The sequence below is a fragment of the Sebastes umbrosus genome, chromosome 22 (genome assembly GCF_015220745.1).
Source record: "Sebastes umbrosus isolate fSebUmb1 chromosome 22, fSebUmb1.pri, whole genome shotgun sequence".
NCBI lineage: Eukaryota > Metazoa > Chordata > Actinopteri > Perciformes > Sebastidae > Sebastes > Sebastes umbrosus.
In genome coordinates, this window is record NC_051290.1 from 14,986,069 (window position 1) to 15,090,599 (window position 104,531).

General features: G+C 41.3%; 1 protein-coding gene across 3 annotated transcripts; it reads left to right on the plus strand.

The window, feature by feature from the left end:
• The first annotated feature begins 43,487 nt into the window (after window positions 1-43,487).
• LOC119482013 (NACHT and WD repeat domain-containing protein 2) lies at window positions 43,488-101,804 on the plus strand. 3 transcript variants are annotated; one of them, XM_037759371.1, is made up of 8 exons: window positions 43,488-43,911; window positions 44,695-44,863; window positions 59,444-59,532; window positions 72,080-72,196; window positions 85,170-85,373; window positions 86,757-86,907; window positions 89,634-90,223; window positions 95,112-101,804. In XM_037759371.1, the coding sequence occupies exons 2-8, from the start codon at window positions 44,716-44,718 to the stop codon at window positions 99,009-99,011; spliced, it is 5,199 nt and encodes a 1,732-aa protein (XP_037615299.1). In that variant the 5' UTR covers window positions 43,488-43,911; window positions 44,695-44,715; the 3' UTR covers window positions 99,012-101,804. The 3 variants fall into 3 exon arrangements, with proteins under 3 accessions (XP_037615299.1, XP_037615298.1, XP_037615300.1); XM_037759370.1 differs by having other exon boundaries at window positions 43,488-44,863; XM_037759372.1 differs by lacking the exons at window positions 43,488-43,911; window positions 44,695-44,863; window positions 59,444-59,532; window positions 72,080-72,196 and adding exons at window positions 74,975-75,103; window positions 78,160-78,163.
• Window positions 101,805-104,531: the final 2,727 nt, after the last annotated feature.

Sequence of the window (104,531 nt, forward strand, 5' to 3'; positions counted from 1 at the left end):
GGGTTAGGATGGGCCTGCTACACCTACTAGTGGATTCAGAAGGTCGGTATCATCCACTCACATGGTTGATCACCGATAGGAATACAAGAATATGACGCCGACTAGCGGTGGTAGTAATTATGACGAAAGCAAAGGAAGAAGTCAGGCGACAAAGTATAAAGAGCGACAAAGTCTGCATAGGGAGGAGGACGGGTGGTTGGATGGATGGGTCGAATCGTAGTGATAACCGCGGATAACGGCCATTTATTAGGCTGATGACATTTGAAATGGGTGATGTCACTTCAGTAAAGCTAAAGTCACGTTTAAAACAACAATTTGATAATTGCTTGTGCCATCTGCATGTATTCCCACAAGACATGTTTTTACAGTAAAGTATGCTACAATTGTCAAGCACAGAATAAAGCATATACTGTAATAGTCATATTAGCCCTGGTCACAACAGAAAGTCTTAAAGGTGTAGTGTGTAAGATCTGGCGGCATATAGCGGTGAAGTTGCAGATTGCAACCAACTTAAACTTCTCCCATGTGCCAAGCATGTAAGACAACTACAGTGGCCGACGCAAAAACGTGAAAACGCAAACGTCCCTATCTAGGTTGGTTTGTCCATTCTGGAAACATGGCCGCCAGCTCCACGAAGAAGACCCGCTCCCTATGCAGATATAAAGGCTCACTCTAAAGACACAACGATTCTTATTTTCAGGTGATAATACATTAAAGAAAACATACATATTAATATCATATTCCATTTCTGCCAATAGATCCCCTTAAATGTTACACACTGGTCCTTTAAAGCTTGGTCATTTTTTGTAAACAGGGTTGTTACACTTCCTGGTTTCCTTTCCTCAGTAAAGCAAATCAGCAGCAAATAAAATCTATGTCTATTGAGCTTCCTAAGAATTTGCCAAAATTTCCCTAAGCTTATAAGGAAAAAGTTGCACACTGAAAATGTGAAAGTGAATGTGTTTCAGCTCAAGTGAAGGACAGCAAGCGTGTAGTCAGTGCTCCTTTACCCTGGATACTGTCTGAGTTGCATTTGATTTTCCACGAACGACACAAATCCGTCTGAATTCCCCATATTTAACGAGTGAGTCTGGGTTTTTGAGCTTGAGCAAACAGACACAAATTGAAAATCTATTTACAGTGCAACCAAGGTGACATTTGATTTATGTTTTTGCTAAATGCCACAGTGAGTCAAATTATTTTTTCAAGCATTCAAAACCGTGTCGGCAGGTTATCTCAAGAGTTATTTTAATATTTCCATTCTGCGAGGATCAGCAGTGTGTAACAGTTGAGTTCATGGGGTATTGAACTGTAAGTACATTATAGCCTCGTAATGAGCTTACAGGCATTATTCTTATATTGATCCCAAAACACTACACTTGCATTTTAATGTGTTAGACCACTAAGTGTGATAGATACTGAATCTACTCAAACAAGGCTCTTATAATATTGCTATTTTTCGTCCTGTTAATTACTCACGCATATATATTGCACGTTATGTTGTTTTGATGTAATATTAATTAGTTACTTGTGTTCACGAGTGTTTATTTAGTCCTCTCTTTATCTCTGCTTTCCCTCTAGTGATCCGATCAGCTCCAGTGATCGGTGAGTTGAAGCCACACAGTGAAAACAACACTTCCACACTGATAAAATCCACTTTGTCACTGTTTCCCTTAGAGGATCTAAGCACCTTATCAATGCCAACACTTTGCCAGAGAGCTGCTTGATGTCTCACGTCAAAGCCGGGAAAAGTGGTACATGTGGAGTCAGCAGGATGCAGGAAATCTGTGTTGAGTTGTTGCGCTGGTGAGGAAGATATGATGACGAGTAATGTTATCGATTTCATTACTAATTAATTTCATTTAGGTGAGCTGCTCCCTACACTTTAAATACAATGTGCCGGGAATGCTGTGGGGATCTTACATTCTTAGCTTCGTTAAATTTAAAGGGCCAGTGTGTAACATTTAGGCGGATCTATTGGCAATTTATAAGTATGTTTTCTTTAGTGTATAATCACCTGAAACTAAGAATCGTTGTGTTTTTGTTAGCTTAGAATGAGCCATTTATATCTGGAGGATCCTGTTCAGTTGGTGTCAGTTGGTTGCAATCTGCAACCTTACAGCTAGATGCTGCCAAATCCTACACGTTGCACCTTTAAAGTTTAGCTGATTGTCTTTCTTGACATATTAAAATCAGTCCTTCATGTGGTTTACAGGACTAGACATTTTGGGAATTTGCTTTCTTGAATTAGACGAGGAGATTGATACCACCCTCACCTGTCCATTAATATGAAGCTGGTTAGCTTAGCATTTCGAAACAGGGGGAAACAGCTAGACTGACTGGAATAAACAAACAAGATATAACATGATATTTAGTGATTTCTTTTACCTTTATACAGAGCCAGGCTAACTGTTTCCACGTTTCCAGTCTTTACGCTAAGCTAAGCTAATTGTCTCCAGGCTATGGCTTCATATTTAATAGACAGATGTGAGAATGTTGTCAATCTTCTCAACTAGCACTTGGCAAGATAGCAAATATGCCTGTTTCCCAAAGTACTTAACTTTTACTTTAAAAGTAAATGAATCCATTCTGATCCAGTTTTTTTTTTGGTCAACATTATTATTCACTTTTCAGAGTAAAACCTGACCTGCTCAACAGCCAGTCTTTCATTGATTCCTTTTGGTCACTGCAGTCCAGCAAAATGGCAAAACCTCATTCATAAAATCTGCAACAGATGCCATACATATTCATTAACAGCTCTGAATTCTCCAACAGCTACTGTAGCCAATAGCATCTCTGCTAACAAGGTTCACAGGGCACACTGTCAGTGACAGCCAGCTCAGACTGAAGCTCTCACTGTGAGGGTTCATGTTGTGTCATGTAATTGCTAACAATGCTGCTAATAACTAATAGGCCACAATACAAGCACAATAACAGTGCTATTTACTTTACAGTGAGCTGGTATCGAACCTAGATTCTTACCTTTTAAGGATTGCATTGCAGTGTTTGTTAGCTTTGAATTTAAATTGTGAATTTCACTATAACGATGCCTTCTCTTTTTTGAATGAGTCGTCTGTTGCTGATGGTGTCACTGAAAACTTAACCTGTCCTGCTCAGTTTACTTTAAAATCCAACCCATGGATCATTGACCAAACTAGCTACGCTTATGTACTGACAGGGGCAACCGAATACAGTTGGGAACCTTTGCGAGTATGCATGCAAATTGGTTTATTAGAATGACTGTTGAGGTTATAGAAATAAAATTAGGTTGAGATTGAGATAATGAACAATATGGGTCAATAGGGGATTGATGCTTGTAGATGGGAAAGTGGCATGGTGAAGAACCCGGGGATGGGGTCAACATCTTGATCGCACCCCATGTAGTTCTTGTAATGAGAAGACGGAAGCAGAGGAAACGACTTTGGTGGCGTTGGGGTTTGGGAAGAGCCGATTGGGGAGGGCAGGAAATTGGATTAGAATGAGATGTGGTGTTTGTCCCTAAACCTAAATTATAATAATTTCGTTAATATGTTTTGGTTCGCTCTCATCGCTCATCATTGTTTTCCCCAGATGCATCAGGCAGCTTTTTTCAGAAAAAAAGGTGGCCAGAAAAACAACTCTAAATAGAACAATATTGATATGTCAGTCTTGTGTTTACAGCTCGCACTGTCCCCAAACAACGCATCCTCATACAACGGTTTGTATTATATCTTACGAAAAGTTATTCCTCATTTTTCGTGCATTTTCCTTCAAATGTCCTGTCAATTTCCGCTCGTTACATGCATACAGTCTTTTTCAAAATAAACTTCTGTCTTCACAGTAAACTTAGTTAGGTTTAGGCAACAAAACTACTTAGTTAGGTTTAGGAAAAGATCGTGTTTTGGATTAAAATAACTACAGTGTGCGGTAATTTTCAAAAAATCATCGACTAGTTCCCAGTGATTATCGAATAGTATTTTTGCTTGAAATGCATATCCCTACTCTAGAGCCAGTTGTTGTAAGAGTAGCGTAGGTCATTTGGAGCAGAGCCAGTGTTTAGAGTGTGTGTGTACGAGGGAAGTGAGTGGTGAAGCAAGAGAGAGAGAGAGAGAGAGAGCGGTGGCGACGGGAGCAAGTAACGTTATCAACTTCGGCCCAAGCCGTTCTGGGCTACTGTAGAAACACGACGGTGCAACATGGCGGATTAAGTGAAGAGGACCCGCTCCCTATATAGATATTAACGGCTCGTTCTAAAGTAACAAAAACACAATGATTCTTATTTTCAGGTGATTATACATTAAATAAAACATACTTATTGTTATTATATTCTATTTCTGCCAATAGATACCCCTAATTGTTACACACCGGTCCTTTAAATACGGAAGTTACGTGACAAATCAACGTTGACTTCTGGTTTCACATATACGAACACAGTCTCTTGGGCAAAAATCCGGTGCTTTTTGACCCAGCCATCCACCCCGACCTCCTCCCTACGATGCGTTTTGTCACTTTTTATACCTCCTGATTCACAATTACGTGGATAACATACGATTGATTTCGTGGGATGTATACGAAATACACCGCATTACTTTTCGTAGGTATAACTACCAACGCTATGTATGAGAACAGCCTGTCCCAAATGACCAAAATGAATCAACTTTAAAGATGGAAATATATAAAAATGTTTTACATTTAAAATATGTTTAAACTTACTATCATTGATGGCATGTGCGAATATGTTGTGTAAGGGATAATGTACAGTAAGCCAGTCATTGTTGTGAAATAAACCCCAAGTGAAGCATCGCCCTGAAGGGGTTTATTTCACAACAATGACCCGCTAGCTGTACATTATTCTGCGTATTACACGGCTACTTAGAAATCAATAATTTGAGACAAAAACGTTTCACCAGAGTCCGACATCAGGACTGTGCCCATACCAAAATGTTTGTTATACATAGCAACGGTCTGCTATAAAGAAATAACAGACCGGAATTGAGTATTCATCAAAGTCGTGTAATAAGAAGCATTATCGTCTTCTCAATGATACTCATTCTAATATCATTACCGTGCAACTCAGCCACTATTTGGGTCACCAAATAGGAACCAACAGCAGGTTCACACTTGCTTTCGCTGTAAGCCCCCCTTCCAACAAGCACTGCGCCCTGTCATATGCTATCTCGTTGTGTCATTCTGCTGTGCTAGCCTCTGCCCCCGCCGCTGCTGCCTTCATGTGCTGCTTAGGCAAATATAGAAAGAGACATCGCTCGTGTGACATGCAAAGCCACACACACAGAAAACCCCCGAGAAGGTGCATCCGCACTTTCCACACACTGTTACATAATAGATAGGCTATGGCAAAAGACAGCACAAAAGAAAGAGAGAGACTATTGTGGTGTGTGTTGGGGAGAGAGTGAGAGAGTGTGTTGGGATGAAGGGAGGGACAGAGAGAAAACTAATTAGCACAGCACTTTAAGCATCACGGGCCACAGACTGCTGCGAATGGGGACTGCCACAGACAATCCCAGTCAATTTTCCCACTCAGCGGAGAGAGAGCTGAGGCATGCTCTGACATTGTGTTTTATCTCAGCGGGCCTCTTCACTCATGTCAAGAGCTGGAGAGAGAGGAAGAGAAAGAGAGAGAGAGAGAGAGAGAGAGAGAGAGGCAAGGTTGTTGGTCGGAGAGCAAAAAAAGGATGGTGAATTAAGAAGAGAAAGATAGAGTAATAGCGCAAAAAGGGAGACAGCTTAGGAGTAAAATCCAGAAAGACAAAGACGCAAGCAGAGAGAAGACAATGAGAGCAGACGAGCTGCAGCACTTGGGCAGCAATGTTTGAATTTATTAAGGATTCTTCTCTGCTTTTAAGATGTAAATTTTCAAAAATATTGGTGGTCTACCAACTATACACTATATCCAATCAATGGCATTTGCAGAAATGTCACCGGATCGTAGCTTATTCATAGAAGACAGGGATGTCCTGGAAGCAATTGACAATCCAGAGAATTGAAAATAACGACTGCCCTTTGCGAGGCAGTGCAGCACTGCACCGTTTGACTCATCTCTCTTGTGATGAATACTGTCCTGGAGCTCCTGCACGCCGTCTGAGGAAAACAAATAAGTACAGTATATCTCATGGCTCCGTAAAGGCAGCATAAATTGAGACCAGTCGCATGTTAGCTCCGTCTTGCGAGCTCCGCACATGGCTCCTGTGTATGTACTCGTATCTAATCTGAATAAATCATCGTATGAGACAGCCTTTGCACTTTAACAGCTCTATTTTTATGGTCTCTCTACCATTAGCATAGACACATAATACCCATCTACCCCCCTTTGCGCGCTGCAATATGCATCAACCCAAAATGTTTGTGCACCAGAAAGCATGATGAATATCTGAGGTGGAACGTCACCATATAGGATTTAATGTAAAACATTCAGCAGAGGATATCAGGAGGTTAGAAGTTTAATAAACTGGACTTTTATTGGTGCTAAATGTACAAAATATTTGGTACATCTTTTTAGCCATGCGTTAGGGATGGCAATATCGGTCAAATTTTCGATTTGTCCAATTCTTTGGTTTATGACTAAACACCTATAAAACTAATGACATTTCCATTAGCCTCAGTCGTAGTGCTAATTGGTAAATGTAAGCATGTTAAAACGCTACACTAAGATGGTGATCATGGTACAGATTCAACGTATCCTAATACAACGGCTCGTATGATATGTTACGAAAAATCTTTCCTTTTCAATTTTCGTGTGTTTTTCTATAAATGTCCAGCAACACGTGTCAATCACCGCTCGTTACATGCATACAGCCTTTTCAAAATAAACTTTCGTCTTCACAGAAAACAACTGGGTTAGGTTTAGGCAACAAAACTACTTAGTTTTGGGCAACAAAACTACTTGGTTAGGTCTAGGCAACAAAACTACTTAGTTAGGTTTAGACAACAAAACTATTTAGTTAGGTTTAGGAAAAATTGACTCGGTTAGGTTTAGACAACAAAACTACTTAGTTAGGTTTAGGAAAATTGACTCGGTTAGGTTTACACAACAAAACTACTTAGTTAGGTTTAGGAAAAATGGACTTGGTTAGGTTTAGACAACAAAACTACGTAGTTAGGTTTAGGCAACAAAACTACGTAGTTAGGTTTAGGAAAAATGGACAGCCTCACAAAGCCAAAGACAATCTCTCCTCTTCTCTTATGCCAGTGGTCAATGAATGTGGGTACCTGCAGCCAATCAGGCCATCTGGGGATATAACGGCGGAGGTCAAACAGTCTTTTTTGCTTAAGAAGGTTCCTAACTGAGTGAAATGACCAGGCAGTATCTAAGTGGCAGCCATGATAAGAGCTAGTCAAAACATATGCTTTAGCATATAGGTGCCATCCTTTGAGAAAGGAAAGGAGACAATGCCTTCCCACAATTCCTTGCAGCAGCGACATTTAAAGCGATGGCAGACCCACATCAATAACATCCGCCAGCCTAGTGTGAGTGCAGTTGGATTCTCTGAGCACCACAGGTGTTCGTTTCCTACGTCCTTATGGATTCTCCTTATCTTTCCTTGACCTTATGACATTTTCCATCAAGGTCAAGGAAAAAATGGTTAAGAAAAGACACAATTTTTTGGACTTTTCGACCGCAGCCTAAGGCCGAGGAGCTGCTCTTCTAGGTCTGTTTTTTTATTTATGCCGCCTGTCGTGTTTGTGTACTGGTGAGCTGTTCTGTAAGGATTTAATCCACAGCTCTTTGAGAACCTTGTCATATTGAGGTAGCAATATTGTTGTTAGATTTACCTTGTGTTTGTTTTGTTTTTAAATCTTAACCTTTAAGTTTCTTGCCAGGAAGCCTCGTAGGGGAGAGCTGCCATTTTTTGTTACATACCTTTTCTCCTGTTTTTCCTGTGTTGATTTAGGTTTAGGATTGTTTCTTTTTGTATTGGGGCAGTTTAGTCAGCTTTTCTATTCCATTTTAGGACCAGTTTGTTTGTTATTTTGTCCAGGGCTCTCATGATAACTCCTGCATGCTTCTATATCTGGCAATAACAGGTTAAACCGCACCACTTGACTTCTCATTTGGCTTTATTATACTCCCCTCTCCCCAAGACCAACTTGGGGTTGTAACAAAGGAAATTATGAAACGATCAAGCGTGTAATGTTGAACCTCATACCAGTTTTCTAATATTTTGTACTGCCAGTGTTAATTCAGGAGTAGCCCACTGTTGGTTCAGTGCATGTAAATGTCCATCGAGATGTTCGTTCTTGTGTTTAAACGACGCCGTTAGACATTAAATATTGAACACTTCCTTCAAAGTGTAGCAATCCAAATAAAGTTCATTCATTGTGTAATGATCTCTATTTCATGGACTATATCTCCCTGTATGCTCCGTGTTCATATTCTTATTTCCAGACTCTAATGATCGCTCATTCATTCCCTGCTATTCTCCATGTGGGGGTGAGCACAATAAAATGAAAATACAGAAGGAGTCTTAAGTAAAAAAACCGAGAGTGCTTTCTCTATTTCTACCACTCTCACTCCCTCTTTTCACACACACACGCACACACACGGAATCTGTGGGAATTCATTAGCCGGCCGCTGATTTATGGAACACTGTTGTCAGCGCATAATTAGCAGTTGAGGATTGTTTATGATGGCTTTGCAAGCGGAGTGGAAAGTGTGCGGTGAGGAGTGCGGTCCAAGGTCAAGACAGGCCGAAGGAAGGGAAGAAAGGAAGGAAAGAGGAAGGAAGTCACATTTAGCAAATGGCGAAATCAACATAATTAGCTGATAAAACTGATCCTAGAAGAGATCTTTGAGGAGGGAAAATTGTCATAATTTGGCTTGTTTTCTTGAAGTCTCAATGATATTATTTTTGCAATCATGAGCAAACTCGTGTCACGATGATAAATCACAGAATAAATATTTTGTAAAGGCTTTCTATAAACATATATTTTCTCACGGAAATATCGCTGTGTGAAAGCTTGTTATGTTGAGATCAAGAGATAATTATATTGTTGCTCGCAAGGAAACAAAACAAGTAATAATTATCCTCACTGGTCTCCATAAGATCCTGTTATGTGTCAGGTTGCGTAATTGCAGCCCGAACCGCAGCGAGGGATACCAGCCATTATGAAAAAGGCCAATTTCAATACACAGCAATTAAAAAGTTTTGATTTTGACCTGTGTTTTTATTGCACTTTTGATTTCTTGTGCATGACAAGAGCCTCATATGTGAATTATGACTCGTCTGTCAGGAGCGAAGGCAGAACGAGCTTGAAGTTGTGAATGTAGCGGTTTCTTTTCACCATTTTCCACAATATTTAATTCAACCCGATCTCACGGGAAGGCGTATAAATGAAAAGAATACAAGGACATTCCACGTGTCACAAGGATGCATGTCAGGCTTTTCATGTGTCATTTGTATGCCACTTTTTCGCGTGTCATTGGTACGCCACGCAATAAAACTACGGTAATGTCCTAAACCTAAACCACTTAGATGGTTAAGGTTTAGGAAAAAAGTCACGGTTGGGCATAAAACAAGTACGTAAACAAAGTAAAATATGTACAGAAACAAAGTAACATAAGTACAGGAAACACGTCACAAAACAAACACGTCTCACTAACGTAACTTACGAAACAAAACACCAGTCTCTGGGTAAAAAGTCCTGTGTTTGTTGGACCCATCCACTCACCATAAGCAGTCCTTCTCGCTTTTTATTCTACTAGCTCTGAGCGTAGCATACTGACGCAGGTTGCGTTTCCATTGCAGTCAGTACAGACTACATGGTGTACAAATGACACGCCAAAAGTAAGAAAGGCGTTCTTATTGCGCGCTAAATGCCTTGGGAATTATCATGTCATTTGTACATCTTTTCGTGCAAACTAGCTGAATATTATATTTCTTTTAGCTCAACTCCTGAGGGAAATATTTGTCTCTGTAGCTTCTAAATGCTCTACTATGTTCACCAGCTAGATGCTAACTGTGTCTGTTTGCCACTTGGTGCCGAGCAGGTAGTATACAGTGTGTTTTTAGTGCTATTTTTTTACTGAAAACAGCTGCATGCCACAGCTGAAAACGATGCTATGAGAGCTTTGAGAGCAGTAGGCGACTAGACTATGCTCGTGATTCCACCGGACGCGCCGCATTACGTTTCAGAAGCGTCCCAGAATCGACTCTCACTGTGCTGTGTACAGTATTGATAAATCCATGGCGCTGTCCGTGGTGCTGAAGTAGCAGATGGATTTGTAATTGCGACTCTTTCTCTGAGTCCCGCCCTTGTGAGCGAAACAAACTGAGTCTGTCCCCCCTTTTAAAAATTAACGAATCGCCTACTGGGCGAGAGTGAACCGAAACAGTAAAGTTGCTGGGAGGACGTACAAATGGCATGCAAAAAAAGCCTAAAAGGCGTCCTCATGACATGTGAAATATCCTTGTAATGTCGTGCTATTTATAACACCTTCCCGTGAGACCGGGTTGGAATATTTGACTTTCATTCATATATATTTATCAGGTGGCCAGAAACGACACCTCCAAATGGATGATAATGTTGCTCCATAACAGCTGGATGTGTAAATAAGCTACTGACCATGACATGTTCATATATGGATCATTTTTTTAAATCCATGTCATTTAGTTTGGAGGACATGTGGGATTCTTTTGGTCGATAATTAGTTTGCATATAAAAATGCCTTCAGAGAAACTATGTCCCATGTTGTCACTTTGAATGGACAAACTGTTATTGAGTTTCCGCCCTTTTCTCAAATACCTGTAATTAACACTGACTATATTATCATCAACATCAAATTGGGGCGGTTTATCGACCATGCGGTCAGTAGCCGGATTGGCGAGTGATCTGTCCAATACTGCTAAAGGCTACCATTTTCAAAGCATGAAAGGTCAGTGGATTGATATTTGTCCACGCTGTGCATTCACACACACACACACATCTGGGAAGCAGAGCCAACAGCCATCATTATCTTTGTCCTGGTAACACCCCCCACACACACACACACATCACAGTAGACGCACACCTCCACACACACACACACAGCACAGAAAATCAAAGGCGTGTTCATCTCAGAAGGAGGCTGAATCAGTGTCTGATCTGTTCTCGGGTCAGCCGGCCTCCCTTCAGCAGCGCACGGCTCACGGTGTGTGCGTTTTATGTGTGTGTGCGTGTCAGATCAATACCCAGTTACAGACAACGCAGCCCCACCCTGCCTCAGGCTCTGGGCTCTAGGGAACACACACACACCTACACCTACACCTACACACACACACACACACACACACACACACACACAGGAAAAAGAAATCACACAAGTCTGACAGAGTCGGAGCTTTTAACCACCACCACATGAGTCTATCTGTGCTTCTGGCGCAAAAAGAGGGGAAACAGAGAAAGAAAGAAAAGATAGGGAGGGAGGCGGCGGACAGCAAACGACCACGAGAAACGAGTTAAATCATGTGACACAACAGAGGGAGAGGAGGAAAAAAGTAGAGAGCGAGAGATTAAAAATGACAGATAAAGAATCAGAGCGACAAGGACAAAGAGACAGAGAAAGGAAAAATGTGCAGAGTGCAGAAAAAGTAAAGACCCAGCGAAAAATGGGAATTGATGGCCTTTGATTTTTTTTTTATTTTGTTGTCCTTTCTCCTGCCTTTGCATAAATGACATACAGTACAAGCCCAGCTGTGATTTGCCCCAATCCCCTTCATGTTGCGACACCGTGCGGAGGTGCTGTAGGAGTTCCCTCTTCCCTCCATTTGTGCCTTTTTTTACAAGACTTTTATTAGTAACTGTCTGAAAAAGTGTGGAGCGTTAGTGTGAGATCAAGAGATAGAGAGAGGGAGGAAGAAGTGTGGGGGAAGAGAAGGAGAGAAGGAGATTCCTTCAGGCGTCGGCTGTGCTCCACACGTCTTGGCAAAGGTGTAAATTGCAATGAGAATGTGATTTGACTTTGATTAAAAACGTCTGCATTTCAATATTTCACATCGTCTTCAGCTTCAGTTTTCCCACAGAGAGCTTGGGGGTGGGAAAATCACAGCCTGGTACTTCTTTCTGTGAAAGCTTTGAAGGGATAATTTACTTGAAGATTGATGCCACTCACTCTACTTGTTGTGTACTATGGGAAGGTGATCAGAATGACCTGCATAACACAACGGGCTGTCCTCATACACCTTTTGTAAGCTATACCTAAGAGTAAGGCACTGTTGTGTCAAATTGTGTCCCACAAAATCGATGTGCCAGGAAGTATAAAGAGAGACAAACACTGCATAGGGAGAAGGTCGGGTTGGATGGGTGTGTCAATAAACACCAGACTGTCGCCCAGGAGACCGTTATTCTTACCCCGTGTGAAACCAGTGGGGCAACTCCTGGGCAAAGAGCATTCCGCCATTTTGGACTGAAGCGACTACCGGATGCCAGTGAAACGTTTTGCGAAAAAGTGCCTTACAAAAGTAACACAAAATTATTTCTATTCTATTGTCATATCCTACCAAAATGGCCTGTGTTGGACAATAAAATATTATAAATACAATAAGCGTTTTTAGTCCAAAATGGCAGCAGCAGCTGTTGTAAAAAAACACCGGAGTTTCGTCTCTTTGCTTCTACACTTTTTGTCCGGGGTCTGAAAAGTGAAGCCAATGCTGAGGTGCCTTAAACTTGCATTCTTTCTAATAACCAGCAGGGGGCGACTCCTCTGACTGTATAAAAGTCTATGAGAAAATGAGCCTACTTCTCACTTGATTTATTACCTCAGTAAACATTGTAAACATGAGTTTATGGTCTCAATCACTAGTTTCAAGTCTTCTTCAATACAGCATGATGTTCATTTAGTAAATTATGGTCCCATTTAGAGTCAAATAGACCATAAAGCAGGGGATGCTTTAGGGCGTGGCTACCTTGTACATTGACAGGTTGCTACCACGGCGTTGTCCTGTCAGGGATTTGTCCATGTTTTTATCCGTCAACTTTAACCCTTTCACAGTGTGTTTTCAGTTCATGAAAGTTAATTATAATCTTTTTATAGTCACCTAAAAATGTGTTATTCAGAGTTCGGTTGTACTTAGCTCCACCCTCTCGTGTCACTTCTGGTTGCAAGTAACCAAAATGCCGAACTCAAGGCTTCAAAACGGCAATCCACAAACCAATGGGTGACATCAAGGTGACTACGTCCACTTCTTATATAGTCTATTATGTGAAACCAGAGATATTTCGATCTTTACCTAAACCTAATGAAGTAGTTTTGTTGCCTAAACCTAACCAAGTTGTTTCCTGTGAAGATGGAAGTTTAAAAGCATGTAAAGAGCGAAAATTGACAACTGCGTCATGTGTTGGAAATTCGGAGTAAAAATGAGGAATAACCTTGTGAGATACCATACAAACCGTTGTATGAGGATACACAACTGTTTGTAAAATGCAATAAAGCTTACGAATCAACCTGCTGCAATTTTTGTCTTGGATTGTCAATGACGCATACATAATGCACACAACACCGCCTCAACAATCTTTCTGCTCAGGTCCCATTCATTTGTCAGGAAATGGGCTCTTAAATGGTTATCGATCGGATTCCCCTTCATCCTCCCTTTGTGGAATATTCTCAGGCCGAAAAACATGAAAAGGCATCTCAAAAAATCTCATCCATCATTCTTTGATTCTAGCCATGCGCAGCACAGCCCTGCCTAATCAAAACACAAACCACAGACGGATGAAGAGGAATGGATCTGAAAGTCGGTTTTCTTCGACGCTCTCCTCAGAATTTATTGATTGCCTTCCCCTTTCTGTCTCCCCCTCTTTTCTTCCATTCTCCCCTCTCCTCCGCAGAATTTTGTGAAACCGCTGTAATCACCGGCAATTTGCAGGGCACCTCGCAGCTGGACACTCGCCCGCTGCTGACTGAGTGCGAGCATGTCGGTGTGTAGAGATATGTGTGTGAGTGAGTGAGTATGCATGGGGGGGGCATGCACACAAATTACTTTTTGTGTGCATTTGTGAGTGTTTATATGCATTTGTGCCTGCGTGTGTGTGTGTGTGTGTGTGTGTGTGTGTGTGTGTGTGTGTGTGCGTGCGTGCGCGTGCGTGCGTGCGTGTCTGTGATGGTCAAAAGGTCTATTTTGGGAAACTGGGGACCACCTCACCTTGGATTTGGTGTATAGGGAGGGACAGAGAGAGATGTTCATAGATTGTTGATTACCTGGGGAGGTCCCTCGACTTAAATTGAGTCGGGGGCCACACACCCACACACACACACACACACACACACAAACATTGTGAGCACATACACTTTCAGTCCTGGTGTGGCCTTGAGTCTCTATCCTCATCCCATGTTTTAATAGCACCATACATATAGTATGAAATCAATATTTTGCAAAAATCTCTTGTAATGGTGGAAAAAAAATGTATAAAACAGTAAAAAAAGAAAAAAAAACATAACTTTCACATGCTTTAACAGCACTGTTATGATTATTTGCATATCTTAGCATGATTAATAATCATGCTTAAGCCTGTTTTTTTATTTATTTTTTTATTTATAATTTTTTTTATTCATTTATTTAGTTATCTATCTCCCCTGTGAGCACAATAGCTCTGTCTGTGTATAAGTGTGACATCAAATAATAATAATAATAATAACACAGTATGTCATAAAAATGTCATAAAAAATGGAATAAGCCTGTCAAGATCCATGTCAATCATTCACACTTTTTAAGGAATAGTTTAGCACGTTGGAAAGTAGGTTTAATTTCTTTCTTGCCGAGAAAAGAGAAGATGCAATACATTATTTTATTTTTTTTAATAACGTGAGGCAGTACTTTAGGCCCGTTTAACAGAAATATGTAAAATCTGTCACTGTGAAATAAATGATAATACAGTTCATAATATACACTGTTTTATTCTCTTTTTATTTATTTTTTTAACATCTGGCCAGGGACATTTTGATCAATGCATTGTCCCTTACAAATAAGCAGATGAAATAAAACAAAGACTTAGTTTACTCTATCCTATATTGGAGGGTTGGAAATGGAAGGAGAGAAACATAATACTGCTCCAAATACTGAAAGGACAAATGTGTCCACCTTCAACTGGGTGCTGCTGGTTGATTTCCCAGCGAGACCGCAGCTGACAGCGTCGAAGCTTTCAAAAGACCAGCAGCTGGGAAACCCGCTGACAATACATGCGAGAGCAAAAGTCCTAACGCAGCTCCGGTTTAAATTTTATATGAGACTGAGAATATAGCTGGCTGGAGGGAAAAAGAATGCGTCCCGTACGTGTCTTGCAATTTCCTGCTTTGCTGTTTTCCATTTGGCTGGACAAATTGAGAATGAAATCGACAAGGAAATCCATATCGTAGCATGTAATATCATGTAATTATGTAATGATCACTGAGAGGCCGTGGATTATTAGGCTTTTTATTGTCACGGATGTTGTTAGGCCCATTGCCAAACATGATTGCCTCCCATTAATTTTCAGCTTGGTTTGTATCATGTAATAGCCATTAACTGGAGAGGTTTGTTTCCCTTTGAGCGATGCTGGCCTTGTATTATCATTTTTATTATATAATTAGGAACTATAAAATCATATTTTTTGATAGCTGACGCTTTACCGAGAGCAGGAATACATTCATTCACACACACTTTGTTCACAAATATACAAGGATACAACTACATTGACAATAAAAGTTCACACTTGATAAGAAAAGAAGACACACACCGCCCAATCTCTTTCCATCATCCCCATACACACAATGGATGAGTGCGATCCATTCCACAGAAACATCAATAGCTCCGACAGCTGCTAGGTGTGATAATAATATCAGGGCAGCTTGGTGCTATTTGGAATAGGCTATCATTAGGAAACAAGTAGTTGTGGCAATAGGGTAGGAGTGAACAATCCCCCTGACGGACCAACAGTGGGGAAGGAAATGTGTCTTTAATGACCCCCGAGGTCAATAAAAAAAACATTTTCTAATGATGCCTCATTTATTTTTGCACAACAAATGGATATAACACTCCTGATCATTTGTCATGCCTCCTCTGAGGGTAAGCTCACTCTGTCCCAGGTGGAGCAGAGGTATTATAGGAATGAATGGGAAGAAACATAGCAGCTATTAGAAAGACCATGCCTAGCCTTCAACAATAGCAAAGTACCACATAAAGTAGATCCTCTACAGACACACAGTCTTAGTACTCATGCCTTTTTATAACCTTTCACACACATTGCTATACAATCGTGGTCACCCTGAAACTGGCTTTCCCCCAGAGATGACAAGGGCATACTGTGTGGGAACACCTCTTCGAAAGGTGATGGAAGAAATACTGTAATTGCCGGGTCATTCAGACAAAGACTCCTCTGGGAAGAGGAGGCCACTCTGCGTCGAACATGACCAAAGAGCAGCCCGTTTGCAAGAAAAATACATATGAATGACACGATAATGCGCAAGGCATTAAATAAATATGCTATGCTCAGAGCTAGTGATGTAGAATAAAAAGTGAGAAAGACTGCTTATGGTGGGCGGGAGGGGAGGCGAATGGGTCTAACAAACACACATCTTTAAACCAGGAGACCAGTGTTTTGTTTTGTAAGTTACGTTAGTTTTTTAGTGATGTTTGTCACGTGTTTTCCGTACTTATGTTACGTTATTTCCATACGTATTTCACTTACCTTACGTACTTACTTTAAGCCCAACCATGACATTTTTCCTAAACCTAAACTAAGTGGTTTTGTTGCCTAAATCTAACTAAGTGGTTTAGTTGCCTAAATCTAAGTGAGAGGTTTTGTTGCCTAAACCTCATTAAGTGGTTCTGTTGCCTAAACATAACTGAGTGGTTTTATTGCCTAAACAGAATTAAGTGGTTCTGTTGCCTAAACCTAACTGAGTGGTTCTGTTGCCTAAACCTAACTGAGTGGTTTTGTTGCCTAAACAGAATCAAGTGGTTTTGTTGCCTAAACCTAAACTAAGTGGTTTTGCTGCCTAAACCTAACTAAGTGGTTGTGTTGCCTAAACCTCACTAAGTGGTTTTGTTGCCTAAACCTCATTAAGTGGTTTTGTTGCCTAAACCTCATTAAGTGGTTGTGTTGCCTAAACCTCACTAAGTGGTTTTGTTGCCTAAACCTCATTAAGTGGTTTTGTTGCCTAAATCTAACTAAGTGGTTTTGTTGCCTAAACCTCACTAAGTGGTCTTGTTGCCTCAACATAACTAAGTGGTCTTGTTGCCTAAACCTAACTAATTGGTTTTGTTGCCTAAACCTAACTAAGTGGTTTTGCTGCCTAAACCTAAGTGAATGGTTTTATTCCCTAAATCTAACTGCGGACATCACCGTAGTTTTGTTGCGTGGCATACAAATGACACACAAAAAGCCTAAAATGACAGGGAGAATGTCCGTGTAATATCGTGCTATTTAAACAACTTCCCATGAGACAGGGTTGCAAAGAGACATAGAGAAATCACATGTGTGTGCCTGTCCACACAAAATATGTTGCCACTGATTATCCCTAAATCCTGGAGCCCTGAAGTCTGCACTCAAAGCACTCTACTTGGTCCCAGCAGGACTTGGATGCTTTTTGGACAGCTGATTGCAGGGTTGGCCGCAATTTCTCTTAGTTTGAACTGAAACAGCTTTTTTTACACCATCTTGTTATTTGATTACCATTGAACTGAATGTTTGGTCTTGTTGTAGCAATGCAAGAAGAGGATAAATTGGGGGGTGCCATATTAAAGGCCGAACTGTCTAAACTTGAAAGGTAGTAATTGAGACTATTCCCAAATGTCTGTTTTTGAGAGGCTGGTGCACGTTGTTGCTTCTGCATTATGGTGTGATGTGTCTTGTGTGAGGATGGCAATGACCACTTTCTACCACTTTGGTCCAGACTGAAGAACTTTTAGATGGATTGACATGAAATCTTGTACAAACATTCATTGTCTCCAGAGGAAAAGGCCTACTGACTTTGGTGATCCCCAAACTTTTTCCTCTATTGTCACCATGAGGTTGACATTTTTGTTTATTAGTCAAATGTTTTGACCACATTGGATGGACTCCCATGAAAGGAGACATTCGTGGTGCCCAGAGGATGAATCCTAATGACTCTGAGTTATGACCTACGACTATTCATTATGCTCCATCATCAGGTCAAATTTTCAGTTTACTCAATTGTTTAGGTTTATGATCTGCACAACTAATGACATTCCCATCAGTCTCAGCTGTACTTTGTGTATGATACTAATTAGCAAATGTTAGCATTACGCTAAACTAAGATGGTGAACATGGTAAACATTATACCTGCTAAACCAGCATGTTAGCATTGTCAAAGTGGAGCCAATGCAGAAGTGCCTTAACCCTGCATTCTTTCTAATAGCCAGCAGAGGGTGACTCCTGTCCAAAGTCCAATTGTATAGATTTATTACCTCAGTAAACATGAGTTTATGGTCTCAATTTCTCGTTTCAAGTCTACTTCAATACAGCATGATGTTTATTTAGTAAATTATGGTCCCAAATAGAGTAAAATAGACCACAAAGCAGGTATTGCTATGTTGCTATCAAGGCGTGGCTACCTTGTGATTGACAGGTCGCTACCACGGCGTTGTCCGGTCTGGAAGTTGTCCGTGTTTTCGTCTTACAACTTTAACCCTTTCACAGTGTGTTATAAGTTCATGAAAGTTAACATTTCGGTCGCCTAAAAATGTCCAATTCAGCGTTCGGTTGTACTTAGCTCCACCCTTTCGTGTCACTTCTGGTTGCAAAAAACGAAGATGGCGACGGACATAAATGCCGAACTCCAGGCTTCAAAACTGTAGTCCACAAATCAATGGCCTAAATACAGCCTCACAGAACCATTAGCAGATCCACAAATTTGAAAAGAAAGATGTTAAAAAAGAGTTTATTTTTATTAATGTGTATGAATTTGGACTGCATTGTCCAACTATAAGTGCTTGAATTAAAGATAATTTTACCAGTGGCAGATAGCGTAATAATGAGTAATATGTCTACCCATACCTTTACTTGTATAAGAACTAAATCTGTAAATACATTTTTAAAAATACAGCATTAGAAAATACAGTAAATTACCCCAATTTATAACAAACCATGCCACAGGCACAGATGCACCCCGCAGATCTATACTTCACAGGTCGTGAGCTTTGGATAATGGCTTTCATCAGATACCGGAAACCTCACTGCACACACACTTACACACATATACCACACACTTCTGATTTATCGCAAAGCTATTTTAAGAAGCCCACAGATCTTCATTTAGCATCAGACGCCGTGAGTCTCAAGGAGGAGACACTTTTTGCAGAGTTGATTTCTTAGACCCACATGAATAATTACGACGCATAAATGTGGTAACATGAGAAGGATCCGTTTCTAATTTCAGCTTATTTACTATGCCGTGTTTACGGTATGAGCGTAAATGCATCTTTAAATAGAATTCATGAGGTGCTCAGTTTGAAAATAGATATTATTATTGCTCATACATCATGATGCTAACAGCCACAGAGTACACACAATGCAGCCACACTCTGTAACCGGCCCTATTTTCTGATCGTACCATCAATCAGAACAGACAGACTGCTGTTAGCTGAGGCTGTACTTTCACTTCCACTGTGTGTGTGTGTGTGTGTGTTTTTCTGCGTGTGTGTCTCCAAGAGTGACAGCGTTCTCAACGCGGCGCAACGTTTAACGGGAAATGCGAGGGGGGCTCGTGACAGGTTGCAGCGGTCATGGTTTATTTGACAGGCGCTCCCCTCACAAACCCGTCAAAAGACTAGGTGCTGGGAATGATGGGCTGACATCACTAGTGGCACCGACGCCACCCCTGCCATTTCACGAGATTTCAGCAGCAGCAGGGTCAGCTGAGAAAGTGATTGGTGGGTCACGCGTTGCTCAAAAGGTATGAAACCTACTCATTTGTGCAGGAAATACTATTCTTATCCAGGATGTGTGTTCCATTTGCGCTATTCTCTCCATAGCAGGTGTGTCAAATGGTGAAAAATAACGCTTCTTTTTAAATTGATTTGCTGAGAAGCGACTAAAATATCGAATTGCTGTTTTACTTGATGCTTGTATATGGTAAGAAAATGTGCAGAGGATTTGATGACAAGGCCTTACAGATGTCAGAACTTAGCTTAAAGGTCCCATATTATAAAAAAGTGAGATTTTCATGTTTTTTTATTATAAAGCAGGCTTAAGTCCTATATAAATACTGTGAAAGTATCGAAACACTCAATCCACAGGGAAATACACACAGCCCGTATTCAGAAACTCTGCATTTGAAACAAGCTGTCAGGATTTCTGCCCATTCGTGATGTCACGAATATACAATATTTAGACCCTTGACACAATTTTAAACGCAAACATTCTAAATGCGTCCCAGTTTATTTCCGGGTTGCAGTGTATGTGAATGTCATCAGCTGACAGGAAGTACACATGGACCCAAGCTGTTGCCTAACAACGCAATTCTGTTGCTATTAAGTCAAAATGCGCTAAAACGGAGCGTTTCAGATAGAGGGTAAATACAGGCATAATCAGGCTGACAATATGAGGAAAATAAAGTTTTTTTTGAACATCACAGCATGTAAACATGTTCTAGTAGAAACATAAAATACGAGTATGAACCTGAAAATGAGCATAATATGGGACCTTTAAAGGTACCCTTTGGAGTCGTCTTGTAAACAGTTATGTTTACATTCAGTGTTAATAAATATGATGTAAACATGTAGAAAAGCCATATTTTAATCCGCTCTGTCCGCAGTCTTTCCTCCACCGCCGCTATGTTTACACAAGCACAACACGCCAGCTCGGCAGCTAATAGCGTACAGTGAGATATTAATGTATATTTTGCTGTTGTAAACATTATTGTTGCTGCTCTAGAAACAAACAGTTAGCCAAATTATATTTAAAATATTCAGTTCTAATCCAGTTCTGAGCTTAAAGACAACCAGGCTGACATGTATAGCTAATATGCACACTTCAATATTTGTTTATTCATCGCAAGTCATGTCGTCATCGCGATATTGAACGATGATATCGCACATTGCAGATTTTCCTCATAATCGTACAACTCTATTAGTAATTTTGGCATACTGCCGCTATCACGTAGAGTTCCCTCTCAGCTGATGGTTTCCATTCTTGTTCCTTAGAAAAGGTTATTAGTCTAAAATATCTGTTCGTACACACAGCTGTATGCACAGACTCACAAATGAAAATTAGTTAGTATCAAAATATTAACAACTAATGAATACATAAGCATATCAAATCACAACCATCATGCACAAAGAGTTGTTTGAATCCACATTTTTTCATTTTTAGCATATGTCATTGTAAATTGTGTTATATTAGATCTCCGTCCCTGAATATTGAATCGAGTTATGCATCGGTTGTTGTCATTTGGACATTAAATATGTTATTAGCAGCTTAAAGAAGTCTTTTGCTTTGGTATATAACAAAACAATGGAAATACTGTATGTCTTGCTTATTTCGAAAAAAATACTATAATAAAGAAATTTAACATGACAAATGTGTACTGATGTGTAGTTAAAATGTTTTCAGGAACACTGCAACTATAATGAGGCAAACGTGACAAAATGAATCAGTGTATACTGCGCCGCACAACATATAGTCATGACCCACTGCAGTTTGTTTATAGTGTGTACAATATAGCTGAGGGAAATAAGGCTCAGCCGCTCATTTGATGTTCATATACAGAAACATTGTGTACTTCCTCTTAAATCATCTAATTAGCAAATGCTAAAGGCAAATATCAATATATTTCTTTGTTTAATGAATCCATTGGCTGAACCCTCCTACACTAAAATGCATGCTAAGATGTTATATTAGTGGGATGTGGCAGCCAGTGTGTTCATTGTGTGCTTTCGGCCCAGAGGACAGAGAGGCCGGCTGAAGATGTGTTAAGCAACTCACTATTGAATTTGAATATTTAAACAAGCTTCCATTAAAACACTGATTAATTTGAGGGCACTCTAGAAGTTGCCGGAGCATGACGGAGAGAATGAGCGAGTGTGTGTTGGATGCCTGTGTGTGCACACATGTTGATGAAAGTATTTAAACTGTGGATAGAAACTATAACAGTGAATTAAAGATATTAGAAATAATTGCTTTTTCTCTTAAATTGACCCTTTAGGGACCGTAGTGAAATGATTGGGGTTGGAGAGGCGGGCTGAATCTTATTTTTCATTTTATAAAAAAAAAAAAAAAAGCAAGACTCTTCCCATAATGTATTTATAGTTTTCCTTGGACACAATATTTCTTGGCTGCAGACTTTTTTAGATAAATTTAATTTAAAAATGGATTTGGGTTACAGTCGTGACTGGGGGCATTTCCCATGGAGCATCATCAGATACTGGACACTTCAATTTGCACAAATCCATTCACCAAATTTTAAATCCAGGCAATCTGGGCCTTGGGGCTTTCCTGTGTGTTAATCTGCGCCAGGGTGCAGGCACCAGCTGTGGCTTCCGAGGGGCTTGATAAACTAATACTTATTAATACGCTGGCTGATGGTTCCAGCTGACTCATTTTAAAACAGGAACCCTGTTGATGCTGATGATAATATTATGCTAAAAGACTCGAGCTGCATGTCACAGGCAATAAATCTGCATCCTAACATGAAAATAAAGAAGCAGCATTGTTCTTGTATTGCTGTGTCGAGCTAGTTAGTCCGAATATTTTAAAAGGTCTTATTGATAACATTTTTATGCAGCCGAATATTTAAAAATAATAATAATAATAATACATCCACACAGCCTTTAGAAAGGTGCTGAATAAAAGTTTGCCTATGCCTGAAAACAATTAATATGATTGTGAATTAATCACTATGAAAATGTTGGCAGGTCCAAAATAATGTTTACGGAAGATATCTAACTTTTGGGTCCCATTTCTAACAAGGCTTGTGAGCCAATAGCAAAATAACGTTAGTATCACGTGGTATCTCTGGGTCGTCAGTTAGTGTGGAGAAAAAAAACAGAATAAATGTCTGAGATTGACGGTATAAGTGCCTGGCAACGACTTGTTGTGAAGTGAATGCAATGGAACGGGACAAAACATAACAAACAGCGATATCCGTCTGAGAAGAACTAATAAGGATTCATGTTGAATATGAATAATGTTGAGGGATTATTCCGAATGTCACGGGCTATTTGTGGATTTATACATTATTATTACAGACTTTTATATATAAAAAAAAAAAAATGAAGCATTCGAAAACTGATTTGGAGGTTGATTACCATGGCAACGGTCGGGTCAGCCCTAATAAAATTATAACAAATCGGTATTGTGTTGATTTTAAAATAGTTGCATAGAAACAGTGAATGGCGTACCTTGCACACTTTTTGATGGTATATTTTACCTGCGCTGTGCCCTACCTTGCGGCGAGTGGGGATTAAATTTCTTATCATGTGAAGGCAGCTTAACGTGGAAAAGTCCAAAGCTTGACTGGCCTGCTATGCCTAGTTACGGGTTGCTAAGCTATGATGAGACAATCTCTTGTTTGGGAGAGGGGTTCAGCCAACGGTAAATTCCAAACACGTACACGGTCATTTAGCACCTCTACAATCTGACTCCATTTTTCCGTTAAATTCCTCCCTGAGGAATCCTCACTGAGGAATCCTCGCTTCTCTAATGAAGCGAGGATTCCTCCTCAGAGGGGGGGAGGGGTTGACTACTGATGGAGGTAAAAGACCCTTTACAGTAGCGGTCTTGAAAAGCCTGCTAATAAAAGCTGGATTGTGGGATAACTGTGACCTTAACGTTGCTTTGGGTTGCTTCGACGTCTTTATATATGCACATATACGTAGTTTGGCTTTTCAAAGTGAAAAATGCATTTTGCTAACCATTAATCTCCAAGGTTAAGCTGAATACAGCTCACCTCGCAATTTCCATACAGTTACCAACACTCATAAGCAGCCTATGTAAAAGCAGCTGCCTTTGCATTGCTCAAGGGCACATGGAGGATATGTTGGTTATTCACTTCCTCCCACGCATGCAGGTTTTCATACATATTCTCGGTTTGCAGAATGAGCTACATTCTAGTCACAAGCTGACCTTTAAGCTTCTACTGCAGCCATTTAAAAGCAACGCGAGCTTTAAAACATGCAAGCCGCGACCTCCCCCCACCCCTCACACCGGCCAACTGCCAATCACACGGCGCATTACAACAGACAGATGTTTATTCAGCCAATCGGATGACTAGTGGCATGTACAGATGTTACCTATGCCCAGGAGATGCTTTTTGAGTGGCGGGTCCAGATGTTGTGAAACACTGCACACATGCTGTTGCAGATTGTTGTGTAAATGCACACGTGGAGCTGGGGAGTTCTATTAATTACATGTGATGGAAGGTGACATTTGATGAGAGCTTTATTGTGTAATTAATTATGATTTAAAAAAAAATCATCCTGACACACAATAAAACACACACAGCAAAGACACAGCAATGGTTTTCTCTTAAGAGATACCTGAGGCGCCATGCCTTTCTCCACGGAAGACACGTTGTCATGGCAACGGGCTGAAGCGGCGGCTAATGGCCTTCTTATCAATTTAATTCAAATGACGCTCAAAGGCAAAACAGCGGCTGACTCCTCAACCTGTCATGCTACACATGCAGAAGCAGACGTGGCTCAATCGTCAAAGCCTTGTTGCTTGAGATTTACACAAATGTGGTGAACACACACACACACACACACACACACACACATACAGTCAGTGCATAAACCAAATGAAAGTTGAGAATCCACAATTTCACTCTACAATAAGGGTAAACTTGTTCAAATATATGTTCTGCGTGTTTGTACGCACATACAAACACACTCCATCATGTTGACAGGTTCATAAGGAGATTTCACTTTCATCGCCATGTTTGCTGGACACACACACACACACACGCGGCCATGTCCCCGCGGAATCCATCTTCATTTGCTGTGTTTGAGAGCAGCCCTGAGATTCAACTCCGTTCTCCTCCATAACTCATCCTTGTGTCTCCAGATGCTCCTCTCTGCTGTCTGAACAGAGCAGCAACATTTCCCACAAGCAATGGCGAGCACACCGTCTTCATTTCTCAATCATTTCCCTGCAGATTAAATGACCTTTTTTCTTAATGCCAAATGATGAAGAAAAAGTATCGCCTGATCTAAGATTACTTACTGAGGCAACACAGCTAGTCAGCAACGTGACTTATCTGAGGTTGGTGGGCAGTGGCGGACTCAGGCTGTCTGAGGGGCAGGGGCAAAAAATCAATAAAAGGGGCACCAGTTTGCAGAACGCTTTCTAGCATGTAGGGTTCATTGTGTTGTCTCTACTGGAAAGCCACCCTGGAGGGGACTTCATCACATTTTCTCTAACCTGAAAAAAAATCATGTGCCTCTGTGTCCTCCGGTGCTCCTAACGGCATCTGCAAGATTTCACAGACCGGATGAAAACAAGCAGTAAGAGCTGATCTGAGATCCGCTGTCCAGCTGCCGTCTATGAGAGCCGGCTGTCAATCACTCGCGAACTCCAACCAAACGGTCAAACTAGGCAGCTCTGATCAAATATGAATCAATATTATGTTACGTTAATGCCTATTTCTCACCTCAAATGTTTTCAGAATCATCTTGTAGTGCACGGTTTAGCTGTAAAATGAGAAAGTTTGTGGCGCGGCCACCATTGTAAAATCTGTTGTAGGAACCCCAAGTTCCGGTCACATGACCGGAGCACAGCCAATAGGAACGCTCTCTTGATAAAATGACCTGTGATTGGTCAAAGTCTCCCGTCACGGGCTAGATTTTCTAAATGAGGAGGTGCCAAAGTCTAGTTATCTCTCAGAACACTTGAATTACAATATGCTGAAAGGTTATTATGCAATTTTTGTCCAATTTCAAATTTCGAATTCACCAGAAACTCCACTTCTTTTTGTCATTTCCCTCCAGTCTCTTGCCTTTTTCCTCTCGTCTCTGCACATTTATGAAGTAGATTCATACAGCCCCCCAGTAAAGGGCGAATTTTTTTCCTCAAGTCGAAACATCTTCAACACAGTATGTGTGTTCAGACAGAACAGCGGGTGAATTTTAGAGGCTCTGAATGCACTTGATGGTTCTTTAGCTGCAAAAATACTCCCAATATGTTCACCAGCTAGTCACCAACTGTGTTGTCTGTTTGGTGGTATAGTGTACAGTGGGTTTTAAGAGCTTTTTCTCTCCAAACAGCTCCCTGCAAGTCCAAAAAATGAGACGGTAAGAGTGGTCTAAATTACAGGAAAGCTGTGGGCTAGAACAGCTAAACAATGAGCTAAAACTCCCTATAAAAGGGGTAAAAATCCTAATTTCTATGTATGAAGGTTATATATCTATACCATCTCTATTCACATTTTAAACTAAAACTCACAAAATGAACTCAAAATCATTCTTATCTTTGATTTCTCTTTTACCCACGACTGCAAAGGCTCTCTGATTAATATCCCCCCATCTGGTTGTCACCAGTTTTTTGGAAGCAAAGTACAGTTAATTATAAATAGGCTGTCTTTGTAAAGTACAGCTCAGTGTGTGTGTGTGTGTGTGTGTTTGACTGTGTTTGTGTGTCACACACGGGCAGGTGTGCGCAGCGTGATTAATACTTTGGCAGACAACAGAGCAGAGAAGCAAAATTAGATTAGAAAGATGTGTACCTGTGCTTTTTTTTTTTTTTCTCCCTTCTGCAAATGGCAACCGGAGGCAGATTTAAACACACAAATGTGGCCATATAAGCACATTAGGCACATTGAAATGAGGCAGAGAAAATTATGCAATATTTAACATTCTGAGCTAATATGAAAAGGGGGACGGGGTGTTTATATATAATTCAGAAAACTGGGGTGGGCTAACAGTTCTGAAGGCCTATGATCTGCTGGGGGATTTGGCAAAGCTAAACTAAACTAAGCTTGGGCTAGACTGGGCCGCACTAAGCCGGCTGGTAATAAGAGAGTTGGTTAGAGAGTAATCTGTCAGCGTGCCAAAAACCGGAGCTATCCTGCGGGAGCTCATTAGCTTAGCATTCCGCCCCAGTGGTCCTCGCTTGAATGAATGGGAGCACAAAGACAAGAAGAACTTTGTGCTCGTCGTGGTGCAGGCCTCCCACGGATGATTCCTCTGCCCATTTTCCTCTCTTTTCTATCCGTCATTCTACATCATTTTTCGCTCTCAAAATGTTCCAGTCACTTTCCAAAAAACTTTCAGATCCATCAGACGTTTTAAAATCACCCCCCACAAGAGGAGCCCATCAATGAGCCAAACAGCCCCTTTCAAAAGCTCCCAACCTGGCCCTCCACCAAAGAGATCCTCCTCCGACTGAAGCTACCTCACTCAACTTCCTCTCACTTTAAATAGCAACTCAAACAGAAAAAAAAAATAAAAATTCCCAAGCTTATCGGTTGTCTCCTTTTTGTCAAAGCTTTCGCGCACCATCTGCTTCTCCCGTACAATTAGCCCTCTCTGCACTGACAGCCAGTTTACATCTCCATCGTTGCAGCATCAGCAGCGGAGTTACACTTCCCCGGCTATATACGAGAGACAGGTGAGCCAACAGTCAAGGATTCCCGTTATAATAGACGCGTGGATGTGAAAGCCGGCTTCTCTCGGTGTCTCGACGGTGCTCTTTGACAGCAGTGACTCAAACCCACCTGTGGAGTCTGATATATGGACTTTAATTAGAGGCTTTTAAACAGAGATGTCAACTGTGAGGCTGGTTATTAAGACGGGATTGCCTGCGCTGCCTTAATGATAAGTAATGAGCATGCAACCTCTGTGGAAATCAAAGCCCGTATCTGGTTACAGGAAGTGCTCTTTATGACATATAGATCGTTTTAAAGAGGCCACCAGGCTTCAAAGTAATATTTCATGTTGATGTGCATTCGTGGAGCAGCTTTCTTTCTCTCTGTCTGATTGATTACCCGTCATTGAGATGACACCACGGGAGGAAAAAGAAAAAGACACAAGAGAGACGTGAAAAATTTAAGCGCGCGGAAATATCGGTTTTATGAGCTCTGTGAATGCACGCCTCCATTATTTAGCAGCGAGCGTAACCGATCAAAAGCCCCTCGCGCCTCCTCTGATGGGAATCTTTAGCTTTCCAGGAAAGGAAAGTTGTCAATGCGTCCCTCTCATCAAAAAAAAAGAATGCTTTTGATCATTTTGCGATCACAGGATAGCATGCATTATTCCGCAGATGGATTATTAATCAAATGATTTGTGAGTTCACACACGCACCGTGGGGAAACACCTGAGCAATTTGTTCCCAATGTGCCCAAATTGGAACACAAATGTGCATCCATAAGTTGCTTGCATGTACTGTATATTACATAACAAGACTGTCATAACTAAATGTGCAGTTAAAACCCCTTCCTAAGGTTTTTGTGTTGAACCCGGAGAGATCGTTGTGTGAATTACAGAATAGTACAGAGGGAACTAAATCCGATGAGCAGAACCAGTCGGGATCAGCGGGGGGCGGGGGGACCAGGGATCAGAGCCCAATCCTCTCCGACATACTTCACATGCATTTTCTGCCATTCCCGCTGAAGCTGTCAGATGTTGCACACGCTGAGAAGAAGGAAAGATTTGTCGAAGCTTTGCGGGGGTAAAAAGGCAGAACAGGCAGACGCGAAAAGGAAAAAATAGAGGAGCGAACACTTCCCTGTCAGTTTTGGAGTACGAGATGAGGTACAGTGGAGGGACACGCACCCTAGAGGCGAAGGAGATCTTTGAAGTGCGGCTCCATCAAAGCACATTCGCCTTCGTACTCATTTTTAATCTCTCTCTATCCCCCTCCAGTCATCATTCCCTGTGTTTATTGCTCCCTCTCAGTGAATGAAGAGAGTGATTGACATGCATACTGAAGGCTTTCTCTACCTGGGGCGAGCAGAAAACTACACAGTTTGAAGCTTCAGGTACTCACACACTGCAGCCCAGGGCCATATAGGCGTAGCTATGGAGCCTGGTCGTGCTGGAATCGTACTTTTTTGTGCGAAAAGGGAAAAGGAATGTCTATTATTTGATTGAAATATGCAAACTATTATGGACCTTGTGGACTCAACCAGATCACTGATGACCCAACCAGGTCTCAATGGAAGGCATATACATAGCATTACACGGACAACGGTGTGTCATGAGGACACATTTCAGGATTTTTCGCATGTCCTTTGTACGCCACGCAACCAAACTACGGTAATGTCCGCAGTTAGGTTTAGGCAATAAAACCACTTAGTTAGGTTTATTCATGACACACCATTGTCCGTGTAATGCGGACACATTTCAGGATTTTTCGCATGTCCTTTGTACGCCACGCAACCAAACTACGGTAATGTCCGCAGTTAGGTTTAGGCAATAAAACCACTTAGTTAGGTTTATTCATGACACACCATTGTCCGTGTAATGCGGACACATTTCAGGATTTTTCGCATGTCATTTGTATGCCACGCAAAAAAACTACGGTAACGTCCGCAGTTAGGTTTAGGCAATAAAACCACTTACTTAGGTTTAGGAAAAACGTCATGGTTGGGCTTAAAATAAGTACGTAGTAAAGTAGTTGTAAAATACTTACGGAAACAATGTAACATAAGTACAGGAAACACATCACAAATGTCACTAACCTACCTTATCAAATGAAACCCCGGTCTCCTGGTTAAAAGTCCTGTTGTTTGGTGAGAAAAACTGAATGCAAACAGAACTTTGTTTGTTTACAAGAAGTCCTCAATGGGCACCTTTAACTTTGCAACAGTTTTTTGAGGTAGGAAATATTTTCAGTTTGTGGATACAAGCAATGTGTTTTGGTGACCAAAAATAAATTGCACATGGTGTATAACCTTCAAAAATACTCTATCTAGATATTATCGGAGTATTGAGTGCGAGGAAATAACGTGTATTAGCATTCAGTGTCGGCCGTGGCTGCTGTTGGGAGTCTCACACATGCATGGGATGGGAATTGTGGTCAGTAAAAAAAGGCCGAACTTTAACAGACACCTGTCCAAAGATGTGAAAGAATTTTAGAGAAGAGCCTTCTCGTTCCAGCACAGCTGGGAATCATACATAATAAAAAACTCCATATATTCCTATTCAGAATTTGCCAGCAATTATTACAAAGCTCTTTGCATGTCTGCGGCGGGAAATGATATACAATGTGATTCCTGTTATTATGACCTTTGACACTAATTTGTATTCCTGCAGATTGCGTATAATTCAGACGCTTCATCCGTCCAGGCTCTTCAACCAGCGGATTGTGGAGAAGAGATGTTTACAGACGAGGAGAGGGAAATTATGAACACACACACACACAGATAACCACACACATGAGTACATCTATCTCCCCCATGTGATTGGCCGTGAGTTGAATTCATAACGCCTCTCATAATAAACCAAGTTGATCTCTTTCACCGCTATCTGGAAAAGTAATAAATACAATTGTGGAGATTAGAATAAGGGAGATTTTTAATTAAGAAAACATATAAAACATTAATTCGAAGCTACCCTCCATTGTACCTAACATGTTTGTTTTTTTTAAAGTTGATTTATCTCATGTTTTGACAAAACTGCCACATTTTATTTAACCTCAACTCCCAAGTTGAGATCCAAAAAGGAAAATACTACAACTATAAATTCCTGTTTTTGTGTTTTAACTAAACAGCGGGACTAGAAAGAAACCAAAACAAACATGAAGCATGATGCCCTTTTTTTTCTCAACCCCTCTCCTGTTCTTCCATCTGTTTATTGGTGAGATGCTACAGCCACCTGTACACACAGTTTTAAAGCACATACACAGGAAAATTTGCAATGATTGTTGAAGGCTTCCGTTGCCACATCCGTCACACTAGCATGACAAACATATGGCGGAGATACGAGACCCGTTGCTGCAGAAATACGTCCCCAGATGTCTTTGATACGCTGTACATCACAGTTTAAAAACACCTTACTGCCTTTCATCAACACTAAGTAAAGAAGATTCAGTACAGATTTAGTTCTTTTGAGCTCAGGCAATGATGGAGGATTCAACTGTAAATCACAGAGAAATTGGTTTATGGCACTATAGCATGCTACATGCAATTAACATGAATCAGCGTGAATCAATCACAACACACTTAATCGCACAAGCGCAGCGTTACGCAGAGGAACGAGTGTTCGTAAGGAGCGGGATGGTGATGCGACCCATTTTAAAGATGCACTCGGAAATATTTCTATATCAACAATGGCTTAAATGTAATGTGAAAGGGGGTTCCTCGTAGCGACAAACCAGCAGAGAATTATCACCACCTCTGCAGTTGCCCTCAGCTTTATGGAGCATTTTAGCGGCTTTCAGCTCATTGTTTTGGTTTTTGGTTGCACTCATCCATCTCTTTTCCAGCCGCAGACTGCTGTTTTTCACTCGTTACTAGGGATGTCACGAGAACCGAAACTTCGGTACCAAGTCGATGCCAAAATTCTGAAAATGTGACGGTACTCGTTTTTCTACAGTAACGCAGGTACCGTCAGGGCTTGAGAATAACGGCGTCCCGGGGACGATAAAAAATGTGTTTAGGACGCAGTTCACTCTCTATCGATGCGTCCAGAGGCAAGTAGTAGTCGCTGTGTCCCGCAGGAAGACATCCCTTTTTTTTTTCCTGATTACATTGTGAACAACAAATCTGTGTTGAAATTGGCAGGACGAGAGCTATGGAGGTGCCATACATTCTGATGTGTTCAGGCTCTATTCAGTAATCATGAGTATTGAGCGAAAATAAATTATAACGTTATCGCGATGTGTTCAAATGTAATATTGTAAAATGTAGTTTTTGGTATCGACTACAACATTTCTGGTATCGGGACATCCCTACTCATTACATATTTTTTTTTGACATGCAGATTGTGTTTTGATAGTAGCATATTTCATTTTGTACTATGGTCACTTAACATTCTCTATTCTGATTGGCTGGAAGGTGCAGATTCACTTTTACTGATTGAACAGTATAACCAGACAGGACTCCTACACAGGTGCTTGTATGCAGTTCTACATGAATGGCCTGTGTTAACCTGTGGGTAAAGACAGCTACAGTGAGGCTATTTGCGTAACCACCGATAGCTCCTTATCGCAAATTAAATTTCACACATGTTTGATATTTGCGTGAATCTGGGAACTCATGTCAACCATTGATAAAAGATGAAATGAAAAGACCTTTGAAGCCCCTGGTATTGAAATATTACATTTAGGCATTCCTGATACGAATATCGTTTGTTGATATTTTATGTCACAGTGAAAAAGGTCAAACGGGAGACCAGACTTTTCTTTCTAAAGTCATACTTCCAGCAGCTGACATGATTAATTATCACCAGATGGAGGGTCATATTTCCTGTCCTGACATCATATTAATCCCACGAGACAAGAATGGAGAATTAGCAGGCTACCTATCATCTTTAGATTAATGTGACAATAGGTTACAGCCATGCCACCGCTGTCATAGTTCTGCTCTGTGAGATCTCCAGTAAGCTGAATTTAAGCCCAAACCAAGTGCTGCAGAGTTAACGTTATCCCCATAGTTCCTACTGTTCCTTCCACCTCTCAAGTCCGACAAGCTGTTTTCTCTCTTGTTTTTGTCAGCAGGATGGCGGGAACATCAGGGGATCCGCTTCCACAAGATTAATTCTTCGAAACCATGAGGCGTGTGACAGGGTGTGTTCACTGAACATAGCAGAAAAACTTGTAAAGATATGGATCCTTCTATATTATGGATGATTTGTCTTTCGCCGTTTGAATTGTCGCTCTCCATCTGTCCCTTTTCTCCGTGTATAATTTAACCCCCGTGTGCTGCTCCTAATTACTCGTCCTTTTTTTTATGGCCACATCCTTTCATGTGTCTCATCATTAAGGCCGGTTTGCAGTACATTGCTATTGCGTGCATACATTCCCTAAAGCGAATGTATGCACGTCTGAGCCCTCATTGAATATGACATGTTAAAACTGCCGTATTTCTGCTGCTATTTAGCACATAAATAACGCAACATACGACAAAACTGTGTTTTCGCTCGGCTGTTGACGGCTGCTGAAGAGGATGACATGACAGGAGACATGAAATGTTTCTACTAAGGGTTAATAGACAGGACAAAAAAATAAGCAGTACAGGATTTTTCTGCTGCCAGTTATAGAAAAAAAAGGTTAATAAAAGGCTGAGCAGAGAGCTTTGTTTTTATGCGCTAGCAGATATCTGGCCATCACTGCCATCCCTACACTTGGCAGCCTGACAGTTTAAATTGCGGATAGAGAAACAGCGACTACATTTTACATTATTTATGCTACATTTCCTGGCGGTTGCCTCACATACTCTTAAGTTGTGTTTAAGTCAGTTTGCCACTTCCTCACTGGGTTTGAACAAGAGCAGACAACCACACACACACACACACCTAAGCTTTTTCAGACTCATCCCGGGCGTACGAAGCAGAGGGAAGATGGGCAGCCTGTCCACTCTGGATAACATCTCGGTGAAGTTTGATCTAATGAGGAAATAGAGTCAGAGCTAGCCTTTCCTTCTCTCTGTCTCTGTCACACTCTCACACACACAAACAGGCTTCAATCCGCTCACTGGCGTACAAACTAGAAGAAGAACTACAGAGAACCAGGACCAATTAGTACTGTTGTCATGGATCCCATGCAGTTAAAGCTCCACGCAAGCGGGTGGAACAGTTTTTTTCACCACAGTACACAAACTCTCAATGTAGAAATATACAGCAGCAAGAATGCCAAGTACTGGTTTCGCATTTAGTTTTCAGCACCAAGGCCATCTTGGCAACATTCATTCATTTCATCTTCTTGTGTATAATCGATTACTGGCATTTTTTAATCTTTCTTTAAACCAGAATCACTGCGTCATGGTTGTATGCCGGTCAAGTAGCAGTTTACATCCATGTCTGTCTCAAAATGTCATCACTTTGTCATTTTATCCTGTTTGATATTTGTGTGAAATTGTCATATTTAGTGTATGGGTCCTTGAGTTATGGCCAAAAAACGCATTTTGTGAGCCAAAATCTAATCAGTTCATCCTTGAGTTCAAGTGGACGTTTGTGCCAAATTTTAAGAAATCTGCTCCAGGCATCAGTGAGATATCATGAGAATGGGATGGATGTGAGGTCACAGTGACCTTTGACCACCAAAATCTAATCAGTTCATTGTTGAGTCCAAGTGGACATTTGTGCCAAATTTGAAGAAATTTGGCACCTGAGATATCGCATTCACAAGAATGGACCGCACGGATAGACGAACGTACAGACCCAGTAGCCGAAAAAAACAACGCCTCTGGCCACGGCTGTCACCGGCGCGGAGAAGCATAAAAATATATTTCCTTGACATGCAAGCAGTATTTTGGAATACTGAACTGGAATCAATCAGGAAAATCAGAAAAAGCACAGGTATACAGGTATAAAGGCCTTTACACACTGGGGGCGTGATGAATAAACAACACCAAAATGTGAAATACTCTCCTGCCAATAAAATATGTTTAGGGCTTTTATTGTGAAAGGTAAGAACAGAAGGAGTGGATCTGGTCTGCGCTACCTTTGTCAAGGTTGAAAGGAGTAATAAAGTTGGCCATCTTGGTTCGGACTATGGAGCCTCAGTGGTGTTGTTTAATAAATATAGACGTGATTGGTTGATGATCTTATTCACAATGCGAAAGCTCAGAAAATCGTCTTTGTTCCAAAAAAAGAATTACGTGCTTTTTCGCCACGTAACGTTCATCTTCTGTGTGACAGTAACTATGACACAAACAACAGTTAAAAAAAAAAAAATTGATGTGCGAATTCATTGCATGAAAAAAAAAGCTAACTAATAACATTAACAATGGCTCGTATCTAATTAAAGGTGCAATGCGTAGGATTTGGCGCCATCTAGTGGTGAGGTTGCAGATTGCAACCAACTGAAACTCCACCCATGTGCCAAGCGTGTAAGAGAACTACGGTGGCTGACATGAAAACGTGAATGGCCCTATCTAGAGCCAGTGTTTGGTTTGTCCGTTCTGGGCTACTGTAGAAACATGGCGGCCGGCTCCGTGAAGAGGACCCGCTCCGTATGTAGATATATACGGCTCATTCTAAGGTAACAAAAACACAATGATTCTTATTTTCAGGTGATTACATACTAAAGAAAACATACTTATTAATATTATATTCTGCCAATAGATCCCCCTAAATATTACACACTGCTCCTTTAAAGTGTCCCCAAGAGTCATGACTGTGTGACACTGAGCATGCACAATAGGTCCTTTTCACAGCAGCCATTTGGACATGTAATTGCAGGGTGAACATACAGTAGGTGTACTGAATTCAGCCATTATTAATTTTATTAATTACAATATACATGTTTCTCTTGTGACATGTCAAAAAAAACAATTCAACTTAGAGGTTGTTATATGATTTATGCAGTATGCATGCACAGCGATATATATGTATATAAAAAAAATCACATTTTTAAATTCAAGTACATGCACATGTGCTATCATGTGTACTGGCTTTGATGGGCTATAATTTAGCACACTTAAGCAGCGATCTTATCCAGAACGAGGTATAAAATTAGTCAGTACTCGATGATGACTACAATACCAGCAGATTGAGCGGAAATGAACATTCAAATCATCTCACTTATGAGCTGAGCGTTAACAGCAAAACATGCTACAGGAAGTCGACTTCGACTGCATGTTGAACCAACAAGCGGCAAGTGTTGCTTTCCATTTAAATAGTCCAACAAAAGCTAAAAATAATACTTTCCTCACTGTGGGTGCTCCTGTTTGTCCATCCGCACACACACGTCCACACTTCCCATTTGTGTGTATTTAAAGTGTGTGAGTGGATGTGTGCACACTGGCATGCCTGTATGCTTGCGTAAATGCGTGTGTACACAACAAGCACATGCATGTTTGTGTTTCGTGCCCGTGTGCGTACGTGTGGTTAAGTCTGTATATCGCAATCATTACACTTTCACCCACTTGGAAAAAACATAGATTCAAATCACTTACGCGCTAAAGGTCACAGTGGGAGCACAAACAAAACCGCTAATTGGGGAGTGGTGAAAAGAGCCACGGGTGACGTGGCCATGAATAGCTGCGGACGTCACCTATATGGTTTGGCACAAAAGGTAATGCACGGATAGCTGAAATGCATCTCGCACTCCGAGTGACCAAATATAGCTGCAGTGTCTTGGCTGCTGCTTGTTGTGGTGGAGGATTCACACTCTGAGGGAAGTTAGCAAGAAGAGTAGGAGGAGATTTGTACATGTTGTGTAAAAGTCTGTTTGAATCTGGCTTGAATTCTTGAATATTCCATATTTTGGCTTCAGATATTTGGCTGGTAATGTTGTCAGAGTGACTTCAGATGAGTGAGCAGCTAGGATTTAGTGTCTTTGTCAAGATTGCATCAACAGCATACACTGAGACTAAATGTTCCGCTGTTAAAAACAATCAGAAGTTGTGATTAATGTAAAAAAAAAATGAAGCACCTGTAACTTTAGCGACATTATTGGGTCAAATTTTTAATTTATCCAATAGTTTGGTTTACAACCAGTTGGCAACCTCCGGGTATTTATAGTGAAGCCAATGCGGAACTGCCTTAAAGGTCCAATATTTAATGTATTTACTGTAATAAATCATAAAATGACCATGATATGAATTGAAATACTGGCTTCTCTGACAACAATGCTACAGCTTCTCACTTGATTTATTACCTCAGTAAACATTGTAAACATGAGTTTATGGTTTCAATCGCTAGTTTCAAATCTTCTTCAATACAGCATGATGTTCATTTAGTAAATTATGTCCCATTTAGAGTCAAATAGACCATAAAGCAGGGTATGCTTTAGGGAGTGGCTACCTTGTGATTGACAGGTCTTTACCGCGGCGTTGTCCGGTCTGGGAGTTGTCCGTGTTTTTGTCTTACAACTGTAACCCTTTTACAGTGTGTTTTCAGTTCATGAAAATTCAATGTAACATTTTTGTCACCTAAAAATGCAACAGTGTTCGGTTGGACTTAGCTCTACCCTTTCGTATCACTTCTGTTTGCAAAAAAAAAGATGGCAACGGCCAAAATTCCCAACTTGAGACTTCAAAGCGGCAGTCAACAAACCATTGGGTGACATTTTGGTTGCCTTAAAATGTCTAATTTAGCGTATGCTTGTAGGCCCTACTTAGCTCCACCCTCTTGTGTCATTTCTGGTTCCAAAAAAACAACATGGCGACGACCAAATGCCGATATCGAGGCTTCAAAACGACAGTCCACAAACCAATGGGTGACATCACAGTGAATACGTCCCCTTCTTATTTACAGTCTATGTTTGCAACCAAATACCTGCACAAATAATGACAATTCCATCAGCCTCAGCTGTATGCCACTTTGTGTTTAGTGCTAATTAACAATGCTAATTGAAGACGGTGAACATGGTAAACATAGCTGCTAGACATCTAGCTATCATTAGCATGTTAGCATGCTGTCAATAGCATTTAGTTCAAAGCGCTGCCGTTAGCTTAGTTGTAAACTCTACTCTAAACTCCATTTGCCAGTCCACATCAGACAAACTCAATACAAACTTTTTTGCAATATATTAGATTTTAAAATTTCTGGCATTTCCACAGTTTTTTTAAACAGATGGATGCAAACTTATGTGTTATTCTGAATATAAATGAATTGTGAAAGTATGTACATGCATATGCTAAGTAAGTGATACTGTCCATACTGTCAGATGACCATTATACCAATATAATGTATTGCACCGTAACGATGATGTCAATACTTTTCTCCACAATTATCAAGACAAATATGTGTTTACTTGGCATTGTGACTTCATGTTGTCACTGACACCTGTTTTTTAAACCAGGTTTGTGTTTGCGCTGATCCCATATGGGGGTTAGGAGGTTGCCTGTCACCTCTTAATCTCGTGTTTTGCTGGCGAAAGAGTTGAAGAGAGAAGGAAACTGTTGTTGTAGAGCTCTGATTGGAATCCTGTCTTGGCTAATAGCAGGATTATGTCTGAGTCCTCCTAAGCCTGCACTGCTGGCTTTTTATTCAGTTATATAGCCAGGGCATCTCCTGGGTTTTCTTATGAGAGTAGAGCTATCGGATGTGTGAGCGTAAACATTGTCTGGAGGAAATGTGGAGGAGGACGGATGCGTTCACAGAAAAATACCTAACGCTCAAAGTGGCCGAGTCATTTTTACACATCACAATGAAAGCGGCGAGAGCTACTCTCGTTAATCGATTGTGTAGACTTTTTCACTCATGAATAAACCCGGTGATTTGCAAGGTGCCAAAGTTAATCTACTTTGCATAAATAGATTGGTAAGCAGCATCTGTTCCTTCTACAAGCTTGAATTGGAAGTCAGGAAATCAGAAAATTACCTAATTATTCGTACGCTACTGATAAACCTGAACGTGTGAATGAAATTATTGAAACGTGTCTTTCTTTCAAAGGTAGATAAGATGAGGATGAAGGTAGCGATAGTAGGAAGGGATCAGCGGTTGAAAAGGCAATCAGTGATGTTATAGCTGATACAAATTCACTCAATGCTCTGTGGAAATGAACACTAGAGGATGGAAATGAAGTGGGGTCAGAGTGCATGGTCACACTAGAGCGATGTCGCTGGAACGTGCCGAAGCAAGATCAAAGGATCACAGTTATATATCTATAAGAGTTTCTATAAATAAATGGCATTCAAATGATCTGCAATCAGCACATTTCAAAGCACATTTGAGCATATATAATGATATTCCAGATTTAATTTACCTCCCTTTCTTCTTCCTTATGTAATGGAACTTTGTAGCCTAAGAATACACACAGGCAATAATAAGCATATTGGAAAATAATTGGATAAGGAAAGATCACTCCATGAGGAAAATTCTTTTGTAATCAGTTAATTAAAGATATTAATTGGAACTTAGTCATTCAAATTAAATTCTGCAAACCCAATATGGCTTGAGCATAACATATACTGTGTATACCCCGCTGATGTTTTTAGTAGGGCTGTCAATTAAAATATGCAATTGCGATCAATCACAAATTAATCGCACACTTTTTATCTGTTCAAAATGTACCTTAAAGGGAGATTTGTCAAGTATTTAATACTCTTATCAAGATAGTAGTGGGCAAATACAGTATATGCTTGCTTTATACAAATGTATTCATACATTTATAATTGGAAATAAATTAACACAAAACAATGACAAATATTGTCCAGAAACCCTCACAGGTACTGCATTTAGCATTAAAAAAATATGCTCAAATCATAACATGCAAAACTGCAGCCCAACAGGCAACAACAGCTGTCAGTGTGTCAGTGTGCTGACTTGACTATGACTTGCCCCAAACTGCATGTGATTATTATAAAGTGGGCATGTCTGTAAAGGGGAGACTCGTGGGTACCCATAGAACCCATTTTCATTCATATATCTTGAGGTCAGAGGTCAAGGGACCCCTTGACCATGGCAGTTTTTCCTCGCCAAAATCTAGGGCAAGTTTGGAGCGTTATTTAGCCTCCTTTGTGACAAGCTAATATGACACGGATAGTACCAGTGGATTCCTTAGGTGTTTCTAGTTTCATATGCTTTAAAACTGAGTCCGGTACAACCTCCGGAAGATCAATTGCATTAATGCAGTAAAGAAATTAGTGGCGTTAAAACAAATTTGCTTTAATGTGTTATTATCGCGTTAACTTTGACAGCCCTAGTTTTTAGCCATGCTGTCTGTTTGGCTGTTGTCGGTCAGACAATCCACCACTTTGGACTATGGACTGTATATAAGAAGTGGACGTAGTCACCGTGACGTTGCCCATTGGTTTGTGGACTGCCGTTTTGAAGCCTCGAGTTCGGCTTCTTCGCCATCTTGTTTTTTTTGCAACCAGAAGTGACACGAGAGGGCGGAGCTAAGTACAACCGAACGCTGAATAAGACAATATCAGGCGACCAAAATGTTACAATTAACTTTGCATGAACTGAAAACACACTGCGAAAGGGTTGAAGTTGTAAGACAAAAAATGGACTCCCCGACCGAATAACGCCATGGTAGCGACCTGTCAATCACACGGTAGCCACACCTTAAAACATACTTTACTTTATGGTTTATTTGACTCTAAATGGGACCATAATTTACTAAATGAACATCATGCTGTATTGAAGAAGACTTGAAACTAGCGATTGAGACCATAAACTCATGTTTACAATGTTTAATGAGGTAATAAATCAAGTGAGAAGCAGGCTCAGTTTAAGGCACTTCCGCATTGGCTTCACTTTTCAGAACCGTAGGTTGTCACCTGCTTTGGACTGAAATATCTCAACAACGATTGGATGGATTGAGATGAATTTTTAAACAGATATTCATGGTCCCCAGAGGATGAAACCTAATGATGTTGGCGATCCCCTGACTTTTGCTCTAGCGCCACCATCAGGTCAAATTTGTCCAATAGTTTGGTTTATGACCGAATACCTGCAAAACGAGTAAAAATTCCCATCAGCCTCAGCTGTTTACTGAAAGCATGAATCATGTTATTGGGAATTTTCCCATGTTAACATTTCCTAAAAATGACTTCAAACTCATGGCAATGTGCCCTTGATGCTCTCTGAGTCACCTAACTAGAAAAATCCAGTTGAGAGCGGACATTCCAATTAAGGAGTTAATGTAGTGGTGCCAATGGGTAGCACACAGAAATAGACATTCCCAACTGTCTCCCACTCCCTCCATTCCTTTCCAGCTGTTTTGCAGAAACCCACCATCCATCACCAGCCGTTTGTGAAGCCGGTGTGTATGTGGTGCATGTGGACGTTTGCCAAGTGAACAGCTAGTGTCTGTCCTTTGCGTCTGAGCATGTCTCCCAGGTGACACACCGCATCTTGTCACCACGGTGACTCACATTCGCTTGGAGTGGTCCTGGGTTTTTTGGGGGGACGAAAACATGAGCCCATATACACATGCCAATAAACCTGACATCTTGCAATTACTGTAAACCTGCTTGGATGCACACGCACATGCTCAAACACTCGCCCAAAGGTGTTTACTCACACTAAAACTGAGAAGGGGATGTTAAATGATTTAAGGGGCTGCACAGGGACCCTGGAACATGCCAGAAATTATACATTTTTACTGTTTTAAGGCCCCCTGAGCTTGTTTTCACAGGGGCCAGAAATTCTTGCATAAGTGCAATGCACATCCAAAAACACACATTTCGCCTGCCACATCACATCACGCCAACAAGCTGTGTAAAGTGCATCCTTTCGTAAGACGGCGGTGCATTAATCCAGTGCAGGTGCACTCATGATTAACTGACTGGGGATTATGAGAGGGAGCGGAACAATCAAGTAAAGAAAGGTCACAACACTGTTGGGAGGCGAGGCCCCGGTCTCCGGCGCTCCACTTGAGCTTTTCCGGAGTCTTGAATTTTGCTCTGGTGTGAGCCGGTGGCCCTGCAGGCTGCCTTAAAATGGGTCGGTGTGAGCCCTGCAGAGTCCTAGAATCATCCTCCAGACCTGTAGCACAACAGTAAGTCATCTCGCACTTAATAATAATTTCCATCTTACGTAAATAGTTTGTTAAATTTGGCATTTGCAGTCATGCTAATGTGTCCTCTAGACTTTAAAATATGCCAGGAATAATGTTATATTTGAATGTTATTGTGCATTGGGTGCAGGAGCTGCCTAAAATGTGTTGAATGAAATGTGAAATAGCAGCAAGATTTGTAGCTTATTGCAATAGTCAGTGGTCATTTATGGCGTTTATTGATTTGGAACGATGAGATAAATTACTTGCAAACTATTTTCGATCATACTATATTCCATTATTATTCTTTCTTTCCTATGTATTAATTATCTAAGATCTGGATATGTGGAAAGATGAGAGAGGGATGCAAAAAGCTTATTTTCATCAGTAAGATGCTCATAATCTTGTATAAAATATTAGCCAAGGACCTTCTTTTTTCTTCTTTTATAGGCTACAATCATAACTTAAAAGCATTAGTGCAGAGGCTGTACTTAGGGTTCAGGCAACAGACTCACTCTTCATCAGATTCAGAGAAATGCTTGCTGCTGCCCGCTCAACACTGAGACTGAGAGGTGAGGGGAAATATATGGTTCAGCGTTTCCCCCCTCACAAGAACAGCACAGTAATCAATTCCGTTTAGTACAAATCCAATGCACTTAAACTTCCAGCGCGAATAACCAGAGGCTGCAGAGCAGAGGTACATTTATCGATAAAGCAATTAATTCAAACTCCTCCCCCCACCTCCTCCTCCTCCAGACTGCTGCTGCTTCTCCCCCATCCACGGGAAAGGTCACTCAGGTAACCGTTACTCCAAAAAGTAACGCATTACATGTTACTTATGTAAAAGTAACGCAATTTCTCTTCTCATAAACTCTCATGGATCAGAAATTAGCTATGGAGCTATGAATTGCCAGATGGGAAATTGCCAAGCAGGAATAAAACCATTAAGCTAACTCTGCATTTCTGTTTTTCCTCATTTTAGCAGGTCACAGTAGGGGAAACCGGGGGCAATTGTAACAATTTTTGGTTTTGATGTCATTACTCAAAAACCTCTTGAAATATTTGGATAAAAGTTTAAGTAGGTAATTAGAGCTGCAACGCTTTATCGATAAGTTGTCATCTATTAAATTAATTGCCAACTATTTTGATAAAAAAATTACTCTGATTATTTGATTATCCGCTGAGTTACAGACATGTGTCTGTGGGAAAAAGTATTTTGGGCCCAATGGCATCACGTGACTGACACAGAAGTTGCAGTACCGCCGTTTGGCCACTACGAAAGTCCGGATCGTCGACCGCCGCTCTTCCTTACATACATATTACCGTTTATTCACACACAAGTATGTTGAACGATAGTGCAAAGTATGCGATTTGTGTCATCGCTCCGTCTCGTTTCTGACTGGTGCAATTTGAGGTGTTACAATTGCCCCCGATCTCCCCTATCATAAAAGGAAAAAGGCTATAGGCTAACATTAGTTTTTAGTAGAAAAAAAAAAAACACAGGGGAGTGAAAAAATGTATCTTTTATATGGATAAGTAGGCTAAACTCAAAAAATGTAACGTCATTTGGCTACGACACCACACTGCTGACACTGCGGTCCAGTAACATTAATAGGGACTACTGGGTGAGCACCAGTCTGTCCACCAGGAGAGGAGAGAGAGAGACAGGGAGAAAGACATAAAGAGCATCCAGATCTTCTCTGTCAAGTCAAACTAACAGAGATAAGAGCGAAACCGGAACTTTATATTCAGCCTTCAACATAAAAGGGGCAAATTCCTAGGACAAGCTTAGGTGAGTAGTATACGCTGTAAAAACACACTTTAAATGAAAACATCATTGCTTTGTGTTCAAAATAAGGGAAAAAAACGTTGTCGTTTTCACTATAACGCTTTTAAGGTGAACCTGTAGCAACCTGTATGCTGACACTATTTTATTTTGAAAAACGCCTCGCTTGTATTGTTGCTAGGCGCTTCACTGTGCTCTCCATCTCTCAGAGCTCGGTCGGCTCGCAGAGAGACAGCAGGATGCCAAGAGGAGAGCTCCGACACCGACACACGGCGTCCGTTTCACCGTCTCCCGGCGGCGTCGTCGTCTCTCGGCCACATTGACACACTAATGGGCGTTTTTACCTTCCTTTTACCGACCTTGGATATTCTCGGAAGCCACGAAATGAAGCGCTTGAATGTGAGCAACCAAGAAAGAAAGAAGTGTCCTGTTGTGGTTGCGCCTGTCTCCATCCAGCATCACTAAGTCCTCTCCAGAGGATTTAATGTAGTGCTTTTTTTGTAGTGGACTACCCAACTTTTCCCACGCTTTTTTGTTGTCTTTCTCGAGGTTTTCCCAGGATAGACCAACTCCAGGAAAACCGAGCGACTTTGACATCTTCTCCCTGGCAGGAATAACCTCACTGTTAAGCGGTTATTCGCCTTTAAACAAGCATCTTCTCTGGGGTGGGAACACGACTGATGCTTGCCTTCCTTTGAGTTGTGTATCGTCTCGTTACTGTCTTGTCTGTGGCATGAAAATACATGAATGCAATCCAAGGACATGTATACACAATTACGCATGACGGTATAGTAGGCTGTGCGTAATATCCTATTGTTATTATTATTATTATTATTATTATATCCCTATATTCACATGAATGCAACAATCTCATTCTTGTGTTTTTGGACAAGATTTTGGCAGATCCATCCTAACTTAACTGGTGTGTTTATGTGTGTGGCATGGGTGTTGTGTTAGTATGGCATAGTGGAGTAAAATGTGCCAAAAAAATCTTAAAAAACTGAGTCTTATATTTAAAAAAAATGGACCAAATAGTGAAATTAGTTTTTGTCCCCAGAAATAAAGCAAATGTGTCCAAAGTTAGTAGCAAATTAAAAAAGCCATTGTGCCATAATTAACGCCCCATGTGTATTTGTGTGGCATGGGCGTTATGTTAGTATGGCATAGTGGAGTCAAATGTGCCAAAAAAATCTTAAAAAGTCTTATATTTAAAAAAAAATTTTTGGATCAAATATTGAAATGTGTTTTGTCCCCAAGAAATGAAGCAAATGTGTCCAAAGTTAAGCAAATTAAAAAGCCATTATGCCATAATTAACGCCCCATGTGTGTGTGGATGGATCAGTGGGAAATCTGTGCGTAAAAGCATGCACCATGTGTCCATGTGCGCGCCCCCTGGCCGTGCTATAACGTGCTCCTTCTGTGTGTACGGTGTGTGTGTGTGTGAGCAGCCACGCTGGAAGTCGCCCCCCATGTGGCCGTCGGGAGTGGGGAGCAGGCAGCCCTGCCCGCGGGAGTCGGCGCTGCGCAAGGCGGCCATCAGCGGCAACATCACCGCCCTGCCGCACCACGTCCCCACCGGCCGCAGCGTCCGGGTCTTTATCTGTGCCAACCCAGACGGTAAGAGGCAGCGTGACACACACCCACCCACCCCTCCATCCATCCATCCATCCATCTCCCACACAATACACACTCTCTTCCAGCCTGCAGACCCTCACATTACACAAGCTTTCATGTTGAGACTCATTTTTACAAATATGGAAATTACACATATTTTGCATCCAGATCCAGGCTTTTTTAGGATGTTTTTACTTTTTCCTTTACTTTCTGCAGTGGAAACTAACATGGTAAGGCTATATCACCTATTAGGGCTGTAAAAAAAAAAACTCAAAGCGCAGTAAAGTAGAAGGTTAATGCACCAGGATATGAAATACAGCCACTTTTACAAGTATGTGATCTTATGATCCAGTATTGATTTAGGCCCATTTTGAAGGAAAAGTCAGGGGCGGCTGTGGCTCAGAGGGGTAGAGCAGGTTGTCCACCAATCGGAAGGTCGGTGGTTCGATCCCCGGCTGCTCCGGGTCACATGTCGATGTGTCCTTGAGCAAGACACTTAATCCCAAATTGCTCCCGAAAGCATAGCAATCGGTGTGTGAATGAGTATTTAGATTAGATCTGATGGGCAAAGTTGGCACCTTAGCAGCCTCTGCCATGTGTGTGTGAATGGGTGAATACTGACATGTAGTGTAAAGCGCTTTCAGTGGTCGGAAGACTAGAAAAGCGCTATAAAAATGCAAGTCCGTTTACCATTAAGGTGCAGTATATTCGCTATATCAAGTTTCAGTTTTATTTGTCATGTGCAGGTTGACACAGGTGCAACAATACAATGAAATGTATATAGGATGAGAGAACAGGGTCAGCTCCGCACTTAAAACAACATATAAGATAAGATAAAATGACAATAATAAGACAGAACGACATTATTAAGAAAGAAAGACATACTTTATGCGTATGAAAATGAGGAAAGTAAGTGATATCTTGTCAGCATTGAGCTGCGACATATAAAAGATCCTCTTCACCTGATAGAACTGGAAAATATCTTAAATTAAGTTACATTAAGCCATACTGTATGACAAGTTGACTAAAAACAAATTGCCGCGTGATTTATCCCAAAAATAACACAATGAAAGAACAGATTGCTCTCGACATATAGAGCGCACGGTGTGTGTGTGTGTGAGCAGAGTGCGAGACGGTCGGGTCGTGAGGGAGACACCCAGTTGCAGCTCTGTATTTGAATATGCCCTCTGGGCGAGGGGGTAAAAATAGGCTCAGTAAAACTGGAGTAAACAAGGCAAGGGAAGTAGAGTAGGCTATGAGAGAGATAAGTAGAGAGAGAGAGAGAGAGAGAGAGAGAGAGAGAGAGAGAAAGGAGGAGGGCATGCCAGAATTAAAAAAGGGAGGTTGCTTTTGTCGATACATCACTGTCATTTGCTTTCCCCCACTGAGTTGACCTCAGATTATTGCTCTGTTATGGCCCGCGGTAGACGGTGAAAAGTGTAGCCACCTGTAGCTGACTCGAGTCGTTCAGACCGTCCCGTCACAGCACGGAATTAACACTTCCGATCTGCACGTGGATGGGAAAAAGCGACGAGTGGGGGCTATTCCGAGTAGTTCTTTTCACACCCGTCGGCACAAACAGGAAGACACACATCTCCATCCCCGAGCTGCGAAACGAGCTAATTATGAGCTGCTGTTCCCAGTGAAGCGAGGGTGCTGGTATCCAGTGCCATATCCTGGTAATGAAGCCATAGAGGCACACACTCGGGTCTTGCTTTCAAACACTGCTGATTCCCCCTGCAGGAAGGTATTCTTTGCATTTGTTTCAGATGAGTTCACTCCATTACGGTACTCAAGTTGTAGCTGTGAACCGAACAGAAACTCTCCCTACACTTTGCAGACTTGTTGTGGTGCGGCAAATCCGTACCGTCTGTGCCAACATGCACATGAGGAATTACTCATAACTGCTGTGACCCAGGTCTGCCCTCAGTCCTGCTGCAGAGCCTGTTCCTCCATGTTCACTAGAGGGGGCTGTCCATGCACTTATGTAATAGCATTCACCTTACTGTACATGTATAATGTTGGTCAGATCAGACAAAGCAATCAATAACGTGGATACAAATGGATACAGTTCACATTTTGATGGCACCCAGTAACAATAAGAGAGCCCCTCTCTGCTTCAGCATCACCCTTTTGGCATTTCCCTCAAACATTTTGATTATATTCCACTATAGTTGCCATACTAAGGGTGCTCCGATCGGGATTTTTTTGGGGCCGATCACCGATCACTCGAAGCAGCATCGGACGATCCGGTTACAGATCACGGGGGCTTTTGTTGAGCTATTTCTCTGCGCCAGTCGACAAGCAATTATGTTCCTCTGCTCTTTGTATATGCCCGTGTGGCTTTGTCTGTGTGTGTGTGTGTGTGTGTTAGGGCTGGGCTGCAAAAAGTACGTTTGCATATTCCTTCTTAAAAAACGACATATGTTAAACTTATTCAAATATCTATTTTTGCGCATTATGTCCGTGACATCGCGTCCTAATGCTATGTTCGCACAACAAGCGACAAAACAGCCAAGCGTGGCCAGCTACATTGTCGCCGAGTCGCCGTTGAAGTGTTGCTCAAGCGCTCGCTGACGTAGTTATGACGTTAAATAGCACTGGGAACTGCATGGCTAATTTTTTTTCTTTCGATGGGACGGAACAGGGTGAAAGAAAAACGTGATTGATGCAACGACAAGTGTCTGGCATCAGTTTGTAGTTTCATGTCACCGGCTTCCATTGAAAGTGACTTGTAGCCTGTTGCTGTGTAGTGTGAACGCAACATAACTGGCCAACGCGCCGTTTTGAGCTGAACTTTTGTCAGACACCTTTTTCTATTTATTGCCGTCACTCGCTTTGAAAACACCACAATGTCTGATTCGTGAAGTTAAATTGAGGAAACATCTATACGATACCTCCTCATTTCACCACAAAAACCTACAGAGAGACCACCAGGGAGCTGAAAGTTTCCTACTTGCTGATGGCCAAAGTTATTTCCAGTAAATACCACAATATAAAATGTGTGTTTTCTCTTTTAAAAAGTACAAACGTCAGAAGATAGCAAGTGCTACTCACCCATCTTTTAAGTGGTTACGTCTCCAGTCTGATCTCGAGCACACAGCTGATAGGTACATGGTTTGTTTACATGACTTCACAGAAGTGCATACATGCTTGCTTGCTGGCATCGGAAGCGTTCTGGTTTCCGTTAGGGATGCATCGATACTGGATCGGATATCGGGCCGATACTGACTCAAACAGCTGGATCGGATATCGGTGACAATGGGGCCGATCTATTCAATTAATTTTATGTTTATATACTATATATATTAAATACTGGAATTTTAATTCCTGTTTAAGTTTTGACCAATTTGTTGCTGCATTAAAAAGGTTTACACCTGACTTGTAATTCCTGTTCATTTTGAAGATTTTTTTTACCAAGTTGCTGATGTACAATTTATTATTTTAATAGTAAGGAACAATTAAATACATTTATATCTATGTATTTATGTGTTACATTTTGTTTTACAAAGTTAGGAAAGCAAAATTTAAGCCCAGTCTGATGTTTCCTTACACATAAAACAATGATCCCAGTCACTTCCACACAGTGAGGCGTACAGCTTATTGATTAAACACTGGTATCGGATCGGTACTCGATATACCCAAAGCCCAGGTATCGCTATATGGAAAAGTCGGATCGGTGCATCCCTAGTTTCCGTTTGTAGTCCGAGTAGTATTGACCAATCACGTTCGAGCAAGCTTTGGTTGAATGCAGGTAAACAGTCTGTGTGGAGCGCAAAAAAAGGTGAAACTCATTTGCTGAAATGCACTCTAGGGACCCACCGGTTATTGTCTGGTGATTTTGCTTTTTATTGGTTTAAAATTAGCTTTCTAAAGTGGTTACTTGTGAAACAATCTGGTCGTACACGTCGTCTCTCAACTCCCAACTTCAATCTCGCATCTCAAGTTGCTATCGCACTGTAAAAGGAAGTCTTGGTCCGGATATTGGCTGGCTACACTGGAACCGCAGAAATATAGTTCCCAGAAGCTTATCCGCCGTCAGGCCGATAGCCAATTGGTTTTGAGGTTGTTGTTGAATAGGTTCACGGAAAAAATAAACCAGACAGACGCCGAAACTATCGCTGCAGATCGCAAGCCGGCCTGCGTAGTTCCACATGAGCTGTTCAGACAGGACGGCCGGGCCCAGTTAGTGTGTGTGTGTCCAGCTGTGCAGCTCTCAGAGCGAATTAAAGAGCAGGCGAGAAAGCAGGCCAATCAGTATTAAAAATGTTTCAATTCAGAATTGATGCGTCATCTGATCGGCTCGTCTGATCGTCCTTTATCGAGACCAAAGATCAAGACCCTGACTGACATCCTACTGTACATATAAATAGTGGAGTATTAGTCTATTTAGGCTCGTGACTGGAAAGCTGTGGCCTTGAAATAGAATCAGTAACTCTAACTCTATTTGAGGAGAAACATAAAGGGCATGTTTCCTCGCACTTCTCCCCAAACCAGATGTAAAAAGCAATGAATGAAGCAGTATGAGTGTGAAATAGTTGCTGAAAGCTGGGCAGGATATCTCCCTCGCTTTGACAAAACATCCCATTATAACACTTCAAAAAAATATATGTCACACATAATACCACACACTAGAAAGATGAACAATGCTATCGGCGGCGATAATCTCACCATCACAACGCTTTTTGTATTGTGTCTGTGTGACTGGAGGACCTCTCTGCTGTGATCTACAGTGCCAAGCGTTTTATATGTGTTGGCTGTGCTGAATATACTAACCCTAATGCCCTTAATCAAAACCCATAGACAACCGCGGTGCACTCCTACGGCTGTATTCGCCCTCAGGGACCTCTGTTTGTGTGTGTTTGCGCCGTCTGTTAAAGGGGCATTACGCTCAGTTTTAACAATAATTTAGAAATCGTAGTTGATGGAAGAGAGCGGTTTGAGACGTCAGCACAGCATGCAGATGCTACAATAGAAGGTTCACGACACAATGCAGTATTTAAATATTCCAGAGTGCAAAGCTAAACAACTAATTTGAGTGGATTTACATCCTCCTTCCACGATGTTAATGAATCACTCAAGTTCTTGGCTCAGGTGGATGAATCCGTGTGTGTGGCCACACTCGATCAATTAAAAACCCCGCTGCTATCTGTTGTTGCCAGTAGCCAGACGGCAGCAACAAACCCAGAGAAAAAGCCTAACATGATTTATTTTTGCGTACCGCTCAGTGCATTATGCAGCCCGTCTCCTCCGTGTGTGTGTGTGTGGAGATCCATATAAGCATATCAAGACAACTCCATTACCTTGCTGTAGCCACCTCAGGGGCTCTGGCATCGCTTGTAGGCAGCTATTTGTATGCGAGCTATCACTTAAGCTGTTTAACGTTGATAAAAGCGCGAGGCCCTAGGGATGCCACGCATAAAATCATCCACCCCTCCCAATACGCCATCATCAAGGCTATAGCGTGTCACCACGGAGACCACTAATTACGTTACAATTCGCCGCGCAATTATCCCCACTGTTCCGATTGACTACATTTATGTTGTTGGTTGTTTTAGCTCAGTTTTCCGTCATTCAACGGTGTCTTTTACTTTAAGAATATCTCTCTCTCCCTCTCTAATCATCCACTTTTTTGAGTCTGGTTGAAAGAGAAGAAAGGAGGAGAGTGGGAGGGTTGGCAAGGCGGACAGAGGAGGAGGGATGACAGGTGGAAATGCTGTGTCAAGGGTGGCTTTTGTTTAATAAATTGCTTTTCAGTGGGGCTGGCGAGTGCCAGATTTTTTGGGCGAGCCCGGCATCCGTTCTGCGGCGCGTGAAGTTTATGACGCGTGCTGGCTTATTTCTCATCCTCTTGTGTCGTCTTTGGCCTCCGCTCTTCTCCTGAAGGGGAAGTAGAAAGCTCACTCTGACCGGTTTGGCAGCAGCTTTTTAGTGACCTCTCTCTCTCTCTCTCGCTCTCTCAGTTTTTCCAGTGTTGCTGTGGAGCAATTCCGCACCCCCCAGGACGTCGTTTCTGACAAATTCAGCAGTTGCCCTCACATACTCGTCTAACTCCCCGGGCGTTTTGAGCCATTTCACAAAAAACACACTGTAAAAATATCTCATCAGGGAACGATGGCGATGATAGCGAGCAGCCCCGCTAGATACACCTGAATAAAATCACATCGTGATTATCCACTTACGACCGACCATAATTAACCTCGACAAAACTAGTGCGGTCTACAAGTGGTCTGTAACTAATGGGAATTTTATTTTATGTGCACATCAAGGGCTCTGCTTGGGAGAGTTTGGAGGCTCAATGCTGATAATTGAGATTTGAAATGAAGAAAATCATACCAGTAACTTCAGTGAATGTTTAATTCAATGTCTTCTTGGAACGTCTCGCTATTTTAGCTCCTTTTAAAGTCACCATGATGTAATGTGGTGAGGCTTCTAGTCAGCCGAACGCTGTCTCTTCACTGTATTCTTTAGTTTTGCACGTCAAAATGTCGCTACATCAAAAGGCGTTATCTGTATACATCTGTATATCTTCTTTTTTACAGATTCCATTGTCTAATTTCCCAAAACTGAGGAGTAGCAAACTTCACTTCAAAAAAATCACATGAATATTTAACACATCCCCCACACTTTAATTCTCCTCAGAATACAGCACTAATTCTCTTCATGTTCTCTAGATCCCACCATATCAAGGACACTGACAGATATACAGTATTGCATGCAAAGATCCTAAAAAGGACAGTTTTCCAAGATTAAAAAGTAATACTGAGGATTAGAAAATAAAATGTGATGATCTGGCTATGAGGTTTCCTAGTGAGGCGGGATAAAAATAGATGTGAAACAGTGGAAGACCAAATCTCTCTCTACAAAAACTGCTAGTTTTGCATTTGATTACACAACTATAACAAAGGAGCTCCTTATGTTACAGGAAAGCAAAAACCTTCACGAGCTCACCGTCTACTTTGTGTTCGTGGAGCCCTGTAATAACTCAAGTGACTGTCTAACCATGGGGTATGTATAGGTTTGTTTTTAACATGGGTAGGGACATATTTTGTCGGGCAACCGATATGGACAATTGTGTGTAAGTGCACTTGCTGGCATTACAACAGTACATATTTGCTTATATTACTTGCTCAAAACAGGGCTGGTATTATGTTGATTTTTAAGTAATATTTCAAATTTTATATTATTACTGTAAGTTTGAGACTTAAATTAGTATGTTACAGAGTTTCACTCTACTTTATGCTACTTTTTAAATCATCTTATGAACTTTACTAAAGCCTACTAAATTAACAATTAAGTATGATATTACCAGCAGACCGTTCACACTGAAGTATGCTCAAGCGAGACGTATCATGACTGGCGGCCGTCACATCTCCAAAAATGTCACGGTACATTTCCAAACAGGCGTTATTTGGACAAACTGACCACATATTGGGAATCTAAATGGTTACTTTCTCACCTGAAAACACATTAAAACTTAATAAAGTGACATATTAACAGCTTTCAGCCTGGCTCAAAATCTCGCAATGCATTGTGGGGCACTTGAGCATGTGCAGTTAGTCTCATACTGTCATAGAAATTCTTGCTAATGTAGTATACATTACATCCGGGACAACTAACTAGTGCCCTGGCTTTGGTAGGGACATGTCCATCCTACCGTCCATAACCAAATCTATGCTTATGTCCCAAACCGAAGAGCTGACGGGAAACTAAAGCTGCAGCAGATGAGTTCACTGTGTTATATTTTGAAAAGCGTCGCATCACGACCTTGACATCATTGTCCAATAGATTCAGCATAAAATTAAACACGCTTGATATAAATATATATAAAATAAAACTGCCCTCCTTGGTGCCCCCATGTTTGAACAAACCGCAGCAAATGCGCCACCTTGGATGCCCTTCCAGTAGAGAAAACGGGATGAAGTGCCCTCTTGGATGCCCCTATGGTAGATAAAATGTGATGTAGTGCCCTCGAGGGTGCCCTCCCAGTTGAGAAAACGTGATGAAGTGCCCTCTAGGGTGCCTTTCCAGTGGAGAAAATGTGACGAAAGACCCTTTAAGGTTCCCCTCTAGAAGAGAAAACGTGATGAAGTGACCTCTGGGGTGCCCTTCCAGTGGAGGAAACGTGATGAAATGCCCTTAAGGGAAAACTTTCTGCACACTGGTGCCCCATCGCATGCAGCCGGTGCCCTTTTTTATCTTTTCGCCCCTGCCCTTCAGACAGCCTGAGTCCGCCACTGGCTATAATCATGTCTGATTGGACCCTCTGACTGGTCTGGGCTTCTGTCAGGAGGCAAGAGATTGGAATCTTAAATCTACAAGACAACATGCGGTGGCCATGGTTACCGAGTCTCCGCGATCTCGAGCATCAGTCATCATGACTGGCTATAATTGGGGCTGTAAAATGTGTAGTGTGTTCCCAGCATAACTGTGATTATATGACAGAGACCCTAAAAGCCCCACTAGTGGCTTTTAAGGCAACAGCTGCCAGCACAGATGTTACCCAATGAACTTGTTATAGCACATTTTTTATGTTGGGTAGACTAACACCAGTTCTTCGTGCAACCGCTGTTGTGGTTATTTAATCATACACAGTTGAGGTTACTGGCAGACAAACAGGGAAGTCCCTATCACTGTTACATCAATGTTTTACTGGAAATAGTTGTTTTTCCCTCGATGCTTAACATATAGTGTGGATGGTGGCACAATAACCTCCAGTGGATTTCCTTCCTGATCCAGTGGTATTCAGATAACCTGTAGGGTCTCGCTGTGCTCAGGGAAATGCAGGAACATCTGGCCTTTATGGATGGCTGCTTTACACAGACACAATTTGCCTTCAGCATCTTCCAGGTCATTCGGTATCGATTTGCTCACTGACTGTGCGTTTGCATCATCAGGTTCAGATCTGCACATTAGAGAGTTTGTGTGGTACACTGAACACAGTGAACTTGAAGTTTTTTTTAAGCAACAGCCCCGCGTAGACTGATAAAGATAATGATTTGCTTACATTTGTCGGTCTTGTGGGTAGGGGGGTACGAAAATATTGGAAAAATATCACGATAATGTGTATTTTGATACTGTATCGAGTCTCAAAAACATTGTATCGATTTAGTTTACATGAAAAGATGGACTGAGTTAATACTTTATTTAATTTGTCTTCTCACAGTAGTGCTATGATGTTAGATCTTACAGGGACATATGGCGGTGTGTTCTTTATACTATGACAGTTTTCCTAATATTAGATTAAAATTTGCAATATATAGTATATAATATATACTATATCGCGATATATCACAATACATTGAATCGTAACCCCTGTATCGTGATACATAACATATCGTCAGATTCTTGCCAATACACAGCCCTACTTGTGGGGTCTATTCTGATGTAGTGTAGACTTAAGTTTTAAGATGCTTTATTGTGAAATATGCAGTGTTGAGATGTGAAGACAAGTGACAGAGAATAAAATGCTGCGGGTCAGGGGCTGAATTTGAACTAAGGCTGCAACAAAAGATTATTTTCATTATCGCTTGATCTGTTGATTTTTTTATTTTTTATTGGATGAGTCAGATAATTGTTCAGTTTATAAAATGCCAGAAAACAGTGCCCAAGGTGATGCCTCCCAAGTGTATTTTTTTGTCCGACCAACAGTTCAAAACCCAAAGATATTCACATTTGAGAAGCTGGAACCAGGAAATGGCTTATTTTGCTTGCTTGAAACGACTAATAGAGTATCAAAATTGTTGACGATTAATTTTCTGGCCATTTTCAAAATAGTTTCAGCGAATAATCGTTTCACTAACAACATCCCTGATGCGTGATAATATCCTCTAGGTCAGTGGTCCCCAACCTTTTTTGGTATGTGGCCTCTTAAAATGATTTCTGTGTTTTCTTGTGACCCCCTTGTCACAGATTGTATATGAACAGTTCCACCAAAGAGTGATCTTTCTTTCACAATTTCTCAAATTGCTATATTTTAATCATTTTTATGGGCCAGAACATGTAATAACGTCCATTTTTTTACGACAAAAGCAAAAAGCAAAAGTAGCAAAATCATCTCCAGACCCATCAGATTTATCTTGTGACCCCTTAGAGACGTCCCGACCCCTAGGTTAGGGACCACTGTGCTAGGCTTAAACCACTTAACTGCTGTATAGCTACTGTGCATCATCCATCATCCATGATATTACTTTATATACTTGTGTTAGATTGGAAATTACAAGAGCTTTGGTCTCTAAATGTGACGCACGTGTCTTGTTTAGACAGGTCAGTTCACTCAAATTCAATACCGACCCTTTAAGCACCTCAGATGCACACACACACTCTGTAGGATCCATGTCAATATGGATGACCACCGTGTCGCAGCTTTGTTCTATTTGCTAAGACACTCGTCTTGTGGACTTCTCCATCTCTTCTAATCAGGGATCTCTAAGCAGTTGTGCATACCAAGTGCCTCTGGAGTGTCTGTTGGTGTATCTTGATGAGAGCAGAGTGATTGCTTTGTCAGGGGCTTGTTGATGAGACTTGGAGAGGGCAGCTGTAGAGTGACCGCTATCTGGAGGAATGAAGGGCCAGCTGAAGCTATGTCACTGGAACTAACTTCATAGTGTTGGAGGGATTTTGGTTTAGCTTTTTAGCTCGTTATCCATAGATTAAGGCTGGGTGATATGGCTTATTAATAATATCTCAATATTTTTAGGTATATATCGCGATATACGATATATATTTAGATATTTTTAGACTATATCGCGTCATACAATATATATCTTAGTATTTTTAGGCTATATCGCGATATATATATTCGATATTGATGCGTATGATCATACCAGTATGATCATTCTAGCAAATTAATCTGAACACTGAGGTGGTGTATTGTCTTATTGAAGTCAAATTGGTCTTTGGAAATGTACTCTTATTAAGTTTGACTAATTATTCACACAATAGAAATTCAACTTTTCACCGAAATACAGTTTGCAGGCGGTAGTTTTAATTAGCATTAATTTGACTTATTATTTGATATTAATTAATTTTGTTTGATTTCATTATTTATTATTGACTGACTGACCTATTGAATTTTTGTGAAATTGCCACATAAATTCATCACATTCACCGGAAGATCACTTTTTATTTTGAAGCCAGTTCTTGGTCGCTTTTATTTTGAAGCCGGTTCTTACATGCTCTTACCGTAATGCCTAGTATATACACGTACCGCAAAACAACGTGGGGGCTGGTTTGACCGTCTTGACGTCTTTGACTCGCTTTGGCGCTTCACTTCTTTCTCTCCAGACTCTTTTTCCCAGTTCTCTGCTTACCTCCAGATACAAAAACACGCCCCATACGCACATCAATGCTCATACCGAGGCGTTACACCGAAATCTGTGACCGCAGAGGAGCCAGCAACATGAGGTCACTATTTCTGACGGCTGTTGGATTAAAAAAATGACTTGACAATTAATATTGTACTCAATGTTTGCGATGTAGTCATTCACTACATCCCACGTAGAACAAGCTGCAATACATCGAGTATATTCACTATATCGCCCACCTCTACCATAGATACTTAAGTCTTGAGTTCTGCTGAGATGGTTTGTTGATGTTTAAATCATTCAAGAATGTGAGGATTTGAGGATTCATGTCACCGTAAATAGAATATATTTGGGTTTAAACTGTTTGTTGGACCAAAAAAAAGGCAGTATGAAGATGTCAACTTGGACAGAGGGAAATTATAAAAGGCATTTTTCACTATTTCCACCTATTCAACACTGAATAATCGATGGAAGATAAAACGTATTGTGAGCAGCAGCCCTTGCGTCGAGTATGAAAGAAAGAACCAGGGAACATTTGACTGTGTTTCTGTGTTCGACTGACCGCCCATGAGTTCCCTAAAGGACGAGGGAGGAAGAGAGAAAAGAAAAGGAAGTGAAGGAAGAAGAAAGAAAAGAGCTGACAGGACACATCTGAAAGGGAAAAGATAGATTGGTCGGCACTATTGAAATAAACAGATTGGAAAATTGGAGGGAGGGACACACACAGCGAGAGAGAGAGAGGGAGAGAGAGAGAATGTACCATCCAGTCTTTGTTCCTTTGCATGTGGGTGTGCACACACTAGACACACACATACGTCAGGCTGCCATAACTCATCATCATCCCACAAAAAAAAGAGAGAGAGAGAGAAAGAGAGGCGTCTTGCAGTTATCAGCACAATACAAACAACAACACAGTTTAGTCTGTCAGGTCACATCGAGATGGAGTTACGGCAACATGCAGATTTAGATTGCGCTACCTTTTCCCCCCCAACACATCTCCATAAACGCTGCTATTTCTGCCGTTATGATGTCACCGTGAGACACTATACATTTACAGTAGTGCATCTCTGATGGAATTAGATGGGAGCTCCACCGATGCAGCAACTGCCATTTATTTCATTTGCATACTATTACAGCCGTTCAGTTTCGATTTGACATTTCGCTCGGGTAGCTGTAGGCGGATATTTGTACGGTCACGGCCCAAAGCCTTACTAAAGATAGATGAGAGAAAGATTCGTCAGACTAAATTTGCGGGCTCTTCTGCTCACGCTGCGTATGACACGGTTAGCGGCTGAGGGGATGTTTGTGCGCCGTCCGTCCGTCCGCGCGTCCGCCGCGTGTGTGTGTGTGTGTTCTTTGTTTCGCGCATGTGCGAGTCTTGGTCACACGAGGCCTCTCTGTCGGGCATGTTCTGTTTTTAACTATCCGTCCACACCCTTCAGAAAAAGAGAGGGAGAAAGAGACTGGGCCTGTCCGAATACATTACAGTAACCATTTGGAAGACAGTAGGAAAGAGAGGACAGGAGGGAAGAAAGTGGGACACAACAACAAGCCGTGGGCACTCACTCCGTGACACTCCGACTGTCCAATATGATCACTGCCTTTGTAATGCTGCATAATCCCACATTCTTCAACAGTGTGTGTCAGCGCTGCTGCTGACTGCAGCTCTTCTAGGTAACCACGTATTTTATGGGTGTAAAAAGGGGTTGCATATTTAAAAATTATCTACATACATTGATATGAGGCTGGCAGGGATTACATTAGAGGTGATTAGTTGATTAATCCATTAGTTGATCAAGCAGAATTTTTTACAAATGACTGATTATTCACCTGTTGTCCCAGCTGTCCAGTTAAGATACACCCCCAGGTTGAACTGTGATATTTGTTGTGCTTTCGACCCTGACATACAAAGGTCAAATCTCGTCTGCTTTTTAAAGGAATAGTTCAACATTTTTAGAAGTACAATTATTCGCTAACTTTCAGAGAGCTACATGAGAATATCAAAAGTAATAGGTGTATTTTAGAATTTTAAAACGGACATTCCCATTCAAATCAACGTAACGGGACAGTCAGAGAGGCGGCTATTGTCATTGAAAGTCACGGACTTACTGAGGCGAGGTTTTGCAGTAACAACTAAAACGAGCAGTGCAGTAGTAAGTCCCGTTACGAAGCATTACACAGTAAATGAGTCAAATTTAACAACGTAATGCTTCATCTTTACACTCTTTTGTCACAGCATAGAAAAGCACATTGCTATCGCTAGATCAGTGACGATTTTTTGTTCGGCTCACTTTCTGTAACCAGTGTAGCATTAAAGCTAGCTGGCTTGCTCATTTCGCCATGCTTTAATCATAGACTGTATACAAGAAGTGGACGTAATCACCGTGATGTCACCCCTTGGTTTGTGGACTGCCGTTTTGAAGCCTCAAGTTCAGCATTTTTGGCCGTCGCCATCTTGGTTTTTTGCAACCAGAAGTGACACAAAAGGGTGGCGCTAAGTACAACCGAACGCTGAATAAGACATTTTTAGGTGACCAAAATGTTACTTTCACAGTGTGTTTGAAAGTTAATTGTAAGACGAAAAACACGGACAACTCCCAGACCGGAGAACGCAGCGGTAGCGACCTGTCAATCACAAGGTAGCCACGTCCTAAAGCATCCCCTGCTTTATGGTCTGTTTGACTCTAAATGGGATCATCATTTACTAAATGAACATCATGCTGTATTGAAGAAGACTTGAAACTAGCGATTGAGACCATAAACTCATGTTTACAATGTTTACTGAGGTAATAAACCAAGTGAGGAGTAGAGTCATTTTCTCATAGACTTCTATACAATCAGACTTCTTTTTTGCAAGGTTGCCCCCCTGGCTTTAATGCTACGCTGGTTACAAAAATGAGCTGAACAGTGGGCTGGTGGCGAACGGCAGCGCTGGGTCTAACAGTCCCTCCGCCTCACTCGCCACCGCTCCAGAGAAGGACAAGCTACCTAACTCACCTACCTAACTGACACATGTTAACAACTAACAACATTCGCCATTTATTTTTGTACGAGTCAAATGACCACAGAAAACAGTTCAATGTCCGTCCGAAAGAAGGTGAATAAGCGTATTTCCCAATTGTCTTTAATTTTCTCTATTTTAGCTGAGCTGGCCATGTAAATAAGGATTTTACTATCATTTTTAGATAGCTTCTGCTCCTGTATACATGAATGCTTAAAGTTAGCTTCTTTTTTTATTTTTAACGCTTCAAGATGCCCTCTTTTTTTGTCTCCCTAGACACAGAGGCGGAGAGGAACGCACTGAAAGAGCACGTCTACCCCAAACTACGAGACTTCTGCAGGGAGAACTATGGGATTGAATTCCAGGTAACATTCCCCCTTCTTTCTACCTCGATTTCTCCTCTGATTTTTTTTTTCTTTCCTTTCCTTTCCTACCTCCCTCCAGCTCAAGGAGCCTATAACTTCCAGAACAGTAGTTTGCCAGTACTGACTCTTAAGTGCCTCCAAATCTACACCGCGGCTTACACATTGCCTGGAGGGGCCCCCAGGGCGTCACGCAGAGGTCTCTGTCCCTTTAAGCGGACAGAAGGCCAGCAGAGATAAGGCTTCAAATGAGTGAAGGCTGGTACAAATCTAGCTGCGGATAAGGCAGCGTGATGCGAGGACCTTCCCTTTGTTGTTGTCGGAGAATTGCAAGCGTTTCTCCCCGCGGTGTCCACCGATCGGGATCATTTGCATTGCAAATCAGCAACGCTGCACGCGGAGAGAGATTGCTATCAGAGGGTTTGTTTGTTTAACAAATCCAGGAGAGCCCTCGAGTCAGGGGGAGATTTCTGCCGTAGATTGTTCCTGGAAAGGATTTGAGGAGACTTGTGACCCCCTGAATTGTTTCGCAAAGCTGCAGTCAGCAGGGTGTCTGCAGCTAATTCCGCTTTCACGCGAAGAATGTTTGGATCATAAACAGCTCCGAGCACATACCGTCTAAAAGGTGCTATAACAAGACTAAATACAATAGTGGTTACAGTTAGAATACCTCCCATGTATGCACAGGGCTTGGCCAGACCTTTACAGGGTCTTGGATTAAAGACTCTGGCTCTCCTGTTTTTAAATCATCGCCATATTATTCGAGTAAGAAAACAAACTAAACTTCGAAGAAAGTAGAACCACACTCATTTTCAGCAGGCTTAAAGCTATGGTTCTTCAAGAAAAGTTGGTTATATTAGTTGAAATTCTCATTACATTTCCAAAAGCAATCAATAAATCAAATGCTCTGACAAAATAATGAAAGAAATTCTGAATATGTGGCCCGCTGCAGGACTGTAATAAGCCCGTCCAATCATTGCATTCAGCCCGTATGGCTGCAACAGGAAATAGCAATGTGCAAAATATGTACATGTGTTTGAGTAACTAATGGCAGTCGGATTGAATCAGTTTTGGAATATATTTGTGTGTAGGCCGAGGGTTCTTATAATAGTGGCCTGATTGGAGGACTTGGAATGAGTTGTGAAGGACGTGTGATGAGGGTTGTTTCATGTCTAAAAGGTTAAATAAAGGAAATATTCTCTCTCTTGCTGTGCACAAGTTGAATGTTTCCCACTTGAGTCGGATGCACAAGCAGAAGCTAATAAAAATAGATTATTGATACCAAATCTAAGTCATTGTTTAAATCTTTTTTGTTGCGTTGTTGCTGTTGTTTCACAAAATTCTGTTGAAATGGTTTCGTGAGGAGACTCACCAATGAATGGGAGGAATAATTAACCATTCAATATATAGCTTCCAAAGCACCATATAAGCAGATTCTCCACAGACTTGTGAACCAGTGTTTAATGACAAGCACCTACTGCCAGTTGCAAGAATTAAAATACTATTATTACAAGCATTAATTGTATAAAGTCAAAGGGTGAAAGGTGCGGTAACTAAACAGAAAGATCTCACCGATTCCCTCAAATGTCTGCGTGTGACAGAGAAGTGCGAGATAATGCAGGACGAGCCGGGGCAGAGACGTTTTGGCTCCGGTATCCGTGGCCACGTGTCTGTCTGGTGATTCAGCTCTCTGTGACGAAGCGTGAGCTGAAATGATTATGCAGAAGGCCTGGGAGTTTATACTATGACTCACTTAGTCTCCCCTCCTCCTCTTCCTCCTCTATCCGAACCCCCCCCCCACTCCTCATCCCGCACCCACCCACGCAATGTGAGAATTGGCACCTTGGCTAAAACGACAGTTTACTGGAGCTTGAAAGCGTTTTTTCTTACGTACGGCATGTCGTCGTAGCCCAAGTAGATTATTTTTCTGGTTCATTTTTTTTTTTTTGCTTGGATTTGTAATTTATGCGTGATCCCCGCCTCCCCTTTCACACACACACTCCGTCTTCTCACACACACACATCCGCTGGCACACACTGACACACATATGCCAAGCTGATGAAACCCAATTCTTTCACCGGTCCCTCATCGCTTGACTCAGTTTCCATCCAGAACGCTCGCTTGAGAGTACGGAGAGGGGGATCGCGGGAGACGGAGAGAGGGATGGAGGGCGCGGAAATCCGGCCCAGGGGTCAAGGGCTGCGTCCTCATTCAGTCAGCGCACAGCGGTGACGAGGGGGATCAGGCTCCGTGATCCCTTTTTTTACCATTTCTATCCCCATGTTTCCTTTCTCTTTCATCACTCATATGCTCACTTCGTTGTGTAAATTACACAAAACAGACACACGTAAAGATCAGGGGTCGGACAAGGTTTTCAAGCTCGGTTGGTCAGCACCTCTTTATTCAGTCTCAGAACACTAGTCTCAAATTGGACCCAGCCAAGGGGTCCTAATTAATTGAATCAGGTAGGCTCCTGTTGTATCGACACTTATCTCGGGTCCAACACCTGAACGGAGACGATAGTGGGACGCATGCTGCATTAGAATCATCTCAGGAGTAAAGTGTGTTTGTGACGCGAGGCAGAGAGTGTGAACTGTGCTTCGCGAGGTGAAATGACATGAATTACTGCTCTTTCGACCATGGCTCCTTGTTAATTGGTGGCGCATCGTGCTGCTGCCAGTGTTCCCTCTCTTTTTTGGACCATATTTTGCATTGGGCCTAATTATCCTCAGGATTTATTCGGATTGGCTCGGGTCTCTTTCTTTGAATATTAATTGATTTATTTCTTATCAGGTTTGGGTAGATTTTTCTTATAATTAATGGATCGATTGTATTACATATATTAGGTTTTTTTTTTTAGTGGCTTGGCAGGCTCCTGAGCATAGACTTTATGTAAGAAGTGGACGTAGTCACCATGACGTCACCCATTGGTTTGTGGGCTGCCGATTGAAGCCTCGAGTTCGGCATTTTGGCCGTCGTCATCTTGGTTTTTTGCAATCAGAAGTGACATGAGAGGGTCGAACTAAGTACAACCGAACGCTGAATAAGACATTTATAGGCAACCGAAGTGTTACAATTAACTTTTGATGAACTGAAAACACACTGTGAGACAGTTAAAGTTCTAAGACTGACAACTCCCAGACCGGACAACGCCGTGGTAGCGACCTGTCAATCACAAAGTAGCCACGCCCTAAAGCATACCCTGCTTTATGGTCTGTTTGACTCTAAATGGGACCATAATTTACTAAATGAACATCATGCTGTATTGAAGAAGACTTGAAACTAGTGATTGAGACCATAAACTCATGTTTACAATGTTTACTGAGGTAATAAATCAAGAGAGAAGTAGGCTCATTTCCTCATAGACTTCTATACAATCAGACTTCTTTTTTGCAACCAGAGGAGTCGCCCCCTGCTGGCTATTAGAAAGAATGCAAGTTTAAAGCATTGGCTTCACTTTTCAGACCCGGAGGTTGCCCCACTAGTTGTTTGTTACTGTGCATTGGCGACCAAACTAGTGTCCCCTTTAGTGGTTAATAAAGTCATCCATTTATCCTTTTTTTTTTCAGCCAGGACACATTACTATGAAGAGAGTTTGGTTTTAGATGGAGCAAGTTTATTGTTGGAGCACCTGATAACGGCAGAGCTCATTAAACTGGTTTTGGTGATGTGGAGCTGAAAATACATCTTTAGCATATATTAAAAGTGGAAGAAATTTAATTAAAAAGCAGAATTTTGTCTAGATTACATATAAACTTTATTTCAATTGCATTTCGATAATTATATATTTCAACTTGTAGCAGGTTGTAAAAGGTCTCCTGGATATATTTCTTGCAAAAAGCAGTACAAAAGTGGCTAGATGCTACCACCGCACCACAGTTGCAGCGGCTGCTTTACTTCCACTTCCTATTATCTTAACCCATCTTGAATTTCTTAGACTCATAAATCATCTTGTTACAATACAATCACCTCCTCCCACATGCAGGATTTAAACTGAATCTCGGGGTTACTGGAAGCAGCTCTGTTAATAATGTGGTCGGACCTCTCTATGGTTGCCAAACTCACTGACCGTCACACACACACACACACACACACACACACACTCAGACAGTGCAATTATAATAAAAGTTTCCTGGCCGCAGCTGTGAGATTCTGTTCAGCGGCTGTCACTCCGACGTCTTTTGCGACTCAAAACACAAGATGGGGAGATGACATTTCACGAAGATTTTTTAAAAAAGCCTTTTCATGTAGTCCATTATGCTTGCACTTTTTAAAAGGCGGGAATACGTCTGTCAATTTGTCAAAAAAGACGCAGTGCTCTTAGAATATGTCACCCACTTAAAAATATAATAGCTAATAATTTCGGTGAAAATGTATTTTCAACTCTAACTATTTATTTTTGCTGTGTTTTCAGACTGATATTTCTAAGATGAATAACTTTAAAGGGAGAACTGTTCACAGCGTGACGTATTCATCACTCTTCCATCTGTTTACCTTGCTGCCATTTTGCTCAATTTGTGTCTCTCATTCTTGCCCAGTCTGTTTCTTTCCCTCCTTGGCAGTCGGCCATCGTCTCCATTCACTGTCCTGCTCTGACACGGTTGTTTTTTTTTCCTCTATTCAGTCTACAGAAACATATCAACATGCCAACTGCCTCCACAGGAGTGATGCTGACAATCAGCTTAGATAATCAAAAAACAAATATGAAATGCCTCTAAGGTTTCCGTTACACTGTGTTTTGTAAATTGGAGAAATATTCGTTCGTATTACTGTCACCGTGATGATTATATTATATTATATTATTCAACCCCGTCAGTTTATCCGTGTTCAGCAGGATACCACAGAAAACATCGGTGACATTTGATGGACAGATAGGCCTGGGGAAAAAACACAAAATCATGACGTGATGTTTTTTTCAGTGTTGTTATCCATAACTATAAAGCATAGAGACGTGTTTCTTGTAGAAACAGACTTAATAATATTGTTAATATATTGAGAGATATTCAAAAAATTACAAATAATTAAAAAAAAGATCTTTAAAGTTGAGATGAAATGGGAAAAATGCCCTTTTTTTAACCCTTTAGGATCACACCCCTAGTCATATTGTGCACTTATTTAACAATATATTAAAATATATATATATCTTTGTATTTATATATTAAAATTAGGGCTGTAAATCGATTAAAATATTTAATATTTAATTAAAAATGAATCACACATTTTCTATCTGTTCAAAATGTACCTTAAAGAGAGATTTGTCAAGTATTTAATTCTCTTATCAACATGGGAGGGGGCAAATATGCTTGCTCTATGCAAATGTATGTATATATTTATTATTGGAAATCAATTAACAACACAAAACAATGACAAATATTGTCCAGAAACCCTCACAGGTACTGCATTTAGCATACATAATATGCTTAAATCATAACATGGCAAACTGCAGCCCAACAGGCAACAACAGCTGTCAGTGTGTCAGTGTGCTGACTTGACTATCACTTGCCCCAAACTGCATGTGATTATCAGAAAGTGGGCATGTCTGTAAAGGGGAGACTCGTGGGATATCTTGAGGTCAACATAAGGAGCGTGTCCTCTTCACCGAGTCCGCCATGTTCCTACAGTAGCCCAGAACGGACAAACCAAACGCTGTTAACTTTACCTGCATGGGCCGGAGTCGATAACGTTACTCGTTCCCGTCGCCGCCACTCTCTCTCTCTCTCTTGCTTCACCACTCACTTCCCACGTACACACACACTCTCTACGCACTGGCTCTGCTCCAAATGGCTCTAGAGAGGGACATTCGCATTTTCGCGTTGGCCACCATAGCTCTCCAACACGCTTGGCACACGGGAAAGGCTTGCAATCTCCTCACCTCACCGCTAGATACCGCCAGATCCTACACGCTGCACCTTTAAATCCCTCTTGTAACTGTACATCACTCAAATATTCCGATTCACTGGGACTTTAAGTGTAATCGTACAATGCTGTATATTTCACATTCATTTTGAGAGGGATCTAATAACACCTACACTTTTTTCAACCGGTGAGTTAACAACGCAACAAAGTGTCTCCTAGTCAGTCTGGCCGGCGGGTAAAAGAAAGCTGAAGTGAGCAAAGACCGCTCAAGGGCTAGAAGTGTGGGTGAAACAGAGCGATGTTATACACCAAATGATATACTGCAGGCAATGTGATTAAAGAAATGAACGGCCTCAGAGCAACTGGTTCCCTGCGTGCCAGCAGTGTGTTTACGCCATTACAGTATATGCTGTCGGGTTTGTGCTCGGTTTTAATGCAAAAAAAGGCCTGTATGCCCCAGGATATTCAGTTTCTTCATCGATTTGAAAATGCATACATTTCATTTTAGCATAACAGCGGAAACTTCCTCATTGGCTGAACTACAGGGCAGCTGAGAGATGAGAATATGTAGAAGTAGTGTTGACTCTTTGACTCTACTCGTATGGCTCCCATGAATTTTAAAAGAACATTTTAATCAAGTCTGGCAGGTATCCTGACAGCACAATCAAAGTATAAAGATTGATCGGTCGACATTGGCTGCAGAGAAAATGGGAACAATAGAATTTGATGTCTTTTCTTGAACTTTCTGTACATAGTGCATTCTCAAAGAAGTTTTAGAAGTGTTGGCAATTTGCAGTCTGCGGTATGCACCGGCTGGTGAATTGGTCAACACTCGGTTGTGATTAGTTTTTTTCTTGCTGGTTTTCTTATTAGTTTGTGGAGCTTCCAAGTTATGTCTGCTCCCATTTAACTCTCAAGCACCTCCATCTGGCGTGGAGATGTCAAGTCACATTAAGAATGCTGGTTCTAAAGCTGTGATCCCCTAAAAAAAAAAAAAAAATCACAAAATTTGCTTTCATTTAAAGAGATAGTTCAGTTGTTTTGAAGTGGGGTTGTATGAGGTTCTTATGCATAGTCGGAGTATTACCTACAGTAGATGACGGTCGGTTCGCCCCCAGTTTGGAGAAGCAGACAGGAGTTACCGCACAGAAGCAAAGCAATGTACTGCTGTGGACGGGGCCGGCAGCAAAACATATTATAGCCACCTAAAAGAAAGGCCCACCTAAAAAAATCAATATCAGTTACTATATTTAGAATATTTTCACAGCTTTACATTGCCATGACACAGCTATACAGTCTATGTTTCTAATGGGAACTGAAGCCGTTATCTATGCTCTCGCCAAAGCAACCACCAGACTCAATTGAAAAAACAGTAATTTTACCTTGCAGAACACAGGAGCTGTTGGTCTACTTCTGCCTCGATCTGTTAGTTTGTTTGTGTTAATATGTGACTTTGGTAAGTTCGGTTTCACCAAAGTCACACAACAGCACAAACAAACTAACCGATCAAGGCAGCGGTGGACCACTGTGTTCTGCAAGGTAAAATGACAGTTTTTTCAATAGAGTCTGGTGTCTTTGGCGAGAGCGTAGATGGATACAACGGCTTCAGTTCCCCATCGGAAATGTCTGTCTGACGGCAAGGTAAACTGGTGAAAATATTCTAAATATAGCGTACGCTTAAACTGATATTGATTTTTTTTAGGCGGCTAAAATACGTTTTACTGCCAGCCCCGTCCACAGCAGTACATTGCTTTGCTTCCGTGTCAGTACTCCTGTCTGTTTCTCCAAACTGGAGGCGTGCCGACTGTCATCTACTGTAGGTAATACACTGACTATGGATAAGAACCTCAAACAACCCCACTTCAAATCACCTGAACTATCCCTTTAAGGGCACGATCAGCAGTAGAGTTACTTTCAAGCATCTTCCGCTATGAAAAATGTTATCTCCCTGAGTAGCTCTATGAATAAGAGGTCTGCTCCCTCCACTGCTGGGTGCCTCATTATAGCCACCTCGAGTCACGTGATCTCATTACCTCATGTCTTTGACCGGCTCTTAACCTTAACTTGCCACGGTTGAGCTGCAACGTCTGAAAACACCGCGCCGCAATTACCCCCGTGTGTCAGAGCTCGACAGGTTCTCTCGAAAGGCATGCATGTGAAATTTCCTCTCTCCGGCGCTCATCATCGACAACCTGAATCAACTCTTTTTTTTTAGATTCGCAAAGTGGAATTTGACCTCTTATCAAAGCAGGCCGACTATTGAAATAAGTTAAGTAAGACATAGCATTAAGAGATCTAACATTAAGGTCTAAATCCCTGCTTAACCTCTCCTTCCTGTGATTTGCCTTTGCCGGGTTTTAAATGTATTTCATATCACTGCAGAATTTTCATATTTGGCCACAGATTTGCTGCTTAAACCTGCACTTTCCTTGAGCGCCGAGAAAGCCGTATTCATCAAACATTCTTAGAGATTTACTACATGTTCCTGATAAAAATTGCCCGCAGTAGAGAGCTTAAGATATATTTATGTTGGCACCGTATCTATTTTTACTGTTGTTGTTTTTGCCTGAGAGTCTCTGGTGGTGTTGGTGGGGGGTTCTCTGCCTTTTCCCCCCCGCCTGATTTCATGCCCTTTCTTCCTGGGCATCTTGGGCATAATCCCAAAGTCTAATAGTCTAACATTCAATAAATAAAAAAAGACTTCTCCTGCACTTGACCCGCCATGGGCAAAAGCCTTCCAAGGGCATTTAGAAAGCTGCTTAGCAGAAGCTGCTCCGGCTCTTACGTAAGCAACGGCGCCCCCACTACTAGTGGGAGAAAGAGAGAAAGAGTGTGTGTGTGTGCAGGGGGGGGGAGTAATCAGAGAGAGGAGAAGCAAAGACGAAGGAGAAGTTGGCGTGAGAGAAAAAGAGAGGAGGGTGAAAAGACGCAAGAAAAACAGTCCCACAGGAATCCTCATCTTCTTCGTTAAAAATAATCCCTCGTCCAAATACTTTCCCCTTTACTTCATTTACGTGTCCATGCCTATTTCGGATAAACACTCCTCGTATGTTTCTCCCCTTTTCTCCCCTTTTCTCCCCGTCATCCATCCCTCCATACTCCGGCGAAGCGCAGCGGGGGCAAATTTAATCAGTGTATCCTCCCCACACACACGCACGCGGTGAATGGATGTCTTTTAATTACCGCGCATCCTCCCAGTCACCTGCTGGAACCCAGTAGAAAACCCAGTATCGTAATCTGGGGGCGCTCATCTCACTTCGCTCATCTTCCCCCCCCCCTCCCTCCGCTCTTTGTCAACACAGGGCCGATTGCAGTCTCCCACACATTGTGCGTTGGAAGTAGATTAGTGACACTGATACACAATGACTGATGTGCTAAAGCAATGAGTTTTCCACAACAGTGAGGGGATGCTTATCGTGTGAGTGGGAGAGTTTTCTTCTCCAAAGTAAAAGCCTTTTGGTGGTTCAGAATAATGGAGAGAGGCTTATAACTATCACCCAATCAGCCCAGTTGTACAGTTTCTATCCCGCAACCACTCTTGGTGTCATTTATATCTCTGTTGGTACAGTCGTACTGCCAAAAAAACTGGTTTAGATCTACAGAAAATACATCTTTGATAATCAATTAATCATTTTAGTCATTTATAAAGCAAGAAATGCCAAAGATCCTCTCCGTTTTACATCATTTAGAGCTAAAACAATGGTTTGTTTAAACATAAACCATCTGAGAAGGCGTCCCTGGAAACTTTTTGGAAAAGGGAAGGCACTTTAAAAATACTTGGCAGGTGATTGGGTGAACCATCTGTCAATCAAACTCATGCCGAAGCCAGTCGGGAGAAGAGCGAAAACATCTTTTCTCTTCTTTCAATTAAGAGATACTGTCCAGTTCTGATAGAACTGATGCCAGTATCTACGCTAACCTCTTCAGGAGACGCCACTTTTGTTGAGAACGAACAGTCGCTCTTCCGTGTCGCCTCACAAACGCCTAAGCCACGCCCCGTAGCTGCCAGTAGTTCCTCACACGACCCTGATTGGTTCGTGGATGGTTGCGATATGGTTTACAGGATAGGAAATCAAAGAAATATGTATTTTTTCGCTTTCTAGTGTTTGCTTGTTTTTCCATAATGGGAGTAATAATAACCCTTCGGTTGATAAACGTACAGTATGCAGCCTGCGGACTCGCAACTACACCAGTGTATCCTCATGCAACGCTTCGTATGATATCTATCGTGCGTTTTCCTACGAATGTCCAGCACCACGTGTTCGTTCGTTACATGCATACAGTCTTTTTCAAAATAAACTTCCGTCTTCACAGAAAACAACTTGGTTAGGTTTAGGAAAAGATCGTGGTTTGGGTTAAAATAACTACAGAAGTGGCGTAGCTTAAGTACGGAAATTACATGACAAATAAATCAACATTGACTTCTGGTTGTACACGGGGTACAAACACCGATCTCCTGGGCGAAAGGCCGGTGTTTTTTGACCCATCCGTCCACCCCGACCTCTTCCCTACGCTGCATTTGTTGCTCTTTATACCTCCTTGTTTGCGATAACGTGGATTGAATACAAATTTACTTCATAGGCTATACAGTATATGAATTACTGTGAATTATTTATAGCTACGAAACGGTGTATGAGAACAGCCTGACAACACATAGCTTTGTTTTAAGGTATTAAAAGGCAAAACGTTTGGTAGCTACTGGAATAATTGATAATGAAGATGTGTGTTAGTGGTAGCCTGAGGCTGTGGAGGGAAATATGCAGCCAGTTTGTCGTAGCAGTAAGACAGCTGCTCACAGGTGCACAACAACGATCAAGCAGATGAGCCGAGGCATAGCTCCGGCACTCCTGCTGCTCCCACCGATAGTGGGAGAGGCCAATATCTCCCCGACCGTCAAGTCCCACACTCTCAATTTCAGCGCCATCCGGTTATATGGGGGCTGCCAGTCGACGCTGTTCTCTGCCACACTGCGGATGTGTCAGTCACTGTGCCAGGCTAAACTCATTTGAGCCAGCTAGTCTGGTGAGCAGCAGAGCATGAAGGAAGAGGGAAGCTGAATAACTGCACCTCATCCCCCCCTGCTACTTTTTACTCCTCAAACACTGTCATCAGGGAGACGGACTAGCGGAATCGATAGCTATAAGAGAGAAGAAGGAGAAGAATTACGTGACCATGCACATTCATTTATTTTAAACCCGAGGCTATCAGGAATAGTGTATCTTATTGTAAGCCAACATCAGGCTCCAAAACAGTAATGGCTTTAGTTCAACTGATTTTAGAGTGTACTATAAGCCTGCTGATCCCCATTTGAGCTTTTGATTAATTATACTTTGTTGTGTTTGTAAAACCCCAAACTTGGCATCAGGTTCTTTTCCTTTAAATTCCCTTAAATACAATACGCTTCTCTGCTCAACTGTTTTAGTTTTTTTTCTCAACTAAGTTTGTTCAATTTCAGTGTGTGCATGTAATCTGACCACCCTGCATTTGCAGTTGTAATTAAACAATGTGTTTTTGCAAGTTGTGCGATTACAGTAAAAGCTGTTTTGCAAGAGCTCAAAATGTATCTTGTAAGTGCTCTCCTGCAAAACAGCAACGTCTCTCAGTGAAACAGCAAGTGCATAACCTTGTTTTTCTAAAAGGAAAATCTATCATTTACTTGCTCTTTTGCGAGTTGAGGAAGAAGGTTGGGTATAGACTGTGTATAAGAAGTGGATGTAGTCACCGTGACGTCGCCCACTGGTTTGTGGACTGCTGTTTTTGAAGCCTCGAGTTCGACATTTTGGCCGTAGTGACACGAGAGGGTGGAGTGAAGTACAGACCGAACGCTGGATAAGACATTTTTTAGGCGACCAAAATGTTACAATTAACTTTCATGAATTGAAAAACACACTGTGAAAGGGTTAAAGTTGTAAGACGAAAACACGGACAACTCCCTGACTGGACAACGCTGTGGTAGCGTCCTGTCAATCACAAGGTAGCCACGCCCTAAAGCAGTGGACTAGTTCCCATGGGTCCCCAGAAAAATGGGAATGGTTTATTTTCACTATTTAATTCACTAATAAAAGTGAGCCCAATGTCAGTAAAAGTCATAAAAGTGACTATTCTGATCAGGTTTCACTTCTTCAGCTGTAGCTGACAACTATAATTCTGGTCTTAATCATATCTAACAACCAAAATCTTTTCAGATGGAGGTCCCTGAAGCGAAATCTTATCAAATGGGGGTCCGTGACCTATGTGTATCAATTTAGGGATCTTTCACACAAAGAAGGTTGAGAACCACTGCCCTAAAGCATCCGCTGCTTTATGGTCTATTTGACTCTAAATGGGATCATCATTTACTAAATGAACATCATGCTGTATTGAAGAAGACTTGAAACTAGAGATTGAGACCATAAACTGATGTTTACAATGTTTACTGAGGTAATAAAACAAGTGAGAAGTACAGTCATTACATCTTTTTTCTAACCAGAGGAGTCGCCCCCTGCTGGCTGTTAGAAAGAATGCAAGTTTAAGGCACTTCTGCATTGGCTTCACTTTTCTATTTCTTGTCTATAGTAGAAAAAGAAAGCAAGAAAACCTTATCTATTCAGAGGTGTAGGAGAAAGATTCCGCCACACTGAATACATTTAATTCGTCTTTTTTGCTCTCATTAGAACGTACAATGACTCTTGGCTAAATGTTGGTGTGTTTCCAGGTGGTGGACCTGTACTGGGGCGCCGACCCAGAGGAGTGGGACAGTCCGGAGCTGCAGCGACTCAGGATGAAGCTCCTGGAGGAATGTCTAAAGACCTCAGCGGGGCCGTGTTTTGTCGTAAGTGTCACACACACCACACACACAGGTTACAGTTTAGAAAGTGTCATGGATTTGATATGGTCTGTGTGGACGTTATCTAAGTTCACGCTTCTGTGTGTCCAGAAAATCTGTTAAATCAGTTGTCTGCTTCAGTATTTCCCACCATCCCCTCTCTATCTCATTACATGGCTCTAAAGCTGGATTGTTCCCAGGCTGTTTGCTTTTGAGGATCTAATAGCTGCGTGAAACTGTACCTTATAAGAGTGAAATCTGATTTTCTCACAGACTTGTCGCTGCATGGTCGCATTTGAAAAATAACACTGCAACTTTTGAAGTCTGTGTCTATTCTGTTGACAGTAGATAAAGAAGTATATGATGTAGAATCTTGCACGTGCAGTGCTTTGATAATAGTTGATTAGGTTTGTTAGGGTGCTGAAAATGGCAATAACTTCATCACTTCAGTAAATAATAGATTTTCATTCATGCTACCTGATTGGTTGGTGATATTTCACCTGATTCCACCGTTATCTGGCCATTAAATAGGCATTATTGGACGCTATTAGCACTATAGATGTGGGGCCTACTAGGTGGATATTTTCACTGTAAAAAAACAGCAACAAATGTGAAACAACTTCACAAACGACATCATCTTAAGTGCAAGCGTGAAGAAAGTATCTCATCTTGGGCCATCATATTGGAAACACTGAAAATCCACGCTAAAGCTAAAATTACACTTGTATGAATGAGTAATGTGAAGACCTTTGCAAGGAGAGAGAGAGAGAGAGAGACAGAGAGTGGCGTGGCGCGTAATTATGGCTGACATCTCCATGATCTCTTTTAGATAATTTTAGGTCACATAAAAAAAAAAAAGAAAAAAAGAAGAGTCAGGCGCGAGGAAGGAAAGAGGAGTGAAGAGAGGAAGACGACGGGAGGAGAAATTGATGGTGAATTATTCAAATGGAACAGATCCGTTTCCAGAGGTTGAAAATTGAGGTGAAAAGATCACAGGGAGACGTAATGCATTATGGGTAGGACGGGAGCCCTGGTCTGCGGGGAGCGTAATCTCTTTCCCCCAGACGGAGTTTGCTGTTTTCTTCTCCTTCCAAGCTCATTCACAAGTTGTTGTTCTCTTTCTATAAACACACTTTTCACTGCAAAACATGCGCGGCTTAATGATTCATTCTGGCTTATTATCCAGTGGAGTGGTGCTCCTTATATCAGGCCAGTATTCAACTGCTTCAGAAACTAGAGGAAGTAAGTACAGTATCTCACAAAAAGAGTGGATTTGTTTGGCTGCTGCACAGTTTTTAGTTTTGAAAAAAAAAATTTGGAATACACATGAAACAAGGGGTGTGTATGGTTATATATGATATTTGGCTCCCAACTCATCACTCCTCACAAGCACAGATCAACCTCAGTACAGCAGAGGACTGATGAGAATAAACTCATCCCTCAATTTTACCACATTAACCACAATTATAGTTGCGTCAAAAACTAACTACTGCTGCTATGGCTAAGGCTGACCCCAATATGACAACTATTAGGACTTTTAAGAAATTTAAACATGCACTATCTGCCTTTAAACATGCACTATCTACCTTTTAACATGCACTATCTGGCGCACTTTACACTCACTTTACACTATACATCCTATATACCACTTTATTGCTGACTGCACATATGTACATATTACATTTATTTATTTATTTATTGCACATTCTACATTTATTTATTGACGGACTGTACACACTATGTTCACCCATTCACTCTTTATCTTGTCTTTATAATTGTTGTATACCTTTTACCTCTCCTGTGTTTCACTCTGTTTGCTGATGTTGCTGCTTTGACACCTGAATTTCCCTCTGGGGATTAATAAAGATTCATCTTATCTTATCTTATCTTATTTAGTAGACAAAAAAAGTATGTTTTTTATTTTGTTGTTTGTTATTTTATTTTTTATTATGTCCTGAAACCTTAGTATGAAACGAATAGTACCCAAACTGCATACTATTTAAGGCGAAACATTACAGTATGCAAACGCTGGACACTACGACGGCATACATATCCCACAATGCAATGCGGTAGTGACAACAACATTCATAACAGACGTTGACGGACGGCTCTGTAACGTCAACAACGCTTCACTTTAGGTGCAAGTATAATATTTCACTTTGTAATATATTATTATCTGTAATATAGTCTTTAAATTAGTTCAAACTTTTGATTTTCACAATATCGTCGTTTTGGTCACGTGAGGTTGGCACGGGTTGCCATGGTTACACGTCTCCAAGCAGCAAAGATGCTCTCAGGAAGTGACGACGTAAATTAATGGCGTCTGAAAAAGATACATACTGCTGTTTATTATTCACGCAAAAGTATGTTTTAGGGCGCTGCAAAAGTGCATTTTTGCGATATTAGAATTTATGCCATCTCCTTGACAACTAAGAAAACTTCACCTGCTGATGGAGAGCATGAGAAAGCTCCAGAAAAGGCAAGTAAATGAACCTATATTAATCAACAGCAAGGAAACATCATAACACACGTTGCCAAATAACAGCCATTCACCAAAAGAAAATCATTCTCAATAAATAAAATTCAACACGATATAGATTGAAGCAGGAATTAGTAGCTAGCAAAGCTATCACATCACCCACACTGCAAGAAAAGCAATACAGCAGCCAACTACTGATATCACCGGGCACACAAAGACACACACCTGAACAGAGCCAAAACACCAGGTCACAATATGTTAAGCACACGCAGCAGGAGATGTAGGAGCTTACCTTGGTGATGTACGGCAGCCAGTTGCAGCTCCAAGCAGTGACATCACAGATTGAAATGGTGCCCGGAGTAGATGTAACAAGCAGCCGACCAGGAGAGTCAGGGAACGCCGGTAGCAGCGTGGTACCAGTGCTGCTAAGCCACGTAATCAAAGTGTTAACAGGCAAGCGTTTTTAATGCTATATTAGCAGCAAATGTATGCAGCAGAGTGATCAGTGTGGTAGCAGTTTGGAAAAAGGTGGGCATGGCACTGACAGCTTGAATAGACCGCCCTCTACCTAAAGGGTGCGTTTGATATGTGTCACAGCAGCTAGAGTATATGTCAGGTGAGTGTAGCAGAAAACATCTTCTCTCTGGTCCCTACACCCTCCCACTGCGTGATGGAGTGAACTCGGTTTATAGTCACACTCACAGCTGAATGAAACACTCTTCTTTAAGGTGGAGGGTATAAATACAGCAGCAAGCTTTTGGACAAACTTTATTCTCTCTGGCAAGGAAACTGTAAATAAATATCAGAATTAGAAATACTTTATTGTACCGTGGGGGGGAAATTTAGTTATGTTTTGCTCCCGTTCTAGAATAGAAATATATATATATATATATATATATATATATATATATATAAAAATATGTATAACAAAAGTGAAAATAATAATGCTGAAAAATAGAATCTATCAATAAGTGTGTAGTAATATAAATAAATGTGAATATTTGTTTAAATATACTGTATAAATGAATGCGGTGTTAATGCCAGAGTAAACCAGATTATTACACAGCTGAATTATTGCACTAAATTATTGTAGGCTACTGTTAGGTCAGTATTGCGCAGTTGAATATATAATAAACTAGAAGTGCACTCGGAGAGCGCAGACCTCCGCCAAGGCAGGTTTCATGTACGAGAGAGCTGGGTGACGCGTCATGAACGCGTCATCAGTTTCACTGCGCATGTCTTAAAGCCTGTGGTGTTATTGCACAGGCTCAGCGGAGTTATTAAAAAAAGAATCATGATCCGGATCGCCACCAATTGTTCATTGTGCCACAATTGCTGGACGGTTATTGTATTCCACTTCCACTCCCCGCTAATTGGTATGGGATAGCACTCAATATGGCGGACCCTCCATGCAAACATGCAAACATAGTGGAAGTGGGTAGGGAGAGGGTGTAAGGGACAGATTGGAATTGAGCCTCTATCTAATCTACTGTATGTCCACACTTTCCCAGTCTGCCTTGATATTGCAACAATCATTCAGGAGTATTTCTTACAGATATTGCCTGAGTACTTTGGCATTGACCCCCTGCACTAAGAAAAGTTGCTTGCTGATAATGTTGGCAGCCTAGAAGATTTTTCTTGAGCACTTTTTTTTCCTAATGTGTTGAAGTGAAATTTGATGTCATGGCCTCTAAAGCCCATAGAGACGTTGTGTAATGCGATATTTTGGCTGTACAACGTGAGCTCAATCAGACTAAACTGGAGCTGAAATTACTAGATGTGAGTTTGAAAAGAAGCGACGCACTTTGTGCTTTTGTGGTATTCGCTGCTGTGTTGCACGCGGCAGGCGCTGATTTCATTCATCCCCGTCGGCCTTCGCCACCCTCTGCCCCTGCTGCAATTTCATCGTCTTAACCCCGTCTGACCTCCGAGCGATATCACACAACGCGCCGAGGGAAAAGCGGACGCGCGTAAACTCAGGTGCACAGCTCTTTGTTTTTTCCTCAAACACAGACACCCACACAGGCACATACAAACAGAGCATCTTGACCCGAGGCATTTTCTCCGTCATGAGATTGAGAGGTGTACTCTGACGCTTTACACCCCCCACACACACACTGAAGACACACACACACACACACACATGTATTCTATAGTGCATGTCCTCCCCATCTGGCTGCTTAAATCTTTAATGGCGTATTCTGCTCGCTAGTGAATGAAGGGTTTTTATGCAGATGAGCCCACAATAGCTCCAGTCCCATTCAGACTTGTGAGAGCCAGCTGCTGCGGTCCCCGCGGCCCGGCTCACCGTCACTGCCCCGTTTCCAGGACCGGGGAGCTCCGAGGCGGCAGCCGCAGGGTTCTTTGATCAGGGACTTGGATCCCCGTTTATGACAGTTCTGGGTTGTCTGGGACATCTCCGGAGTCCCGTTGTTTATTTTTACAGGGTGGTAGACCTAGATATATATATACGCGAGGACGGGGAACACGTCAGCAGAATTTAGGAGGGTGTTTCTGCAATAATACAGTAGGTTTTCAAACCGTGCGTGTGAGTTTGTGTGTTCTGTGCTTTCTCATTTTGCTCGCTTTCTACTCCGATGCAGCTGCTCACAGTTTCTACACACATACCATTATCATCAGGTGCCCACCTCAAATGCCCAAGTGTCATTCCCCAGCTAACACACACACACTCGGGCTGCTCGGGAATCCTAATCACGATTAAGGGAAGTCGAAATTGAAATTGAAATTCAATTAGTTGCACAGCCCTAACACGCATTCTAATATTGTACGCACAGCCGCATGGCAGCAAGAGGAGACTTCACAGAGAAGCTGATCTAGGGGGCTGCAGCCCACAACGGCTGTCACAGAGCCCACAGCGCACGGATCAGAGTGCTGGAAAAAAAGGGATGAACAGAAGAAAAGATAAGAAAGAGGAAAAAGCTGCATTGATTATTGATGTAAAGGAGGTGGGATGTGTGTTTTTTCTATTGCAGAAAAAGAAACAGATAAAAAGAGGAGAGGAGAAAAAGGGGAGGACGGGAGCTTGAAATCGGAATAACAGGTTCCCTAGAAACGCTACACAGGAAACAGAGATTGACACGCGTAGTGTAGGTGTGTTTCTGGCTGCCACAGAGGATCTGTGCAACGACTAGAAACCTCTTGATACTCCGTTTGGCACGCACATCTCAACTCATTCACCTCTACGAACCAGTCAGCGCTGTATTAGAACTTCTACGTAAAGGCAGACTCCTCATCTCAACCTAGGAATTAGGGATTTAAATCTCACCATTTCAGATTTAAAAGTGAAATTACAGCTGTAGAAACAACAAAAATTATTTTCATTTAGTGGGCAAGATGTAGAGTTGGCTTAGTTCACAAGACAGAGAGTCAGCTGTTACGTAAGCGGATTTTTATTGGACATGTCAGTCTTCCTTTATGAGCAGGAATCAATTGCAGCGAGTGTTTTTCAAAGGGCACGGCTGAACACAAGACAGGTGGCAGTGCAGCGTTGTTAAACACACACACAGAGCGAGAGAAACACACACACACCACACCACACCTGGGTGAGAGGGGGGCTTTTCTCTAACCTGTCGATGCAATAAAGCCGGTTTCCATGGCGATCGCAGGGGTTGGCATGGTGATGGTGTCATTGACCCGGAGATTAAGCATGACAATGAGCCATGACTGTTTTTTTTTTCCTTCTTCTTTCCTTTCCGCTCTCCAACCGTCTCAGATTCCCTCATGTAAAATACACTAAAACTTGATAAATGCCTCAAGGATGCGTATCGGCAAACAGCACGCAGCCACTCATCCAGTTCCTCTGCTTTTTTTTCTGTTTGCGTGGCCGTGTAGAAGGTTTACTGCATGTAAGAGGATAGCTGAGGATACGGGAGCTTTTATTTTCTCTCTGCTTCTCCTCCATTCAGCCAACATGATGTAACTGCTAACGTGATAGCCAAGACATCTTCAGTGGAAGTTGATATACACAGCTGATGTTTAAAGGAGACATATCATGCTCGTTTATAGGTTCATACTTGTATTTGGGGTTTTTACTAGAACATGTTTACATGCTTTAATTTTCAAAAATAGACATTATTTTTCTCATACTGTCTGTCTGAATATACCTGTATTCACCCTCTGTCTGAAACGCTCCGTTTTAGCGCCTGTCTCTTTAAGAAGCCGCCGCCCTGTCGTCAAAGCCCAGTCTGCTCTGATTGACTTGCGAGAAAAAATATGGTGCTCATTTAAAGGACGTTATTCTTCGTCAATAAATCCCATGAAAAGGACCAACATTGTGTCAGCACATCTCTTCGTACCTAATACTTGTCTGACTTCCCAACAGCCCTTTCAGCCCCAATCCCATTTGTTCCCGCCGAAGATGTAAATCTTTAAGAGCACAGAGTTTCATTTATATAAAAGGGTCCATTAATTTCCTGAAACAGCTGGGCACTGTAGTTTTTAGAAAACATTACTCAAACAGGAGTAGATAGGGACTAGTTTCAGCAGTGGATTAATACACATTTGCTCGTCTTGTGAGACGGTGTATGTTGGATTGACTAGTGTAATGGTTTGGCTCTTTGATTTCTAATAGTTTTCGGACAACAACATAGGTCTAATATGGTACAAAGGACAATGACTGTGACAACTATATTATAGTACTCTTTTCATGTAATTTGCTGACAATAAGAAACAATAAGGAAAGATACATTGGCAGAGCACATATGACATTGTTTCATTTTGGTACAAAACTTTTAACTGCATTGATTTCTGGTATACTTACTAGGGATGTTAAGATACCAGAAATATAGTAGCTGATAACAATACCAGTGAAAGTCCACGATTTTTGATACCAATTCGATAGCAATCATAAAAAACAAAAGTAAAACAATAAATCCCATATATTTCAACATACACTTCTTTATTACCATTTGCATACGGGTTGTTGTTAGGTCATAATTCCCTCTATTATCTATTTTATATTGCTGTGAAAACATCTCCTTCAAACAACTGTATTTATTCTCGACAAAAACTACATTATACAAGATTACATTTGAACACATCATGAAAACCTTCTTCTAATACTCATTTTTACTGAATAGAGCCTGACCGTATCATAATGTAAATCAATACCAGGACGAGAGCTAGTTAATATTAGCAGCACAGTCCTGCACGGCGCTAACAACTAATGTTGACTAGCTCTCGTCCTGCCGATTTCAACACAGATTTGTTGTTTGCAATGTAGCGTTATCAGGGAAACAATAGGTTGCGTCCCCTGGATGCAGTGATAGTGAGCTTCTACTGCGTCCCTAACACATTTTCTATCGTCTCTGGGACGACATTACTCTCGAGCCGTAACGGCACCCGCGATACTGTAGAAAAACTTCACATTTTCAGAATTTTGGCATCAACTTGGTACTGAAGTATCGGTTCTTGTGACATCCCTAATACTGCAAAAACATTATACTTGGACAATTAGAGCATACTGTATAATATCAGTATGAAATTGGCTCACTGCTCTGTGAGTGACACGTCACTGAAATTTTATTATTTCTTTGATCAGATCATCTGTTTCTTTTTTAGAGCCGTTTCTCCCTCCGCGGTGCCAAAGCTTACGCAGCAAATATCCGAACAGTCGACTGTGTGTTTCGTTGATTGATTGACCGCGTGAGTGTTTGATTTGTTGATTCATACTGTAGCTGTGTACAATATCTTAGCCGCCTCTCCCAACTGGCTCATCAGATAAAGTGCACTTAGCCGGAGTATAAAAACCCCTTCCAGGGATGAAAAACCAAAAGAGGATGGAGGGAGGGGAGTGCGGCTAAAACTGGAATTGCATTTGGCCGCTATCTGTTTTGCTATTGTCACTTTAGCCTCCTGTGTTTTTTGCACCTGCGGCTGCTAAAGTGTAATAAGAACTACTGCAACCCCTCGGTCCCCCTGCAAAAACGAGACACGTATGGACACACACACAGAGAGAGGAGTGAAGGTTCTAGCTTGTCAGCTGCCACGCTGTAATCCACTTTAGATGGCCTCATTCCAGGCCTGCTCCCTGGCTAAGACAGGGATGTTAAAAACCACCCAGCAAATATTTGGACATCTTCTACCGTTTGGCTTCGGTAAATTGGGCTGGATGACAGAAGTGACAGTGGATTACACGGAAGGGTGGAGTGATGTGAATGTGTGTTCGCATTTGAACACCTTATTTTGTCATTTTGATAGGAAACACCAGTTGGTTTTATCCTAATCTCCATCTCCACACACACACACACACACTCAGCCACTCCATTCATTCTGCTATATCACCGCGAGGCAACCTGACAGAGACTTTGTCAGCAAACTTGGAGAGTGTTTTCTCTCTCATCCTCTCACTCTCTCACACTATATGTCTCTCTCTCAGCATTACTGTGGTTCAGCTTCCATCCTCTACTGACACATCACTGCAGCACCGTGAGTCATAGAAGGCCAATCTAAAGAGGGCTGATGAGGTGACCTGCGGGGCAGCCCGGTGGTTCGAGAATCTGTTCAGTCAGGGGTCCTTAGAAAATCTAAGATGCGTCTAACCAGTCAAGTGTTTCCTGTATTATCTTATAATATTGGTAGATTTAACTCACCATCAACTCATGGCGCTATGCAGCACATTAAATATAAGCCTCAAAAGCAAATAATTTATTGCTAAATCTCGAAACAGCAACCGTAAGTAGGCTAGTAGCATGTTTGGCTAACTAGCGTGGGTGGAACTGCATTATCGAGGTCCCAGCCGAACCAATCGCGAGCCAAGCACGGCCGCAGCTTGTTAGCGAGAGAGAATCGCAGCTGTCAATAATGACGTTTTACCCTCTTTTGATAGCATCAAATAACTATGACAAATTAAAACTAAACTTATCAGAAATATGAACACTTGAACATACATCAGCGTGATAATAAGTGCCTAAAATCACAGAACCCATCTTTGGGAAAAATGTATTTGACGTGTACTTTGACTTTTGAGATTGACCCGGGATTTATGAGCTGTACTGCAGCCAGCCACCAGGGGGCAATCGAGATGTTTTGGCTTCACTTTTGGGGAGCTGTCATGTCGTCCATCTTTATATAGGCTACAGTCTATGGTTTCACACTGAATTAATTTGTGGGGTTACAGGTTACATAAAGTAAAGCTCATTGTGGTAGTCAGTCCTGATGCTACAGTATCAGACTGTAGGCTAACGTTAGTGTGCTCTTTATTTGATTCGGGGAAGTTTACACTAACACCAGCCAATGTTGCGTTATTTTTGCCAAACACATCGCTATCCCTCGTCCTAACCCAGTCCTCCTCTCCTGTAGCATTTAAAGTGAAGTATACTGTTAATACTGTATACTGTTTAATACTGTCTTAAGTATAAGAGCTGAAAATGATCTTTCAGTGTTTTGGAGAGCAAACGGATGCAGTTAATTATGTCTTTTTTTCACCTGAAACAATTTGGTCTTGAATGTAGCTTATGACCTTTCCTGTCAATCCCAACTGAAGATAGTGAGCAGCCTGTGCCCTAATTATCTATTAAGCTCTTTGTTTTGGCAGGAAGAGAGCACAGAGAGCTACACACTAGAGGGAATCCCTTTCCTTTCTTCCTCCATTTGGTATTTTTCCGTCTTACAGATATGCTTGGCTCATGTTCTGTACTTAAATTAGCACTATCTTCTTATGAGGCTTCTTGCTTTAGTGGATGTACTTGAATATTTCTGTCACAGGGAGGTTTATTTATTACCATGTAGCACCATTTTCCTTTTTACCCTCTTGTTTTATTGCAAATTCTTTAATATTCAGGGGATTGTTTTATCTTTTTTACCATTATTTGTCACCATTGGTGCAGGATACATACACTTAGTGTATTGCTTCACTGGATAAGTGGGTCAGCTAAATGTTTATATAATGGGAATGATGGGTTTGGATCCAATATCCAACTTTGACACTTTTCCAAAAATGACACCTCCTCCGCCAAAACAACTGATACTGTACATGGAAACTATCTTCCAAATCCAAAAAAGAAGCTGCAAAATGAACCTTTGCTATTAAATGTTTTGTGCAACACGGCCACAAAACTGTACAAATGTAAATGAATGCACCACGGGGCATTTGTGGGTTTTTTTTGTTGAGAGGAGGCCGTCCTACGGACCCTGCCACATGCCATCATCTGATTCCGCTTGTTCGCTGCATCTGTTCCCACTGCGACTGCCAAGGGAACGAGGAGTCCAACATGGAATGGCTTTGAAGCGTCATTGCCGTGAGCGCACCGACGTAGTTTTCCTGCTCATCGGAGCTCACAGTCATTTGGCTTGTCCCTCACTCGCTCTGCGTCTTCGCCCCGAGGCCTCGGCTGCTTGAGAATTACGACACATGGAGTAAAGATCAGCTGGTCATGGAGCGGAGGGGTTTCCACTGATTCTTTTCTTTTTTTTTGGCTCTCATTGTCCTCGAATGCACATCAGGGATCGTGCCAGGAAACGGCCCTGATCATTTCCGACGGTATTGAATCGGCTGTCACTCAGCGGCGTGCGCGTAGTTGCCGAAGGGGAGAATGGAGACTCATTGGAGCTTACAGTAGATATGCCATGTGGAGTGGGAGATAATAGTGGGATGAAAAGGCCACTATTTAATTTGATGATGCCTAATTATGCAGCCACTGTGTTGAGTGTTCTAGTTTCTGACTAAAAAGATCAAGGAGAGCGATTGGCTTCGGTGTACAAGACTGATGATGATGTCAGTGGTCGTGATAATAAATCAAATTTCACAGTCTTAGATGCTCACAAATCTACATTCCTCCCTTTAATGAATGCATTCATTTCCTTTCATTTAAAACATTCCCATCTGTTCTATATATAAAGCAAATCTGCTCATTTCCCTTAATACCACTGATTACAGAGCATTAGGAAATTTGGCCAAGGCGCTGTGTTTTACATAACAGTGTGTCATTCAAACAAATCTGCTTTTTCTTACTGAAAACAATGAATTATGAGCCGGGATTGGTATTGAACCTCAGATCTTTAGAGGTACCGACTAAAATGCCCCCATAGTACACCAGTTAAGTGCTAGAGCTAGCATTGAATGTTTGGTTGGATTTGTAATCTAGTTTACATATTAATTGATCACATATTTCCACATTTATATCGTAACTTAGTTTTAAAGTTATCATTTTGGTGTCCGTGCTGTTGCTCAGGATCATATCGACACTAGTATTGAGCAATACGGAGCACTAATTATTAGGGGTTTTGTTCAGTGTTCCTGAGTAATAGCCACTCTAAAGAGTAGCAGGGCACAAAGTGAGTCCTACTTCATTCTCTTTTGTTACAGAACTAAAACAGTAACAACTTAAATATTTTTCTTATTCTTCAGATGTGGTTATTTCGATAAATAAATACTGTATATGAAATAACCACAGAATGTAAAGTATCGTCCAAATTACGTACTGAATATATTGCAGTAACGCAGTTCGGCCACTGGTTTTTCGACATTGCAATAGAAACAATAGAGAAAAATATATACGACAGATATTTCTATATCGTTTTGACAATATATATCTTCATATCGCCAAGCCATAATGTAGTTATGTAGTTAAATAGCACTGCGAATTGGCTAAAATGTGTTTTTCTTCCATTTTTTTAGATTGAATGGATGAGGAATTGTGGGGGGATAGAAGGGGAGCGGAAATGGTGAAACAAAAACATATGATCCATTGTCGCTTCGCCGCATCATTGGAGCGCTGAAAAAGGTTGAGGCCAGCTCAATTTGATTTGTAGCGCATCACGGCCGTCACGCAACGACAAGTGTCCCGCGCAGTGGTTAGCCTCTGGGTCTGAAAAGTGAAGCCAGTGGGGCAGTGCCTTTAACTCAGTTTGTAGATTCATGTCACCGGCTTCCATTGAAAATGACTCGTAGCCGTCTGCTTTGTCGCTCGTAGTGTCAACACACAGTAGCATTACTCATCTTCCCTTAGCTTTCATTGCTATTTTCTGTCTTTTACATATCTTTATGTTGTGATATTTAAGTGATAGCGTGTGACGTATGGCGGGCAGATGGCATTTTCATCAAACAACACACAGTCTTTTTCTCGCACACGATTGTTGTTTTCAACACTTACTGAAAACATAAATGTTTCTACGTGGGAAGAGGGGTGCAACATTTTCTTCTTTAAACTGCAGACTGTACATATGGGGCTGTGGTGTACAGCAATTTCAACCCAAGATAGAGCTGTAAGTATGCACCATAGCGGGGGATCGTGGCGGCAGCTTACATCCCTCATGGCCCGGTGGATGTCCCAACTGCACCACAGTTGCGCCTGTGGCTCTGGAATTGCCTTAAATAAGTCGCACTGTGTGCATCATTGACTCTAGTACTCACCCTGCGCCACTGATCCAAAAAATAGAGCCCGAAAACAGTCTGAAGGATCATGATTATATGCATTTCCTGTCTCTCTTTTTCTCACCTCCCCTGCCCTCTATCTATCTTTCCTTCCTTCCTCCCTTCAGGGTCTGGTGGGAGAAAAGTACGGCAGCATCCGAGTGCCAGGGGAGGTGGAATCAGCGGAGTTCGAGATGATCTTGGATGCAGCTGTGGAGGCGGGGCTGGACACACACATCTTGGAAGAGTGGTACTGCAGGGATGAAAACTCTGTGCCACCCGCATACTACCTCAAACCCAAAGCCCAAATGCTTAAGAACTACCAGAACTCTGTGAGTACAGCCAAAGTGCTATGACTACAGGGGCAGGAAAGGGATTTTTTTTTTATGTGTTATTTTACCCACATGGAGGTTTTAACAGTGCTGATAATGGAGTTTTGTCCTTGAGATCCGCGGTTCATGAATTAAATTATCCTTGAGGAACATATTTTATATGCACATACAGAGAAGAAAAGTAGCTTTGTTTTGAGCTTGTGAGCAAAGTAGGTTTGGTCTCAGGCAGCTCCTGAGCCCCTTTGAAGTCCTGTGCTTTACTGTTTGCCAAAAAAAAGTTTTTTTAAAAAGTTAGTTTACATGCAAATGACCCCATAAAAGTCATTTAACAACAATTCTGTCAGCATAGTTAATTTCATAAAAAACAGTTTTAGCTTCTGAGTTTCACCTTGTTATCTTTATAGAGGTTATAAAATATCTGGATGGGTTTAGTTAAAAAACTGCACGAGAATGTTGGTTTGAGTTTCACTTAAGTCATAAAAATTAGAGGTGGGAATCACCAGAGGCCCCACGATATGATATTATCACAATACGATATTATCACGATATTTAATGCACAATCTTATTGCGATTTTAAACATTTTGCAATATGCTGAGTATTGCGATAAGATATATTGCGATTTATTAACTTTTTTCAACTGCAAATTATGCAGTTTGTCAACATCTGTTTTATCTAATAAGTGGCCTGCATAATAATACAGTTTTCACTCTGTTCATCTCAAGAGTTTTCATTCGCATATCTTGATGTCAGAGGTCAGGAGACCCCTTTAAATATGGCAATGCCAGTTTTTCCTCGCCCAAAATTTAGTGTAGTTTTGGAGCATTATTTAGCGTTCTCCCCAACAAGTTAACATGATGTGGTTGGTACCAATGGATTCCTCAGGTTTTTCTAGTTTCATATGATGTGATGTGTTCACTCTAGATTTAAGACTGAGTTCACTACAACATCTGAAAGACGGAATAGCGGCTCGATTGTTAAGAGGTTAATAGTCTAAAATCAATACTTGACGTCAGTGTATCAATAAAATATTGCCACGCAAAATATCACGATACTACGCTGTATCGATTTTTCCCCCACCTCTAATAAAAACTGTACCTTGTTGGTCAGTGTAGCACTTTAACAAACTTTAGGATGCTAAAAACATTAAGATAAGAAAGAATCTCTAGATACTAGACAGCAGAATCACTCAAGAGTTTCTCAAGCAATCCAGCTCACATAAAGCACTCTTTCTAAATGAATGTTTCTCACATGAAACACAGAACAATATTCCCTTTGTTACAGTATGTTTCTGCACAGTACTTAAGAAAACATGAATGACTACATTCCCTCAGTGCATGTCTAATGTCAGACTGTCGTCTCCCTGCTCCCGGTCTTTTGCCTAGATGGAGTCAAGCAGCGCAGCCAAGACCAAGAATGACAAGGCCTGGAGGAATGTGTCGGAGGAGATCAAGAGGATCTTCCGAACGGCGGTGCTGCAGCTTCAGGAGAAGGGGACCATGAAGATCGCTCAGGCCAAGAAATTCCTTTGCTCTGGTTAGTTTCAGGTCGACTTCCTTCTTTTCATGTCACATCTTTTGATCACTTCTTTTCAAGTTTGGAACATGCCTTACTGTCTGATGGGAAGGTCACTTCTATCTCTCCGGGCTTTTATTTAGTTTATAAAATGATTTATTTATTTTTACATTAAAAAAAAAAAATTTGACCTTTAAGATGATGACACAAATGTCAATCTCTAAATGCAAATATGATTCTATGAAAAACGACAACATGTTCATGTTCACATGTACTGCAATGTATCTATTATTTCCGAGCAATACAATTAGTTGATTAATCAATTAGTCGAACAACAGAAAATAATTGTAAACTTTGAAACATTTTTCAGTTAATTGTTTAAATAATCTTTTAATCAGAAATGCCAAATTTCTTTGGTTTTAGCTTCTCAAATGTAAATATTTGCTGGATTTTAGTCTTCTATTATAGTTAACTAAATATGTTTGTGTTATATGGGTCATTGTTCAATTTAACAAGCAATTTAAATGTCCCCTTGGTCAAGTGAGAAGTAGGGTCATTTTCTCATAGACTTCTATACAATCTGACTTCTTTTTGCAACCAGAGGAGTCGCCCCCTGCTGCCTATTAGAAATAATGCAAGTTTAAGGCACTTTTCACTCACTTTTTGGACCCGGAGACTGCCCACTGATTGCTACAGTGCATAAAATAAGCGATGCTGATATACAGTCAGCTTATTTCTCCTAGAAAACCAAACAAACTACACAAATAATATGTCTGATAATTGTAATATTGTGTACCATTGTATCTGGGCCAAAAAATAATATTTACATGCCAGGCATGAGGCACGAGGCACAACCATTTAACCTGAAATAAAAAAAAGCCTCTTCTAACATAATGTACAAGAAAAAATTACCCTTCAGGGGGGAAAAAAATCACATGGCAAAGGCCATATATTTAATGAGTGAGGCTGATGTGTAGGCCGTCATCTTGTCACTAAAGTGGTAACAGGAGATGAGATGTAATCAGGATCTGTCAGACTCAGCTCGGCCGATGACATTGATTGATCGATCACATTGTATGTTCACCTCTCTGTAATGAATCCAAACAGTGTTTTGCAATGAAAGGTAAAAACAGAAAAGATTTTTTTTTCTGAAAAGTGACTTTTCATGACCACTTTTCAACCATTTATTCATGTTTTGTTTGTTATTTTCCAATATTTTCAGTGATAATCAGTCTAATTATTGAGGAACTCTACTGTATGTCGTGTTAAAGAGGCAATATTATGCTCATTTTCAGGTGCATATGTATTTTGGGTTCCTACTAGAACATGTTTACATCCTTTAATATTCAAAAATCGCTTTATTTTTCTCATATGGGCTGTGCTGCTGCACCTCTTTTCACCCTCTGTCTGAAACGTTCAGTCTCCGAAAAGCCCAGTCTGCTCCGATTGGTCAGCTGGCCCACTCTGTTGTGATTGTTCAACAGAACCAAACTCTTCAAACTCCACTCCAGCTCCGCTCTAACTAGCTTTGTTTGAGGGTGTGCCAAACTAGCCGCTAGTCAGATATTATGCAAATGTGTTACTCGGTGACATCACCACGTTACGGAAGAAAAGGCGGGACTTCAATCAAGGCGTTTGAGTCAGTTCAGGAGCAGTGTTTCTGTGGGGGAGAGTTACTCCTTTTGGCGCGGATTATGGGCTATATAACTTTGCAGACATTTTGCATGCACAAAAAAACTATATAATACACTAAAGGAAAGGGAAAAAGCACAAAAGCATAATAGGTCCTCTTTAATCACAAAGCCACAATTTAAAATTCAACATGGTTCTTGAAAATATACTCATTATTTTCCATCAAAAGGGCCAATCTGAGCGCTCCTATTAAGATCAAACATCAAAACAGAGACTCAAATAAATTAAAAAAAACAGTTATTCTCAGACTTTCATACCTCTGCTGGTATAAAAACTAAAGATACAACTCTGACATTTTCAACAATTCCTCCCACTGTTTATTTTCACCCAGTAAGGTTGATGTAACGTGCTCCATCTGTAACAGACTCCATTTGGGAATCACACAGTTATTACCAAACTGTTTGGACAGCACTGAATTAATATTTCAAGACATCTCTTGTTCTTTTCTCCGGCTGTCACTGCAGGAGATGATCTAAGCAATATGCCATCAGGATCCAATGACAAGTCCTTGTTTTAGAGGCCCTGTTCTTATATAGCAGGCGCGGCATGTAGCCTTTTTGTTGTGGAGGAAATAAAGAATGATACAAAGCTAATTAAGTAATTGCAAGTTTTCTAATTTCGCATAAAAAGGAAGCAACTCTTTTGTGTCAGGAAACCGCAGTCTAATTGAGCACACTGGGCTTTAATTGTACCGTACAGAGGAAGTTGTGTCTCCTGGAACTTTCCTTTCACACTTTTCTCTCTCCCACCTAATTAGCAGGCTACCATGTGAGTTAAACTACACAGGAGATGCTGGCAGAAATTTCCGTCAGTGATACAGTTCAGTAGTGCTGGCTTTTGCGATTTTATCTTTATTTCTTCTTAAATAAGACTCGAGAGAAATCTGTCTAATCGGAGGCTAAAAGCTTCTAAAATCTGCTCGTGAAAGAAATCTAAATCCTACATCTGTTAGACGTTTATCTTTGCAAGTTGTACATTATAATCCAGAGGTGGTCGTTAGTACATATAGAGAAGTTGAGGAAGACTTCTAAATTGTATTTTTTCTCTTATTTCAGCCTTGGAGGATGAATTAGACTTCGCCCTTGGGAAACAAACTCCTGCCTTTCTCAGGAAATGTGTCTGCTACATTCGCAAGATCGCCAACTTCGACCGCTTCGCCAAAATCCCAGACATGACCCGATACATGGACATCGTGGTGAGCGGCGACCGCGTCATGCGCAACCAAGAAGCCTACGAACGCCTCCTGAAGGTGCGGGACGAGTTCATCCCCACGGTCGTCGCCGCCTCCAACCTCCGCGTCTATTCCTCGGTCACCCACTGCGACATGAAGTTGGGCTACTCCCAGGAAGTGGAGAGCCACTACGTGGAGGGTCTGTGTAAACAGTTCTACGAGGACATGGTTGATATCATCCAAGCCACGGTCCAGCAGAACTTTGGCACGGAGAGCGACCCGCTGTACGACGAGATCCTGCAGCACTCGTCGCTCTGTAAAAGCTACGCGGAGCTCTACGAGTTCAAGACCGAGTCGTTGGATTACGTGCAAGAGTACCTTATGCCGTCCAAGGGGAGCAGGCAGAGCCCTCTGGTGGTGTACGGGGGGCCTTGCACTGGGAAGACGCTGCTGCTATCTGAGGTGGCCAAACAGGTGAGAATATTTAAAAATGATGGAGTTATCTTCCTCCTTTTTTTGTGTGATCCCCACCCCTCTCTCTCTCTCTTTGGCCAGCTCTCGCTCTGTGTTCACGCTTGCGCTCATCTGTCTGTCTGATCTGAGCATGTGTCCATCTTTGTACCGCACAGTATGAGGGGGCGTGCAACTGTTCATCTCTTCTCATCAAACGCTTGCTTGACCATCTGTGCGTCTGCCAAAAGACAGTCCATTACCATGCACATGCCTCTAATTCCCTGTGAAGCCACGCGCGTGTGTGTGTGTGTGTGTGCTGTACATCTGCATGTGACTTCACAGGTTTGCTTTTTTTTTTTTATTAGTTTTGTGTGTGAACATCTGTAGAGATTTCTGCGTTCATTTGTTTCTCAAATGGCGTGCTCGTAGTGTGTGTTTGTGCACCGTATTCTCTGTTCCCTCTCTGGCTTTGTGTGTGCCATCTGGCTGCCCGGCTACATTAGGATCACACCACAGCCAAGACCACACAGCACAAACCCACAGATCTACCCCTCCTGTTCAACCTTTGTAATAAACGTCACATTGATACACTAATTTATTGCAAGTGCCATTCGTATCATCCAATTTCTTTAAAGGTCCCATATCGTGCTTATTTCCAGGTTCATACTTGTATTTCGTGTTTCTACTAGAACATGTTTACATGCTTTAATGTAAAAAAAAAAAAAACACGTTACTTTCCTCTTATTGTCTGCCTGTATTTACCCTCTGTCTGAAATGCTGTTTTAGCGCATTTTCATTTTGAAATTCCATACTAACATGCTATTTAGTACCTTAAAACAGTAAGTGAGTTTTTTAGTATGTCCGAAACCTTAGTATGGAACCAATAGTACACGAAATGCATATTATTTCCGGTGAAATATTAACAGTATGCAACACTGGACACTACGGCAGCATAAATATCCCACAATGCAATGCGGTAGTGACGACAACATTCATAACAGACAATGGCGGACAGCTCTGTAACGTCAATAATGCTTAAATTTAACTGTAAGTATAAGATGTCACTTTGCTAGGCATAATATAGTTTTTAAATTAATTCAGATTTTGATTCTCACAAATCGTTGTTTTGGTCACAGGAAGTTGGCACGGATTAACCATGGTTACACGGCTCTCAGGAAGTTATGACGTAAATTACTGCTCAGTGCGTCCAAAAAGAAACATACAACTGTTTATTCACACAAAAGTATATTGGACGATAGTACACCTATTGAGTATGTAGTGCATAGTATGCAATTACGGATGAAGCTATACACTGCAACCAGAAATAAACTGGGACAGAATGTGTGTGTTTAAAACTGTGAAATGGTCTTTATATCGTTGATTTGTGACATCACAAATGGACAGAAATCGTGACGGCTTGTTTCAAAGGCACAGTTTCTGAATACGGGCTGTGTGTATTCCTCCATAGATTGAGCGTTTCGATACTTTCACAGTCTTTATATATCACTTAAACTTGCTTTACAATTTAAAAGAATCTCGCTTTTTACAATATAGGACCTTTAAATGTTGCAAGGTACAATAACCGCAATAAAACAATGATTGAAGTCTAACACTTCAGCGTTAAAGATTACCAGGGCACATAAGATTGAAAGTAAAAACAACACTAAATGTACATACACACACTCTCATAAAGCAGAGATTAGAGGAGACAAAGGAGGTGTGTAAAACAACGTGGATAAGGATTAAGGACCATGTGTCTACAGTTTCCATCAGGGGAGTTTACTTTCCTGTTTTCAATACCAGGTGGATCTTTCAAAAACTTCCTTGTAACATGCTGGCAGCCACACTGTGTCTTCAAGTTTTTGTAAACTGAAAAGGAAAAATTTGCTTTCTTAAATCATCGGAAACTTTCTTTTAAGAAATTCACAAAGATCCAGATATCAATTTAACCCATTGACTACTAATTCTCAGAATTAAAAAGACTGTTTTGGCTGAAGTAAATGAAACGATTCAATCAAATGATTCAAATGAATGAATGACTGAAAATGATTCAATAGTATGACTTATCAAATAATATACAGCATTTTTAAACTATTACTGCCCACACAGATTAGCCTACTGTTTTATCACACAGCCTTATTGCAACAATACACATACAGTATGTGAGTGGGCAGTCCAGTTCACATTTAGTCCAGTTCTACATGTGAAACTGCAGACATTATCATGTCTGTTGAAGGCTGAAAAAGCACTAGATCATAAAATACTTGCACCCAGAACCAGTAGCTCTATATAACCCAGATGTTGGATATTGCTCACAAAGCTTTAGCGTGATAATTGTAGTTTTCTGCACCATAATGTCCTGAGTATTAATCTCCAGCCATTTAGTACTTAAAGCAAGTTAAAACTAAAATATAAATAGTTTGAAATCCTACGTGGCAAGAGTGTTTTGAAGGAGAGAGGGATGCTATTTGACTAAAAGAGGTACAGCGCTGTCCAAACAATTCAAAGGATGAAGTGGTCTGCATGGGGCAACAGTGCCACAACTCTGTGCTCGAGTCCACAGGGTGTAATACACACCTAACCTGTTCGGTTTAATTCATCTGAACCCTGATGGTGTTACTTTTGAGCTCAGACCACCTGATGGTTTGGAAAACAGAGGTCCTGTACTCGTCTGAGTGGACTAAAACACAAAACAGACCAACCACAGTTTCTGTGATGCAGATATGTGTAAACCCAAAAGCTAAAATTGGACAGAGGCATTCTTAATAATATTTTGTCATGTAATAGTCAGGATATATTATGTCCTGTTTCTGTTTCTATTAAATCTGACAAAGATAAGCCAGTAGTAATATGAATATAGAGTGTGCAAATGTAGATAACTATAATTTGTGCACATAGTAATGACCTGTAAATTACTTTAATCTACTTTACTAACCACAAACCTCAGTGTGGTTAGTAAAGTAGATAATAGTGGCTCACAGGTTAACACACTGAATTTATATCTTGTCTTTGATATATAATTCAAACCTGTCAACCGAGACGAGAGGAATCCAGGTCAGAATGTCATCAAACATTTGTGGGACTCGGGGCAAAGCTTTGTGTTGCACGGTTGCAATGTGCTGTAAAACTTGGATTCAAATTTACAAATACACACAAAAGCATGTGTAAAAAAAAGTATACTTTCACAACTTTCTTAAAAAATTAGATTATTAAAAAGTAGGGCTGTCCCGAATACCATTTTTGGGCTTCAGTGAAAAATATTCAAAGCTATTCGAAGCTTCGGGACAGTGCCACTGCCGCACTAATGTACACACACGCACCTCTACACATAACAAACAGCGATATCCGTATGAGAATAACTAATAATAATTAATTTGAATACGAATAATGAATAATGTTGTGGGATTATTCCTTATTCGTGGGCTATTTTGGGATTTATACATTATTATTACAAACTATAAAAAAAAAAAAAAACGAAGCATTCGAAATGCTGATTTGACGATCTATTACCATGGCAACAGTCGAAGCTTCGAAGCATTCGGGTCAGCCCTACTAACAAGACAGATTTTTTTGCACACACTTTAATGATAATTTAATTTAATTAGCTGTATGTAACAAAGCGACGAAGATATTTTTTATTCTTTATTCTTCTCGGTAACTCATAGCCTCAGGCCTCAGGAGAGTTTTTTGATGATAACAGGTAGTGTAAGGTTGCAAAACAGGTTTTCATATCATCAGCCAAATCGTACACAGAATTATACATATCAGATGATAAATTACACTAGTTGTTAAATAGACTATTAAAGCATAATATGCAGCGGTATGTTCTGTAATTGGTTCCTAACAGTGCAATTGCTGCTTTGACAGTTAATATTGATATTGCCAATGCAGAAATTAGTCTTCAGGGACTCTGCTGAATTTCAGGCCCATGATAATGGTTGGCATTTACTGCACGTAAGAATCAGGTTAATTAAAGTTCTGTAGACTTTCATTTATGTCTGATTGTAATAGTGGGTGTTAGGCTTGTACATATTAGGCATACAGATTCACGAAAGCTATGTTGAGAGAAAATGCAACTAGCTCTATGAACTTACCTTCCTGTTCTGCAGGTACATCGTAGCTGTATTCAATGTAACATGTGTAACATATGTGTGACTTATTATTACATTGTTGCATTTCAGTTATTTAAAATTGTAAATAATCTGCCGACAGATTCCGCTCTCTCTTTCTCTCCCAGTCTCCGACACATGTACACAGCCAAATGTGGAGTAGGCATCATCACTGTTGCCCTAAAAGTGTCAAATAACATTTTAATGTCTGCCGAAATCTCAGCTGGGCCATTTAATGAATTCATGAATGGAATTATAATATCAATGAAGCCTCAGAAGTTGGAGTAGAGCTCATTCATGGAATGTTTCCAATGATGATAAAAATGATTCATTTATTAATTAAATCTATGTATTAATTACTGTATGAATGCTTGAGGGCAGTAAAAATTAACATTACTGAGATTTACACATTTATCTATGTCTAGTAAAAAATTGAAATTTGGTGTAGCACAGATATGAGGTAAGGTGAATAAGGTAAAAGTGTATGAAAACTCTCCTTGCTGTGCTAATGAGCCCTCAAACTGTTGGAATAACAATTAATTAAATCCTTCTGGCTTCACTGTAGAGCTTTGATTATTCTAGTTGTTTGACTGTGTTTGTTAGTCAAGAGTACATTTCACTCAATAAATATAAACAAATGTCTTAAAGTTTTCCATTTTAAGATTTTTATTTTACTAATTTGTTTTCGCCTTATGTAACTATCACATGTGCTTTTCAAATATGGAATATTTATAAAAACCCTTATATTGAACTGTATATTTTATATATTCTAACAGTCATCTCTCAATGCTGTTTTTCAGGCCTACACATGGCTGCAGAAAGAGATGGGCCCTGAAACCGACCCAGTGGTTATTGTCCGTTTTATTGGCTCCAGCCTGCTCTCCACAGACCTACGCACCCTCCTCCAGAGCATTTGTGAACAGATTGCAATAAACTACCGCTGCCTGATTCACTTTTTGCCTAACAAGATCCAGGAGATGAGGGAGCTCCTGATCAACCTTCTAGGGGAATCTACATTCCACCGGCCCTTGGTCATCGTCCTGGATGCCCTTGAGCAGCTTTCAGATTCCGATGAAGTTCGCAAGCTGTGGTGGCTCCCCATACATCTGCCTCGGACAGTCCGCATTGTAGTCTCAACGTTGCCCAACAAACATGGCATCCTGCAGAAGCTTCGACAGCTCATCCATGATGAGGGGTATTATGTGGAATTAATCCAGAGGGACCGCAAGCTCTGCAGCCAAACGTTAAAACAGCAGTTGCTGGGGGTGAAGAGAAAGGTCACATCAGGCCAACAGATCTATGTCAATGAAGCACTTGCCAAGTGTACATTGCCAATGTTTGTCAACCTCATCTACAGAGAAGTAGTTCATTGGAGGTCTCACAAAGATGTGGACGACAGGTCTCTGTGCTCCACAGTGCATGAAAGCATAGAACAGCTCTTCTACTCAGTGGAGAACAAGTTGGGCCAACGATTTGTCTTCCGAGCATTAGGGTATATCACCATGGCCAAGGCTGGGCTAACTGAGGTAGAGCTGGAAGATATTCTGTCCCTTGATAATATAGTTCTTGGCGATGTCATTGTGGCAACTTACCTCAAAAACCCCTTGAGGATCTCCTATGATTTGGTTGCAAGGCTCAAAGAGGAGCTGGCTGGTTATCTGGTGGAACGTCAGGTACGTAATGTCACCTTGATGGTTTGGGCCAACAGACACCTGCATCTCATTGCCCAGAAGCTGTATCTTAGCAACGAGGAGGACGTCCATCAAATGCACAGCCTCCTAGCTGAGTACTTCCTGGGGGCATGGGCAGGAGGCAGGAAGAAGATCTTCACTTACGATAACAACCATTTCACTTCCCTGAATATAGCTCACCACAAAAACCCCCACCTTCAGCAGTCCCATGAAAAAACATCCTCTGACAAGTACTCCTATGACAGACAGACTCCAGAGCAGCCTTGGGTGTTCCAGTGCAATCTTTTGGAGCCTGACATTTTCTTTGTCAACCATAGGAAGATGACAGAGCTGGTGTACCACCTTACCAGGAGTGGGCGCACTGATGACCTCATGTTCGGTGTCATCATGAACTTCAGCTGGCTGTACACAATGATCAAGATTGGCCAGTTTGAAAAGGCTTTAACAGACATTGACCTAGCTTACAGCTACACCCAAGAAAAAGAACTGAAGTTCCTGGCCACCACTCTCCGTAGCATCAAGGTTAAAGTAATAAAGAACCCAGCGTCTCTGTCTGCAGAACTGCAGCAAAGGCTTCTGCCTGTTGTCACCTCCCTCCCCAAGCTCAGACACCTCCTTCTGGAGTGTGACAAAGATGGCCCGAAGTACTGCTCCATTGTGCCTCTCCACTCCTCTATGGATGTCACATACAGTCCAGAGAGGCTTCCTCTGTGCTCTAGCTACATGCAGATTGTGGAGATCTTGCCCACTCTCGCCCCAAACATAGTCCTTGTAGCCCTCGAAGATGGGTCTGTCAGCACCTGGGATGTAGAGAGCAGACAACTTCAAAGACAGATCGACACAGCCAGATCCGTTGTGCTTGGAATCAGGCTAACCACTGATGAAAAGTATCTGGTCGTGGCCACAACCAAAAACACGTTGCTCATCTATGATAATCACAAATCCTGCCTTTTATCTGAGGTTGAAATCAAGGGATCCAAGCATGGTGGTGTCACTGGTGGGGTGGCCTTCATCAATGGTTTTACTTTGTCCACGCATCATGCTTTGGCTTGGCTTGAGGCTAGTAAAGACGTCAACGTTATTGACCTACTCTACGGTTGGCCTCTCTACCAGTTCCATTGCTGGTACGAGGTGACTTGTGTCCAGTGCTCTCCAGATGGAATGTATGCCTTCTGTGGCCAGTACCTCAACACTGCAACCATCTTTCATCTGGGAAATGGGGACAAGTTGGCCACTGTCACCTCTGAGTTTTCTGGGGGATTCGTAAAGTCCATTCTAGTTCTGGACACCCTTCACCAAATGGTGATGGTTGACAATGAAGGAAGTTTGTCAGTATGGAACACCAAAGAGATCACCAACCCACGTCTGATGGAGGATTACGATTGCAGAGGGGATGACAGTGAAGTGGTGGGCATTGAGTTATCTGAAGACCAGCGCTCCATTCTCATTTGCAAGGCCAGAAGTATCGAGGTTCTGGACACAAAAGTATGGAAAATGGTAGAGAAGTTCAAAGCCAAACGCACTGAACGCTTCGTGGCTGCTGTTCTCTCCAAGAATGGACAAAGCATTGTGGCCTCCATGGAGAACACCTCCTCCATCTTTGTCTGGAGGAGGGACAGTGGACAGTGCATGGCTAGCCTGATTGAGATCTCAGGTGCTATCGTCAAACTCATCAAATCAGCCCACCACAACCTGCTCCTTTCTGTTGCCAGCAGTGGGGTGCTGTCTGTCTGGGACATTGATATCATCACCGCCATGTCCAATATCGACAAAACAGGCAAGAAGATCCAGACCTTGCAGCTGTCCGGCAGAGAGGATTATGTGTTTACTATGGATGGTTCAGAAGCCGTCCACAAGTGGAACTTCAGCACCGGCTTTATTGAGACAGTCTTCAAGCACGAGAGCATAGTGGAGAACTGTGTACTAACTTCCTCAGGGGATCTCATGGTGACTTCAGATGACAAATCCAGTCAGTACATTTGGCAAACCAACACTGGAGAAAACATCTTCCGCATCAATGGACAGAGAATATCACAGCTGCTAATCACCCACAACGACCAGTTTGTGGTGTCCCTTTGTGAGCAGAACGCCTCCAGAGTGTGGAGGCTCGGGACTGGGCACAAAGTGTGTAACATTTTAGTCACCCTCCAGAATGCACTGATCACCACAGCAAACACTTTCCTTGTGGGAACCTCCAAAAACAAGCTCCTCGCTGTCAGCCTGTGGTCGGGCAGCGTATCCAAGAAGTTTGTCTGTGATGATGGCATCAGCATCGTCAACTTCAAGCTCATTCCTGACTGCCCTGACTGCGTGGTGTTCATCACATCCACAGAGACCGTCATCATCTGGAGTGTGGCAGATGAGTCAGTTTGCAGGCGAGTCCAGCTGCCAACCAACTTCCTCAAAAATCTAGAGGACTTCCAGATCTCGCCTAATGGGAAACTAGGAATTGTCTCCAAAGGTGATGAGAATATTAATGTCCTGGATCTTCACAGCGGGAAGTTGAGGCTTGTCCATGCTGCTGGTATAATTTGGCGTCAGAAATTATCAAGAGATGGACGTTATCTAGTGTATGTCTGTTTCCGGAACTGTGATGAAGACGATGAAGCTGGTGTTGTGTCCAATCTGATCGTGATGCGCCTTGCTGATGGCAAGAGCATCGGCACATGCTCCCTATACAAGACACCCACCTTCCTGTCTCTCTCCCAGCGAGCACTAAACATCATCATTGGCTTCGAGGACGGCAGCATCGGCACATACACAGTAGTGGATCGTGTGGATGCTGCACTCAAGATAAAGATAGCCACCTCCAACAGCCGACAGATTGTCAACAATGCCTCGCAGAAGGTGCGGCCCAAATGTGGCAACCATTCCTTTAAGACCGTTGCCGACTGCACTTGGAGGGAGTCAACCGAGGTCTTCTCCAGGGACAGCCCTATCAACGTGTCGGACTCTGGTGAGGGTGAGTCGACCACGCCTACAAAAAAGAGTGAACTGCTGCAGTCATAGGTGGAGATCAGAGAAGCGGGGGGAGTTAGGACAGGCAGGTGGAGATAGGTGAGGAAGTTTAGAATCTCTGGGGTTGCAGTTGATTCTTGTTTACAGCCACGTGATTCAGCTGCAGATGTCAGCCCTCTGGGTAGTTAATGGGCCGACCGTTTTAACGCTGCACTCAAATTATGTATTACTTACTTCCAACTTATGATACAGTTTCTTTTTGATTTACACACGAAGACTGTTAGAAAAATGCTATGTTTTTTGAAAAGAAGAAAAATGTAAATTCTGTGAGTATTAGTTCGCCATTATGTGTCCTTTTGCATTTGAAGAACAAAGTTATTATTCAAATGTCTTGGTCAAACATTTTCAAAGCCATTCCAGTGATCTTAGCCACTTTCATTGTACACTATCTTTATTTACATTGTGCACATTAAGCCATAATGTTTAAGAATAGATTTATGTTTGTATCAACATCAGTCGGTACTGTACAAAAAAAAGGAAGAACTATGAACATATGTACATATCCCTTTTTGGCTGCTGCAATTTGTGCAACTCCTTAAAAATGTTATGTTGTGCTTAATGCAATCAAAGTGAGTGCCTGGAATTTAAAATGTTCTTTATGTGCAGATTACAAGATTTATGAAAATGCAGGGAATTTGTAAACACAGTATACACACAGTTACATAATACTTGCATTGATGTTAAATCTAAACAATCAGTGTACTGAGATCCAGTCAACAACACGAGAGATCGATGGCATTGCTCTTTGTAATGATAGCTGTAGAAATTTCTTGGAACAGTTTACGTAAATTTGGTGTGAATTTACCTGCAGTTCCATCAGTTTGTGTGCTGTTTGTTTTAAGGGAAACACCACTATTGAGCATACAGTGTAGCATAGCACCATACACATTCACGCCTTAAACAGTGTACTTGCTTTAGGTTTAGTGGACTTTCTTCAAATGTTCCAGTAGAAAAGGACAGAGTGATATTAGCCCAATGTTTCACTGAAACAACTTGGCCATGTGAATATATTTATAGGTTTAGACAGTGGAAGCACTTTATGAGTGGTTTGTGAGAAACTATTAGATTTATTCATAGGAAACATTGTGTAAATTGTTTAAAGTGATCTAGAGTTGTCTTAAAATAGTTATTGGATTTGCCTACAAAAATACACAAGGCCATGCAGGTACTTGCAGGCTACAGCTAACTTGAAATGTTACAGTCTCCATATGTATGACTGGTATCAATACAAAATTAAGATGCCGTCATCTTAACACCTGAGACAGGAAACTTGGAAATATATGGGATCAAATAAGGGTCAATAAGATTGTGAGCTTGTGAAATGATGTTTAGAAATAATTTAAAAAACCTTTGGTTGTGCATCAGCTTTTGTAAACCTGTGAAAAAAAAAACTTTGCATGGAAAATTCAAGATTGTGAATGTGTAGGGAAAAAAATGTAGTTGCAGAAAACATTTGACTGTCAAAATAAAATAAGTGAATATATAAATAATAATATAATTTAAAAAAAAAAGCTAAATGATATTGTGTCAACTGTGAGATTACACTGAAAAAAAACTGCCTATTGTGAACATCTGAGTACAGGTTCAAAGCAGAAAACTGTTAGATGAACTCACATTTAAGTTACAAGTATAAAACCTTTACAGCCAAAATCATGACCAAAATTTACACTTTCAATCACCTTTTTTTACTTTTACTTGTACTTTCTACTTCGAATCTGTACCCAGATCACACAACCAGTCTTTGAGTTATCTCACTGTTGATATTATTTGTGCACAAATTGTATTTAGACATTCTGAAATAGTTTCTACAATACAAATTGTTTCTTACATCTTCACAGTGTTTACAAGGGTGATGTAGCTCTTAATCTTTTTGACCCTCAAGCCCATAGAAATGTGACTCTGGTAACATTGTGACAGGCTGAAATAAAAGCTATTTAGATCTGGTTTTCTGACAATCTGCTGACAAAGAGTTCATCTATAAGGTTGTACCTTCTTGCAGGTGCCATGATCGCTTTTTTTAAGCATGTCTGTAATAACCCAAAACGCAATTTTGAGCTCCGATGAGACCAATTGTCTGCCAGGCATGATTGAATACACACTTACACTTTGACATATACTTTTTAAGGGCTATTCCTCTCATTATATGTTTACTAGTTTTGAACTGTTAAGATAATGGCCCTTGGATAATTACAAACTGGGTAGCAGCATCAAGTTTTAAAATACTTTATTTCCCAAGAGTTTCTAAATTGGAAAAAAAAAGATACTATGTAATTGCCAAAGTCCCGATATAGTTTCATTTTGTTGACTGTCTCATTTGTTTTTTGAGGCTTGTACTGTAATTATATCGTTACCAAATTGTTTCAGTGTTCTACTGTGATTGCGTTTATGATAGAGACAATGTGCTATCTTTGCTAAAAAGTTTAAAAATATATTGGAATGCCAGTTTAAGAGTATATTTGAATGTGTCCATATGGAAGCCAGTAAACGGTATTATTGTATGTTAAGTAACTTGAATGACTTTTAATAACTTACATGTTTGCAACTCATAGTTGACATACTGGTATAATGAATGTTTCTATTGTATTCTTTGTATTGTCAGGACTGACTTACCTGTTTAGAGATTTATATTTTCATAAATGTTGTACTTACATTTTGTTACAGAGTTGTTTAACTGGAATTCAAACAGAAAAGAAACTTATGTCTGAAGCAATATGAAACTAGTGTGTATGCATCGTTTGTATGGAACATTTTAATGTAATAAAATGGTTCACTTTTTGCCTCCACTGCACTGCCTCTGGCTTTTCACTGTAATAAGAGGTTGCTACAGGATGCTGCGTTCGCGTTTCTGCATAAAGCCTTTTATTTACTGCCTTTGATTTCCAAGAAGACGATGAGTGATGTGAACAAACTGTCTTCTAATTGGCTACAATTAGCCCAAGTCCTGACGTACCGGTAGCTGTAAGTTAAGTTAAGCAGAGCACGCTGTGAAACAGGTAATTCATGTTTTTTTGTGTTTTGTTTTCCAGAATCAGAAAACACTGACAGCGCTGAAAGCCTCACACACACACACAACTAGAGCTGTAAAATGATTTGATAGGCCAGTAATTGCGCTTCTCTGCTTGATGCCACATGCCAGACAAGCGTGGTGAATATTTCTCCAACACTGGCTGACATTGTCATTATAATTAGCAGATGCATGTGTGGTTGCACCTGTACGGTGCCCTGCGCCAAACACACACACACACACACAAACTTGCAAAGGCAAACACATCCAGGATCAAGCTGTGATTGGCCAATAAAAGCCTGTTGCTTTGGGCTACCGTTTTAATTTCCCAGTGGTGTCACTCTAAGCCAATCTATGTGTGTTTGTGTGCGCGAGTGTATGTGTGTGTGTGTGTCCTGTCTCCACGGCAACATCAGGTTCATAGCGGTGACGGGCTTGGTCACGCCTCTCATTGTAATGATGGTGAGCTCATGTCTGTTGGCTATTGGGGCTGCTTCCAGTCCTTATGACAACAAGGGCTTGACTATCGCTAGCACATTCCACCTGCAGCGCCACACCGGCATATAATTACACCACTTGTTTGTTGAACAGGAGGTCTCCACAGGTCATAATGTGTGTGTTTTTCTATGTGTGTGTGTGTGTTCTACAGTACGTACAGTATGACATTGCTTCGTATTTGCTCAAACCTAAAATAGCCTCTTCATTGTCAACTGCATTTACTCTATAAGCCAGGGCCCTCCTTTGGTCTTCCTTGTATTTTTTTCCACTGTAACCTGTATTTTCCGCAATGGGGAAACCTATGAGTCACCCATATGTCTCCCCATCCCCCTTCTACTCTCTGGCAGGCCAGATAAACCAGCCACAACTAAACACTTTTACCTTACTGGCAGCTGAAATTTAAGTAGAAGCAAAACCCTGCGCCGTATAAGCTCAAAAAATACTCCAAATCCTCTGTTTGTTTGACTAACTAGAAGTCTTTCACCAAATATGGCATGTTTGCACTGGGAATTCACACCAATTTTGGGCAGCTCAATGTCAAAACTTACATTTTATAAAGTACCATTCCTTGACTGTGAGGCGTGAGTTATAACAAATCCAATCACTGAGACACAATCATTTTCATCCCTTTTATCTTGTTTTCTTTCCCCACATTTCCCCCATTTGCGTCAATACTAGACGACCAGTTTGGAAAGATAGCTACCAACAAACCCTGACCTAATTCCCTCCGAAGCACGCTGGGAGGAGAGACGGCGATATGTGAAAGCTTCCTTGCTCTATTTTGATTTCAGGTGAGGAAACGGGAGATGTTAGAAGAGCTGTTTGCCTGTGATAGTTTAGAAGAGATTATAGCGTCCACTCTGTGCTGCTGCGGTTGGGATTTCTTGATGTGAACGCTCAGGACAGAGGAGGAAATTAAACATGGTGAGGGGTACAGACAATGGCAGTTAAAAAGCTACTGCACAGAAATCCAATTTACTGACAAAACTTAAGGTTTTGTTGGAATTAATCATTACAGTGAAGGGCTTTTCTTTCTCTTTTGATTTTAAACAATGAGACTAATTTAAAGGCACCAGTCCAGGAATGACTCAGTACATATCAAAGTCCATTTGTTTTTCTGCCAGCTGACACGTCACTGCCGAAGCCCAACAATGAGGATATTCAGCAATGTTTGACAACGAATCAAAGTTATCGCTTTTTTAGAATGAAGAATCATTAAAATGTCAAAGGTGACTAACATTAAGATTTAGTCTGAGGTCATGCGCACCCAAAGATAAACATTCAAATTACTTCTTGTTATTTTAGTTACAGAAAAAGGTCAAAACAACAAAGTGTTTTTTACCCTATTTTTAGCAAGTTCAAAGTATATTCTTGAAAACTTCTGGAGATTTCAGTCAGCAAGTGTCAGATGGAGGCCAACTTTTGAGCCTCGACTTTTAAGCCAACATAGACGAAAACCTTCTTAGAGTTCATACGTTGAGAAGTGGAACAACATTTTCGATACATTATGAAACTGTAGCGGGCTAGATGTCAGAACTCTTTGATTTCATTTGAACTAGGCTAGAAAATGGTTGATTATGATTGGATAAAGGTCCAACATGTTAGACGCCATATAGACATTATCGCCAGCGTTCTACCTACCTTAGACATTGCCACTTTATTACTATAACACCTGAAAGTGGGGGGACAACAAGACTTGTCCCCCCCTATTCACACACATGGTCCTAAACATCTCATTAATTTTTGCATTTTCTTATTAATTTATAAATGGGTGCTGTCCGTGGTGCTGAATTTCTTTGTGTAAACAACCACGGTAAAACCACTAACAGAACTTAAAGCAGCAGCGACTAGAAATGGAGCAAATATGATTAAAAAAAGTTATTTTATAAAATGGGTCACTATATCCTGTCAGTAGTGCATGAGACAGGTAATCTGAAAAAAAAATCACATGAGGAGGTGCAGAAGTCTAGTTTCTGTCAGAGAGCTTGAATTACAATATGCTGAAAGGT

What these genes read in the sequence shown, in the direction of transcription:
- LOC119482013 (XM_037759370.1), top strand. Translation starts at nt 44,506, where the DNA reads ATGAAGCAAATGTGTCCAAAGTTAAGCAAATTAAAAAGCCATTATGCC. An exon ending in CAAGAAATTCCTTTGCTCTG is followed by an intron (nt 86,908 to 89,633) that starts GTTAGTTTCAGG and finishes CTCTTATTTCAG; the next exon opens with CCTTGGAGGATGAATTAGAC. An exon ending in TATCTGAGGTGGCCAAACAG is followed by an intron (nt 90,224 to 95,111) that starts GTGAGAATATTT and finishes GCTGTTTTTCAG; the next exon opens with GCCTACACATGGCTGCAGAA.